At 44.2% G+C, this 139,085-nt stretch overlaps 1 protein-coding gene and 1 pseudogene across 1 annotated transcript; both read right to left on the reverse strand.

Annotated features, from left to right (window-relative positions):
• Nucleotides 1-3,029: 3,029 nt before the first annotated feature.
• Nucleotides 3,030-15,185, reverse strand: LOC123485879 (annotated as a pseudogene).
• An 8,899-nt stretch (nucleotides 15,186-24,084) lies between these two features.
• On the reverse strand, nucleotides 24,085-66,493 carry LOC121549636 (glycogenin-1-like). The gene is made up of 6 exons (XM_041861416.2): nucleotides 66,326-66,493; nucleotides 61,835-62,008; nucleotides 55,810-55,972; nucleotides 33,557-33,683; nucleotides 26,351-26,579; nucleotides 24,085-24,555 (listed from the first exon to the last, which is right to left on the reverse strand). The coding sequence occupies exons 1-6, from the start codon at nucleotides 66,491-66,493 to the stop codon at nucleotides 24,397-24,399; spliced, it is 1,020 nt and encodes a 339-aa protein (XP_041717350.2). The 3' UTR covers nucleotides 24,085-24,396.
• Nucleotides 66,494-139,085: the final 72,592 nt, after the last annotated feature.

Raw genomic sequence — 139,085 nt, forward strand, 5'->3', positions numbered from 1 at the left:
ACTGGACAGCTAGTTTCTCTTTTCGACAGTTACACTTTTCCATGTTTAGATGCGACATGTATGAATGTCAAGGCACTGCATAATTTATAACAAGTCAGACGATAACAAGTCATTCCAGCAGCACAGAGCTACTTCAAGCAAACACCTAAGTATGAATCTCAGCTCTTCCAGCCCCTTGGATTGTTTCATATTTTTTGTTCAAGTAAAGTTGAAATGGATTTGATTGCTGATTTCATGTTATTGATCTTACAAAATACTCGCAATGTCAAAGATAAAATACATTTAAACAAAATTAGCAAAACAAAAATAGCTAAAGTAATCTATTTGCATTAGTGTTCCAGCCTTTGTTAAATAAACCCTAGGAGTGGAGTGGTTAGAGTAAATGCCCAGGCAACAATACACAGTAACATGGACTGTTTTGATAAGACAGTTATTTGTGCAGACTTTACCACCCTCTGTCTATACATACCTTTGTCTACAAGGTCTCATCATATCTTCATTTCAAGCACAGATTAAACTACAAAGACCAGGGAGCTTCTTTGTCTCATATCCACCCAGACACAACAAGTATGCAGTGATCATTTTGAACCAGGCTGACGGAGGATGTTTGCATGAAGCCACTTGGTTATTTTAAAATAGCTACTGAGTTGGTGGCTCATGACAAGTGTGAGGATGGATCAGGCATGTGATTACTCCCACAACCTAAATATTTAAAGCTGTGCATCCTGTGTGGCGCCTTTCTATTACAGCTTCAGAGGACTATTGTTTGACCTCCCATATCCACTGAACACAAGTGTCTGACATCCCTTCTGGACATTGACTGAGGAAGAAACTCAAACCATGCCAAATACCCAGTTCATTATAGCATTGATAGGTTTAGGCTACTAGATATACATTTTTCCCTATACCCCATGTGGTTGCTGCTTTAGCCTATGAATGAGGGTTTTTATTTTAGTAGCACACAGGTCGAAGAAAAATTTGGTTATCAAGAGTGACAGACATTGACATTCAATACACGCCTTGCACACTCACCTGCATCTAAGCTGATCTAGGTGATTAGTCCAAACAGAGTTGGTTAAAACGTTTTGTTTTGTTAATAAAACTTGAGTTTATATTGACAAATTCAGGTTTCGCTCCATATGCTTAAGAAACGTTTTGTAACAGAATCGCGGCAGAATTAATAATGACACCCCTGATCACCTGATCACGTTCACTTCCATAGCAGCCACATACAGCAGCTTCACTGCTTGTTGCTAAGGGCGGCCTAGATTCAACTCACATCAAGCGTTAACCGCTGATAGCAGTACACTCGCATAGCGGAGGTGGAACTGCTGTTGGAGGGAAAATCGGTGAGCTCTACTCTGCGAATCATTGTCACGAAGCCACACCTGCCTTAGAAGTTCAGAGCAAGAACGTGTTTATATAAATAATTACACACACATTTAAAAATCATTCAACAAAATAATGAGGATTTCTATCATCCCTAATGGAGGTGTAGATTACATCTCATTCCTGTGTTTGAACTAAACACGACTGCATGGGATTTCTGTTAATGAGACTCTGTGCAGCCAATGGAATGATCCACATAAGTTGTAATGGAACCATTACACGCTCGGGTAAGTCTGAATACCAACTACTCATTCCACGCTAAGATGAATCAACTACTGAACCATTCCACGCTGGCATAGGGTAAGTCTGAATAATCTGAATCGGCCCCTAGATCCAACCCAAGAAGACTCACAGCTGTATTCGCTGCCAAAGGTGTTTCTAACGTGTATTGACTCAGGGGGTGAATCCTTATCTAAATCAGGGTTTATACGGGTGGGTCTAATCCTGGATGCTGATTGGTTAAAACTGGGCATTCCAGCCCGCGTCTATTCCACAAGTTGCCACCGCCTAAATCTATGACGTTAAAATGCCTGTTTACTGAAACCATCTGACTGCCTCAACCACTGTCTCATCAGCCCAGCCAGGCAATTTATATACATTATATCTACACTGTAAAAGCATCTAGACATTATCTCCCATTCTTTCACGCTCATTTGCGATTTCAACAGTGGAGATTTGTAGCAACCTTGCTGTCTGTCTCTCCGACATTTGCAACGTTGTTTCAATATTGACATTTGATCTCCAGCTGTCCCACAGTAATGAACGTGTCGGGAGTCGGGACGAGACAGACAGACAGACAGGCAGGCAGGCAGACAGACAGACAGACAGACAGACAGACAGACAGACAGACAGACAGACAGACAGGCAGACAGGCAGGCAGACAGGCAGACAGACAGGCAGACAGGCAGACAGACAGAGAGTTTCTCAGCCAGTCTAAATCATGAATCAGCATCATTTTTATGGATATATACAAAGAAATGTCAATAGAAAAACACGAAATGCAGCTATTTTTTGATGTCATTCCAGCTTCAGTTTAAAGTGATTGTGTTAGCTGTGTAGTTTGCTCTCTCTTCTGAACAGTGGCCTGGCAAGAGAGCTAATGTTCTATGCCAGGTGAAATCGCATATCATTAGCTCATTGTTATAGATGTATCCCAACAAAACAAAAAACACACTAGAAAACAGCTTAAACGCAAAATGCAGCTACTTTTGTTATTCTGGCTCCACTGTTTGACTGACGGTGTTAGCCGTAGTTGGCTAGCTAGCGGGATAAGATCATTGCCAGCCATTATGGCAACGGAACATTTAGAACCAACGACCAGCCGGCTTGGGAGATTTGTGTCAGGACTATATCTCGTGGAAGGATGAAATGGTATGAATAAATATGTAACCCGTTGTATAAAAGTGATAATGCCCTCGAAGCCGGTGTTCTCCTCGGTCCTAACAACACCCGTGCCAATATATCCTCCAAACACCGGCTTCTCATTATCACTTAAATATTAGCGCTTCATTTTTCATTACTTAAGAAATTTTTATATAATTTTTTCCACTTCATTATTTTGTGTAAAACGTTTTTTTTTAAAAATGAAAATTAAATCCACTTTAATCCCACTTTGTAACACAAAATGTGAAGAAATCCAAGAGGGTGAATACTATATATATTTAAGATAAGACAACAGTGCATATTGTTAATAAAGGCTCAATCACTTTGTGATTTCCAGTGTCAAGGAATCCTTAGCTACAGCAACGGTTTCTGGAACCAATGATCCAACAGAAATTCTTAAAATCAGTCAATTCAGGTAATTCATTCAAATTAAATTCACAAATTGAGAATCGATAGCTTGTAATTTTCCATTGGGAATTCCCCAATTTAAGACTTTAAAGTGAAACGGAACCCTAATGCCATATGATGTACTGTACGTATGGAAATCCTCCCAATCAGAAGTAGAGGCGGTCAGCGATGACGGCAGGCAGGTGTGTCATCACCTGCATCCTGATCCACCAATGAGGCTCCATGGGGTTGTAGCGCGTGAACGGGCGGTGTGACGTGATGGCGTCGGTGATGTCATCTAGGACGGGTTGGACATCCTTCTGTCCGCTGCTACAGTACGACCTCATCATCGCCATGTGTCTGTCGAAGTGGGCGTGGCCATAGTCCTCCTGGACACCAGGGGGCGCCTCTCTCCACAGTTTGTCAGCCGTGGTCGCCACAATGTCCCGCGTCCAGGATGCCCGTGGCCCACAATGAAGTTCCCGGCTCGATGACGGAGACCTTGACCCCAGGCCTTCATCTCGTAACGTAGACAGTCGGAGAACGCTTCCAGACCATATTTGGACACGCAGTACGGAGAACGCAGGGCATTGCCCATCCGCCCATACATACTGGCCAGGTTGACCACACGACCTGCAACAACACAGTGGCATTAGGTTATTACATAGATAAATACCTATTCAACAACACAGTGGCATTAGGTTATTATATAGATAAATACCTATTCAACAACACAGTGGCATTAGGTTATTACATAGATAAATACCTATTTAACAACACAGTGGCATTAGGTTATTATATAGATAAATACCTATTTAACAACACAGTGGCATTAGGTTATTATATAGATAAATACCTATATTAACAACACAGTGGCATTAGGTTATTATATAGATAAATACCTATTTAACAACACAGGCATTAGGTTATTACATAGATAAATACCTATTCAACAACACAGTGGCATTAGGTTATTATATAGATAAATACCTATTTAACAACACAGTGGCATTAGGTTATTACATAGATAAATACCTATTTAACAACACAGTGGCATTAGGTTATTATATAGATAAATACCTATTCAACAACACAGTGGCATTAGGTTATTACATAGATAAATACCTATTCAACAACACAGTGGCATTAGGTTATTATATAGATAAATACCTATTCAACAACACAGTGGCATTAGGTTATTATATAGATGAAATGCCTATTCAACAACACCAGAGCATTAGGTTGAAGTTATATAGATAAATACCTATTCAACAACACAGTGGCATTAGGTTATTATATAGATAAATACCTATTCAACAACACAGTGGCATTAGGTTATTATATAGATAAATACCTATTTAACAACACAGTGGCATTAGGTTATTACATAGATAAATACCTATTTAACAACACAGTGGCATTAGGTTATTATATAGATAAATACCTATTTAACAACACAGTGGCATTAGGTTATTACATAGATAAATACCTATTTAACAACACAGTGGCATTAGGTTATTATATAGATAAATACCTCTATTTATACAACACAGTGGCATTAGGTTATTATATAGATAAATACCTATTTAACAACACAGTGGCATTAGGTTATTACATAGATAAATACCTATTCAACAACACAGTGGCATTAGGTTATTACATAGATAAATACCTATTTGTACAACACAGTGGCATTAGGTTATTACATAGATAAATACCTATTTAACAACACAGTGGCATTAGGTTATTCATAGATAAATACCTATTTAACAACACAGTGGCATTAGGTTATTATATAGATAAATACCTATTCAACAACACAGTGGCATTAGGTTATTATATAGGATAAATACCTATTCAACAACACAGTGGCATTAGGCTTATTATATAGATAAATACCTATTCAACAACACAGTGGCATTTAGGTTATTACATAGATAAATACCTATTCAACAACACAGTGGCATTAGGTTATTACATAGATAAATACCTATTCAACAACACAGTGGCATTAGGTTATTACATAGATAAATACCTATTTAACAACACAGTGGCATTAGGTTATTACATAGATAAATACCTATTCAACAACACAGTGGCATTAGGTTATTACATAGATAAATACCTATTTAACAACACAGTGGCATTAGGTTATTATATAGATAAATACCTATTTAACAACACAGTGGCATTAGGTTATTATATAGATAAATACCTATTTAACAACACAGTGGCATTAGGTTATTACATAGATAAATACCTATTTAACAACACAGTGGCATTAGGTTATTACATAGATAAATACCTATTTAACAACACAGTGGCATTAGGTTATTACATAGATAAATACCTATTTAACAACACAGTGGCATTAGGTTATTAGCATAGATAAATACCTATTTAACAACACAGTGGCATTAGGTTATTACATAGATAAATACCTATTTAACAACACAGTGGCATTAGGTTATTACATAGATAAATACCTATTTAACAACACAGTGGCATTAGGTTATTATATAGATAAATACCTATTTAACAACACAGTGGCATTAGGTTATTACATAGATAAATACCTATTACAACACAGTGGCATTAGGTTTATTACATAGATAAATACCTATTTAACAACACAGTGGCATTAGGTTATTATATAGATAAATACCTATTTAACAACACAGTGGCATTAGGTTATTATAGATAAATCCTATTTAACAACACAGTGGCATTAGGTTATTATATAGATAAATACCTATTTAACAACACAGTGGCATTAGGTTATTATATAGATACATACCTATTTAACAACACAGTGGCATTAGGTTATTATATAGATAAATACCTATTTAACAACACAGTGGCATTAGGTTATATATAGATAAATACCTATTCAACAACACAGTGGCATTAGGTTATTACATGATAAATACCTATTTAACAACACAGTGGCATTAGGTTATTATATAGATAAATACCTATTTAACAACACAGTGGCATTAGGTTATTATATAGATAAATACCTATTTAACAACACAGTGGCATTAGGTTATTACATAGATAAATACCTATTCAACAACACAGTGGCATTAGGTTATTACATAGATAAATACCTATTTAACAACACAGTGGCATTAGGTTATTACATAGATAAATACCTATTTAACAACACAGTGGCATTAGGTTATTACCTACAGTGCATTCAGAAAGTATTCAGACCCCTTGACTTTTTCAAAATTTTGTTACGTTACAACCTTATTCTAAAATTGATTAAATTGTTTTTCCCCCCCCTCATCAATCTACACACAATGACAACGCAAAAACAGGTTGAGAAAATGTTGCTTATTTATAAAACATTAATGTGCCATTTCAAATCAAATTGAATTTGTCAAATGCGCCGAATACAACAGGTGTAGACCTTACAGTGAAACGCTTACTTACAAGCCCTTAACCAACAATGCAGTTAAGAAAAGTATAGATAACTAAAACATTTAAATAATAATTAAAGAGCAGCAGTAAAATAAAATACATATGGGTATACGTGGTTAATCGAGGTAATTGAGGTAATATGTACATGTGGGTAGAGTTAAAGTGACTATGCATAAATAATTAACAGAGTAGCAGCAGCGTAAAAGAGGGGGTGGGGGTGGGGTGGGGGGGCAGTGCAAATAGTCTGGGTAGCCATGATTAGCTGTTCAGGAGTCTTATGGCTTGGGGGTAGAAGCTGTTGAGAAGTCTTTTGGACCTAGACTTGGCACTCCGGTACCGCTTGCCGTGCAGTAGCAGAGAGAACAGTCTATGATTAGGGTGGCTGGAGTTTGACAATTTGTAGGGCCTTCCTCTGACACCGCCTGGTATAGAGGTCCTGGATGGCAGGAAGCTTGGCCCCAGTGATGTACTGGGCCGTACGCACTACCCTCTGTAGTGCCTTACGGTCGGAGGCCGAGCAGTTGCCATACCAGGCGGTGATGCAACCAGTCAGGATGCTCTCGATGGTGCAGCTGTATTACTTTTTGTTAAGTATTAAGTATTCAGACCCTTCACTCAGTACTTTGTTGAAGCACCTTTGGCAGCGTTTACAGCCTCGAGTATTCTTGGGTATGACGCTACAAGCTTGGCATACCTTTATTTGGGGAGTTTCTCCCATTCTTCTCTGCAGATCCTCTCAAGCTCTGTCAGGTTGGATGGGGAGCGTCGCTGCACAGCTATTTTCAGGTCTCTCCAGAGATGTTAGATCGGGTTCAAGTCCGGTGTCTGGCTGGACCACTTAAGGACATTCAGAGACTTGTCCCGAAGCCACTCCTGTGTTGTCTTGGCTGTGCGCTTAGGGTCGTTGTCCTGTTGGAAGGTGAACCTTCGCCCCAGTCTGAGGTCCTGAGCGCTCTGGAGCAGGTTTTCATCAAGGATCTCTCTGTACTTTGCTCTGTTCATCTTTCCCTCGATCCTGACTAGTCTCCCAGTCCCTGCTGCCGAAAAACATCCCCACAGCATGATGCTGCCACCACCATGCTTCACCGTAGGGATGGTGCCAGGTTTCCTCCAGACGTGACACTTGGCATTCCGGCCAAAGAGCTCAATCTTGGTTTCATCAGACCAGAGAATCTTGTTTCTCATGGATTGAGAGTCCTTTAGGTGCCTTTTGGAAAACTCCAAGCGGGCTGTCATGTGCCTTTTACTGAGGAGTGGCTTCCGTCTGGCCACTCTACCATAAAGGCCAGATTGGTGGAGTGCTATGAAGATGGTTGTCCTTCTGGAAGGTTCTCCCATCTCCACAGAGGAACTCTGGAGCAATGTCAGATTGTCCATCGGGTTCGTGGTCACCTCCCTGACCAAGGCCCTTCTCCCGCGATTGCTCAGTTTGGCCGTGCGGCCAGCTCTAGGAAGAGTCTTGGTGGTTCTAAAAAACATATTCCTTTTAAGAATGATGGAGGCCACTGTGTTCTTGGGGACCTTCAATGCTGCAGACATTTTTTGGGACCCTTCCCCAGATCTGTGCGTCGACACAATCCTGTCTCGGAGCTCTAAAGACAATTCCATCGAACTCACGGCTTGGTTATTGCTCTGACATGAACTGTCAACTATGGGACCTTATATAGAGAGGTGTGTGCCTTTCCAAATTTTACATTTACATTTACGTCATTTAGCAGACGCTCTTATCCAGAGCGACATACATTATTTTTTTTCATACCCCTGTGGGAATCGAGACCCACAACCCTGGCGTTGCAAACGCCATGCTCTACCAACTGAGCTACATCCCTGCCGGCCATTCCCTTCCCTACCCTGGACGACGCTGGGCCAATTGCGCGCCGCCCCATGGCATGTCCAATCAATTGAATTTACCACAGGTGGACTCCAATCAAGTTGTAGAAACATCTCAAGGGTGATCAATGGAAACAGGATGCACCTGAGCTCAATTTCGAGTCTCATAGCAAAGGGTCTGAATACTTATGTAAATAAGGTATTTCTGTTTTCGCTTTGTCATTATGGGGTGTATTGTGTGTAGATTGATGAGGAATCCATTTTACAATAAGGCTGTAACGTAACAAAATGTGGAAAACGTCTAGAGGTCTTAATATTTTCCGAAGGCACTGTACAGGGTCAGTTCCTGTACCATATTAACAATGTGCAGGGATACTGGAGTGATGGAGGTAGATATGTATAGGGGTCAGGTGACTATATACAGGGTCAGTTCCAGTACCATATTAACAATGTGCAGGGATACTGGAGTGATGGAGGTAGATATGTATAGGGGTCAGGTGACTATATACAGGGTCAGTTCCAGTACCATATTAACAATGTGCAGGGATACTGGAGTGATGGAGGTAGATATACATAGGGGTAAGGTGACTATATACAGGGTCAGTTCCAGTACCATATTAACAATGTGCAGGGATACTGGAGTGATAGAGGTAGATATGTATAGGGGTAAGGGGACTATATACAGGGTCAGTTTCTGTACCATATTAACAATGTGCAGGGATACTGGAGTGATGGAGGTAGATATGTATAGGGTAAGGTGACTATATACAGGGTCAGTTCCAGTACCATATTAACAATGTGCAGGGATACTGGAGTGATGGAGGTAGATATGTATAGGGGTAAGGTGACTATATACAGGGTCAGTTCCTGTACCATATTAACAATGTGCAGGGATACTGGAGTGATGGAGGTAGATATGTATAGGGGTAAGGTGACTATATACAGGGTCAGTTCCAGTACCATATTAACAATGTGCAGGGATACTGGAGTGATGGAGGTAGATATGTATAGGGGTCAGGTGACTATATACAGGGTCAGTTCCAGTACCATATTAACAATGTGCAGGGATACTGGAGTGATGGAGGTAGATATGTATAGGGGTCAGGTGACTATATACAGGGTCAGTTCCTGTACCATATTAACAATTGCAGGGATACTGGAGTGATGGAGGTAGATATGTATAGGGGGTAAGGTGACAGGGATACTGGAGTGATGGAGGTAGATATGTATAGGGTAAGGTGACTATATACAGGGTCAGTTCCAGTACCATATTAACAATGTGCAGGGATACTGGAGTGATGGAGGTACAGTGAGGGGGTGAAAAAATATTTGATCCCTGCTGATTTTGTACGTTTGATCACTGACAAAGACATGATCAGTCTATAACTTTAATGGTAGGTTTATTTGAACAGTGAGAGACAGAATAACAACAAAAAAATCCAGAAAAACACATGTTATAAATTGATTTGCATTTTAAAATGAGGGAAATAAGGGTATTTGACCCCCTCTGCAAAACATGACTTAGTACTTGGTGGCAAAACCCTTGTTGGCAATCACAGAGGTCAGACGTTTCTTGTAGTTGGCCACCAGGTTTGCACACATCTCAGGAGGGATTTTGTCCCACTCCTCTTGCAGATCTTCTCCAAGTCATTAAGGTTTCGAAGCTGACGTTTGGCAACTCGAACCTTCAGCTCCCCTCCACAGATTTTCTATGGGATTAAGGTCTGGGAGACTGGCTAGGCCACTCCAGGACCTTAATGTGCTTCTTCTTGAGCCACTCCTTTGTTGCCTTGGCCGTGTGTTTTGGGTCATTGTCATGCTGGAATACCCATCCACGACCCATTTTCAATGCCCTGGCTGAGGGAAGGAGGTTCTCACCCAAGATTTGACGGTACATGGCCCCGTCCATCGTCCCTTTGATGCGGTGAAGTTGTCCTGTCCCCTTAGCAGAAAAACACCAAAGAGCATAATGTTTCCACCTCCATGTTTGACGGTGGGGATGGGTGTTCTTGGGGGGTCATAGGCAGCATTCCTCCTCCCTCCCAAACACGGCGAGTTGAGTTGATGCCAAAGAGCTCTTCTCATCTGACCACAACACTTTTACCCAGTTCTCCTCTGAATCATTCAGATGTTCATTGGCAAACTTCAGATGGGCCTGTATATGTGCTTTCTTGAGCAGGGGGACCTTGCGGGCTCTGCAGGATTTCAGTCCTTCACGGCGTAGTGTGTTACCAATTGTTTTCTTGGTGACTATGGTCCCAGCTGCCTTGAGATCATTGACAAGATCCTTCCGTGTAGTTCTGGGCTGATTTCTCACCGTTATCATGATCATTGCAACTCCACGAGGTGAGATCTTGCATGGAGCCCCAGGCCGAGGAAGATTGACAGTTCTTTTGTGTTTCTTCCATTTGCGAATAATCACACCAACTGTTGTCACCTTCTCACCAAGCTGCTTGGCGATGGTCTTGTATCCCCATTCCAGCCTTGTGTAGGTCTACAATCTTGTCCCTGACATCCTTGGAGAGCTCTTTGGTCTTGGCCATGGTGGAGAGTTTGGAATCGGATTGATTGATTGCTTCTGTGGACAGGTGTCTTTTATACAGGTAACAAACTGAGAATAGAGCACTCCCCTTTAAGAGTGTACTCTAATCTCAGCTTGTTACCTGTAAGCACCTGGGAGCCAGAAATCTTTCTAATTGAGAGGGGTCAAATACTTATTTCCTTCATTAAAATGTAATCAATTTATAACATTTTTGGCATGCGGTTTTCTGGATTTTTTTTGTTGTTATTCTGTCTCTCACTGTTCAAATAAACCTACCATTAAAATTATAGACTGATCATGTCTTTGTCAGTGGGCAAACATACAAAATCAGCAGGGGATCAAATACTTTTTTCCCTCATTGTAGATATGTATTGGGGTAAGGTGACGAGGCATCAGGATATATGATAAACAGAGTAGCAGCAGTGTATTTGATGATTGGGTGTGAGTGTGTGTAGAGTCAGTATAAATGTGTGTGTGTTGGAGTGTCAGAGTGTGTGAGTGTGCAGAGTCCTGTCACTGGTATTTGGAACTGTTCATAATTCCCTCCACCTTGACTAAGGCCCCGGTTCCAGCTGAAGAAAAACAGTCCCAAAGCATGATGCTGCCACCACCATGCTTCACTGTGGGTATGGTGTTCTTTGGGTGATGTGGGTATGGTGTTCTTTGGGTGATGTGCAGTGTTGTTTTTGCGCCAAACATACCTTTTGGAATTATGGCCAAAAAGTTCAATCTTGGTTTCATCAGACCATAACACATTTTCCCACGTGTTTTGGGGGGACTTTCCCACTTGTTTTTGCAAACTTCAGCCGGGCTTGGATGTTTTTCTTTGTAAGAAAAGGCTTCCGTCTTGCCACCCTACCCCATGGCCCATTCATATGAAGAATACGGGAGATTGTTGTCACATGTAGCACACAGCCAATACTTGCCAGAAATTCCTGCAGTTCCTTTAATGTTGCTGTAGGCCTCTTGGAAGCCTCCCCGACCAGTTTTTCTTCTCCTCTTTTCATAAATTTTGGAGGGACGTCCAGTTCTTGGTAATGTCTCTGTTGTGCCATATTTTCTCCACTTGATGATGACTGTCTTCACTGTGTTCCATGGTATATGTAATGCTTTGGAAATTATTTTGTACCCTTCTCCTGACTGATATCTTTCAACAATGACATCCCTCTGATGCCTTGGAATCTCTCTGCGGACCATGGCTTTTGCTCTGAGATGCAACTAAGAAAATGTCAGGAAAATCCTACTAGAACAGCTGAACTTTATTTGTGATTAATCAGTCACTTTAAATGATGGCAGGTGTGTAATGACTTCTATTTAACACGAGTTTTAATGTGATTGGTTAATTCTGATCACAGCCACATCCCCAGTTATAAGAGGGTGTGCACACTGATGCAACCAGGTTATTGGAAGCTTTTCATTTGTCATTTTTCCCCCCTCGAAGATTTCAGTTTGTTTTTCAATTGAATTGTTCCCATTATAGGTCACATTAAAGGTGGAAAAAGTTCTGACATGATTGACCTTTGTCTCATTCTTTTACATCACAAAAACCGGACATTTTAACAGGGGGCTGGAGACTTTATCGCCACTGTATGTGTCTGTTGGTGTCTGTTGCCTGACCTTTGGCCCTACGGACGAGGGCAGGAGGGCCTTGGTGACCCCTGATGACCCCCCCCACAGGTTGACCTCTGACACCTGGCGGTACGTCTCCATGGTCGTAAACTCCACCTCGCCAAACGTAGACACACCTGCGTTGTTCACCACGGCCCACAGACCTGGTCAGGGGAGGAGAGAAGAGGGGTTATGATATGAACGTAGCCATTAGCACTGTCTCCTTCAGTGTTCCCCATGGGTCTATATTGGGGCCCATTCTCTTCTTAATACATACTCAGACACCATATCACAGAGTGCCTTCAGAAAGTATTCATACCCCTGGACTTATATTTAATCCATTTTGAATTCAGGCTGTAACAACAAAATGTGGAATGTTTTTGGAACTACCCAGACTCTGCCTAGAGCTGGCCGTCCGACCAAACTGAGCAACCGGGCAAGAAGGACCTTGGTCAGGGAGGTGACCAAGAACTCAATGACCACTCTGACAGAACTACAGAGTTCCTTGGCTGAGATGGGAGAACCTGCCAGAAGGAAAACAGTCTCTACAGCACTTCACCGATATGGGCTTCATGGGACGGAAGCTACTCCTGAGAAAAAGGCACATGACAGCAGCCTGGAGTTTGTGAAAAGGCACGTGATAGACGGAGCATAAGGCAAAATATTCTGTGGCCTGATGAGACAAAAATGTAACTCTTTGGCCTGATTGCAAAGAGCCTGAAAACCAGGCACAGATCACCCTTCTAACACCATCCGTACCGTGAAGCATGGTCGTGGCAGCATAATGCTATGGGGATGCTTTTCAGCGGCAGGGACTGGGAGACTGGTAAGGATAGAGGGAACAATGAATGGAGCCAAATACAGGCAAATCCTTAATGAGAACCTGCTTCAGAGTGAAAATGACCTTAGACTGGGGCGAAGATTTACATTCCAACAGGACAATGACCCCAATCATACAGCTAAAGCAACGCTGGAATGGCTTTAGAACAAGAATGTGAGAGTCCTTGAGTGGCCCAGCCAAAGCCCAGACATGAATCCCATTGAAAGACTTCAAGATTGCTGTTCACCGCCGCTCCCCATCGAACTTAACAGAGCTTGAGAAAATCTGCAAGGAAGAACGGGAGAAAATCCCCAAATCCAGATGTGCAAAGCTGATACAGACAAACCCAAGACGACTCACAGCTGTAATCGCCGCCAAAGGTGCTTCTACTAAGTATTGCCTCAGGGGTGTGAATAAATGAGGTTTCTGTACTTCATTTCCAATAATTTGCAAAAATATCTTAAAACATGTTTTCACTGATGTCTGGCAGTGAGAGAGACTGATGTTCTGTACCTCTCTGTGAGTCGTCCAGGTGTGAGTTGACGTACTCCACAGCTCTGTTCACCTGCTCCTCGCTGCAGACATCCAGCTGAACCACCTTCATCCGATCTGACTGCATCTCCTCTAGCTCCTTAGACCCCCTCTCACCCTTATCCTGGAGAGGAAAGGCAGCGAATCAGATGAACTCAAACACTGTCTGACTATATGGCTGTCTGAATATTTCAACAATGAGCACAAACTCAGCATCTACAGCTCCAGCCTATTATTTTACAGACAGAAATCCTACTTTCCCATTTCCTTAGAGTCTAATGCATTATCAACGTTTGGGTAGAAGACATTTTACCTAAATATAAACTAATAACATTACCTTGAACAGGCATCCAGCAAAGACAGTGAAGCCCAGTTTGTGGAGGTGTTTAGCTGTAGCATGACCAAAACCACTGTCACAGCCTGTGATGAATACTGACTTTCCCTTTACCTGCAACATGGACAAACTGTGTAAGATTACCCAACACAAACTGTGTAATATTACCCAACACAAACTCTGTAAGATTACCCAACACAAACTGTGTAATATTACCCAACACAAACTCTGTAAGATTACCCAACACAAACTCTGTAAGATTACCCAACACAAACTGTGTCATTTTAAAGGGTTTGAATTGAGTGCAAGTTGCAACAGCAAGCTGAGAAACTGCACTGCTTTGTGGAATTGACAACATTATTTCAGACTTTTGTGGGCTACTTTTATATGCAATTTTTTAAATAATCCATTTAGCAGACGCTTTTATTCAAAGCGACTTACAGTCATGTGCGCATACATTTTTACGTATTTTTACGTATTCCCGGGGATCGAACCCACTACCCTGGCGTTACAAGCGCCATGCTCTACCAATTGAGCTACCGAGGACCAATCTTTCATAATATATTATTATTGAATGAATTAATATCTTATCTGCGTTATTCAACTTTAAATCAGCATAGTTTAGAGACAGTGTGGAATAAAATGCAAAACCCCACAACACATAAAAAGGCATTCGACGTTCAGTGGTACACAGTACAGGTGAGATATTTTAGGCTTCTGTACCTCTATCGATCCTCTGGGGATCCGTGGTGTCGCGACGTACAGTACAAAAATGAAATACACCCCGACTATGCACTCTGTTACGCTGGTCTCAGGAAAACCACAGCATTTAGCGACGGCATTCAGCAGAGCTGGGGTCCGAACCCCAGCACTACTGTCAAAAGAACTGAAAACGACACAAGTAGAGCAACTCGAACGAAGGGAAGCGAGGCCATTTTGTTAACTTCTGCTGTGTTGACTTCTTCTTCTTCAGAGTTTAACGGCGGCTGGCATCCAATGTGTTGCATTACCGCCCCCAGCTGGACTATAATATAAATACATTATACTGTGATACAACATGGGACAAGGAAAAGCTAAAAACCATTCCAACTGATCCGACACCCATTAACAACCCACTACCCCATTCCACTACTTTGACCCTATCCGTTCCTGCACCACCAGGATGGGACACCACCAGGATGGGACACCACCAGGATGGGACACCACCAGGCAGGATGGGACACCACCAGGATGGGACACCACCAGGATGGGACACCACCAGGATGGTTGGGATGCCCAACTACTTCTCTGCAGCTGCCACTAGAACATCTATTTTCTGTGATTGACAATCCATTTCTGCGGTACAGTTGATAACCATTGCTATGAGCGCTAAGAAGCCAAACTTACTGAAGCGTACATCACTCGTTGGCCTATCCCTCTGTTCTGGCACTGATCTATTACTCACAGGGATACTCACCCTTGACCCTTGACCCATCCTCCTCTACTTTCTTCACTGCCTCAGCACACGACACCTTCTGCACTACTCTGACTCTGGACACCTCAACCTGCCTCTCTCAAACCGGACACTTACAATCCCCAGCAACATGGGCACCCTTACATCTTGGAATCTCCCTCCTATAAACTGCTGCAACATGACCATAAACGTTGCACCTGAAACAGAGCAGTGGATTCGGCACTAAAGCTCTATAAGGATAACTGATATATCCTGATATGACTGTTGGATAAAAACTCTGACTCAAAGGGACTGACAGTGACTCCTCTATTCATCACCCTGTCTGCCTCGCACCAAACGGGCATCACAAACACCAGGAATCTTCAACTTTTGTATTTGTATTTATTATGGATCCCCATTAGTTCCTGCCAAGGCAGCAGCTACTCTTCCTGGGGTTTATTATGGATCCCCATTAGTTCCTGCCAAGGCAGCAGCTACTCTTCCTGGGGTTTATTATGGATCCCCCATTAGTTCCTGCCAAGGCAGCAGCTACTCTTCCTGGGGTTTATTATGGATCCCCATTAGTTCCTGCCAAGGCAGCAGCTACTCTTCCTGGGGTTTATTATGGATCCCCATTAGTTCCTGCCAAGGCAGCAGCTACTCTTCCTGGGGTTTATTATGGATCCCCATTATTTCCTGCCAAGGCAGCAGCTACTCTTCCTGGGGTTTATTATGGATCCCCATTAGTTCCTGCCAAGGCAGCAGCTACTCTTCCTGGGGTTTATTATGGATCCCCATTAGTTCCTGCCAAGGCAGCAGCTACTCTTCCTGGGGTTTATTATGGATCCCCATAGTTCCTGCCAAGGCAGCAGCTACTCTTCCTGGGGTTTATTATGGATCCATTAGTTCCTGCCAAGGCAGCAGCTACTCTTCCTGGGGTTTATTATGGATCCCCATTAGTTCCTGCCAAGGCAGCAGCTACTCTTCCTGGGGTTTATTATGGATCCCCATTAGTTCCTGCCAAGGCAGCAGCTACTCTTCCCGGGGTTTATTATGGATCCCCATTAGTTCCTGCCAAGGCAGCAGCTACTCTTCCTGGGGTTTATTATGGATCCCCATTAGTTCCTGCCAAGGCAGCAGCTACTCTTCCTGGGGGTTTATTGTGGATCCCCATTAGTTCCTGCCAAGGCAGCAGCTACTCTTCCTGGGGTTTATTAGATCCCCATTAGTTCCTGCCAAGGCAGCAGCTACTCTTCCTGGGGTTTATATGGATCCCCATTAGTTCCTGCCAAGGCAGCAGCTACTCTTCCTGGGGTTTATTATGGATCCCCATTATTTCCTGCCAAGGCAGCAGCTACTCTTCCTGGGGTTTATTATGGATCCCCATTAGTTCCTGCCAAGGCAGCAGCTACTCTTCCTGGGGTTTATTATGGATCCCCATTAGTTCCTGCCAAGCAGCAGCTACTCTTCCTGGGGTTTATTATGGATCCCCATTAGTTCCTGCCAAGGCAGCAGCTACTCTTCCTGGGGTTTATTATGGATCCATTAGTTCCTGCCAAGGCAGCAGCTACTCTTCCTGGGGTTTATTATGGATCCCCATTAGTTCCTGCCAAGGCAGCAGCTACTCTTCCTGGGGTTTATTATGGATCCCCATTAGTTCCTGCCAAGGCAGCAGCTACTCTTCCTGGGGTTTATTATGGATCCCCATTAGTTCCTGCAAGGCAGCAGCTACTCTTCCTGGGGTTTATTATGGATCCCCATTGGTTCCTGCCAAGGCAGCTACTCTTCCTGGGGTTTATTATGGATCCCCATTAGTTCCTGCCAAGGCAGCAGCTACTCTTCCTGGGGTTTATTATGGATCCCCATTAGTTCCTGCCAAGGCAGCAGCTACTCTTCCTGGGGTTTATTACGTGGATCCCCATTAGTTCCTGCCAAGGCAGCAGCTACTCTTCCTGGGGTTTATGTGGATCCCCATTAGTTCCTGCCAAGGCAGCAGCTACTCTTCCTGGGGTTTATATGGATCCCCATTAGTTCCTGCCAAGGCAGCAGCTACTCTTCCATGGGGTTTATTATGGATCCCCATTAGTTCCTGCCAAGGCAGCAGCTACTCTTCCTGGGGTTTATTATGGATCCCCATTAGTTCCTGCCAAGGCAGCAGCTACTCTTCCTGGGGTTTATTATGGATCCCCATTAGTTCCTGCCAAGGCAGCAGCTACTCTTCCTGGGGTTTATTATGGATCCATTGGTTTCCTGCCAAGGCAGCAGCTACTCTTCCTGGGGTTTATTATGGATCCCCATTAGTTCCTGCCAAGGCAGCAGCTATCTCTTCCTGGGGTTTATTGTGGATCCCCATTAGTTCCTGCCAAGGCAGCAGCTACTCTTCCTGGGGTTTATTATGGATCCCCATTAGTTCCTGCCAAGGAGCAGCTACTCTTCCTGGGGTTATTATGGATCCCCATTAGTTCCTGCCAAGGCAGCAGCTACTCTTCCTGGGGGTTTATTGTGGATCCCCATTAGTTCCTGCCAAGGCAGCAGCTACTCTTCCTGGGGTTTATTGGTGGATCCCCATTAGTTCCTGCCAAGGCAGCAGCTACTCTTCCTGGGGTTTATTATGGATCCCCATTAGTTCCTGCCAAGGCAGCAGCTACTCTTCCTGGGGTTTATTATGGATCCCCATTAGTTCCTGCGCAAGGCAGCAGCTACTCTTCCTGGGGTTTATTATGGATCCCCATTGGTTCCTGCCAAGACAGCAGCTACTCTTCCTGGGGTTTATTGTGGATCCCCATTAGTTCCTGCCAAGGCAGCAGCTACTCTTCCTGGGGTTATTGTGGATCCCCATTAGTTCCTGCCAAGGCAGCAGCTTCTCTTCCTGGGGTTTATTATGGATCCCCATTAGTTCCTGCCAAGGCAGCAGCTAATCTTCCTGGGGTTTATTATGGATCCCCATTAGTTCCTGCAAAGGCAGCAGCTTCTCTTCCTGGGGTCCAAACACATTAAGGCACTTACATTACATACAGTTGAAGTCAGAAGTTTACATACACTTAGGTTGGAGTCATTAAAACTCGTTTTTCAACCACTCCACAAATTTCTTATTAAAACTCTATAGTTTTGGCAAGTCGGTTAGGACAATTTTTCCAATAATTGTTTACAGACAGATTATTTCACTTATAATTCACTGTATCACAATTCCAGTGGGTCAGAAGTTTACATATACAAAGTTGACTGTGCCTTTAAACAGCTTGGAAAATTCCAGAAAATTATGTCATGGCTTTAGAAGCTTCTGATAGGCTAATTGACATCATTTGAGTCAATTGGAGATGTACCTGTGGATGTAATAATAATAATAATAAATAATATGCCATTTAGCAGACGCTTTTATCCAAAGTGACTTACAGTCATGCGTGCATACATTTTTGTGTATGGGTGGTCCCGGGGATCGAACCCACTACCTTGGCGTTACAAGCACCGTGCTCTACCAGCTGAGCTACAGAGGTACAAGGCCTATCTTCAAACTCAGTGCCTCTTTGCTTGACATCATGGAAAAAATCAAAAGAAATCAGCCAAGACCTCTGTCTCCTAGAGATGAACGTACTTTGGTGCGAAAAGTGCAAATAAATCCCAGAATAACAGCAAAGGACCTTGTGAAGATGCTGGAGGAAACAGGTACAAAAGTATCTATATCCACAGTAAAACGAGTCCTATATCAACATAAACTGAAAGGCCGCTCAGCAAGGAAGAAGCCACTGCTCCAAAACTGCCATAAAAAGCCAGACCCTACGGTTTGCAACTGCACATGGGGACAAAGATCGATTTTTGGAGAAATGTCCTCTGGTCTGGATGAAACAAAAATAGAACTGTTTGGCCATAATGACCATTGTTATGTTTGGAGGAAAAAGGGGTTGCTTGCAAGCCGAAGAACACCATCCCAACCGTGAAGCACGGGGGTGGCATCATGCTGTGGGGGTGCTTTGCTGCAGGAGGACTGGTGCACTTCACAAAATAGATGGCATCATGAGGAAGGAAAATTATGTGGATATAATGAAGCAACATCTCAAGACATCAGTCAGGAAGTTAAAGCTTGGTCGCAAATGGGTCTTCCAAATGGACAATGACCCCAAGCATACTTTCAAAGTTGCGGCAAAATGGCTTAAGGACAACAAAGTCAAGGTATTGGAGTGGCCCATCACAAAGTCCTGACCTCAATCCTTTAGAAAATGTGTGGGCAGAACTGAAAAACGTGTGCGAGCAAGGAGGCCTACAAACCTGACTCAGTTACATCAGCTCTGTCAGAGGAATGGGCCAAAATTCACCCAACTTATTGTGGGAAGCTTGTGGAAGGCTACCCGAAACGTTTGACCCAAGTTAAACAATTTAAAGGCAATGCTACCAAATACTAATTGAGTGTATGTAAACTTCTGACCCACTGGGAATGTGATGAAAGAAATAAAAGCTGAAATAAATCACTCTCTACTATTAATCTGACATTTCACATTCTTAAAATAAAGTGGTGATCCTAACTGACCTAAAACAGGGAATTTTACTAGGATTAAATGTCAGGAATTGTGAAAAACTGAATTTAAATGTATTTGGCTAAGGTGTATGTAAACTTCCGACTTCAACTGTATAAAACAGTACATCATATAACATTATCACACCACTACAAATCTACAATACAAAATGTATAATACCACCATACAACAATATTACAATGTACGTGTGTGTAGAGTGTTTCTGCTAGAGTGTGTGTGTGTGTGTGTGTGTGTGTGTGTGTGTGTGTGTGCCTGTGTCTGTACCTGTGTGTGTGTGTGCCTGTGTCTGTACCTGTGTGTGTGTGTGTGCCTGTGTCTGTACCTGTGTGTGTGTGTGTGTGTGTGTGTGTGTCTGTACCTGTGTGTGTCCCTTCCCAGTCCCCACTGTTCCATCTGATTTTACTGCTGGCATCGGTTACCTGATGTGGAATAGAGTTCCATGTAGTCATGGCTCTATGTAGTACTGTGCACCTCCCATAGTCTGTTCTGGACTTGGGGATTGTGAAGAGACCTCTGGTGGCATGTCTTGAGGGGTATGCATGGGGTGTCCGGGTGCTAGTAGTTTAAACAGACAGCTCGGTGCTTTCAACATGTCAATACCTCTCACAAAAACAAGTAGTGATGAAGTCAATCTCTCCTCTACTTTGAGCCATGAGAGATTGATATGCATATCATTCATGTTAGCTCCCCGTGTACTTTTAAGGGCCAGCCGTGCTGCCCTGTTCTGAGACAATTGCAATTTTCCTAAGTCCCTCTTTGTGGCACCTGACCACACGACTGAACAGTAGTCCAGGGGCGACAAAACTAGGGCCTGTAGGACCTGCCTTGTTGATAGTGCTGTTAAGAAGGTAGAGCAGCTCTTTATTATGGACAGACTTCTCCCCATCCTAGCTACTGTTGTATCAATATGTTTTGACCATGACAGTTTACAATCCAGGGTTACTCCAAGCAGTTTAGTCTCCTCAACTTGCTCAATTTCCACATTATTCATTACAATATTTAGTTGAGGTTTAGGGTTTAGTGAATGATTTGTCCCAAATACAATGCTTTTAGTTTTGGAAATGTTTAGGACTAACTTATTCCTTGCCACCCATTCTGAAACTAACTGCAGCTCTTTGTTAAGTGTTGCTGTCATTTCAGTTGCTGTAGTAGCTGACATGTATAGTGTTGAGTCATCTGCATACATAGACACACTGGCTTTACTCAAAGGCCAGTGGCATGTCGTTAGTAAAGATTGAAAAAGGTAAGAGGCCTAGACAGCTGCCCTGGGGAATTCCTGATTCTAACTGGATTATGTTGGAGAGGCTTCCATTAAAGAACACCCTTGAATATCCTTCTCTATAAGCATGCTGAAAGTTTGTTGTCAATTTGTTTACAGTAAAATAGCATTGTCTCTGGTCAAACACAATCTTTTCCAGAAGTTTACTAAGGGTTGGTAACCGGCTGATTGGTCGGCTATTTGAGCCAGTAAAGGGGGCTTTAATATGCTATTTAGCAGACGCTTTTATCCAAATCGACTTACAGTCATGTGTGCATACATTTTTAGGTATGGGTGGTCCCGGGGATCGAACCCACTACCCTGGCGTTACAAGCACCATGCACTACCAATTGAGCTACAGAGGACTATTCTTGGGTACCGGAATGACTTTTGCTTCCCTCCAGACCTGAGGGCACACACATTCTAGTAGGCTTAAATTGAAGATATGGCCAATAGCAGTGGCAATATCGTCAGCTATTTTCCTCAGTAATTTTCCATCCAAGTTGTCAGACCCCGGTGGCTTGTCATTGTTGATAGTCAACAATACTTTTTTCACCTCTTCCACACTCACTTTACGGAATTCAAAAGTACAATGCTTGTCTTTCATAATTTGGTCAGATATACTTGGATGTGTAGTGTCAGCGTTTGTTGCTGGCATGTCATGCCTAAATTTCCTAATCTTGCCAAAGAAGAAATCATTAAAGTATTTGGCAATATCAGTAGGTTTTGTGATGAATGACATTTACATTTTATCCAGACCGACTTACAGTTACTGATACATGCATACATTTTTCATACTGGCCCCCCCGTGGTAATCGAACCCACAACCCTGGCGTTGCAAGCGCCATGCTCTACCAACTGAGCTACAGGAGGACAATCTTATTCAATGAATGATTGAGCAGAGTTTGCCTTTTTACCCAAAATTTCATTTAAGGTGCTCCGAAGATTTTTACTATCATTCTTTATATCATTCATTTTTGTTTCATAGTATAGTTTATTTTTTATTTTTCTTTAGTTTAGTCACATGATTTCTCAATTTGCAGTATGTTTGCCAATCGGCTGCCAGACTTATTTGCCATATCTTTTACATCCCTCTCAACCATACAACCATACCATTTTTCAATTCCTCATCAATCCACGGGGATTTAACAATGTTACATCCAGGTGAACATGCACCAGCGTTAGGAGCCGGTACCTAGAGAAGAGGTATGATAACACTAGCGGGAGAAGTATGGAGCCTCCAGGTGGGAGTGTAACATGTACTCAAAAGATCCAGCTTTGAGGGTTAAGGCCAACTGAAGACCTACCCTGGGCTAAGGCCAACTGAAAACCTACCCTGGGTTACAGCCAACTGAAAACCTACCCTGGGTGAAACAAGCCAGAGAGGAGATCCGTCACAGCGGTTGCAGAAGTGAATTGTAAACGGTGTGAAAACTAAGGCAGCAGAACAGCATCTTTCCACAAGAATAGCAGAGGAAGACAATTTTCCTTTTAGAAAATGTTAGAGATCCAATTAAGGTGCAACTTTATATCCAACTGACTGGTAACGAAACTTAAGCATTTCCAGTCTGTTAGTCCCTAGTTGGGCTGTGAAAGCATTTCCAGGCTGTTAGTCCCTAGTTGGGCTGTGAAAGCATTTCCAGTCTGTTAGTCCCTAGTTGGGCTGTGAAAGCATTTCCAGTCTGTTAGTCCCTAGTTGGGCTGGTGGAAAAAGCATTTCCAGTCTGTTAGTCCCTAGTTGGGCTGTGAAAGCATTTCAGTCTGTTAGTCCCTAGTTGGGCTGTGAAAGCATTTCCAGTCTGTTAGTCCCTAGTTGGGCTGTGAAAGCATTTCCAGTCTGTTAGTCCCTAGTTGGGCTGTGAAAGCATTTCCAGTCTGTTAGTCCCTAGTTGGGCTGTGAAAGCATTTCCAGTCTGTTAGTCCCTAGTTGGGCTGTGAAAGCATTTCCAGTCTGTTAGTCCCTAGTTGGGCTGTGAAAGCATTTCCAGTCTGTTAGTCCCTAGTTGGGCTGTGAGAAGCATTTCCAGGCTGTTAGTCCCTAGTTGGGCTGTGGAAAGCATTTCCAGTCTGTTAGTCCCTAGTTGGGCTGTGAAAGCATTTCCAGTCTGTTAGTCCCTAGTTGGGCTGTGAAAGCATTTCCAGTCTGTTAGTCCCTAGTTGGGCTGTGAAAGCATTTCCAGTCTGTTAGTCCCTAGTTGGGCTGTGAAAGCATTTCCAGTCTGTTAGTCCCTAGTTGGGCTGTGAAAGCATTTCCAGTCTGTTAGTCCCTAGTTGGGCTGTGAAAGCATTTCCAGGCTGTTAGTCCCTAGTTGGGCTGTGAAAGCATTTCCAGTCTGTTAGTCCCTAGTTGGGCTGTGAAAGCATTTCCAGTCTGTTAGTCCCTAGTTGGGCTGTGAAAGCATTTCCAGTCTGTTAGTCCCTAGTTGGGCTGTGAAAGCATTTCCAGGCTGTTAGTCCCTAGTTGGGCTGTGAAAGACGTCACATGGACATGGCAGGATAATCCAGTAAACTCTTTCTTAGTCAGTGAGGACTCAGAAGTATTGCCACCCCTGCATCTATGAAAGGGGTATTTCAGTGCAAAAAAAATAATAATATTAATCTTTAATTTGTCGAAGTGTGAATAAAGGCTATATTTTATTGTGTTTTCTATTCTGTTCACAAATACAGCAATAAAAAAAAGTATTGTTATAAATCACGATTGTGTCGATAAATTCATCCTTCACAGTGTGGTAATCTTTACAGTACGTGACAGACTAAACATCCTATACCAGTATTACATAGTTTAAGCGCTCTGCCAACGATGTCAGAATGTTACCCACTGTAAAACAATTGTTGTAATCCTTAGAGCTGGGTAGTGACACACTAACTCAGAACAACTAAACTGAATCTGTCAAACTAACTGATCCCCTGTAGACCTTTATTTCCCTCTATTTGAGAAAAGCGTCAAGCTTTTTCTGGATATTGTCAAACGAGTCCATTCCCATGTAGTCCGCCTGGCCCTGTTCCCATTTCTGCTTGCGTTCCTCGGATGCCTGTGGTGACACGTACGGCTCAGTGTGATGGGGGTCCTGTGACGCGCTGCTCCCCTGGAGGGGAGAAGAAACGAAACAAGAATATTAACATCTAGAACGGAGAGATTTGATGAATTCTGGAAAACGCTACAAGACTAAAAGCTCTGGAGAAACACCTGTTCCTTTGCAGTCAGTACAGCAGTACACAATTATCTAAAACCTAAAACCTGGCATTCATATTAACACATTGATATAAACCATCAATCGATCTATACTGAACAAAGATAAACTCAACATGCAACAATTTCAAAGATTTTACTGAGTTACAGATCATTTAAGGAAATCTATGTATTTCACATAACTGGGAATACAGATATGAATCTGTTGGTCACAGATACCTTAGAAAAAAATGGTAGGTGCATGGATCAGAAAACCAGTCAGTTTCTGGTGTGACCACCATTTGCCTCATGCAGCGCGACACATCTCCTTCACATAGAGTTGATCAGGCTGTTGATTGTGGCCTGTGGAATGTTGTCCCACTTAAATAGCTGAGCGATGTTTCTGGATATTGGCGAGAACTGGAACACGCTGTCGTACATGTCGATCTTGAGCATCCCAAACATGCTCAATAAGTGACATGTCTGGTGAGAATGCAGGCCATGGAAGAACTGGGACATTTTCAGCTTCCAGGAATTGTGTACAGATCCTTGCGACATGGGGCCATGCATTATCATGGTGAAACATGAGGTGATTGCGGCAGATGAATGGGCCTCAGGATCTTGACACGGTATCTCTGAGCATTCAAATTGCCATCGATAAAACGCATATTGTGTTCATTTTCCGTAGCTTATGCCTGCCCATACCATAACCCCACCACGGGGCACTCCGTTCACAACGTTGGCATTGGCAAACCGCATGACGCCGTACACGTGGTCTGCAGTTGAGAGGTCGGTTGGACGTACTGCCAAATTCTCTAAAACAACGTTGGAGGCGGCTTATGGTAGAGAAATGAACATTCAATTCTGGCAACAGCTCTGGTGGACATTCCTGCAGTCAGCATGCCAATTGCACGCTCCCTCAAAACTTGAGACATCTGTGGCATTGTGCTGTGACAAAACTGCACCTGTGTAATGATCATGCAGTTTAATCAGCTTCTTGATATGCCAATTGTGTTCCTTGGCAAAGGAGAAATGCTCACTAATAGGGCTGTAAACAAATTTGGCCACAAATAAGCTTTTTGTGCGTAAGGCACACTTCTGGGATCTTTTATTTCAGCTCATAAAACATGGGACCAACACTTTACATGTTGCCTTTATATTTTTGTTCAGTGTAGATCGTCAGCGAACTACCCCCTACCCCTATAGTATTATAGGTCTAGAAGCTAAGCCAGGTTTGTTGTCCAACAGATTGTCCACAAGAACCAGCGATAGTTAGTGACCAGCGACAAGGTGTTGTCTGTTAAGCAATCACAACCAACTAGTCTTCAGCATACCTTCCATCCACCTTCCTTGTGACTATAGATCTGTGACCATAGATCTGTGACCATAGATCTGTGACCATAGATCTGTGACCATAGATCATGCCAGTGACCACGATGGTTACGACTTTCTTTGACCGAGGACTGGAACTTTATCAGATGGACGAATGAGAGGGTTAGACGTCTCAACAGCCACCAGGACTGAAGTATCACTACATTTTACAAATTGACTAATCATAATTTCTATTGTTTAGGTATTAATTAATTCAGGATGTGCGGTGGTCCAACATTACTTTTACTCACCAACAAGAAACATCCAAGTAAACGCTTAATAATTCAAACTGTTCAAGTTGTTGATAACGGTTCTGTAGAGGAAGAACAAAAGGTTAATACTTCTAGACTCACTTCCACACAGCCAGAGTGGAAGGGCTGCTCTCCGTATCCCTCCGTCATCATGGGCACCACAGAGGAAGAGTAGAGCATCCACCAGTCCAGGAGGAAGGTGGGGTGTGTGGAGGCCTCCTGCATGTCCCCGCTGATCCGCTTGGTCTCGGGGTCGAACGTGTAGCTCCACGGCTTGGTCTGACCCAGGAAGTGGACCACCTTGGCGTTGCCACCGTATCTGGAACAGAATGTATGTCAACTTACATCTTGTTGCGAATCCAACTAATCTTGTAGTTAACGATTGTTGTGAATGCTGTGGTTTGACATGTTTGACTGGCTTTTGGCCAGTATATCTGCAATACTGGGGGCAAATTGGGTAATAAATAAGTGTGATTAAATTATACAGGATACAATATCATTTAAATCAGCAGTAATAAGATTCCAAGAGTCAACAGTCTATTCTAAAACCTCTCTGTCCTGTCCTTTCCACACCCAATCAACAGTGTGACAGACTGTCCTGTCCTTTACACACCCAATCAACAGTGTGACAGACTGTCCTGTCCTTTACACACCCAATCAACAGTGTGACAGACTGTACTGTCCTTTACACACCCAATCAACAGTGTGACTGACTACTGTCCTTTACACACCCAATCAACAGTGTGACTGACTACTGTCCTTTACACACCCAATCAACAGTGTGACTGACTGTACTGTCTTTTACACACCCAATCAACAGTGTGACTGACTACTGTCCTTTACACACCCAATCAACAGTGTGAGTGACTGGCACTGGAAGCAGGACAGGGAGCTCTAGTCATTCTGAGCAGTAGTAGCAACTAAATACATGTTGTTCCGTCATTCTGATACCGTTGCCAGGGGGAAGACATGAACCCACGTTAACCACCAAGCTAACAGTTTGTTAATGAGACGGCTGATTTCGCCAGAGCAAAAAATAAATGCCAGAGAGGGTGAGAAAAAGAGCGCGGGGGGGGGGGTGAAGGGAAGAGAGAGAAAGTGGGAGAGATTAGTCCCTGCCCAGCGGAGGCATAAAGGGGTTTAAATAAACAGCCTTATTTTGGCCTCTGGTCTCAGCTGTGGAGCGCCGGCTTGATATCCAATCCAACGAGGCCTTGGGTCCTAGAGGGTCTGGGAGAAGCTTCTAGACTAACTACTGCCTCGTTAAAGCTCCCTAGAGGGGCTGGGAGAAGCTTCTAGACTAACTACTGCTGCTGCCTCGTTAAAGCTCCCTAGAGGGGCTGGGAGAAGCTTCTAGACTAACTACTGCCTCGTTAAAGCTCCCTAGAGGGGCTGGGAGAAGCTTCTAGACTAACTACTGCCTCGTTAAAGCTCCCTAGAGGGGCTGGGAGAAGCTTCTAGACTAACTACTGCTGCTGCCTCGTTAAAGCTCCCTAGAGGGGCTGGGAGAAGCTTCTAGACTAACTACTGCCTCGTTAAAGCTCCCTAGAGGGGCTGGGAGAAGCTTCTATAACTACTGCCTCGTTAAAGCTCCCTAGAGGGTCTGGGAGAAGCTTCTAGACTAACTACTGCCTCGTTAAAGCTCCCTAGAGGGGCTGGGAGAAGCTTCTAGACTAACTACTGCCTCGTTAAAGCTCCCTAGAGGGGCTGGGAGAAGCTTCTAGACTAACTACTGCTGCTGCCTCGTTAAAGCTCCCTAGAGGGGCTGGGAGAAGCTTCTAGACTAACTACTGCCTCGTTAAAGCTCCCTAGAGGGCTGGGAGAAGCTTCTATAACTACTGCCTCGTTAAAGCTCCCTAGAGGGGCTGGGAGAAGCTTCTAGACTAACTACTGCCTCGTTAAAGCTCCTAGAGGGGCTGGGGAGAAGCTTCTAGACTAACTACTGCTGCTGCCTCGTTAAAGCTCCCTAGAGGGGCTGGGAGAAGCTTCTAGACTAACTACTGCCTCGTTAAAGCTCCCTAGAGGGGCTGGGAGAAGCTTCTAGACTAACTACTGCTGCTGCCTCGTTAAAGCTCCCTAGAGGGGCTGGGAGAAGCTTCTAGACTAACTACTGCCTCGTTAAAGCTCCCTAGAGGGCTGGGAGAAGCTTCTAGACTAACTACTGCTGCTGCCTCGTTAAAGCTCCCTAGAGGGGCTGGGAGAAGCTTCTAGACTAACTACTGCCTCGTTAAAGCTCCCTAGAGGGGCTGGGAGAAGCTTCTACACTAACTACTGCTGCTGCCTCGTTAAAGCTCCCTAGAGGGGCTGGGAGAAGCTTCTAGACTAACTACTGCCTCGTTAAAGCTCCCTAGAGGGGCTGGGAGAAGCTTCTATAACTACTGCCTCGTTAAAGCTCCCTAGAGGGTCTGGGAGAAGCTTCTAGACTAACTACTGCCTCGTTAAAGCTCCCTAGAGGGGCTGGGAGAAGCTTCTAGACTAACTACTGCTGCTGCCTCGTTAAAGCTCCCTAGAGGGGCTGGGAGAAGCTTCTAGACTAACTACTGCCTCGTTAAAGCTCCCTAGAGGGCTGGGAGAAGCTTCTAGACTAACTACTGCCTCGTTAAAGCTCCCTAGAGGGGCTGGGAGAAGCTTCTAGACTAACTACTGCTGCTGCCTCGTTAAAGCTCCCTAGAGGGCTGGGAGAAGCTTCTAGACTAACTACTGCCTCGTTAAAGCTCCTAGAGGGCTGGGAGAAGCTTCTATAACTACTGCCTCGTTAAAGCTCCCTAGAGGGTCTGGGAGAAGCTTCTAGACTAACTACTGCCTCGTTAAAGCTCCCTAGAGGGGCTGGGAGAAGCTTCTAGACTAACTACTGCCTCGTTAAAGCTCCCTAGAGGGGCTGGGAGAAGCTTCTAGACTAACTACTGCTGCTGCCTCGTTAAAGCTCCCTAGAGGGGCTGGGAGAAGCTTCTAGACTAACTACTGCCTCGTTAAAGCTCCCTAGAGGGGGCTGGGAGAAGCTTCTAGACTAACTACTGCTGCTGCCTCGTTAAAGCTCCCTAGAGGGGCTGGGAGAAGCTTCAAGACTAACTACTGCCTCGTTAAAGCTCCCTAGAGGGGCTGGGAGAAGCTTCTAGACTAACTACTGCCTCGTTAAAGCTCCCTAGAGGGGCTGGGAGAAGCTTCTATAACTACTGCCTCGTTAAAGCTCCTAGAGGGTCTGGGAGAAGCTTCAAGACTAACTACTGCCTCGTTAAAGCTCCCTAGAGGGCTGGGAGAAGCTTCTAGACTAACTACTGCCTCGTTAAAGCTCCCTAGAGGGGCTGGGAGAAGCTTCTAGACTAACTACTGCTGCTGCCTCGTTAAAGCTCCCTAGAGGGGCTGGGAGAAGCTTCTAGACTAACTACTGCCTCGTTAAAGCTCCCTAGAGGGGCTGGGAGAAGCTTCTATAACTACTGCCTCGTTAAAGCTCCCTAGAGGGTCTGGGAGAAGCTTCTAGACTAACTACTGCCTCGTTAAAGCTCCCTAGAGGGGCTGGGAGAAGCTTCTAGACTAACTACTGCTGCTGCCTCGTTAAAGCTCCCTAGAGGGGCTGGGAGAAGCTTCTAGACTAACTACTGCCTCGTTAAAGCTCCCTAGAGGGGCTGGGAGAAGCTTCTAGACTAACTACTGCTGCTGCCTCGTTAAAGCTCCCTAGAGGGGCTGGGAGAAGCTTCTAGACTAACTACTGCCTCGTTAAAGCTCCCTAGAGGGCTGGGAGAAGCTTCTAGACTAACTACTGCTGCTGCCTCGTTAAAGCTCCCTAGAGGGGCTGGGAGAAGCTTCTAGACTAACTACTGCCTCGTTAAAGCTCCCTAGAGGGGCTGGGAGAAGCTTCTAGACTAACTACTGCTGCTGCCTCGTTAAAGCTCCCTAGAGGGGCTGGGAGAAGCTTCTAGACTAACTACTGCCTCGTTAAAGCTCCCTAGAGGGCTGGGAGAAGCTTCTATAACTACTGCCTCGTTAAAGCTCCCTAGAGGGTCTGGGAGAAGCTTCTAGACTAACTACTGCCTCATTAAAGCTCCCTAGAGGGGCTGGGAGAAGCTTCTAGACTAACTACTGCTGCTGCCTCGTTAAAGCTCCCTAGAGGGGCTGGGAGAAGCTTCTAGACTAACTACTGCCTCGTTAAAGCTCCCTAGAGGGGGCTGGGGAGAAGCTTCTAGACTAACTACTGCTGCTGCCTCGTTAAAGCTCCTAGAGGGCTGGGAGAAGCTTCTAGACTAACTACTGCCTCGTCAAAGCTCCTAGAGGGCTGGGAGAAGCTTCTATAACTACTGCCTCGTTAAAGCTCCCTAGAGGGTCTGGGAGAAGCTTCTAGACTAACTACTGCCTCGTTAAAGCTCCCTAGAGGGCTGGGAGAAGCTTCTAGACTAACTACTGCTGCTGCCTCGTTAAAGCTCCCCTAGAGGGGGCTGGGAGAAGCTTCTAGACTAACTACTGCCTCGTTAAAGCTCCCTAGAGGGGCTGGGAGAAGCTTCTAGACTAACTACTGCTGCTGCCTCGTTAAAGCTCCTAGAGGGCTGGGAGAAGCTTCTAGACTAACTACTGCCTCGTTAAAGCTCCTAGAGGGGCTGGGAGAAGCTTCTATAACTACTGCCTCGTTAAAGCTCCCTAGAGGGTCTGGGAGAAGCTTCTAGACTAACTACTGCCTCGTTAAAGCTCCCCAGAGGGGCTGGGAGAAGCTTCTAGACTAACTACTGCTGCTGCCTCGTTAAAGCTCCCTAGAGGGCTGGGGAAGCTTCTAGACTAACTACTGCCTCGTTAAAGCTCCCTAGAGGGGCTGGGAGAAGCTTCTAGACTAACTACTGCTGCTGCCTCGTTAAAGCTCCCTAGAGGGGCTGGGAGAAGCTTCTAGACTAACTACTGCCTCGTTAAAGCTCCCTAGAGGGGCTGGGAGAAGCTTCTAGACTAACTACTACTGCCTCGTTAAAGCTCCCTAGAGGGGCTGGGAGAAGCTTCTAGACTAACTACTGCCTCGTTAAAGCTCCCTAGAGGGGCTAGGAGAAGCTTCTAGACTAACTACTGCTACTGCCTCGTTAAAGCTCCCTAGAGGGGCTGGGAGAAGCTTCTAGACTAACTACTGCTGCTGCCTCGTTAAAGCTCCCTAGAGGGGCTGGGAGAAGCTTCTAGACTAACTACTGCCTCGTTAGAAGCTCCCTAGAGGGCTGGGAGAAGCTTCTATAACTACTGCCTCGTTAAAGCTCCCTAGAGGGGCTGGGAGAAGCTTCTAGACCAACTACTGCTGCTGCCTCGTTAAAGCTCCTAGAGGGGCTGGGAGAAGCTTCTAGACTAACTACTGCCTCGTTAAAGCTCCTAGAGGGGCTGGGAGAAGCTTCTAGACTAACTACTGCTGCTGCCTCGTTAAAGCTCCTAGAGGGGGCTGGGAGAAGCTTCTAGACTAACTACTGCCTCGTTAAAGCTCCCTAGAGGGCTGGGAGAAGCTTCTAGACTAACTACTACTGCCTCGTTAAAGCTCCCTAGAGGGCTGGGAGAAGCTTCTAGACTAACTACTGCCTCGTTAAAGCTCCCTAGAGTGGGCTAGGAGAAGCTTCTAGACCCAACTACTGCTACTGCCTCGTTAAAGCTCCCTAGAGGCTGGGAGAAGCTTCTAGACTAACTACTGCTGCTGCCTCGTTAAAGCTCCCTAGAGGGGGCTGGGAGAAGCTTCTAGACTAACTACTGCCTCGTTAAAGCTCCCTAGAGGGCTGGGAGAAGCTTCTAGACTAACTACTGCCTCGTTAAAGCTCCCCTAGAGGGGCTGGGAGAAGCTTCTAGACTAACTACTGCTGCTGCCTCGTTAAAGCTCCCTAGAGGGCTGGGAGAAGCTTCTAGACTAACTACTGCTGCCTCGTTAAAAGCTCCCTAGAGGGGCTGGGAGAAGCTTCTATACTAACTACTGCCTCGTTAAAGCTCCCTAGAGGGGCTGGGAGAAGCTTCTAGACTAACTACTGCCTCGTTAAAGCTCCCTAGAGGGGCTGGGAGAAGCTTCTAGACTAACTACTACTGCCTCGTTAAAGCTCCCTAGAGGGGCTGGGAGAAGCTTCTAGACTAACTACTGCCTCGTTAAAGCTCCCTAGAGGGGCTAGGAGAAGCTTCTAGACTAACTACTGCTACTGCCTCGTTAAAGCTCCCTAGAGGGGCTGGGAGAAGCTTCTAGACTAACTACTGCCTCGTTAAAGCTCCCTAGAGGGGCTGGGAGAAGCTTCTAGACTAACTACTGCCTCGTTAAAGCTCCCTAGAGGGGCTGGGAGAAGCTTCTAGACTAACTACTGCTGCTGCCTCGTTAAAGCTCCCTAGAGGGGCTGGGAGAAGCTTCTAGACTAACTACTGCTGCTGCCTCGTTAAAGCTCCCTAGAGGGGCTGGGAGAAGCTTCTAGACTAACTACTGCTGCTGCCTCGTTAAAGCTCCCTAGAGGGGCTGGGAGAAGCTTCTATACTAACTACTGCCTCGTTAAAGCTCCCTAGAGGGGCTGGGAGAAGCTTCTAGACTAACTACTGCCTCATTAAAGCTCCCTAGAGGGGCTGGGAGAAGCTTCTAGACTAACTACTACTGCCTCGTTAAAGCTCCCTAGAGGGGCTGGGAGAAGCTTCTAGACTAACTACTACTGCCTCGTTAAAGCTCCCTAGAGGGGCTAGGAGAAGCTTCTAGACTAACTACTGCCTCGTTAAAGCTCCCTAGAGGGGCTGGGAGAAGCTTCTAGACTAACTACTGCCTCGTTAAAGCTCCCTAGAGGGGCTGGGAGAAGCTTCTAGACTAACTACTGCCTCGTTAAAGCTCCCATCACTGGTAACCTGATGACATAGCATATGACTATCGCCTTACGCCTCCCGTTCTCTCACAGCCCAAAAAGACTGCTGGGGTTTTACAGCCAGTCTACTGTTAAATCACTGCTGATCTTCATCCCACCTAATGTTAAGCAATCAGGGAATTCTAGAAAACATCTCAAATATTAAACTTGATGTAGCCATGTTTGTGATCTACACATATAGTTCAATACCATGAGTATGCAGGAAGGTAGGTGTAGATTGAGTACATACTGTTTGAATGCTGGAAGGTAGGTGTAGATTGAGTACATACTGTTTGAATGCTGGAAGGTAGGTGTAGATTGAGTACATACTGTTTGAATGCTGGAAGGTAGGTGTAGATTGAGTACATACTGTTTGAATGCTGGAAGGTAGGTGTAGATTGAGTACATACTGTTTGAATGCTGGAAGGTAGGTGTAGATTGAGTACATACTGTTTGAATGCTGGAAGGTAGGTGTAGATTGAGTACATACTGTTTGAATGCTGGAAGGTAGGTGTAGATTGCGATGCTGCTGAGGTTGTAGATGAAAGGGAGGTGTTTGGATATATCTGCTGTTGCCCAGTTACTGAAGTAGCCATTCAACACCCCCTGGTCCCCACCTAGAGAGAAAAACAACATCAGTTAGCAACAACGCACAACAGGGAGCACAATATATTTTGCCCCAACACATAATGGTTAGGAGTGGTTCAAAACGCGAGGAAGCAGAGACTAGTTCAAGAGTTCATCTAGAAGTACTTCATTTATCATAAGCTTTGTACATTGTCCAGGATATGAAGAGACCAGACACTTAGCCCACCACTGTAAGACCAAAGTTATTTAAAACAGAAACACATTGTTCATATCCTCGGCACCCAAGGCACAACCCTCAGAGACAAGCAACACAATCACTATACAAGAGGTGGGCAATACAGAAAGCCTAGTGCAGACTTCACTATACAAGAAGTGGGCAATACAGAAAGCCCAGTGCAGACTTCACTATACAAGAGGTGGGCAATACAGAAAGCCCAGTGCAGACTTCACTATACAAGAGGTGGGCAATACAGAAAGCCTAGTGCAGACTTCACTATACAAGAAGTGGGCAATACAGAAAGCCTAGTGCAGACTTCACTATACAAGAGGTGGGCAATACAGAAAGCCTAGTGCAGACTTCACTATACAAGAGGTGGGCAATACAGAAAGCCTAGTGCAGACTTCACTATACAAGAGGTGGGCAATTCAGAAAGCCTAGTGCAGACTTCACTATACAAGAGGTGGGCAATACAGAAAGCCTAGTGCAGACTTCACTATCACAAGAGGGTGGGCAATACAGAAAGCCTAGTGCAGACTTCACTATACAAGAGGTGGGCAATACAGAAAGCCTAGTGCAGACTTCACTATACAAGAGGTGGGCAATACAGAAAGCCTAGTGCAGACTTCACTATACAAGAGGTGGGCAATACAGAAAGCCTAGTGCAGACTTCACTATACAAGAGGTGGGCAATTCAGAAAGCCTAGTGCAGACTTCACTATACAAGAGGTGGGCAATACAGAAAGCCTAGTGCAGACTTCACTATACAAGAGGTGGGCAATACAGAAAGCCTAGTGCAGACTTCACTATACAAGAGGTGGGCAATACAGAAAGCCCAGACTTCACTATACAAGAGGTGGGCAATACAGAAAGCCTAGTGCAGACTTCACTATACAAGAGGTGGGCAATACAGAAAGCCTAGTGCAGACTTCACGGACAGCTACTCTCGGGAAAAATTTACTTACCTTGAACGATGTGGCCGTCTCACCTAGCTACCTTAAGATGGATGCACTAACTAAGTCGCCCCTGCTAAATGACGAAAAATGTAATGGATTTGTGAACAGGTTGTCTGAATGATAAGACTTCTGATGGATGGAGCAGAGTGAGGCAGTACAAAGGAGAGTAGCTGTAACCGTCTCATTCAGCCGTCTATCCAACACGTATGGATCAGCTGGCCGTCAGTCTCATTCAGCCGTCTATCCAACACGTATGGATCAGCTGGCTGTCAGTCTCATTCAGCCGTCTATCCAACACGTATGGATCAGCTGGCCGTCAGTCTCATTCAGCCGTCTATCCAACACGTATGGATCAGCTGGCTGTCAGTCTCATTCAGCCGTCTATCCAACACGTATGGATCAGCTGGCTGTCAGTCTCATTCAGCCGTCTATCCAACACGTATGGATCAGCTGGCCGTCAGTCTCATTCAGCCGTCTATCCAACACGTATGGATCAGCTGGCTGTCAGTCTCATTCAGCCGTCTATCCAACACGTATGGATCAGCTGGCCGTCAGTCTCATTCAGCCGTCTATCCAACACGTATGGATCAGCTGGCCGTCAGTCTCATTCAGCCGTCTATCCAACACGATGGATCAGCTGGCCGTCAGTCTCATTCAGCCGTCTATCCAACACGTATGGATCAGCTGGCCGTCAGTCTCATTCAGCCGTCTATCCAACACGTATGGATCAGCTGGCTGTCAGTCTCATTCAGCCGTCTATCCAACACGTATGGATCAGCTGGCCGTCAGTCTCATTCAGCTGGCCGGTCAGTCTCATTCAGCTGGCCGTCAGTCTCATTCAGCCGTCTATCCAACACGTATGGATCAGCTGGCCGTCAGTCTCATTCAGCCGTCTATCCAACACGTATGGATCAGCTGGCTGTCAGTCTCATTCAGCCGTCTATCCAACACGTATGGATCAGCTGGCCGTCAGTCTCATTCAGCCGTCTATCCAACACGTATGGATCAGCTGGCCGTCAGTCTCATTCAGCCGTCTATCCAACACGTATGGATCAGCTGGCTGTCAGTCTCATTCAGCTGGCCGTCAGTCTCATTCAGCCGTCTATCCAACACGTATGGATCAGCTGGCTGTCAGTCTCATTCAGCTGGCCGTCAGTCTCATTCAGCTGGCTGTCAGTCTCATTCAGCTGGCCGTCAGTCTCATTCAGCCGTCTATCCAACACGTATGGATCAGCTGGCTGTCAGTCTCATTCAGCTGGCCGTCAGTCTCATTCAGCCGTCTATCCAACACGTATGGATCAGCTGGCCGTCAGTCTCATTCAGCCGTCTATCCAACACGTATGGATCAGCTGGCTGTCAGTCTCATTCAGCCGTCTATCCAACACGATGGATCAGCTGGCTGTCAGTCTCATTCAGCCGTCTATCCAACACGTATGGATCAGCTGGCGTCAGTCTCATTCAGCCGCTCTATCCAACACGTATGGATCAGCTGGCTGTCAGTCTCATTCAGCCGTCTATCCAACACGTATGGATCAGCTGGCTGTCAGTCTCATTCAGCTGGCCGTCAGTCTCATTCAGCTGGCTGTCAGTCTCATTCAGCCGTCTATCCAACACGTATGGATCAGCTGGCTGTCAGTCTCATTCAGCCGTCTATCCAACACGTATGGATCAGCTGGCCGTCAGTCTCATTCAGCCGTCTATCCAACACGTATGGATCAGCTGGCCGTCAGTCTCATTCAGCCGTCTATCCAACACGTATGGATCAGCTGGCCGTCAGTCTCATTCAGCCGTCTATCCAACACGTATGGATCAGCTGGCCGTCAGTCTCATTCAGCCGTCTATCCAACACGTATGGATCAGCTGGCTGTCAGTCTCATTCAGCCGTCTATCCAACACGTATGGATCAGCTGGCCGTCAGTCTCATTCAGCCGTCTATCCAACACGTATGGATCAGCTGGCCGTCAGTCTCATTCAGCCGTCTATCCAACACGTATGGATCAGCTGGCCGTCAGTCTCATTCAGCCGTCTATCCAACACGTATGGATCAGCTGGCTGTCAGTCTCATTCAGCCGTCTATCCAACACGTATGGATCAGCTGGCTGTCAGTCTCATTCAGCCGTCTATCCAACACGTATGGATCAGCTGGCTGTCAGTCTCATTCAGCCGTCTATCCAACACGTATGGATCAGCTGGCCGTCAGTCTCATTCAGCCGTCTATCCAACACGTATGGATCAGCTGGCCGTCAGTCTCATTCAGCCGTCTATCCAACACGTATGGATCAGCTGGCCGTCAGTCTCATTCAGCCGTCTATCCAACACGTATGGATCAGCTGGCCGTCAGTCTCATTCAGCCGTCTATCCAACACGTATGGATCGGCTGGCCGTCAGTCTCATTCAGCCGTCTATCCAACACGTATGGATCAGCTGGCCGTCAGTCTCATTCAGCCGTCTATCCAACACGTATGGATCAGCTGGCTGTCAGTCTCATTCAGCCGTCTATCCAACACGTATGGATCAGCTGGCTGTCAGTCTCATTCAGCCGTCTATCCAACACGTATGGATCAGCTGGCTGTCAGTCTCATTCAGCTGGCCGTCAGTCTCATTCAGCCGTCTATCCAACACGTATGGATCAGCTGGCCGTCAGTCTCATTCAGCTGGCCGTCAGTCTCATTCAGCTGGCCGTCAGTCTCATTCAGCTGGCCGTCAGTCTCATTCAGCTGGCCGTCAGTCTCATTCAGCCGTCTATCCAACACGTATGGATCAGCTGGCCGTCAGTCTCATTCAGCTGGCCGTCAGTCTCATTCAGCTGGCCGTCAGTCTCATTCAGCCGTCTATCCAACACGTATGGATCAGCTGGCTGTCAGTCTCATTCAGCCGTCTATCCAACACGTATGGATCAGCTGGCTGTCAGTCTCATTCAGCCGTCTATCCAACACGTATGGATCAGCTGGCCGTCAGTCTCATTCAGCCGTCTATCCAACACGTATGGATCAGCTGGCTGTCAGTCTCATTCAGCCGTCTATCCAACACGTATGGATCAGCTGGCTGTCAGTCTCATTCAGCTGGCCGTCAGTCTCATTCAGCCGTCTATCCAACACGTATGGATCAGCTGGCCGTCAGTCTCATTCAGCTGGCCGTCAGTCTCATTCAGCCGTCTATCCAACACGTATGGATCAGCTGGCCGTCAGTCTCATTCAGCCGTCTATCCAACACGTATGGATCAGCTGGCTGTCAGTCTCATTCAGCTGGCCGTCAGTCTCATTCAGCCGTCTATCCAACACGTATGGATCAGCTGGCCGTCAGTCTCATTCAGCCGTCTATCCAACACGTATGGATAAGCTGGCCGTCAGTCTCATTCAGCCGTCTATCCAACACGTATGGATCAGCTGGCCGTCAGTCTCATTCAGCCGTCTATCCAACACGTATGGATCAGCTGGCCGTCAGTCTCATTCAGCCGTCCTATCCAACACGTATGGATCAGCTGGCTGTCAGTCTCATTCAGCCGTCTATCCAACACGTATGGATCAGCTGGCTGTCAGTCTCATTCAGCCGTCTATCCAACACGTATGGATCAGCTGGCTGTCAGTCTCATTCAGCCGTCTATCCAACACGTATGGATCAGCTGGCTGTCAGTCTCATTCAGCTGGCCGTCAGTCTCATTCAGCTGGCCGTCAGTCTCATTCAGCCGTCTATCCAACACGTATGGATCAGCTGGCCGTCAGTCTCATTCAGCTGGCCGTCAGTCTCATTCAGCCGTCTATCCAACACGTATGGATCAGCTGGCCGTCAGTCTCATTCAGCCGTCTATCCAACACGTATGGATCAGCTGGCCGTCAGTCTCATTCAGCCGTCTATCCAACACGTATGGATCAGCTGGCTGTCAGTCTCATTCAGCCGTCTATCCAACGCGTATGGATCAGCTGGCTGTCAGTCTCATTCAGCCGTCTATCCAACACGTATGGATCAGCTGGCCGTCGGTCTCATTCAGCCGTCTATCCAACACGTATGGATCAGCTGGCTGTCAGTCTCATTCGGCCGTCTATCCAACACGTATGGATCAGCTGGCCGTCAGTCTCATTCAGCCGTCTATCCAACACGTATGGATCGGCTGGCCGTCAGTCTCATTCAGCCGTCTATCCAACACGTATGGATCAGCTGGCTGTCAGTCTCATTCAGCCGTCTATCCAACACGTATGGATCAGCTGGCTGTCAGTCTCATTCAGCCGTCTATCCAACACGTATGGATCAGCTGGCCGTCAGTCTCATTCAGCCGTCTATCCAACACGTATGGATCAGCTGGCTGTCAGTCTCATTCAGCTGGCCGTCAGTCTCATTCAGCTGGCCGTCAGTCTCATTCAGCCGTCTATCCAACACGTATGGATCAGCTGGCTGTCAGTCTCATTCAGCCGTCTATCCAACACGTATGGATCAGCTGGCCGTCAGTCTCATTCAGCCGTCTATCCAACACGTATGGATCAGCTGGCTGTCAGTCTCATTCAGCCGTCTATCCAACACGTATGGATCAGCTGGCTGTCAGTCTCATTCAGCCGTCTATCCAACACGTATGGATCAGCTGGCCGTCAGTCTCATTCAGCCGTCTATCCAACACGTATGGATCAGCTGGCCGTCAGTCTCATTCAGCCGTCTATCCAACACGTATGGATCAGCTGGCTGTCAGTCTCATTCAGCCGTCTATCCAACACGTATGGATCAGCTGGCTGTCAGTCTCATTCAGCCGTCTATCCAACACGTATGGATCAGCTGGCCGTCAGTCTCATTCAGCTGGCCGTCAGTCTCATTCAGCTGGCCGTCAGTCTCATTCAGCCGTCTATCCAACACGTATGGATCAGCTGGCCGTCAGTCTCATTCAGCCGTCTATCCAACACGTATGGATCAGCTGGCTGTCAGTCTCATTCAGCCGTCTATCCAACACGTATGGATCAGCTGGCCGTCAGTCTCATTCAGCCGTCTATCCAACACGTATGGATCAGCTGGCCGTCAGTCTCATTCAGCTGGCCGTCAGTCTCATTCAGCTGGCCGTCAGTCTCATTCAGCCGTCTATCCAACACGTATGGATCAGCTGGCTGTCAGTCTCATTCAGCTGGCCGTCAGTCTCATTCAGCTGGCCGTCAGTCTCATTCAGCCGTCTATCCAACACGTATGGATCAGCTGGCTGTCAGTCTCATTCAGCTGTCTATCCAACACGTATGGATCAGCTGGCCGTCAGTCTCATTCAGCCGTCTATCCAACACGTATGGATCAGCTGGCTGTCAGTCTCATTCAGCCGTCTATCCAACACGTATGGATCAGCTGGCCGTCAGTCTCATTCAGCCGTCTATCCAACACGTATGGATCAGCTGGCCGTCAGTCTCATTCAGCTGGCCGTCAGTCTCATTCAGCCGTCTATCCAACACGTATGGATCAGCTGGCCGTCAGTCTCATTCAGCCGTCTATCCAACACGATGGATCAGCTGGCCGTCAGTCTCATTCAGCCGTCTATCCAACACGTATGGATCAGCTGGCTGTCAGTCTCATTCAGCTGTCTATCCAACACGTATGGATCAGCTGGCCGTCAGTCTCATTCAGCCGTCTATCCAACACGTATGGATCGGCTGGCTGTCAGTCTCATTCAGCCGTCTATCCAACGCGTATGGATCAGCTGGCTGTCAGTCTCATTCAGCCGTCTATCCAACACGTATGGATCAGCTGGCCGTCAGTCTCATTCAGCCGTCTATCCAACACGTATGGATCAGCTGGCTGTCAGTCTCATTCAGCCGTCTATCCAACACGTATGGATCAGCTGGCTGTCAGTCTCATTCAGCCGTCTATCCAACACGTATGGATCAGCTGGCCGTCAGTCTCATTCAGCCGTCTATCCAACACGTATGGATCAGCTGGCCGTCAGTCTCATTCAGCCGTCTATCCAACACGTATGGATCAGCTGGCGTCAGTCTCATTCAGCCGTCTATCCAACACGTATGGATCAGCTGGCTGTCAGTCTCATTCAGCCGTCTATCCAACACGTATGGATCAGCTGGCTGTCAGTCTCATTCAGCCGTCTATCCAACACGTATGGATCAGCTGGCCGTCAGTCTCATTCAGCCGTCTATCCAACACGTATGGATCAGCTGGCCGTCAGTCTCATTCAGCCGTCTATCCAACACGTATGGATCAGCTGGCTGTCAGTCTCATTCAGCTGGCCGTCAGTCTCATTCAGCCGTCTATCCAACACGTATGGATCAGCTGGCTGTCAGTCTCATTCAGCCGTCTATCCAACACGTATGGATCAGCTGGCTGTCAGTCTCATTCAGCCGTCTATCCAACACGTATGGATCAGCTGGCCGTCAGTCTCATTCAGCCGTCTATCCAACACGTATGGCGATCAGCTGGCCGTCCAGTCTCATTCAGCCGTCTATCCAACACGTATGGATCAGCTGGCTGTCAGTCTCATTCAGCCGTCTATCCAACACGTATGGATCAGCTGGCCGTCAGTCTCATTCAGCCGTCTATCCAACACGTATGGATCAGCTGGCCGTCAGTCTCATTCAGCTGGCTGTCAGTCTCATTCAGCCGTCTATCCAACACGTATGGATCAGCTGGCTGTCAGTCTCATTCAGCCGTCTATCCAACACGTATGGATCAGCTGGCTGTCAGTCTCATTCAGCCCGTCTATCCAACACGTATGGATCAGCTGGCCGTCAGTCTCATTCAGCCGTCTATCCAACACGTATGGATCAGCTGGCCGTCAGTCTCATTCAGCCGTCTATCCAACACGTATGGATCAGCTGGCTGTCAGTCTCATTCAGCCGTCTATCCAACACGTATGGATCAGCTGGCTGTCAGTCTCATTCAGCCGTCCTATCCAACACGTATGGATCGGCTGGCTGTCGGTCTCATTCAGCCGTCTATCCAACACGTATGGATCAGCTGGCTGTCAGTCTCATTCAGCCGTCTATCCAACACGTCTGGATCAGCTGGCTGTCAGTCTCATTCAGCCGTCTATCCAACACGTATGGATCAGCTGGCCGTCAGTCTCATTCAGCCGTCTATCCAACACGTATGGATCAGCTGGCCGTCAGTCTCATTCAGCCGTCTATCCAACACGTATGGATCAGCTGGCCGTCAGTCTCATTCAGCCGTCTATCCAACGCGTATGGATCAGCTGGCTGTCAGTCTCATTCAGCCGTCTATCCAACACGTATGGATCGGCTGGCCGTCAGTCTCATTCAGCCGTCTATCCAACACGTATGGATCAGCTGGCCGTCAGTCTCATTCAGCCGTCTATCCAACACGTATGGATCAGCTGGCCGTCAGTCTCATTCAGCCGTCTATCCAACACGTATGGATCAGCTGGCCGTCAGTCTCATTCAGCCGTCTATCCAACACGTATGGATCAGCTGGCCGTCAGTCTCATTCAGCCGTCTATCCAACACGTATGGATCAGCTGGCCGTCAGTCTCATTCAGCCGTCTATCCAACACGTATGGATCAGCTGGCTGTCAGTCTCATTCAGCCGTCTATCCAACACGTATGGATCAGCTGGCTGTCAGTCTCATTCAGCCGTCTATCCAACACGTATGGATCAGCTGGCTGTCAGTCTCATTCAGCCGTCTATCCAACACGTATGGATCAGCTGGCTGTCAGTCTCATTCAGCCGTCTATCCAACACGTATGGATCAGCTGGCTGTCAGTCTCATTCAGCCGTCTATCCAACACGTATGGATCAGCTGGCTGTCAGTCTCATTCAGCCGTCTATCCAACACGTATGGATCAGCTGGCTGTCAGTCTCATTCAGCCGTCTATCCAACACGTATGGATCAGCTGGCTGTCAGTCTCATTCAGCCGTCTATCCAACACGTATGGATCAGCTGGCTGTCAGTCTCATTCAGCCGTCTATCCAACACGTATGGATCAGCTGGCTGTCAGTCTCATTCAGCCGTCTATCCAACACGTATGGGATCAGCTGGCTGTCAGTCTCATTCAGCTGTCTATCCAACACGTATGGATCAGCTGGCTGTCAGTCTCATTCAGCCGTCTATCCAACACGTATGGATCAGCTGGCTGTCAGTCTCATTCAGCTGGCCGTCAGTCTCATTCAGCTGGCCGTCAGTCTCATTCAGCCGTCTATCCAACACGTATGGATCAGCTGGCCGTCAGTCTCATTCAGCCGTCTATCCAACACGTATGGATCAGCTGGCCGTCAGTCTCATTCAGCCGTCTATCCAACACGTATGGATCAGCTGGCCGTCAGTCTCATTCAGCTGGCCGTCAGTCTCATTCAGCTGGCCGTCAGTCTCATTCAGCCGTCTATCCAACACGTATGGATCAGCTGGCCGTCAGTCTCATTCAGCCGTCTATCCAACACGTATGGATCAGCTGGCCGTCAGTCTCATTCAGCCGTCTATCCAACACGTATGGATCAGCTGGCTGTCAGTCTCATTCAGCCGTCTATCCAACACGTATGGATCAGCTGGCCGTCAGTCTCATTCAGCCGTCTATCCAACACGTATGGATCAGCTGGCTGTCAGTCTCATTCAGCCGTCTATCCAACACGTATGGATCAGCTGGCTGTCAGTCTCATTCAGCCGTCTATCCAACACGTATGGATCAGCTGGCTGTCAGTCTCATTCAGCCGTCTATCCAACACGTATGGATCAGCTGGCTGTCAGTCTCATTCAGCCGTCTATCCAACACGATGGATCAGCTGGCCGTCAGTCTCATTCAGCCGTCTATCCAACACGTATGGATCAGCTGGCCGTCAGTCTCATTCAGCCGTCTATCCAACACGTATGGATCAGCTGGCCGTCAGTCTCATTCAGCCGTCTATCCAACACGTATGGATCAGCTGGCCGTCAGTCTCATTCAGCCGTCTATCCAACACACATACACCTGTAACCCCTAAAGCTATTAGACTTTCTGCCAACACCACCACAGGCTCCTTGTCAGTTGACTACTCAGATCAGTCCTGACAGTAAAACTGGTTGTTCAGAAACACAAAGCTGCCCTCAATAATGTCTACATGGATGGTCTGAATAGACGGTGCTTTCAGAAAGTATTCATAACCCTCGACTTATCCCACACTGTTGTTACAGCCTGAATTCAAAATGGATGAAATTAATTTTTTCCTCACCAAACTACACACAATAACCCAAAATGTATGTAAATTAGATTTGTATTTCATTTTCATAAGTATTCACACCAGAGTCAATACCTTGTTGAAGCACCTTTGGCAGCGATTACAGCTGTGGGTCTTAATTCCTGGATACGTCTAAATGCTTTCCACAACTGCATTGTGCAACATTTGCCAATTACTCTTTTCAAACTTTTTGTTGATCATTGCTCGACAGCCATTTTCAGGTCTTGCCATGCTGTAGATTTTCAAGTAGATTTAAGTCAAAACTAACACGGCCACTCAGGATCATTCAGTCTTCTTGGTAAGCAACTCCAGTTTAGATTTGGCCTTGTTTTTTAGGTTATTGTCCTGCTGAAAGGGGAATTCATCTCCCAGTGTCTGGTGGAAAGCAGACTGAACCAGGTTTTCCTCTGGGATTTTGCCTGCGCTTAGCTCCATTCCATTTCTTTTTTATCCTGAAAAACTCCCCAGTCCTTAACGATTACAAGTATACCCATAACATGATGCAGCAACCACCATGCTTGAAAATATGGAGTGGTACTCAGTAATGTGTTGTTTTGGATTTGCCCCAAAAATACAGTTGAATACTTCGACTCAAAACATTGCACATTTTTTTATCATTTGGAAAATTTAAAAAAAAAAATGTTTCACTGACATGGGTTATTGTGTGTAGGTCAGTGGCAAAAAAAAAAGTTTTATCCATTTTGAATTCAGGCTTAAAAAAAAAAAAACGTGGAAAGTCAAGGGGTGTGAATACTTTCCTGAAGGCACTGTACAGCCACTATACACCCCCCCCATCCAGCCACTCTCCATCCCCACGTCCAGCCACTCTCCATCCCCACATCCAGCCACTCTCCATCCCCACATCCAGCCACTCTCCATCCCCACATCCAGCCACTCTCCATCCCCACATCCAGCCACTCTCCATCCCCACATCCAGCCACTCTCATCCCCACATCCAGCCACTCTCCATCCCCACATCCAGCCACTCTCCATCCCCACATCCAGCCACTCTCCATCCCCCACATCCAGCCACTCTCCATCCCCACATCCAGCCACTCTCCATCCCCACATCCAGCCACTCTCCATCCCCACATCCAGCCACTCTCCATCCCCACATCCAGCCACTCTCCATCCCCACATCCAGCCACTCTCCATCCCCACATCCAGCCACTCTCCATCTCTAAGCCCTACAGTCCAGCACACGAAAACATGAGGAAGTCCTTTAAAATGGCTGAGCAACCTTCTCAGAAGAGGCCCACCTTCCTTGGGATCTACACACACGTAAGGTATGCAGAAGGTCATTGAGTAAATCACATTCAAGGTTTCACAATCCACCAGTCAAATTACAATTTAAGGAGTGAATGTATCCACTAAGGAGAGACTAGCCACAGAACAGAATGTGGACCTTTAAAAGCTGGAGACTATTCTACGTAGGCTACGTGTTCTACAGCATAGAGCTGTATCGGTACAGTCTCGAAAATCACATGTCTGCAGTTAATTATAGGCAGAGCGGCTGAAGTACTGTCCTTCCATTCATTCAGCCCAACCCCGGCCCGTATACCACAGCCCCAGATACTCCCCCTTACTGTCCTTCCATTCATTCAGCCCAACCCCGGCCCGTATACCACAGCCCCAGATACTCCCCCTTGGGGCTTTCCTCCAGCAGAGAGGTTCCATAAAGTTAATGAGCCCAAGTATTTTCATTTAGAGGGGCTGAGCAGAAACTAGTAGGAATGCGGCTCAAACCCTGCGGGTACTGGCAGTGGATGATACAGAACCACAGGTCCAGATACCAGCCCAGGGCAGAAGCATATCTGACCTGGACAGCATGCAGTAATAAAAGGGGAAATTGTATCGAGGCACCCCAGGACCATGACCTGAAGTCTGATCTCTCCTGAACCATTTCATCACTCAGATCTGCCATTGCCCAATAGTTGGTTCTGTTGGTTAGCCAGCGCTATAGTCAGGTCAAAAATGATTGGCCCAATAACGTGGGCCCTGACTATGTTAATTTACTCACGCTATGTTTTTTCAGTCGTAGTGGAGGACCAGAGCATAAACGCTAAAGGTCAGAGAAGAACTGCAATCACAGCTACAGTGAAAAATAAATACTAAAGTTTTAGCCAATTACCATACCCAGCTAGCATACCTCTAATCCATTAATAACAATAATAATAATAATAATAATAAAGCCATTTAGCAGACGCTTTTATCCAAAGCGACTTACAGTCATGTGTGCATACATTTTTACGTATGGGTGGTCCCGGGGACATTAATGTGTCATTAAACAGCACAGGGAATCCAGGTGGATTAGAACACTGACCGAGGATCAAGTCTGACTGGAAAATGGTAAACAAATCCTTCAAAATGGGGATATGGACATGCTCCTCCAACAAGCCTGCGTTCTTGGTAGACAAAAAGTGTTTGTGGTTTGTTTTGTCTGGGAGGTCCAGGTTCCTCGTGTGATACCAGCCCAGAAAGACAATCCAAGATGGCGGCAGGGCAGTTCCGCTGAGCACGTTGTGCCTCTGAAGTGTATATTAGCAAGACCGTTACAGGCTGTTATCATTAACTCTTCCATTACTTTGTCTTCAGTGTTCAATTTTTTTATTTTTTTATTTCACCTTTATTTAACCAGGTAAACCAGTTGAGAACAAGTTCTCATTTACAACTGCGACCTGGCCAAGATAAAGCAAAGCAGTGCGATAAAAACAACAACAGAGTTACATATGGGGTAAAACAAAACAAAGTCAAAAATACAACAGAAATACATATAATATACAGTGTGCAAATTTAGCAAGTTATGGAGGTAAGGCAATAAAATAGGCTATAGTGCAAAATAATTACAATTTAGTATTAACACTGGAATGATGTGCAAGAGATGATGTGCAAATAGAGATACTGGGGTGCAAATGAGCAAAATAAATAACAATATAGGGATGAGGTAGTTGGGTGGGCTAATTTCAGATGGGCTGTGTACAGGTGCAGTGATCGGTAAGGTGCTCTGACAACTGATGCTTAAAGTTAGTGAGGGAGATAAGTGTCTCCAGCTTCAGAGATTTTTGCAATTTGTTCCAGTCATTGGCAGCAGAGAACTGGAAGGAATTGCGGCCAAAGGAGGTGTTGGCTTTGGGGATGACCAGTGAGATATACCCGCTGGAGCGCAGACTACGGGTGGGTGTTGCTATGGTGACCAATGAGCTAAGATAAGGCGGGGATTTGCCTAGCAGTGATTTATAGATGGCCTGGAGCCAGTGGGTTTGGCGACGAATATGTAGTGAGGACCAGCCAACAAGAGCGTACAGGTCACAGTGGTGGGTAGTATATGGGGCTTTGGAGACAAACGGATGGCACTGTGATAGACTACATCCAATTTGCTGAGTAGAGTGTTGGAGGCTATTTTGTAAATGACATCGCGAAGTCAAGGATCGGTAGGATAGTCAGTTTTACGAGGGGCATGTTTGGCAGCATGAGTGAAGGAGGCTTTGTTGCGAAATAGGAAACCGATTCTAGATTTAACTTTGGATTGGAGATTCTTAATGTGAGTCTGGAAGGAGAGTTTACAGTCTAACCAGACACCTAGGTATTTGTAGTTGTCCATATACTCTAGGTCAGACCCGTCGAGAGTGGTGATTCTAGTCGGGTGGGCGGGTGCCAGCAGCGTTCGGTTGAAGAGCATGCATTTAGTTTTACTAGTGTTTAAGAGCAGTTGGAGGCTACTGAAGGAGTGTTGTATGGAATTGAAGCTCGTTTGAAGCTCGTTCAATCTCAACAGTGAACTGTGATTGACTCCCATTGTCCACTAGAACTTTCCACCATCACCTCAACCACAAAGACCATGTTAGAGGGGAAGGGGAGGGAACTTGTTTGTCTGCCATATATTAAAGATAAACTGGCTGAAAAGAATTAGCATAAATAGAAAAATATACCAGTTTGATTTGAGGACATAAATGTTGCCAGCTGCCCCATACAGGCTGCAACATCAATGGGAAGAGATTTTCGATGTACTGATTCCATGGCACATGGTTTATGAACTGATATAAAAAAACACTTGATTCAACACTGAGTTTTTCAATTGAAATAATACAAGATTCTTGCCACCAACAGAATACAGTGCCTTGCAAAAGTATTCATCCCTTGGCGTTTTTCCTATTTTGTTGCATTACAACCTGTAATTTAAATTGATTTTTATTTGGATTTCATGTAATGGACATACAAAATAGTCCAAATTGGTGAAGTGAAATTAAGAAAATAACTAAATAAATAAAAATAAATAACTTGTTTGAAAAAATTATAAAAAATAAATAACTGAAAAGTGGTGTGCATATGTATTCACCCCCTTTGCTATGATGCCCCTAAATAAGATCTGGTGCAACCAATTACCTTCAGAGGTCACATAATTAGTTAAATGAAGTCCACCTGTGTGCAATCTAAGTGTCACATGATCTCAGTATATATACACACACCTGTTCTGAAAGGCCCCAGAGTCTGCAACACCACTAAGCAAGGGGCACCACCACGCAATGGGCACCATGAAGACCAAGGAGCTCTCCAAACAGATCAGGGACAAGGTTGTGGAGAAGTACAGATCAGGGTTGGGTTATAAAAAAATCTGAAACTTTGAACGTCCACGGAGCACCATTAAATCCATTATTTAAAAAATGGAAAGAATATGGCACCACAACAAACATGCCAAGAGAGGGCCGCCCACCAAAACTCATGGACCAGGCAAGGAGGGCATTAATCAGAGGCAACAAAGAGACCAAAGATAACCCTGAAGGAGCTGCAAAGCTCCACAGCAGAGATTGGAGTCTGGCCATAGGAGCAGGTAGCTTAGTGGTTAAGAGCGTTGTGCCAGTAACCGAAAGGTCGCTGGTTCTAATCCCCGAGCAGACTAGGTGAAAAATCTGTCGATGTGCCCTTGAGCAAGGCACTTAACCCTAATTGCTCCTGTAAGTCGCTCTGGATAAGAGCGTCTGCTAAATGACAAAAATAAAATAAAATATAAAAAAGCTGTACACTCCAGAGCTGGGCTTTACTGAAGAGTGGCAAGAAAAAAGCCAATGCTTAAATAAAACAATAAGCAAACGCGTTTGGTGTTCGCCAAAAGGCATGTGGGAGACTCCCCAAACATATGGAAGAAGGTACTCTGGTCAGATGAGACTAAAATTTAGCTTTTTGGCCATCAAGGAAAACGCTATGTCTGGCGCAAACCCAACACCTCTCATCACCCCGAGAACACCATCCCCACAGTGAAGCATGGTGGCAGCATCATGCGGTGGGGATGTTTTTCCATTGGCAGGGACTAGGAAACTGGTCAGAATTGAAGGAATTATGGATGGTGCTAATTACAGGGAAATTCTTGAGGGAAACCTGTTTCAGTCTTCCAGAGATTTGAGACTGGGACGGAGGTTCACCTTCCAGCAGGACAATGACCCTAAGCATACTGCTAAAGCAACACTTGAGTGGTTTAAGGGGAAACATTTAAAATGTCTTGGAATGGCCTAGTCAAAGCCCAGACCTCAATCCAATTGAGAATCTGTGGTATGACTTAAAGATTGCTGTACACCAGCGGCAGTATTTACTGCAGTAACTAAGGTTGCAGGTGATATTCTAGATGCTCAGGACAAGAAACATCACTTTCACTTTATTGACTTATCGAAAGTCTTTGACACGTGTCCATGCCCCGCTGGTCCAATGCTTTTTTACAATATATAAATGATATAGAATAGACATGACTATGCAAATCTCCATCTGTAGGCTAATGACAATTATTTATTGTAGTGTATCTAATATAAGGCTTTTCAGGATTTACAGTTGGCTTTAGATGCAGTTCAAAAGCAACATCTTTCTAATTGAAACTTGTGCTTAATGCAAGGAAAACTAAATGTATGGTTCTCTTCTCTGAAAGTAGACAGTCATTTTCAGATTTTAACTCTAAAAGGCCAGCACATTGATAGGGTCACCGCATATAAGCATCTTGGGATTTGGTAAGATGAAAAGCTGAATCTAACTTTACCAAGAACAAACAGTGTTTATATTTTGTTTTTCAATGTCAGTCAATCTTTTTCAAAACACTTTCTGTGCTAGGTTATGGTAATATCTATATATAATATAATAGATTATGGTAATATTGTCTATATGCCTCAACAAGTACCTTAAACTCTGGACAGTGTGTGACCGACCACCTCAATTCAGTCTTATGTAGCAACATTTGAAATTGTGTTTTTTTTTACACTGGATAAAAAGTAGAGACTGAGCAAGAAAATGGTATATCATGCAGTTGAGGAACAAATGGTAAAGTAAATCTGCTTTGAAACTTGTAACTCCACTTTCGAGAAAATGGCCCCTGAATGTTGGTACACCTACTGGAGAGCTCTTTGTCTACACTAGTGCTGTTGCGGTAACCGTATTACCGCCACGAGTCATGAAGGCCGTCAAATTCCACAAGACCGTTTAGTCACGGTAATTAGGCTTCTCCAAGCTCTGTTGGTCATTAGTAGCCTACCAAACTTGCTTAACTGCCTGGTACTCAGCACTATTGTCCCTCTAATCACTCTGACATCAATGCAAATGTAATTGAACATCTAATCAAACACTTCATGAGAGCCCCTGAGCCATGTTGCACAACATTTCTATAGGCTATGGAGTAGCGTGAGAAAACAGAGTGATGGCCTCTATTAAAAAGAGGAGGATCCCATCAGCTTTCTACAGGCTAGGCCTACTATATTTATTTCTCAACTTTCCTAATATTAAGCACATTGCCTCTCTTTACAACAGGAGTATAGCCTACCTGGCTGGCATGAAAATGAATCACGGGGAAAAGCGTCCTCCATTCGCTATTTAAGTGCATAGATGACATGTATTTTTCCCCACTGCCCGTTTTGATACAGGTGTATGATAATGGTCCATTCTAAATCAAAACAAATGTCACATATTATTTAGTATATTTAAAGACAAGATTAAATCAAAAATAGTCTGATGGATGACAATATTAGCATATCACTTATGAATTATATATTATCACTTGTTAATGATGCCCAGCATTAGAAACAATGCCTTTTGTTCGAATCATAGTCGCACACCTCATGTAGCCTAGCCCATTGGCCGATAAGGTTTGTCTCACAACTAAAGTGGCCAAATAACTTCTTCAAATTAAGGACATTAATCTGCTTTACAAGGGGTGTAGAGCCTAACTGGAATATATACAGTTGGAGTCATTAAAACTCATTTTTTAACCACTCCACAAATTTCTTGTTAACAAACTAGTTTTAGCAAGTCGGTTAGGACATCTACTTTGTGCATGACACAAGTAATTTTTCCAACAATTGTTTACAGACAGATTATTTCACAATTCCAGTGGGTCAGACTTAAATGTGGTCAGTTCTTCCAATATCTTCAATATGCACCTTGGAATTAGATAAGGACTCACGCAGTTGTGTCCCGGATGTGTCCGTCTTAACTTGTAGCCTATGAGAAAGACCCGATCACCTGACGGGTGTGAGTGAGACGCTTTGGATTGCGCAGCACAACGCAGCACTCCTGGCCGCAAAAGGCATGGATTTTTTAGGGTGCATCCGTAATGCACCCTAAAAGGGGATGCCGCTGTAAAATTTGAGGCATTATCAAGTGTTTGTCAAATTGTGAATGAGAGACTGATGAAGTGTGTACAGCCTGCGCAAAAAAATAAAGCCGAGCTCATGCCTTTCAAGCAACTTTTTTCAAATCATCATTAGTCGCATCATGCAGCCTTACAATGTATTAAAAATCAAAACATATAGCCCAACGTTTGTAGAACTACAAAAGTTACATTAATAACTCTAAATTAAGCATATAGGAGTACCTATTTCTTTGTTAACTGCTCAACACAGAATTCTTCTGAAATAGATACATTTTCTTCATGTCATGCTTCTTTAGACCTGTCTAAAATAAATAATGGATTTATTGTGATGGTGTAGGCTATATTACATGGATTTATTAGACTTTTTAAAATGGCTTGTAGGTAATGTGTGTAAGCCAGGAGATGCTAAATGTGTTTGTTAATTAAACGGTCAATTACCGTGAGGCCGACAGTTATTTGCTTGACAATCAACTACAATAACTACAGCAACACCACAAACAATCACCGCCACAGCCCTAGTCTACACCCTCTTAAGCCTTAGCCCCACCCATCTCTTTAAGGATTCACACGTGAGGCCATGTGCTAAACAGAGTGAGTAGTTTAGTAAACAACCAAAGATTAAGACTAAATATGGTGAAAGTTGTAGCCTACAATAAGGAAAAACACCAGGTAAAAATACACTGTATCTAGTCCTTGGCCTATATCCTAATCTGACTTTGGTGCAGGTCATGTTGTTCCTCACATTACCGTCTCTGGTAAACACACACTATATAAAATAAGATTGAAGTGCATTTGTCACATGCACAGGATACAGAAGGTGTAAACGGTACACTGAAATGGTTACTTGCATTGTAGCAATATGAAAAAATTAAAGTGTCCAGATAAAATATTTTTAAGTGGATGGGTCACTATTGTCTAGACATGTACACATGTTCATGAAATACAATAGATGGCCGTAATCACCCCCAGACACACCTGGCTAACTTGATGGGTCATGTAATAATCTGGTGAAATGGACTCTTTTGTTTAGACATGTAGCTAGCTAGCTAGCTAGCTAAACAATGAACCGGTATAATCCCACCCTATACTACTACCAATACAAACATCGTCATAGCTGTAGTATGAATCTGCAGCTAGCTAAAGCTAACAAACTAGGTTCAATGTTAGCTAGCTAACATTATGCTATAACTAGCAATGCAAATGGTTCTGATTCGAATAATATTAGTACTGTACACAGATCATACACGTAACCTTAGCTAGCTAGCTAGCCAGCCAACAAGCTAAGGTTCATACACGTAACGTTAGCTAGCGAGCCAGCAAGCTAAGGTTCGCTAGCTAGCGAGCCAGCAAGCTAAGGATCGCTAGCTAGCGAGCCAGCAAGCTAAGGTTCGCTAGCTAGCGAGCCAGCAAGCTAAGGTTCGCTAGCTAGCCAACAGTACGTTTTAACTTACAATGAAAATGACTGACAAAATTAGAAACTTATCTGAAAATGTAGCTAGACTCCTACCCGTATACATGCATGAACACTTCACGGCAGACTGGAAGCATTTAACTCCGTTTTGTTTGTAGCTACATCTTGTTTGGACGGCCTTGTGTCAAGACACTCCGGTTCACACGGACCGTGGCGTGTGCAGAAAGTAGCCCATCACTTTTTCCAACTGATCTGTCGATGGCGCCTGCTAAATTCTGGGCATCAATGTTGAGAAAAGTAGCAAAACTTGTAGTTCGATGGCTAACATATCTTTCAAAAACAGTGCAGTAGAAAGGACTATCAACACATACTGAACAGCTCACGTTACAGACAGAAGCGTGCTACATGGCAGACCAATCCAAACTCATCTCCTGGCATGTCCAGCCCATCCATTATCTCAGCCAATCATGGCTAGCGGGAAGATTCCTGTCTTTTTCCATGGCTAAACCAACTAGGCTCGTAATTTAACTTATTAATATTTGCCTTAAAAAGTTCGTTTTTAAAAAAGGCACATGACAGTTTTACATGTTCCAGAAGGCATTTCTGCCTAAAAAAACACAATTAGATAAAAAAAAAAAAAATGTTTACGTTCAAATGCCTCTCCTGTGAAGTAGTGAAGTTCGACACATCCTAGTTTCCTGAAACGAGTCACGTGGATCACGGCGCTTAAAGATTTAATCACCAATGCTAGATCACCCATCATGCAATGGACCCCTTTCCATCAGGAGGCTGGTACACCTTTATGTAGGACGCAGAAATAGGGCAACTCCCTTTGTTTCTCTGTTCCTTACTGCCCAGATCAGTCTGCTGTCCTCGTCTGTTCCTAAGGAACTGGTGGGGAAACAATTTTATCCCCCATAATGCCCCTGCATCTTGGAACATGCTTCAAAAAGATAAAAAGTTAGCAGCGTTAACGTCCTTGCCTGTTTTTAAGACTGATCTATAACGTTGTTTTTGATGCAGTTGTATCTGGGACATTTGTGCGTATTTGTATGTTTTGTAACATTTTATGTATGATCTGCTATACGATCTGTATGACCTAGCCAGGTCGCCCTCACAAAATAAGTAACCTCAATGGGTCTTACCTGGTTAAATAAAACTAGATTCTCATGTGTGATACCAACCCAGACAAAAAGTCACTAGATTCCTGCCAACTGTTCCTTCACTCCAGGCCGCCAGAATGAGTTCGAAATGAGTCTGCTCTTGAAAGAATGTGGCACCATTAAGACGCTGCTAGGATGCCAGCTCCATTATACAGTGGGACCATTAAGCAAACTAATTGGTGTCTCAAACTCCAATATGGCTAAAATATTCCATCCAGATAGCTGCGTCACTGATTCATTGTTCTGAAGAGGTTGGATAGCCGTTAGTCTGGCTAGCTACAGTAAAACCAACTGCAATATGTTCATGTTTAAAGGGGTTGTCAAAAGCATTATTGCAGATTGCTTACAGCAAGTACTGTGTTTTGTTTGCAATAGGCCCAAAAGCCCATTTGTCCACACTGTAGCAAATTCAAACAACGTATTAAAATATCCAGCTTTAGTCTTGCTATTGTGGACAAGGACACGTTAGCACCAGCAGGCTAGGTAAGATGATTAAATGAGTACATTGTGTACCCTGATGATTGATCAGTTCCAACCAGAACACCTTTCAGTTCTGCCCTCTCATAAATAGTTACATTTAGCTCCATTCCAACAGTGACTATGGTTATAAAAAGGCTATAAAACGAGTCTGCCATGAAAGAGTTTGTTGTCAGTCTAAACCTGCTGTGCTAACATTCAATATGTTCTCTGAATGCTCTGAAGTGCAGAGCGCGAGCGAGGACAAAGCGCGAGCGAGCGAGGACAGAGCGCGAGCAAGCGAGGACAGAGCGAAATGCTGCTAGGATGCCAGCGCCATTATACAGTGGCCCGTCAACAGAAAGCTAGCAGGAATAAACTAACTCAAACCAACAAAAAGCTAGTGGGTTACTGATGTAAATGCATAGCAACCATTTCCAGACTAGGGCTGCGTCTTAAATGCCACCCTATTCCCTAGTGCACCACAGAGCCTGGGGGTTCAATATAGGGAACAGGGTGCCATTTCAGAGTGGTACTGACTGGGGCTGAAGCCAAGCTGGAGGCCACTATTCACCAGGGTTCTCATGGGATGGAGCCAGGTAATGTCAGCCAGTGCCCATCGCAAAATGGAGCTTCTCAAATTCACCCCACCCTCTGTAGAGCTTCTCAAATTCACCCCACCCTCTGTAGAGCTTCTCAAATTCACCCCACCCTCTGTAGAGCTTCTCAAATTCACCCCACCCTCTGTAGAGCTTCTCAGTATAACTCAGGGGGTGAGAGGCTGTGTCGTGACAGGAGGACCCTGTGTTCAGCCTCTAAGCTTCATAAAGTGCTTACTCAAGAAACCGCTTGACATCATATTTAGATAGAGCTAGCTAAAAATGGGTCAACCTCAAACGCTAGAAATGGACTGAAGACTGCTAGAGGACAGCCACTACCCAGAAGGAAATACCACAGAGATTTTGGAACGCAGCACATATTGAATCTACATTGTTGGAAACGCGCCACATTTTCTAGCAGCAAACGACCATGGAAACGCTACCCCGATATACTCCAAGACCTACATTTGTACATAAGCGACAACGCCAGTGGTTAGCTACAATAGGCAGCTTTAAAATACATAAAGTCATAAGATGGAAAATGGACATGACATTGCCAAACAAAACAAAATATTAGAAAACGCTCTGAAACGTTACCGTCGAAGCTGCCGTGTTCTGTGCAGTACTTGAGCAGTTTGCCGTACGTCTCGTTGGAGGGCCGGAACACGAACACGCCAGAGTTGAAACAGTCTGGCCAGCCGGGGTCCGGGGCCGCAGACAGCTCCTCTCTGTCAAACAACTCATCCACGTTCTGTACCACCTGCAACAAACACATACAGGTCAACTATCCTGTACCACCTGGATAACCAGGAGGACATACAGGTCAAATATACTGAAGCCACCTGGATAACCAGGAGGACATACAGGTCAAATATACTGAAGCCACCTGGATAACCAGGAGGACATACAGGTCAAATATACTGAAGCCACCTGGATAACCAGGAGGACATACAGGTCAAATATACTGAAGCCACCTGGATAACCAGGAGGACATACAGGTCAACTATCCTGTACCACCTGGATAACCAGGAGGACATACAGGTCAAATATACTGAAGCCACCTGGATAACCAGGAGGACATACAGGTCAAATATACTGAAGCCACCTGGATAACCAGGAGGACATACAGGTCAACTATCCTGTACCACCTGGATAACCAGGAGGACATACAGGTCAACAGGGGGAGTGTGTATAGACAGGGTCCATAGGGGGGAGTGTGTAGAGACAGGGTCCATAGGGGGGAGTGTGTAGAGACAGGGTCCATAGGGGGGAGTGTGTAGAGACAGGGTCCATAGGGGGGAGTGTGTAGAGACAGGGTCCATAGGGGGGAGTGTGTAGAGACAGGGTCCATAGGGGGGAGTGTGTAGAGACAGGGTCCATAGGGGGAGTGTGTAGAGACAGGGTCCATAGGGGGAGTGTGTAGAGACAGGGTCCATAGGGGGAGTGTGTAGAGACAGGGTCCATAGGGGGGAGTGTGTATAGACAGGGTCCATAGGGGGAGTGTGTAGAGACAGGGTCCATAGGGGGAGTGTGTAGAGACAGGGTCCATAGGGGGAGTGTGTATAGACAGGGTCCATAGGGGGGAGTGTGTATAGACAGGGTCCATAGGGGGGAGTGTGTAGAGACAGGGTCCATAGGGGGGAGTGTGTAGAGACAGGGTCCATAGGGGGGAGTGTGTAGAGACAGGGTCCATAGGGGGGAGTGTGTAGAGACAGGGTCCATAGGGGGTGTGTAGAGACAGGGTCCATAGGGGGGAGTGTGTAGAGACAGGGTCCATAGGGGGAGTGTGTAGAGACAGGGTCCATAGGGGGGAGTGTGTAGAGACAGGGTCCATAGGGGGGAGTGTATAGAGACAAATCAAATCAAATTTTATTGGTCACATGCGCCGAATACAACAGGTGCAGACATTACAGTGAAATGCTTACTTACAGCCCTTAACCAACAATGCATTTATTTTAAACAAAAAAGTAAGAATAAAACAACAACAAAAAAGTGTTGAGAAAAAAAGAGCAGAAGTAAAAATAAAGTGACAGTAGGGAGGCTATATATACAATAGAATAAAGTGACAGTAGGGAGGCTATATATACAATAGAATAAAGTGACAGTAGGGAGGCTATATATACAGGGGGGTACCGTTGCATAGTCAATGTGCGGGGGCACCGGCTAGTTGAGGTAGTTGAGGTAATATGTACATGTGGGTAGAGTTAAAGTGACTATGCATAAATACTTAACAGAGTAGCAGCAGCGTAAAAAGTATGGGGGTGGGGGGCAGTGCAAATAGTCCGGGTAGCCATGATTAGCTGTTCAGGAGTCTTATGGCTTGGGGGTAGAAGCTGTTGAGAAGTCTTTTGGACCTAGACTTGGCACTCCGGTACCGCTTGCCGTGCGGTAGCAGAGAGAACAGTCTATGACTAGGGTGACTGGAGTCTTTGACAATTTTGAGGGCCTTCCTCTGACACCGCCTGGTATAGAGGTCCTGGATGGCAGGGAGCTTTGCCCCTGTGATGTACTGGGCCGTACGCACTACCCTCTGTAGTGCCTTGCGGTCAGAGGCCAAGCAGTTGCCATACCAGGCGGTGATGCAACCAGTCAGGATGCTCTCGATGGTGCAGCTGTAGAATTTTTTGAGGATCTGAGGACCCATGCCAAATCTTTTTAGTCTCCTGAGGGGGAATAGGCTTTGTCGGTGCCCTCTTCACGACTGTCTTGGTGTGTTTGGACCATGATAGTTCGTTGGTGATGTGGACACCAAGGAACTTGAAGCTCTCAACCTGTTCCACTACAGCCCCGTCGATGAGAATGGGGGCGTGCTCAGTCCTCTTTTTTTTCCTGTAGTCCACAATCATCTCCTTTGTCTTGGTCACGTTGAGGAGAGGTTGTTGTCCTGGCACCACACGGCCAGATCTCTGACCTCCTCCCTATAGGCTGTCTCATCGTTGTCGGTGATCAGGCCTACCACTGTTGTGTCAGTCGGCAAACTTAATGATGGTGTTGGAGTCGTGCCTGGCCATGCAGTCATGGGTGAACAGAGAGTACAGGAGGGGACTGAGCACGCACCCCCTGAGGGGCCCCCGTGTTGAGGATCAGTGTGGCAGATGTGTTGTTACCTACCCTTACCACCTGGGGGCGGCCCGTCAGGAAGTCCAGGATCCAGTTGCAGAGGGAGGTGTTTAGTCCCAGGATCCCTTAGCTTAGTGATGAGCTTTGAGGGCACTATGGTGTTGAATGCTGAGCTGTAGTCAATGAATAGCATTCTCACATAGGTGTTCCTCTTGTCCAGGTGGGAAAAGGCAGTGTGGAGTGCGATAGAGATTGCATCATCTGTGGATCTGTTGGGGGCGGTATGCAAATTGGAGTGGGTCTAGGGTTTCTGGGATTATGCTGTTGATGTGAGCCATGACCAGTCTTTCAAAGCACTTCATGGCTACAGACGTCAGTGCCACGGGTCGGTAGTCATTTAGGCAGGTTATCTTAGAGTTCTTGGGCACGGGGACTATGGTGGTCTGCTTGAAACATGTTGGTATTACAGACTCAGTCAGGGACATGTTGAAAATGTCAGTGAAGACACTTGCCAGTTGGTCAGCACATGCTCGGAGTACACGTCCTGGTAATCCGTCTGGCCCTGCGGCCTTGTGAATGTTGACCTGCTTAAAAGTCTTACTCACATCGGCTACGGAGAGCGTGATCACATAGTCGTCCGGAACAGCTGGTGCTCTCATGCATGCTTCAGTGTTGCTTGCCTCGGCCGAGCATAGAAGTGGTTTAGCTCGTCTGGTAGGCTTGTGTCACTGGGCAGCTCGCGGCTGTGCTTCCCTTTGTAGTCTGTAATAGTTTTCAAGCCCTGCCACATCCGACGAGCGTCAGAGCCAGTGTAGTATGATTCAATCTTAGACCTGTATTGACTCTTTGCCTGTTTGATGGTTCGTCGGAGGTCATAGCGGGATTTCTTATAAGCGTCGGGTTAGAGTCCCGTTCCTTGCAAAGCGGCAGCTCTACCCTTTAGCTCAGTGCGGATGTTTCCTGTAATCCATGGCTTCTGGTTGGGGTATGTACGTACGGTCACTGTGGGGACGACATCATCGATGCACTTATTGATGAAGCCAGTGACTGATGTGGTGTACTCCTCAATGCTGTCTGAAGAATCCCGGAACATGTTCCAGTCTGTGCTAGCAAAACAGTCCTGTAGCTTAGCATCTGCGTCATCTGACCACTTTTTTATTAGCCGAATCACTGGTGCTTCCTGCTTCAGTTTTTGCTTATAAGCAGGAATCAGGAGGATAGAGTTATGGTCAGATTTAACAAATGGAGGGCGAGGGAGAGCTTTGTATGCGTCTCTGTGTGTGGAGTAAAGGTGGTCTAGAGTTTTTTCCCCTCTGGTTGCACATTTAACATGCTGGTAGAAATTAGGTAGAACGGATTTAAGTTTCCCTGCATTAAAGTCCCCTGCTACTAGGAGCGCTGCATCTGGATGAGCGTTTTCCTGTTGATTAATGGCCTTGTACAACTCGTTCAGTGCAATCTTAATGCCAGCATTGGTTTGTGGTGGTAAATAGACAGCTATGAAAAATAGTAGATGAAAACTCTCTTGGTAAATAGTGTGGTCTACAGCTTATCATAAGATACTCTACCTCAGGCGAGCAAAACCTTGAGACTTCCTTAGTATTTGATTTTGTGCACCAGCTGTTGTTTACAAATATACAGAGACCGCCACCCCTCGCCTTACCCGAGTCTGCCGTTCTGTCCTGCCGATGTAGCGTATAGCCTGCTAGCTGAATGTTATCATTGTCGTCGTTCAGCCACGACTCCGTGGAAACATAAGATATTACAGTTTTTAATGTCCCGTTGGTAGGATAACCGTAATCTTAAATCGTCCATTTTATTCTCCAAAGCTTGAACGTTGGCTAATAGGATTGATGGGAGAGGCAGTTTACTCGTTCGCCGTCGTATCCTCTACAAGGCACCGGATCTGCGCCCACGATATCTCCGTCTCTTCCTCACGCGAATGACGGGGATCTGGGCCTTGTCGGGAGTCTGTAGAATATCCTTCGCGACGCCTCGTTGAAGAAAAAGTGTTCGTCCAACGCGAGGTGAGTAATCGCTGTCCTGATATCCAGAAGCTCTCTTTGGTTATAAGAGACGATGGCAGAAACATTATGTACAAAATAAATTACAAATAACGCGGAAAAACACACATAATAGTACAATTGGTTAGAGGGCTGTAAAACGGCAGCCATCTTCTTCCGGCGCTGTTCATTCAGGACAGGGTCCATAGGGGGGAGTGTGTATAGACAGGGTCCATAGGGGGGAGTGTGTAGAGACAGGGTCCATAGGGGGGAGTGTGTAGAGACAGGGTCCATAGGGGGGAGTGTGTAGAGACAGGGTCCATAGGGGGGAGTGGAGACAGGGTCCATAGGGGGAGGTAGAGACAGGGTCCATAGGGGGAGTGTGTAGAGACAGGGTCCATAGGGAGTGTGTAGAGACAGGGTCCATAGGGGGAGGTGTAGAGACAGGGTCCATAGGGGGAGTGTGTAGAGACAGGGTCCATAGGGGGAGTGTGAGAGACAGGGTCCATAGGGGGAGTGTGTAGAGACAGGGTCCATAGGGGGAGTGTGTAGAGACAGGGTCCATAGGGGGGATGTGTAGAGACAGGGTCCATAGGGGGAGTGTGTAGAGACAGGGTCCATAGGGGGAGTGTGTAGAGACAGGGTCCATAGGGGGAGTGTGTAGAGACAGGGTCCATAGGGGGAGTGTGTAGAGACAGGGTCCATAGGGGGAGTGTGTAGAGACAGGGTCCATAGGGGGAGTGTGTAGAGACAGGGTCCATAGGGGGGAGTGTGTAGAGACAGGGTCCATAGGGGGGTGTGTAGAGACAGGGTCCATAGGGGGAGTGTGTAGAGACAGGGTCCATAGGGGGAGTGTGAGAGACAGGGTCCATAGGGGGGAGTGTGTAGAGACAGGGTCCATAGGGGGTGGTGTAGAGACAGGGTCCATAGGGGGAGTGTGTAGAGACAGGGTCCATAGGGGGAGTGTGTAGAGACAGGGTCCATAGGGGGAGGGTGTAGAGACAGGGTCCATAGGGGGGAGTGTGTAGAGACAGGGTCCATAGGGGGGAGTGTAGAGACAGGGTCCATAGGGGGAGTGTGTAGAGACAGGGTCCATAGGGGGAGTGTGTAGAGACAGGGTCCATAGGGGGAGGTGTGGAGAGACAGGGTCCATAGGGGGAGTGTGTGTAGAGACAGGGTCCATAGGGGGAGTGTGTAGAGACAGGGTCCATAGGGGGAGTGTGTAGAGACAGGGTCCATAGGGGGGAGTGTGTAGAGACAGGGTCCATAGGGGGAGTGTGTATAGACAGGGTCCATAGGGGGAGTGTAGAGACAGGGTCCATAGGGGGAGTGTGTAGAGACAGGGTCCATAGGGGGAGTGTGTAGAGACAGGGTCCATGGGGGTGTGTAGAGACAGGGTCCATAGGGGGAGTGTGTAGAGACAGGGTCCATAGGGGGGAGTGTGTAGAGACAGGGTCCATAGGGGGGGAGTGTGTGTAGAGACAGGGTCCATAGGGGGAGTGTGTATAGACAGGGTCCATAGGGGGGAGTGTGTAGAGACAGGGTCCATAGGGTCTCACCATTGTGTCCGCGTCCATGAAGACACATTTGGAGTAGTGGGTAAGAGTCCAGCAGTGTAGCTTGGTGAAGGTGACTCCCAGGTCCGGTCTCTTCATCAGGGCCAGGTGAGCTCTGTCTCCGCTGTCCAACACATCCACCAGCAGCACCTCGTCAAAGATCTTGGAAGCACCTCTCTGGTGGGAGGGAGGGAGAGGAGCAGACATAATGTACTGTGAATATGGTGTGCAGAGGAAAGCCTTCTGATTGGACAGCATTCTGAATAAGTGCAGTAGTGATGAGTCAGCTTCATATGGTGAGGCCAGGGCATATCATGATACACCTCTAGGGCATATCATGATACACCTCTAGGGCATATCATGATACACCTCTAGGGCATATCATGATACACCTCTAGGGGCATATCATGATACACCTCTAGGGGCATATCATGATACCACCTCTGGGCATATCATGATACACCTCTAGGGCATATCATGATACACCTCTAGGGGCATATCATGATACACCTCTAGGGCATATCATGATACACCTCTAGGGCATATCATGATACACCTCTAGGGCATATCATGATACACCTCTAGGGCATATCATGATACACCTCTAGGGCATATCATGATACACCTCTAGGGCATATCATGATACACCTCTAGGGCATATCATGATACACCCCCTCTAGGGCATATCAGTGATACACCTCTAGGGCATATCATGATACACCTCTAGGGACAGTGAGGGCCAGGGCATATCATGATACACCTCTAGGGCATATTCATGATACACCTCTAGGGCATATCATGATACACCTCTAGGGCATATCATGATACACCTCTAGGGCAGTATCATGATACACCTCTAGGGCATATCATGATGCACCTCTAGGGCTATCATCGATACACCTCTAGGGCATATCATGATACACCTCTAGGAGCATATCATGATACACCTCTAGGGTATAGTGAGGCCAGGGCATATCATGATACACCTCTAGGGCATATCATGCATACACCTCTAGGGTACAGTGAGGCCAGGGTATATCATGATACACCTCTAGGGCATAGTGAGGCCCGGGTATATCATGATACACCTCTAGGGTATATCATGATACACCTCTAGGGCATATCATGATACTCTAGGGCATATCATGATACACCTCTAGGGCATATCATGATACACCTCTAGGGCATATCATGATACACCTCTAGGGGCATATCATGATACACTCTAGGGCATATCATGATACACCTCTAGGGCATATCATGATACACCCCTAGGGGCATATCATGATACACCTCTAGGGCATATCATGATACACCTCTAGGGCATATCATGATACACCTCTAGGGCATATCATGATACACCTCTAGGGTATAGTGAGGCAGGGCAATAACCTCTAGGGCATATCATGATACACCTCTAGGTACAGGGCATGATACACCCTAGGGTATAGTGAGGCCAGGGAATATCATGATACACCTCTAGGGCATAGTGAGGCCAGGGCATATCATGATACACCTCTAGGGCATATCATGATACACCTCTAAGGGTACAGTGAGGCCAGGGTATGTCATGATACACCTCTAGGGTACAGTGAGGCCAGGGCATGTTATGATACACCTCTAGGGTATAGTGAGGCCAGGGCATATCATGATACACCCTCTAGGGTACAGTGAGGCCAGGAATATTATGATACACCTCTAGGGTACAGTGATGCCAGGGCATATCATGATACGCCTCTAGGGTATAGTGAGGCCAGGGCATATCATGATACGCCTCTAGGGTATAGTAGAGGCCAGGGCATATCATGATACACCTCTAGGGCATATCATGAAGTACACCTCTAGGGTATAGTGAGGCCAGGGGCATATCATGACACACCTCTAGGGGTACAGTGAGGCCAGGGCATATCATGATACACCTCTAGGGCATATCATGATACACCTCTAGGGCATATCATGATACACCTCTAGGGTACAGTGAGGCCAGGGCATATCATGATACACCTCTAGGGCATATCATGATACACCTCTAGGGTATAGTGAGGCCAGGGCATATCATGACACACCTCTAGGGTACAGTGAGGCCAGGGCATATCATGATACACCTCTAGGGTATATCATGATACACCTCTAGGGTATATCATGATACACCTCTAGGGTACAGTGAGGCCAGGGCATATCATGATACACCTCTAGGGCATATCATGATACACCTCTAGGGTATAGTGAGGCCAGGGTATATCATGATACACCTCTAGGGTACAGTGAGGCCAGGGCATATCATGATACACCTCTAGGGTACAGTGAGGCCAGGGCATATCATGATACACCTCTAGGGTACAGGAGGCCAGGGCATATCATGATACACCTCTAGGGTACAGTGAGGCCAGGGCATATCAGTGATACACCTCTAGGGTACAGTGAGGCCAGGGCATATCATGATACACCTCTAGGGTAGAGACGGGGGTACAGTGAGGGGGCCAGGGAATATCATGATACACCTCTAGGGTAGCAGTGGAGGCCAGGGCATATTCATGATACACCTCTAGGGTAAGACCGGGGTACAGTGAGGCCAGGGAATATCATGATACACCTCTAGGGTAAGACGGTAAGCAGTGAGGCCAGGGGAATATCATGATACACCTCTAGGGTAAGACGGTACAGTGAGGCCAGGGCAGTGAGGGTAAGACGGGGTACAGTGAGGCGTCATGCCAAATTAAGACGGGTACTCACTCCGACACCTGTGGGGCATTTTCTAAACAGGTCATATTATTGTACACTACCACTCAAAGTACATTTTGTTTCAAAATCTCTTAAGTCCTACAAACATATGCTTAGTACTGTTAGAAACTGTCAAATGTTGGGAATAGGTTCCAAATATGTCACCATCACGGTTCCAAAAAAAATCAAAACAAAATGTACCTAATGGTATCGCTATCAAAAAGATAAAATCGTGTCATTCCAAACTATCTGCAGTTTTATACCATTTTTCATGCCACTCCAGCCTTTTCCCTATCCAGCCGTGCCATTCTCTGTGTAGCCTGTTCTTTTCCCTATCCAGCCGTGCCATTCTCTGTGTAGCCTGTTCTTTTCCCTATCCAGCCGTGCCATTCTCTGTGTAGCCTGTTCTTTTCCCTATCCAGCCGTGCCATTCTCTGTGTAGCCTGTTCTTTTCCCTATCCAGCCGTGCCATTCTCTGTGTAGCCTGTTGCAGGTAACTGCCAAAATAAAGGAAACAGCAACATAGTGTCTTAACAGGGCGTTGGGCCACCACCAGCCGTCTTAACAGGGCGTTGGGCCACCACCAGCCACCTTAACAGGGCGTTGGGCCACCACCAGCCACCTTAACAGGGCGTCGGGCCACCACCAGCCACCTTAACAGGGCGTCGGGCCACCACCAGCCACCTTAACAGGGCGTCGGGCCACCACCAGCTGTCTTAACAGGGCGTCGGGCCACCACCAGCCGTCTTAACAGGGCGTCGGGCCACCACCAGCCGTCTTAACAGGGCGTCGGGCCACCACCAGCCACCTTAACAGGGCGTTGGGCCACCACCAGCCACCTTAACAGGGCGTTGGGCCACCACCAGCCACCTTAACAGGGCGTCGGGCCACCACCAGCCGTCTTAACAGGGCGTCGGGCCACCACCAGCCGTCTTAACAGGGCGTCGGGCCACCACCAGCCACCTTAACAGGGCATCGGGCCACCACCAGCCACCTTAACAGGGCGTTGGGCCACCACCAGCCACCTTAACAGGGCGTTGGGCCACCACCAGCCACCTTAACAGGGCGTTGGGCCACCACCAGCCACCTTAACAGGGCGTTGGGCCACCACCAGCCACCTTAACAGGGCGTTGGGCCACCACCAGCCACCTTAACAGGGCGTTGGGCCACCACCAGCCACCTTAACAGGGCGTTAGCCACCACCAGCCACCTTAACAGGGCGTTGGGCCACCACCAGCCACCTTAACAGGGCGTTGGGCCACCACCAGCCACCTTAACAGGGCGTCGGGCCACCACCAGCCACCTTAACAGGGCGTTGGGCCACCACCAGCCACCAGAACAGTGTCTGGAATGTCCTGTGTGGAAGCACCTGCAATATCCTGTGTATCCCTCATTCACTTGTGTTTCCTTATTTTAGGCAGTGGCCTGTAGAATGGATGGAGGGGTGTCGCTCTGAATATAACATTGGGGATAAAGTTAGGAATGATGATGTCATGTGTACAACATGTAAAGAACTGCGTCGCTACATTGAAAGCTTTTCCGTTTCTAAAAGAACATATTTGGGTGTTTTTGGAGATTTTGTTCATTTTCCCCCCCAGAGTCCCTTCCTACACAATGAGGATGATGAAATGAATCCCTGGTTGGAGGTAAATTACTCAACAACAAGTGAAATCGCAAAAAAAGGTTTTCTACACCCTTCTAGAACATTCTATTTACATAAAAAAATTGAGATTAGATTGTAAAAAGCAAATTCTACTTTAAAGAGGTTCTTACTTGCAGGGGGTCAGAGACGTGGGGTCCGATCATCACCACCAGCTTCCTGGTTGTCTTGTGGTTCCTCAGGGACTTGCCCAGCACCATGGCTCCCCTGGCATAGCTGTCATTGGTGGCCAGCGTCACAAAACGCCTGGTCTGGATGGGGACAGAACTTATTAATAACATTCTCCATTAGGTTCAAATGGTATGAATCCAGAGGTACATTTACTTCATTGCTATAACCTCTTAAAAACCTTCCCAAAAAAAAACTGCTTTGTAAGGCGTGACTCATTACAGGTCTCAAAACAAAGGCTCTAGGTGTTCATAATAGGTATCGCAGGTTAAAAAAGACAGTCCCTAACACATTACTTCAGTGAGGGAGTGGTGACGTCCAATGGTCTGTGGCAACGGTTGTTCTAACAATGATGCCAGAATGGCCTAGGGCTTGATGACGTCAACTTTGACACACTGTAGGAAAATCTATAAACTGGCCATAGACTCAACAAGTCTCAACAATGGGATTGATTATAAGCTGGCAAAGGACAAATAGATTCATGTTATTATAATGCCAAATGTAAAAACTGGCAGTTAATTTAGCAGGCCTGGCTGGTCATTAAAACAATCCCCTGTGTATATTAAAACACTACACTGCAGTTGGTCTTGGGGGCCAACTGGATAACTCCCTGGTAAAAAGAAACCACTGGATGCAAAACCTCTAATGGTGTTCAGATGCCAAACCAGGCACAGTGACAGCTAGATTAAGACAGAATGTAATTATGTGTTTTCCAACTGTACCTCCTCCCAATCTCTCCCACCCCGTGTGCCATTGGTCCCAAGAAAACAGCTGATGTTAAATTATAAGAAAGGAGATGATTGTGGACTACAGAAAAAAAAAAAAAAAAGAGGACTGAGCACGCCCCCATTCTCGTTGACGGGGCTGTAGTGGAGCAGGTTGAGAGCTTCAAGTTCCTTGGTGTCCACATCATAATATAATATTATAATATGCCATTTAGCAGACGCTTTTATCCAAAGCGACTTAGTCATGTGTGCATACATTTTTTACGTATAGGTGGTCCCGGGGATCGAACCCACAACCCTGGCGTTACAAGCGCCATGCTCTACCAATTGAGCTACAGAGGACCACAGATTACCAACGAACTATCATGGTCCAAACACACCAAGACAGTCGTGAAGAGGGCACGACAAAGCCTATTCCCCCTCAGGAGACTGAAAAGATTTGGCATGGGGTTCCTCAGATCCTCAAAAAGTTCTACAGCTGCACCATCGAGAGCATCCTGACTGGTTGCATCACCGCCTGGTATGGCAACTGCTCGGCCTCCGACTGCAAGGCACTACAGAGGGTAGTGCATACTGCCCAGTACATCACTGGGGCCAAGCTTCCTGCCATCCAGGACCTCTATACCAGGCGGTGTCAGAGGAAGGCCCTCAAAATTGTCAAAGACTCCAGCCACCCTAGTCATAGACTGTTCTCTCTGCTACCGCATGGCAAGCGGTACCGGAGTGCCAAGTCTAGGTCCAAAAGGCTTCTCAACAGCTTCTACCCCCAAGCCATCAGACTCCTGAACAGCTAATCATGGCTATCCGGACTATTTGAACAGCCCCCCCAACCCCACCCCATCTTTTTACGCTGCTGCTACTCTGTTAATTATTTATGCATAGTCACTTTAACTCTACCCACATGTACATATTACCTCAACTACCTCAACTAGCCGGTGCCCCCGCACATTGACTCTGCACCGGTACCCCCCTGTATATATAGCCTCCCTACTGTTATTTTATTTTACTTTACTTCTGCTCTTTTTCTCTCAACACTTTTGTTGTTGTTTTATTTTACTTTTCTATTAAAAAATAAACACGTTGTTGGTTAAGGGCTGTAAGTAAGCATTTCACTGTAATGTCTACACCTGTTGTATTCGGCGCATGTGGCAAATACAATTTGATTTGATGAAACACCAAATAAATCTGGCCAAAATTTTTTTTACTGAATCACTACTACCAGCTGAATTTAAATGTACACTCCAGTGAAGAGAATGCACTTTGATAGGCAGTTGGTACACACACTTCTATAGTAGTCAGCCATAGACAGACATTTAGTTCTAACCAACCCCCTAGAAAAGACAGGTTTTGGAGAGGTGCATGGGAGGGGGGGAGGGTTGCCCCACTGGGCGTCCAGGGTGCTGTTGTGGGGGTGTTCAGTGCCTTGTTTAAGGGCACAATGGCATATAGGATTTGATACCAGAAATCCTAAAAATTAATTGGCCAGAATTGCCTCGTTTCACTAACTAGGGCCAAAACTTCTGGTTAACGATGAAATAATTATCATTTAAGTTACGCAGGTTGAGTGTGACTGAGGAAGAAAATGATACCTTTGCAGCCTGAATGGAGGACGTTTTATGTATGAGCCGGTCCATGAGTGTATCAATCCCAGACTATAGCGCCCGCTATCGGCGGCCTCGGCTACGTGTGAATATGGGGTTACAACTAGGGCGACACTGAGCAACAGCAAAACTCATTGCGCCAACAATGATCCTACTCCGATATCCACACAGCCGTAAAACCTTTCGATATTAAGTCAACTAGACACGCGGTGATGGAAGCGGAAAAGGGACTTTAAAGATAAGCGACTTTGCGTTGCCAGTTTCCACCGACCGACAAAAAAACAGAAAACGGCAACAAACCAAGTTGTACATTTCTCTACTTTCCTGCCATCCCTCATTTACATACGACGGATATTGTTGCTACTTTTTTTATCCTCTGACAGTGGGAACAATCATGACAAGTTACTTCGTTTCCCCCGTGGCTGCCACAGCCAACCTTCCAAGGATGAGATGGTAACAAACCGTCACGTACCTGTCGCCATATTGCTAGTAGAAGTTGCAGCACCTCTGTAGATGGGACAGGCCAGTGTAGTCAGGAAAGGACGAGCAGGTTGGACAGGCCAGTGTAGTCAGGAAAGGACGAGCAGGTTGGACAGGCCAGTGTAGTCAGGAAAGGACGAGCAGGTTGGACAGGCCAGTGTAGTCAGGAAAGGACGAGCGCAGTACATTGAGGTGAATTTATAGATGCATGCTAGACAGCGGGTCACATGACAGGGTGTATCTCAGGCGGAGCTCTGTCTGGCGGACCGTGGATCAACATTTGGCCCGCAGGTCATTTTATTTCGCTCCCCAAGTTTGCTGAGCAAAAGAAAAACAATTGTTTTATTTATTTATTATTATCTTATTGTTGGACATAAAATACTGTAAAAACACCAGCAGATCAGCTCCAAGTGATTCACATTTTGGAAATCTGTTCCAAAGTATCCCCACACATAATAGAGAGATACAGTGAGGGAACAAAGTATTTGATCCCCTGCTGATTTTGTACGTTTGCCCACTGACAAAGAAATGATCAGTTTATAATTTTAATGGTAGGTTTATTTGAACAGTGAGAGACAGAATAACAACAAAAACATCCAGAAAAACGCATGTCAAAAATGTTATAAATTGATTTGCATTTTAATGAGGGAAATAAGTATTTGGCCCCCTCTCAATCAGAAAGATTTCTGGCTCCCAGGTGTCTTTTATACAGGTAACGAGCTGAGATTAGGAGTTCACTCTTAAAGGGAGTGCTCCTAATCTCAGTTTGTTACCTGTATAAAAGAAACCTGTCCACAGAAGCAATCAATCAATCAGATTCCAAACTCTCCACCATGGCCAAGACCAAAGAGCTCTCCAAGGATGTCAGGGACAAGATTGTAGACCTACACAAGGCTGGAATGGGCTACAAGACCATCGCCAAGCAGCTTGGTCAGGTCCAAAAGACTTCTCAACAGCTTCTACCCCCAAGCCATAAGACTCCTGAACAGCTAATCATGGCTACCCGGACTATTTGCACTGCCCCCCCACCCCATCCTTTTTACGCTGCTGCTACTCTGTTAAGTATTTATGCATAGTCACTTTAACTCTACCCACATGTACATATTACCTCAACTACCTCATCTAGCCGGTGCCCCCGCACATTGACTATGCAACGGTACCCCCCTGTATATATAGCCTCCCTACTGTCACTTTATTTTACTGTATATATAGCCTCCCTACTGTCACTTTATTTTACTTCTGCTCTTCTTTTCTCAACACTTTTTTTGTTGTTGTTTTATTCTTACTTTTTTTGTTTAAAATAAATGCACTGTTGGTTAAGGGCTGTAAGTAAGCATTTCACTGCAATGTCTGCACCTGTTGTATTCGGCGCATGTGACCAATAAAATTTGATTTGATTTGATTTGGTGAGAAGGTGACAACAGTTGGTGCGATTATTCGCAAATTGAAGAAACACAAAAGCACTGTCAATCTCCCTCGGCCTGGGGCTCCATGCAAGTTCTCACCTCGTGGAGTTGCAATGATCATGAGAACGGTGAGGAATCAGCCCAGAACTACACGGGAGGATCTTGTCAATGATCTTAAGGCAGCTGGGACCATAGTCACCAAGAAAACAATTGGTAACACACTACGCCGTGAAGGACTGAAATCCTGCAGCGCCCGCAAGGTCCCCCTGCTCAAGAAAGCACATATACAGGCCCGTCTGAAGTTTTCCAATGAACATCTGAATGATTCAGAGGAGAACTGGGTAAAAGTGTTGTGGTCAGATGAGACCAAAATCGAGCTCTTTGGCATCAACTCAACTCGCCGTGTTTGGAGGAGGAGGAATGCTGCCTATGACCCCAAGAACACCATCCCCACGTCAAACATGGAGGTGGAAACATTATGCTTTGGAGGTGTTTTTCTGCTAAGGAGACAGGACAACTTCACCGCATCAAAGGGACGATGGACGGGGCCATGTACCGTCAAATCTCGGGTGAGAACCTCCTTCCCTCAGCCAGGGCATTGAAAATGGGTCGTGGATGGGTATTCCAGCATGACAATGACCCAAAACACACGGCCAAGGCAACAAAGGAGTGGCTCAAGAAGAAGGACATTAAGGTCCTGGAGTGGCCTAGCCAGTCTCCAGACCTTAATCCCATAGAAAATCTGTGTAGGGAGCTGAAGGTTCGAGTTGCCAAACGTCAGCCTCAACCTTAATGACTTGGAGAAGATCTGCAAAGAGGAGTGGGACAAAATCCCTGTGTGCAAACCTGGTGGCCAACTACAAGAAATGTCTGACCTCTGTGATTGCCAACAAGGGTTTTGCCACCAAGTACTAAGTCATGTTTTGCAGAGGGGTCAAATACTTATTTCCCTCATTAAAATGCAAATCAATTTATAACATTTTGACATGCATTTTTCTGGATTTTTTTGTTGTTATTCTGTCTCTCACTGTTCAAATAAACCTACCATTAAAATTATAGACTGATCATTTCTTTGTCAGTGGGCAAACGTACAAAATCAGCAGGGGATCAAATACTTTTTTCCCTCACTGTATATGTGACCCTATTCAAACATAAGCAAGCATTTGATATGGTTATGTTTTAATCAAATATTATATCTGTTTGGGCTTCTGCTGGTCAATTTGCAGTCTACAAATTATTTATAATTATGTTCGGTCCCATGACCATTCGCTCATGAACAAATCTGCCAGCAGCTGAATCTAGTTGATGACCCCTGATCTATGGAGAAGCCCCTGTCTGAGGTCCACCACACGTTTTCATTTGTGGAGGCTTTCCAGACAGACTATAGGCAGAGCGGGTTCGTATATATACTGAACAAAAATATAAACGCAACATGTAAAGTGTTGGTCCCATGTTTCATGAGCTGAAATAAAAGATCCCAGACATTTTCCATGCGCACAAAAAGCTTATTTCTCTCAAATTTTGTGCACAAATTTGTTTACATCCCTGTTAGTGAGCACTTCTCCTTTGCCAAAGAATCCATCCACCTGACAGGTGTGGCATATCAAGAAGCTGATTCAACAGCATGATCATTACACAGGTGCACCTTGTGCTGAGGACAATAAAATGTGCAGTTTCGTCACACAACACAATGCCACAGATGTCTCAAGTTTTGAGGGAGCGTGCAATTGGCATGCTGACTGCAGGACTATTGAATGTTAATTTCTCTACCATAAGCCGAATTTGGCAGTACGTCCAACCGGCCTCACAACCGCTAACCACGTGTAACCACGCCAGCCCAGGACCTCCACATCCGGCTTCTTCACCTGCGGGATCCACCTGAACAGCTGATGAACCTGAGGAGTATTTCTGTCTGTAATAAAGCACTTTTGTGGGGAAAATCTCATTCTTATTGGCTGGGGCTGGCTCCACAGTGGGTGCACCCCTACCCAGTCAATACATAGATTAGGGCCTAATGAATTTATCTCAATTAACTGATTTCCTTATATGAACTGTAACTCAGTAAAATCATTGAAATTGTTGCACGTTGCATTTCTATATTTGTTCAGTATAGTATGTTGTGTATTGGCATGTTCAGTACAAAAACGTTTTGGACCATTGCAGATAGAAATGCCATGAACAGAACTGACATGATTATTTAGAATGCATGTTTGTTCTACATAACATATTTCTTTCCAGTAGTGTAGTGGAGGGCATACACAGGTATTCCATTGCATTGCGCATACCCACTTCGTAATCCCCACGAAGCGTATCAAAGTCATGTAGAGGATTATACGCCATATCAATTAATAATAATATGCCATTTAGCAGACGCTTTTATCCAAAGCGACTTACAGTCATGTGTGCATACATTTTTTTGTATTTTTTTTTTGTGTATGGGTGGTCCCGGGGATCGAACCCACTACCTTGGCGTTACAAGCGCCGTGCTCTACCAGCTGAGCTACAGAGGACCACCTCATGAAATAAGGCTGATGGAACAGATTAGAATATTTAGCTTAAAATGCTGATAAACGATTATTTCTTAAAATAACGCGAAATAAAATAATTTATTAAAAGCACGCGGCGGTAGGCCGAATGTTCCAAAAAGCAATTTGTGGGAAAATACTGTTCTAAAATGTGCACCACAAATGCAAGGGGTTTCAGGGACAGAGATGGAAATAGCCGTTTGAAAATTTAGAAAAAGGGGAGATCTAAAGATGCAACAACTACCTAATGACTGGGACAATGACTGGGACAATGACTGGGATAATGACTGGGATAATGTCTACCTTGGTTTGCTAATATGACTAGGATAATGTCTCTGGCTGCTAGACAATGAAAGAAAGTTGATTTGAACAGAACAGGAGAGCATATATCAAATAATTCCCTCCAATTTCTATGGTGGGGATTTTGGACAGGCTACTTTGAAGCAAGGTAAGAAAGGCAAAAAGTAAAATGTCTAGGTTTTAAGGAACAGGAAACATATAGTGATGCTGATGATAGGCATTACCATCCTTTCCCAAAAAACTCAATTAAATATTAAATAGATTAAATTAATTAAATAGATTAAAAAAATTAAATATGAAATAGCTCCAAAGTAACGTTCGCCTACCTGGCAGAATGATATCATGATTATTTGTTTCCCAAACTCCATCTCATGTGCGTTATAGAAATACAGCTAACTTAACAACAATTCTAGGTGCCTGCACAGTTGAATTAAAGAGTAACTATACACCAAAAAAAGAAAAAAACCGCTAAAGTGGTCTCCTGATGTGGCTTAAGCTTTGTTGTTTTTCTATAAAATAAGTGTGAATTTCAGAAAAATCTGAAACCTGTGAATTTCTGCCTCATTTATCTGTTTCAATAGTAGACCTACTATGATCCTACTTGAACAGCGAAGGTTGGCCTGACTGTGAAAGACCAATATGGGATTTATCATTTTAGGTAATTCAGAGTGTATGTCACCGTTCGTTTCACACAGGGCGCCTTTCCTTCACCGCCGTTTGGGAAATGTTGGAGTAAACCCACTTCTCCAGGCATCACTACACCCCTGTTTCTATCTGAACGTTGTGTCTGTCCTGCTGGACGCGGACCTGTTACCCACTTCTCCAGGCATCACTACACCCCTGTTTCTATCTGAACGTTGTGTCTGTCCTGCTGGACGCGGACCTGTTACCCACTTCTCCAGGCACCACTACACCCCTGTTTCTATCTGAACGTTGTGTCTGTCCTGCTGGACGCGGACCTGTTACCCACTTCTCCAGGCACCACTACACCCCTGTTTCTATCTGAACGTTGTGTCTGTCCTGCTGGACGCGGACCTGTTACCCACTTGTCCCTACCTATGTGAAGCTAGCTAACTACAATAACAATTAGCCATAATAGTGCAATTTGCGGTTCGCCTTCAAAATAAAAGTCCATCATTGAAAGCGATGCAAACGGATACAAATAGTGGAATCATGCTATATTTGGACTAGATAATACTAAACAGTGTTGTTAGATAATGTAAAATTAAATACAATAATTAATTAGTTTGACAATAAACAGAAAAAACGGTTGAAATTCCACTGTGGATGTATTAGACTGCATAATTGCATTGGGGGCATTCCTATATGCATTGTACAGCCTTACCTCTGGATTGTGCATCCATGAAATGGGGTGTCAGCCCACTCAGTGACACCCACAGAACACAACTATGCAGAGTTTACACAAATATTAGCATCTTAGTTCTTACTGCAGGACTCTGAAACGACTGTGAAATCTAAGATGAATGCACCAATTGTAAGTGGCTCTGGATAAGAGCGTCTGCTAAATGACTCACTACTGTTGTGGCTCTGGATAAGAGCGTCTGCTAAATGACTCACTACTGTAGTGGCTCTGGATAAGAGCGTCTGCTAAATGACTCACTACTGTAGTGGCTCTGGATAAGAGCGTCGGCTAAATGACTTGCTTCCTTAGTGGCTCTGGATAAGAGCGTCTGCTAAATGACTCACTACTGTAGTGGATCTGGATAAGAGCGTCTGCTAAATGACTCACTACTGTAGTGGCTCTGGATAAGAGCGTCTGCTAAATGACTCACTACTGTAAAGGCTCTGGATAAGAGTGTCTGCTAAATGACTCACTACTGTAGTGGCTCTGGATAAGAGCGTCTGCTAAATGACTCGCTTCCTTAGTGGCTCTGGATAAGAGCGTCTGCTAAATGACTCACTACTGTAGTGGCTCTGGATAAGAGCGTCTGCTAAATGACTCACTACTGTAGTGGATCTGGATAAGAGCGTCTGCTAAATGACTCACTACTGTAAAGGCTCTGGATAAGAGCGTCTGCTAAATGACTCACTACTGTAGTGGCTCTGGATATGAGCGTCTGCTAAATGACTCACTACTGTAGTGGATCTGGATAAGAGCGTCTGCTAAATGACTCACTACTGTAAAGGCTCTGGATAAGAGCGTCTGCTAAATGACTCACTACTGTAGTATCTCTGGATAAGAGTGTTTGCTAAATGACTCACTACTGTAAAGGCTCTGGATAAGAGCGTCTGCTAAATGACTCACTACTGTAGTGGCTCTGGATAAGAGCGTCTGCTAAATGAGTCACTACTGTAAAGGCTCTGGATAAGAGTGTCTGCTAAATGACTCACTACTGTAGTGGCTCTGGATAAGAGCGTCTGCTAAATGACTCACTACTGTAGTGGCTCTGGATAAGAGCGTCTGCTAAATGACTCACTACTGTAGAGTCTCTGGATCAGAGCGTCTGCTAAATGACTCACTACTGTAAAGGCTCTGGATAAGAGCGTCTGCTAAATGACTCACTACTGTAGTATCTCTGGATAAGAGTGTCTGCTAAATGACTCACTACTGTCGTGGCTCTGGATAAGAGCGTCTGCTAAATGACTCACTACTGTAGTGGCTCTGGATAAGAGCGTCTGCTAAATGACTCACTACTGTAGTGGCTCTGGATAAGAGCGTCGGCTAAATGACTTGCTTCCTTAGTGGCTCTGGATAAGAGCGTCTGCTAAATGACTCACTACTGTAGTGGATCTGGATAAGAGCGTCTGCATAAATGACTCACTACTGTAGTGGCTCTGGATAAGAGCGTCTGCTAAATGACTCACTACTGTAAAGGCTCTGGATAAGAGTGTCTGCTAAATGACTCACTACTGTAGTGGCTCTGGATAAGAGCGTCTGCTAAATGACTCGCTTCCTTAGTGGCTCTGGATAAGAGCGTCTGCTAAATGACTCACTACTGTAGTGGCTCTGGATAAGAGCGTCTGCTAAATGACTCACTACTGTAGTGGATCTGGATAAGAGCGTCTGCTAAATGACTCACTACTGTAAAGGCTCTGGATAAGAGCGTCTGCTAAATGACTCACTACTGTAGTGGCTCTGGATATGAGCGTCTGCTAAATGACTCACTACTGTAGTGGATCTGGATAAGAGCGTCTGCTAAATGACTCACTACTGTAAAGGCTCTGGATAAGAGCGTCTGCTAAATGACTCACTACTGTAGTATCTCTGGATAAGAGTGTTTGCTAAATGACTCACTACTGTAAAGGCTCTGGATAAGAGCGTCTGCTAAATGACTCACTACTGTAGTGGCTCTGGATAAGAGCGTCTGCTAAATGAGTCACTACTGTAAAGGCTCTGGATAAGAGTGTCTGCTAAATGACTCACTACTGTAGTGGCTCTGGATAAGAGCGTCTGCTAAATGACTCACTACTGTAGTGGCTCTGGATAAGAGCGTCTGCTAAATGACTCACTACTGTAGAGTCTCTGGATCAGAGCGTCTGCTAAATGACTCACTACTGTAAAGGCTCTGGATAAGAGCGTCTGCTAAATGACTCACTACTGTAGTATCTCTGGATAAGAGTGTCTGCTAAATGACTCACTACTGTAGTGGCTAAGGATAAGAGCGTCTGCTAAATGACTCACTACTGTAGTGGCTCTGGATAAGAGCGTCTGCTAAATGACTCACTACTGTAAAGGCTCTGGATAAGAGCGTCTGCTAAATGACTCACTACTGTAGTGGCTCTGGATAAGAGTGTCTGCTAAATGGCTCACTACTGTAGTGGCTCTGGATAAGAGTGTTTGCTAAATGACTCACTACTGTAAAGGCTCTGGATAAGAGCGTCTGCTAAATGACTCACTACTGTAGTGGCTCTGGATAAGAGCGTCGGCTAAATGACTTGCTTCCTTAGTGGCTCTGGATAAGAGCGTCTGCTAAATGACTCACTACTGTAGTGGATCTGGATAAGAGCGTCTGCTAAATGACTCACTACTGTAGTGGCTCTGGATAAGAGCGTCTGCTAAATGACTCACTACTGTAAAGGCTCTGGATAAGAGCGTCTGCTAAATGACTCACTACTGTAGTGGCTCTGGATAAGAGCGTCGGCTAAATGACTTGCTTCCTTAGTGGCTCTGGATAAGAGCGTCTGCTAAATGACTCACTACTGTAGTGGATCTGGATAAGAGCGTCTGCTAAATGACTCACTACTGTAGTGGCTCTGGATAAGAGCGTCTGCTAAATGACTCACTACTGTAAAGGCTCTGGATAAGAGTGTCTGCTAAATGACTCACTACTGTAGTGGCTCTGGATAAGAGCGTCTGCTAAATGACTCGCTTCCTTAGTGGCTCTGGATAAGAGCGTCTGCTAAATGACTCACTACTGTAGTGGCTCTGGATAAGAGCGTCTGCTAAATGACTCACTACTGTAGTGGATCTGGATAAGAGCGTCTGCTAAATGACTCACTACTGTAAAGGCTCTGGATAAGAGTGTCTGCACAAATGACTCACTACTGTAGTGGCTCTGGATAAGAGCGTCTGCTAAATGACTCGCTTCCTTAGTGGCTCTGGATAAGAGCGTCTGCTAAATGACTCACTACTGTAGTGGATCTGGATAAGAGCGTCTGCTAAATGACTCACTACTGTAGTGGCTCTGGATAAGAGCGTCTGCTAAATGACTCACTACTGTAGTGGCTCTGGATAAGAGCGTCTGCTGAATGACTCACTACTGTAGTGGCTCTGGATAAGAGCGTCTGCTAAATGACTCACTACTGTAGTGGATCTGGATAAGAGCGTCTGCTAAATGACTCACTACTGTAAAGGCTCTGGATAAGAGCGTCTGCTAAATGACTCACTACTGTAGTGGCTCTGGATATGAGCGTCTGCTAAATGACTCACTACTGTAGTGGATCTGGATAAGAGCGTCTGCTAAATGACTCACTACTGTAAAGGCTCTGGATAAGAGCGTCTGCTAAATGACTCACTACTGTAGTATCTCTGGATAAGAGTGTCTGCTAAATGACTCACTACTGTAGTGGCTAAGGATAAGAGCGTCTGCTAAATGACTCACTACTGTAGTGGCTCTGGATAAGAGCGTCTGCTAAATGACTCACTACTGCAAAGGGCTCTGGATAAGAGCGTCTGCTAAATGACTCACTACTGTAGTGGCTCTGGATAAGAGTGTCTGCTAAATGACTCACTACTGTAGTGGCTCTGGATAAGAGTGTTTGCTAAATGACTCACTACTGTAAAGGCTCTGGATAAGAGCGTCTGCTAAATGACTCACTACTGTAGTGGCTCTGGATAAGAGCGTCTGCTAAATGAGTCACTACTGTAAAGGCTCTGGATAAGAGCGTCTGCTAAATGACTCACTACTGTAGTGGCTCTGGATAAGAGCGTCTGCTAAATGACTCACTACTGTAGTGGCTCTGGATAAGAGCGTCTGCTAAATGACTCACTACTGTAGTGGCTCTGGATAAGAGCGTCTGCTAAATGACTCACTACTGTAGTGGCTCTGGATAAGAGCGTCTGCTGAATGACTCACTACTGTAGTGGCTCTGGATAAGAGCGTCTGCTAAATGACTCACTACTGTAGTGGATCTGGATAAGAGCGTCTGCAAATGACTCACTACTGTAAAGGCTCTGGATAAGAGCGTCTGCTAAATGACTCACTACTGTAGTGGCTCTGGATATGAGCGTCTGCTAAATGACTCACTACTGTAGTGGATCTGGATAAAAGCGTCTGCTAAATGACTCACTACTGTAAAGGCTCTGGATAAGAGCGTCTGCTAAATGACTCACTACTGTAGTATCTCTGGATAAGAGTGTTTGCTAAATGACTCACTACTGTAAAGGCTCTGGATAAGAGCGTCTGCTAAATGACTCACTACTGTAGTGGCTCTGGATAAGAGCGTCTGCTAAATGAGTCACTACTGTAAAGGCTCTGGATAAGAGTGTCTGCTAAATGACTCACTACTGTAGTGGCTCTGGATAAGAGCGTCTGCTAAATGACTCACTACTGTAGTGGCTCTGGATAAGAGCGTCTGCTAAATGACTCACTACTGTAGAGTCTCTGGATAAGAGCGTCTGCTAAATGACTCACTACTGTAGTATCTCTGGATAAGAGTGTCTGCTAAATGACTCACTACTGTAGTGGCTCTGGATAAGAGCGTCTGCTAAATGACTCACTACTGTAGTGGCTCTGGATCAGAGCGTCTGCTAAATGACTCACTACTGTAAAGGCTCTGGATAAGAGCGTCTGCTAAATGACTCACTACTGTAGTATCTCTGGATAAGAGTGTCTGCTAAATGACTCACTACTGTAGTGGCTAAGGATAAGAGCGTCTGCTAAATGACTCACTACTGTAGTGGCTCTGGATAAGAGCGTCTGCTAAATGACTCACTACTGTAAAGGCTCTGGATAAGAGCGTCTGCTAAATGACTCACTACTGTAGTGGCTCTGGATAAGAGTGTCTGCTAAATGGCTCACTACTGTAGTGGCTCTGGATAAGAGTGTTTGCTAAATGACTCACTACTGTAAAGGCTCTGGATAAGAGCGTCTGCTAAATGACTCACTACTGTAGTGGCTCTGGATAAGAGCGTCTGCTAAATGAGTCACTACTGTAAAGGCTCTGGATAAGAGCGTCTGCTAAATGACTCACTACTGTAGTGGCTCTGGATAAGAGCGTCTGCTAAATGACTCACTACTGTAGTGGCTCTGGATAAGAGCGTCTGCTAAATGACTCACTACTGTAGTGGCTCTGGATAAGAGCGTCTGCTAAATGACTCACTACTGTAGTGGCTCTGGATAAGAGCGTCTGCTGAATGACTCACTACTGTAGTGGCTCTGGATAAGAGCGTCTGCTAAATGACTCACTACTGTAGTGGATCTGGATAAGAGCGTCTGCTAAATGACTCACTACTGTAAAGGCTCTGGATAAGAGCGTCTGCTAAATGACTCACTACTGTAGTGGCTCTGGATATGAGCGTCTGCTAAATGACTCACTACTGTAGTGGATCTGGATAAGAGCGTCTGCTAAATGACTCACTACTGTAAAGGCTCTGGATAAGAGCGTCTGCTAAATGACTCACTACTGTAGTATCTCTGGATAAGAGTGTTTGCTAAATGACTCACTACTGTAAAGGCTCTGGATAAGAGCGTCTGCTAAATGACTCACTACTGTAGTGGCTCTGGATAAGAGCGTCTGCTAAATGAGTCACTACTGTAAAGGCTCTGGATAAGAGTGTCTGCTAAATGACTCACTACTGTAGTGGCTCTGGATAAGAGCGTCTGCTAAATGACTCACTACTGTAGTGGCTCTGGATAAGAGCGTCTGCTAAATGACTCACTACTGTAGAGTCTCTGGATCAGAGTGTCTGCTAAATGACTCACTACTGTAGAGTCTCTGGATCAGAGTGTCTGCTAAATGACTAAAATGTAAATCTGTACGCCTGTGCATTTCAATTTTGCACGCTTAGACTTTTGGCAATGCTTTAGCGCCCTACCGTGACAAAAATATTTGTGGATGTGCAAACAGAGATTTGCAAGCAAGGAGATAGAGAGAGAGAGAGAGAGAGAGAGAGAGAGAGAGAGAGAGAGAGAGAGAGAGAGAGGAGAGAGAAAGGGAGAGAGAGAGAGAGAGAGAGAGAGAGAGAGAGAGAGAGAGAGAGAGAGAGAGAGAGAGAGAGAGAGAGAGAGAGAGAGAGGGGGGAGAGAGGAGAGAGAGAGAGAGAGAGAGAGAGAGAGAGAGAGAGAGAGAGAGAGAGAGAGAGAGAGAGAGAAAGGGAGCGAGAGAGAGGCAGAGAGAGAGAGAGAGAGAGAGAGAGAGAGAGAGAGAGAGAGAGAGAGAGAGAGAGAGAGAGAGCAGGAGCTCTAGGAGGTTGGACCTGTTTCTTCTAACCAATCAGATGAGGTTTTCATAAATACATCCTACATGTATTTCGATCATATTCTACACTGGTTGGTTGGTGACTGCTCACATGGGCCGTTTTGTCTGGCGCAACCACCTGTCAATCACTTTAACAGGTTACAACTGAGACTGATTGCGCAAGTTCTACCAAGCAATGTGCGTAGGGAAAGGAAAGGTATTGATATTTGCAGTTAATATAGCTCAGAGGGACAAGATATAAAAAATGGAGGCGCTAAATGGAGGTAGAGTGAAATATAACTGGCAGTAGGGCGAAAGTGAGAGGGATGATTTCGGGAGTACCGATGGATGTGTCAATGGAGGAGTTTAAGAGGGAGGTGACCGGGGGAAAGGGGTTGAGGCGAAGTGAATGAGCGTTAAGAAAAGGGAGGGGGGAGTAGAAATTAACATTGAACCGCTGTAGTTTACAACAATTATAGTTTCTGAGGTGGAAGTTGGGAGAGTTATATTTGAGTGTTTCAGTGAAACGTAAGTGAGGGAGGCCCCGCTCTCTCGCTTTACCAGATGTTTAGTTCATTTCATTCCAATCTCCTTTGCATTATTGTAGCATTTCCTGTAGCCTGTCAACTATGCCTCTGTCTATCCCTGTTCTCTCCTCTCCGCACAGGCTATACAAAAGCCTCACACCGCGTGGCTGCTGCCACTCTAACCTGGTGGTCCCTGCACACACCACACACCTGGAGTTCCAGGTCTCAGGCAGCCTCTGGAACTGCCGTTCTGCTGCCAACAAGGCTGACTTCATCCCAGCCTATGCTACCCTCCAGTCCCTCGACTTCTTGGCGCTGACGGAAACATGGATTACCACTGAAAACACTGCTACTCCTACTGCTCTCTCCTAGTCTGACCATGTGTTCTTGCATACCCCGAGAGCATCTGGTCAGCGGGGTGGTGACACAGGAATCCTCATCTCTCCCAAGTGGACATTCTCTCTTTCTCCCTGACCCATCTGTCTATCTCCTCATTTGAATTCCATGCTGTCACAGTCACTAGCCCATTCAAGCTTAACATCCTTATCATTTATCGCCCTCCAGGTTCCCTTGGAGAGTTCATCAATGAGCTTGACGCCTTGATAAGTTCCTTTCCTTAGGATGGCTCACCCCTCACAGTTCTGGGTGACTTCAACCTCCTACGTCTACCTTTGACTCATTTCTCTCTGCCTCCTTCTTTCCACTCCTCTCCTCTTTTGACCTCACCCTCTCACCATCCCCCCCTACTCACAAGGCAGGCAATACGCTTGACCTCATCTTTACTAGATGCTGTTGTTCTACTAATCTCACTGCAACTCCCCTCCAAGTCTCCGACCACTACTTTGTATCCTTTCTCTCTCGCTCTCCTCCAACACTACTCACTCTGCCCCTACTCAGATGGTAATGCGCCGTCGCAACCTTCACTCTCTCTCTCCCGCTACTCTCTCCTCTTCCATCCTATCATCTCTTCCCTCTGCTCAAACCTTCTCCCTCCAATCTCCTGATTCTGCCTCCTCAACCCTCCTCTCCTCCCTTTCTGCATCCTTTGACTCTCTATGTTCCCTATCCTCCCGGCCGGCTCGGTCCTCCCCTCCTGCTCTGTGGCTTTACGACTCATTGTGAGCTCACAGAACAGGGCTCCGGGCAGCTGAGCGGAAATGGAGGAAATCTAGACTCCCTGCGGACCTGGCATTTTCTTCCTCTGTTTCTGCTGCTAAAGCCACTTTCTACCACTCTAAATTCCAAGCATCTGCCTCTAACCCTAGGAAGCTCTTTGCCACCTTCTCCTCCCTGCTGAATCCTCCTCCTCCCCTCCTCCCTCTCTGTGGATGACTTCGTCAACCATTTTGAAAAGAAGGTTGACGACATCCGATCCTCGTTTGTTAAGTCAAATGACACCGCTGGTCCTGCTCACACTGCCCTACCCTATGCTTTGACTTCTTTCTCCCTCTCTCTCCAGATAAAATCTTGCGACTTGTGATGGCCGGCCGCCCAACAACCTGCCCGCTTGACCCTATCCCCTCCTCTCTTCTCCAGACCATTTCCGGAGACTTTCTCCCCTTACCTCACCTCGCTCATCAACTCATCCTTGACTGCTGGCTATGTCTCTTCCGTCTTCAAGAGAGCGAGAGTTGCACCCCTTCTCAAAAAAACCTACACTCGATCCCTCCGATGTCAACAACTACAGACCAGTATCCTTTCTTTCTTTTCTCTCCAAAACTCTTGAGCGTGCCGTCTTTAGCTAACTCTCTTGCTATCGCTCTCAGAATGACCTTCTTGATCCAAACCAGTCAGGTTTCAAGACTGGTCATTCAACTGAGACTGCTCTTCTCTGTGTCACGGAGGCTCTCCGCACTGCTAAAGCTAACTCTCTCTCCTCTGCTCTCGTCCCTTCTAGACCTATCTGCTGCCTTTGATACTGTGAACCATCAGATCCTCCTCTCCACCCTCTCCGAGTTGGGCATCTCCGGCGCGGCTCACTCTTGGATTGCTTCCTACCTGACCGGTCGCTCCTACCAGGTGGCGTGGCGAGAATATGTCTCCGCACCACGTGCTCTCACCACTGGTGTCCCCCAGGGCTCAGTTCTAGACCCTCTCCTATTCTCGCTATACACCAAGTCACTTGGCTCTGTCATATCCTCACATGGCCTCTCCTATCATTGCTACGCAGACGACACACAATTAATCTTCTCCTTTCTCCCTTCTGATAACCAGGTGGCGAATCGCATCTCTGCATGTCTGGCAGACATATAAGTGTGCATGACGGATCACCACCTCAAGCTGAACCTCAGCAAGACGGAGCTGCTCTTCCTCCCGGGGAAGGACTGCCCGTTCCATGATCTCGCCATCACGGTTGACAACTCCGTTGTGTCCTCCTCCCAGAGTGCAAAGAACCTTGGTGTGACCCTGGACAACACCCTGTCATTCTCCGCTAACATCAAGGCGGTGACCTGATCCTGTAGGTTTATGCTCTACAACATTCACAGAGTACGACCCTGCCTTACACAGGAAGCGGCACAGGTCCTAATCCAGGCACTTGTCATCTCCCGTCTGGATTAATGCAACTCGCTGTTGGCTGGGATCCCTGCCTGTGCCATTAAACCTCTACAACTCATCCAGAACGCTGCAGCCCGTCTGGTGTTCAACCTTCCCAAGTTCTCTCCACGTCACCCCGCTCCTCCGCACACTCCACTGGCTTCCAGTTGAAGCTCGCATCTGCTACAAGACCATGGTGCTTGCCCTACGGAGCTGTGAGGGAACGGCACCTCCGTACCTTCAGGCTCTGATCAGTCCCTACACCCAAACGAGGGCACTGCGTTCATCCACCTCTGGCCTGCTGGCTCCCTTCCTCTGCGGAAGCACAGTTCCCGCTCAGCCCAGTCAAAGCTATTTGCTGCTCTGGCACCCCAATGGTGGAACAAGCTCCCCCACGACGCCAGGACAGCGGAGTCACTCACCACCTTCCGGAGACACTTGAAACCCCACCTCTTTAAGGAATACCTGGGATAGGATAAAGTAATCCTTCTACCCCCCTTACCCCACCCCCCAAAAATAAAATAAAAACAATTGTAAAGTGGTTGTCCCACTGGCTATAATAAGGTGAATGCACCAATTTGTAAGTCGCTCTGGATAAGAGCGTCTGCTAAATGACGAAAATGTAAAATGAAAATGTTAAGTGTCAGCGCATGGGACATGTAGCTAGCGTCTGTAGAGACGTTGTGCGAAGTGTGGGGGACCACATGAATATGGCAAGTGTGGGTGGAGGACAAGGCAAGGCGCTGTAACTGCGGCGGGGAACATAGTGCTGCGTTCGGGGAAGTATAGCACAGAAGCAGGAAGGTACAGAGATATAAGATCACAAACAAGGTAACGTATGCTGAAGCAGCACAGAGAGTTCAAAGTACAGAACCTGGGAGGAAATTAGAGCAGCGGCCTCCAATGGAAGGGGGAGGTGAGGGAGTAGCACAAACTGGGGTCTACACCAAATATGACCATCAGTGTGCGAAGAAAAAATAATCGTTGGTGTCGTTGGTGTAAGTCGCTCTGGTTAAGAGCGTCTGCTAAATGACCAAAATGTAAATGTAAATGTGTTGAACAGGGTTGTGTTCTTGGCATTCATGTGCAGTGATGAATATGAGTGATCAGGTTAAGAAAAAGTCTGCACTCATAGAATTGATGGAGGCCAAAGATTTCCTGTGAATTACAGAAGAACTGGAGATGTTGAATCAGCCAAGAGGTGATTGGTTGGAACATCCTGTTTAGTTTTTACAGTCCTTCAGTGGAACTCTAGAAGATTAATAGCAGGAGCAGGAGTTTGACATGGATGTAGTCCCAGATGATCCAAGAGACATGGATCAAACCTCAACTGGAGTTTGTGATTCCGGGATTCAGTTCGGTATGGTGTGATACAGTGGAGGGGGTTGTGCTACGTTCGTTAAAGAGGGACGGAGAACAGAGTATTACAAGAATTGAAAGGTGTGGGAATAGAAATATGTAAGAATAGGGGTAACATTGTAATAGTTAATTTCTATAACCCCTGCAAGCCTCTCATGTTAGCACAGTTAGAAGGGATTAATAGGATGTGTAGGGGGAGGAACGTAATATGGTGGGGTGATTTTAATGCCCATAATCAACTCTGGGGACGTACGCATAAAGATAACAATGGGAGTATAGTTGAAGAATTGATGGATAACAGGGATTAGTGTTAATGATGGGAAAGGGAGGAGAATCGATGTGGAGAAGTATCTGCAGTGGTGGCAGGGAGGTGAGGGTTAGAGTCATGCCTGGACTTGACATTTCATTTTATATCAGGTGGTCCAGTACCATTTTATATCAGATAGTCCAGTACCATTCATTTTATATCAGATGGTCCAGTACCATTTTATGTCAGATGGTCCAGTACCATTTTATATCAGATGGTCCAGTACCATTTTATGTCAGATGGTCCAGTACCATTTTATGTCAGATGGTCCAGTACCATTTCATTTTATATCAGATGGTCCAGTACCATTTTATATCAGATGGTCCAGTACCATTTTATGTCAGATGGTCCAGTACCATTTTATGTCAGATGGTCCAGTACCATTTTATTTCAGATGGTCCAGTACCATTTTATTTCGGATGGTCCAGTACCATTTTATGTCAGGTGGTCCAGTACCATTTGATATCAGATGGTCCAGTACCATTTCATTTTATGTCAGATGGTCCAGTACCATTTTATATCAGATGGTCCAGTACCATTTTATTTCAGATGGTCCAGTACCATTTTATATCAGATGGTCCAGTACCATTTTATGTCAGATGGTCCAGTACCATTTTATGTCAGATGGTCCAGTACCATTTCATTTTATGTCAGATGGTCCAGTACCATTTAATTTTATATCAGATGGTCCAGTACCATTTTATGTAAGATGGTCCAGTACCATTTCATTTTTATGTCAGATGGTCCAGTACCATTTTTATGTAAGATGGTCCAGTACCATTTCATTTTATATCAGATGGTCCAGTACCATTTTATATCAGATGGTCCAGTACCATTTTATGTAAGATTGTCCAGTACCATTTCATTTTATATCAGATGGTCCAATACCATTTCATTTTTATGTCAGATGGTCCAGTACCATTTTATATCAGATGGTCCAGTACCATTTTATGTCAGATGGTCCAGTACCATTTTATGTCAGATGGTCCAGTACCATTTCATTTTACGTCAGATGGTCCAGTACCATTTTATGTCAGATGGTCCAGTACCATTTTATATCAGATGGTCCAGTACCATTTTTATGTCAGATGGTCCAGTACCATTTTATGTCAGATGGTCCAGTACCATTTTATGTCAGATGGTCCAGTACCATTTTATATCAGATGGTCCAGTACCATTTTATGTCAGATGGTCCAGTACCATTTCATTTTATGTCAGATGGTCCAGTACCATTTTATGTCAGATGGTCCAGTACCATTTTTATGTCAGATGGTCCAGTACCATTTTATGTCAGATGGTCCAGTACCATTTTATATCAGATGGTCCAGTACCATTTTATATCAGATGGTCCAGTACCATTTCATTTTATGTCAGATCGTCCAGTACCATTTTATATCAGATGGTCCAGTACCATTTTATATCAGATGGTCCAGTACCATTTTTATGTCAGATGGTTCAGTACCATTTCATTTTATGTCAGATGGTCCAGTACCATTTTATGTCAGATGGTCCAGTACCATTTCATTTTATGTCAGATGGTCCAGTACCATTTTATGTCAGATGGTCCAGTACCATTTCATTTCACGCCAGATGGTCCAGTACTATTTTATGTCAGATGGTCCAGTACCATTTTATATCAGATGGTCCAGTACCATTTCATTTTATGTCAGATGGTCCAGTACCATTTTATGTCAGATGGTCCAGTACCATTTCATTTCACGTCAGATGGTCCAGTACCATTTTATGTCAGATGGTCCAGTACCATTTTATGTCAGATGGTCCAGTACCATTTCATTTTATGTCAGATGGTCCAGTACCATTTTATGTCAGATGGTCCAGTACCATTTTATGTCAGATGGTCCAGTACCATTTTATGTCAGATGGTTCAGTACCATTTTATATCAGATGGTCCAGTACCATTTCATTTTATGTCAGATGGTCCAGTACCATTTTATGTCAGATGGTCCAGTACCATTTCATTTTACGTCAGATGGTCCAGTACCATTTCATTTCACGTCAGATGGTCCAGTACCATTTTATATCAGATGGTCCAGTACCATTTTATATCAGATGGTCCAGTACCATTTTATGTCAGATGGTCCAGTACCATTTTATGTCAGATGGTCCAGTACCATTTTATGTCAGATGTCCAGTACCATTTTATGTCAGATGGTCCAGTACCATTTTATGTCAGATGGTCCAGTACCATTTTATATCAGATGGTCCAGTACCATTTTATGTCAGATGGTCCAGTACCATTTTATGTCAGATAGTCCAGTACCATTCATTTTATATCAGATGGTCCAGTACCATTTTATGTCAGATGGTCCAGTACCATTTTATATCAGATGGTCCAGTACCATTTTATATCAGATGGTCCAGTACCATTTCATTTTATGTCAGATGGTCCAGTACCATTTCATTTTATATCAGATGGTCCAGTACCATTTCATTTTATATCAGATGGTCCAGTACCATTTTATATCAGATGGTCCAGTACCATTTTATATCAGATGGTCCAGTACCATTTTATTTCAGATGGTCCAGTACCATTTTATTTCAGATGGTCCAGTACCATTTTATGTCAGGTGGTCCAGTACCATTTGATATCAGATGGTCCAGTACCATTTCATTTTATGTCAGATGGTCCAGTACCATTTTATATCAGATGGTCCAGTACCATTTTATTTCAGATGGTCCAGTACCATTTTATATCAGATGGTCCAGTACCATTTTATGTCAGATGGTCCAGTACCATTTTATATCAGATGGTCCAGTACCATTTCATTTTATGTCAGATGGTCCAGTACCATTTCATTTTATATCAGATGGTCCAGTACCATTTTATATCAGATGGTCCAGTACCATTTCATTTTATATCAGATGGTCCAGTACCATTTTATATCAGATGGTCCAGTACCATTTCATTTTTATATCAGATGGTCCAGTACCATTTTATATCAGATGGTCCAGTACCATTTTATATCAGATTGTCCAGTACCATTTCATTTTATATCAGATGGTCCAATACCATTTCATTTTATGTCAGATGGTCCAGTACCATTTTATATCAGATGGTCCAGTACCATTTTATGTCAGATGGTCCAGTACCATTTTATGTCAGATGGTCCAGTACCATTTCATTTTACGTCAGATGGTCCAGTACCATTTTATGTCAGATGGTCCAGTACCATTTTATATCAGATGGTCCAGTACCATTTTATGTCAGATGGTCCAGTACCATTTTTATGTCAGATGGTCCAGTACCATTTTGATGTCAGATGGTCCAGTACCATTTTATATCAGATGGTCCAGTACCATTTTATGTCAGATGGTCCAGTACCATTTCATTTTATGTCAGATGGTCCAGTACCATTTTATGTCAGATGGTCCAGTACCATTTTATGTCAGATGGTCCAGTACCATTTTATGTCAGATGGTCCAGTACCATTTTATATCAGATGGTCCAGTACCATTTTATGTCAGATGGTCCAGTACCATTTCATTTTATGTCAGATGGTCCAGTACCATTTTATATCAGATGGTCCAGTACCATTTTATGTCAGATGGTCCAGTACCATTTTATGTCAGATGGTTCAGTACCATTTCATTTTATGTCAGATGGTCCAGTACCATTTTATGTCAGATGGTCCAGTACCATTTCATTTTTATGTCAGATGGTCCAGTACCATTTTATGTCAGATGGTCCAGTACCATTTCATTTCACGTCAGATGGTCCAGTACTATTTTATGTCAGATGGTCCAGTACCATTTTATATCAGATGGTCCAGTACCATTTCATTTTATGTCAGATGGTCCAGTACCATTTTATGTCAGATGGTCCAGTACCATTTCATTTCACGTCAGATGGTCCAGTACCATTTTATGTCAGATGGTCCAGTACCATTTTATGTCAGATGGTCCAGTACCATTTCATTTTATGTCAGATGGTCCAGTACCATTTTATGTCGAGATGGTCCAGTACCATTTTATGTCAGATGGTCCAGTACCATTTTATGTCAGATGGTTCAGTACCATTTTATATCAGATGGTCCAGTACCATTTCATTTTATGTCAGATGGTCCAGTACCATTTTATGTCAGATGGTCCAGTACCATTTCATTTACGTCAGATGGTCCAGTACCATTTCATTTCACGTCAGATGGTCCAGTACCATTTTATATCAGATGGTCCAGTACCATTTTATATCAGATGGTCCAGTACCATTTTATGTCAGATGGTCCAGTACCATTTTATGTCAGATGGTCCAGTACCATTTTATGTCAGATGTCCAGTACCATTTTATGTCAGATGGTCCAGTACCATTTTATGTCAGATGGTCCAGTACCATTTTATATCAGATGGTCCAGTACCATTTTATGTCAGATGGTCCAGTACCATTTTATGTCAGATGGTCCAGTACCATTTCATTTTATATCAGATGGTCCAGTACCATTTTATATCAGATGGTCCAGTACCATTTTATGTCAGATGGTCCAGTACCATTTTATGTCAGATGGTCCAGTACCATTTTATTTCAGATGGTCCAGTACCATTTTATTTCAGATGGTCCAGTACCATTTTATGTCAGGTGGTCCAGTACCATTTGATATCAGATGGTCCAGTACCATTTCATTTTATGTCAGATGGTCCAGTACCATTTTATATCAGATGGTCCAGTACCATTTTATTTCAGATGGTCCAGTACCATTTTATATCAGATGGTCCAGTACCATTTTATGTCAGATGGTCCAGTACCATTTTATGTCAGATGGTCCAGTACCATTTCATTTTATGTCAGATGGTCCAGTACCATTTAATTTTATATCAGATGGTCCAGTACCATTTTATGTAAGATGGTCCAGTACCATTTCATTTTATGTCAGATGGTCCAGTACCATTTAATTTTTATATCAGATGGTCCAGTACCATTTTATGTAAGATGGTCCAGTACCATTTCATTTTATGTCAGATGGTCCAGTACCATTTTATGTAAGATGGTCCAGTACCATTTCATTTTATATCAGATGGTCCAGTACCATTTTATATCAGATGGTCCAGTACCATTTTATGTCAGATTGTCCAGTACCATTTCATTTTATATCAGATGGTCCAATACCATTTCATTTTATGTCAGATGGTCCAGTACCATTTTATATCAGATGGTCCAGTACCATTTTATGTCAGATGGTCCAGTACCATTTTATGTCAGATGGTCCAGTACCATTTCATTTTATATCAGATGGTCCAGTACCATTTTATGTCAGATGGTCCAGTACCATTTTATGTCAGATGGTCCAGTACCATTTTATGTCAGATGGTCCAGTACCATTTTATTTCAGATGGTCCAGTACCATTTTATTTCAGATGGTCCAGTACCATTTTATGTCAGGTGGTCCAGTACCATTTGATATCAGATGGTCCAGGACCATTTCATTTTATGTCAGATGGTCCAGTACCATTTTATATCAGATGGTCCAGTACCATTTTATTTCAGATGGTCCAGTACCATTTTATATCAGATGGTCCAGTACCATTTTATGTCAGATGGTCCAGTACCATTTTATGTCAGATGGTCCAGTACCATTTCATTTTATGTCAGATGGTCCAGTACCATTTAATTTTATATCAGATGGTCCAGTACCATTTTATGTAAGATGGTCCAGTACCATTTCATTTTATGTCAGATGGTCCAGTACCATTTAATTTTATATCAGATGGTCCAGTACCATTTTATGTAAGATGGTCCAGTACCATTTCATTTTATGTCAGATGGTCCAGTACCATTTTATGTAAGATGGTCCAGTACCATTTCATTTTATATCAGATGGTCCAGTACCATTTTATATCAGATGGTCCAGTACCATTTTATGTAAGATTGTCCAGTACCATTTCATTTTATATCAGATGGTCCAATACCATTTCATTTTATGTCAGATGGTCCAGTACCATTTTATATCAGATGGTCCAGTACCATTTTATGTCAGATGGTCCAGTACCATTTTATGTCAGATGGTCCAGTACCATTTCATTTTACGTCAGATGGTCCAGTACCATTTTATGTCAGATGGTCCAGTACCATTTTATATCAGATGGTCCAGTACCATTTTATGTCAGATGGTCCAGTACCATTTTATGTCAGATGGTCCAGTACCATTTTATGTCAGATGGTCCAGTACCATTTTATATCAGATGGTCCAGTACCATTTTATGTCAGATGGTCCAGTACCATTTCATTTTATGTCAGATGGTCCAGTACCATTTTATGTCAGATGGTCCAGTACCATTTTATGTCAGATGGTCCAGTACCATTTTATGTCAGATGGTCCAGTACCATTTTATATCAGATGGTCCAGTACCATTTTATGTCAGATGGTCCAGTACCATTTCATTTTATGTCAGATGGTCCAGTACCATTTTATATCAGATGGTCCAGTACCATTTTATGTCAGATGGTCCAGTACCATTTTATGTCAGATGGTTCAGTACCATTTCATTTTATGTCAGATGGTCCAGTACCATTTTATGTCAGATGGTCCAGTACCATTTCATTTTATGTCAGATGGTCCAGTACCATTTTATGTCAGATGGTCCAGTACCATTTCATTTCACGTCAGATGGTCCAGTACTATTTTATGTCAGATGGTCCAGTACCATTTTATATCAGATGGTCCAGTACCATTTCATTTTATGTCAGATGGTCCAGTACCATTTTATGTCAGATGGTCCAGTACCATTTCATTTCACGTCAGATGGTCCAGTACCATTTTATGTCAGATGGTCCAGTACCATTTTATGTCAGATGGTCCAGTACCATTTCATTTTATGTCAGATGGTCCAGTACCATTTTATGTCAGATGGTCCAGTACCATTTTATGTCAGATGGTCCAGTACCATTTTATGTCAGATGGTTCAGTACCATTTTATATCAGATGGTCCAGTACCATTTCATTTTATGTCAGATGGTCCAGTACCATTTTATGTCAGATGGTCCAGTACCATTTCATTTTACGTCAGATGGTCCAGTACCATTTCATTTCACGTCAGATCGTCCAGTACCATTTTATATCAGATGGTCCAGTACCATTTTATATCAGATGGTCCAGTACCATTTTATGTCAGATGGTCCAGTACCATTTTATGTCAGATGGTCCAGTACCATTTTATGTCAGATGTCCAGTACCATTTTATGTCAGATGGTCCAGTACCATTTTATGTCAGATGGTCCAGTACCATTTTATGTCAGATGGTCCAGTACCATTTTATGTCAGACAGTCCAGTACCATTTCGTGTCAGACGGTCCAGCACTATTTTGCGCCACATACCTCCCATCTCAGCTTCGACATACAGGGAGAGGCATCCTTCTGGCTGGAACAGCCAGGACACTCCAGTCTGGGCCCTCCTGTGGTGGAGCTCTGTATTATTCCTCATGCATTAAAGCCTCCAAGCCACAAGAGGTCGCACTTCCCACATTCTCCACCAATGTAACCACTCGCTAAGCGTGGCTGGTAAGAAGGAATTGAGGAGGAACAATGACAGAAGTCTCACACACAGGGGCACAGCTTAAAGCAGGCTAGGCTGGCATATTTCTTCAAAATAAACGGTTCATAAAGCTGGTTCTCAAACATTAACTGAAAACAAAACACTCTCCCACTCTACTTAACTGAACTGGATCAGCTTGAATTGAGACTAATATATTGATTTTTTTTACCCCTTTTTTATGATTTTTGTATTGGTTGACATCCCATCATTTAACCCATTCTTTATGTTTGTGTTGTCATATACAGTAAGTCTTTGCATTGATGTTAAACAGTCTGTGTTTGCATCTACAGATAACATAGTCATTTCACCCCTAATGGTCACGGTCTTAAACTCTCATTACTTAAAGGACTGGGGAAAACAATGAACACAACATTGGGACGCAACCAGGTGCATGTAGGATCTTCCGGGCCTTTCCTAGTCATGGAAGACAACATGCAGCAAAGACCACTCCTGAATTGTGGGTAGGATGTGGTGCTTCAGGGGAGTTGTTGGTGCAGAGGGCCTAGTAGAACACAATGCCTTCAGTAGCCTTCTGGAGGCAGGAACAAAGACAGGCCGCCTCTTGGTTCTCACTGGAAAAGACTGTGTCCTGCACCCTGGTGCATTGGTCAAACACTACGGTACTAAAACCCATAGACAAATGGTTTGAAACAGAGCAATTACACAGAACTCAGGTTACGGTTAGTGTTGAGATTTCATGTTAGACTCACCATTTACCAATCTTCCACAAAGATTGTAACTTAACCCCTTTTAAACTGTTACATACAGTGCCTTCAGAAAGTATTCAGACCCCTTGACTTACTCCACATTTGTTGCGTTACAGCCTGAATTCAAAATTGATTTAAATATTATTTTGTTTCTCACTCATCTACACCCCATAATGACAGAGTGAAAACATGTTTTTAGACATTGTAGCACATTTACTGAAAATGAAATACAGAAATATCTAATTTACCTAAGTATTCACACCCCTGAGTCAATACTTTGTAGAATCACCTTTGTCAGCGATTACAGCTGTGAGTCTTTCTGGGTCAGTCTCTAAGAGCTTTCCGGGTCAGTCTCTGAGAGCTTTCCACACCTGGATTGTGCAACATTTGTCCATTATTCTTTAAAAATTCTTCAAGCTTTATCAAAATTGGTTGTTGATCATTGCTAGACAACCATTTTCAGGTCTTGCCATATATTGCCATAGTAGATTTAAGTCAAAACTGTAACTAGGCCACTCAGGAACATTCACTGTCTTCTTAGTAAGCAACTCCAGTGTAGATTTGGCCTTGTGTTTTAGGTTATTGTCCTGCTGAAAGGGGAATTAATCTCCCAGTGTCTGGTGGAAAGCAGACTGAACCAAGTTTTCCTCTGGGATTTTGCCTGTGCTTAGCTCTATTCCATATTTATGTATTTTTTACACCCCAGTCCTTAACGATTACAAGCATACCCATAACATGATGCAGCCACCACCATGCTTGAAAATATGGAGAGTGGTACTAGGTAATGTGTTGTTTTGGATTTTCCCCAAACATTACACTTTGTATTCAGGACAAAAAGTGAATTGCTTTGGAAATTTGTTTTGCAGTATTACTTTAGTGCCTTGTTACAAACAAGATGCATGTTTTGGAATATTTTTATTCTGTACAGGCTTCCTTCTTTTCACTCTGTCACACTGGTTGGTCACTCTGTCACACTCTGTCACTCTGTCACACTGGTCACACTGGTTGGTTGGTGACTGCTCACATGGGCCGTTTTGTCTGGCGCAACCACCTGTCAATCACTTTAACAGGTTACAACTGAGACTGATTGCGCAAGTTCTACCAAGCAATGTGCGTAGGGAAAGGAAAGGTATTGATATTTGCAGTTAATATAGCTCAGAGGGACAAGATATAAAAAATGGAGGCGCTAAATGGAGGTAGAGTGAAATATAACTGGCAGTAGGGCGAAAGTGAGAGGGATGATTTCGGGAGTACCGATGGATGTGTCAATGGAGGAGTTTAAGAGGGAGGTGACCGGGGGAAAGGGGTTGAGGCGAAGTGAATGAGCGTTAAGAAAAGGGAGGGGGGAGTAGAAATTAACATTGAACCGCTGTAGTTTACAACAATTATAGTTTCTGAGGTGGAAGTTGGGAGAGTTATATTTGAGTGTTTCAGTGAAACGTAAGTGAGGGAGGCCCCGCTCTCTCGCTTTACCAGATGTTTAGTTCATTTCATTCCAATCTCCTTTGCATTATTGTAGCATTTCCTGTAGCCTGTCAACTATGCCTCTGTCTATCCCTGTTCTCTCCTCTCCGCACAGGCTATACAAAAGCCTCACACCGCGTGGCTGCTGCCACTCTAACCTGGTGGTCCCTGCACACACCACACACCTGGAGTTCCAGGTCTCAGGCAGCCTCTGGAACTGCCGTTCTGCTGCCAACAAGGCTGACTTCATCCCAGCCTATGCTACCCTCCAGTCCCTCGACTTCTTGGCGCTGACGGAAACATGGATTACCACTGAAAACACTGCTACTCCTACTGCTCTCTCCTAGTCTGACCATGTGTTCTTGCATACCCCGAGAGCATCTGGTCAGCGGGGTGGTGACACAGGAATCCTCATCTCTCCCAAGTGGACATTCTCTCTTTCTCCCCTGACCCATCTGTCTATCTCCTCATTTGAATTCCATGCTGTCACAGTCACTAGCCCATTCAAGCTTAACATCCTTATCATTTATCGCCCTCCAGGTTCCCTTGGAGAGTTCATCAATGAGCTTGACGCCTTGATAAGTTCCTTTCCTTAGGATGGCTCACCCCTCACAGTTCTGGGTGACTTCAACCTCCCTACGTCTACCTTTGACTCATTTCTCTCTGCCTCCTTCTTTCCACTCCTCTCCTCTTTTGACCTCACCCTCTCACCATCCCCCCCTACTCACAAGGCAGGCAATACGCTTGACCTCATCTTTACTAGATGCTGTTGTTCTACTAATCTCACTGCAACTCCCCTCCAAGTCTCCGACCACTACTTTGTATCCTTTCTCTCTCGCTCTCCTCCAACACTACTCACTCTGCCCCTACTCAGATGGTAATGCGCCGTCGCAACCTTCACTCTCTCTCTCCCGCTTCTCTCTCCTCTTCCATCCTATCATCTCTTCCCTCTGCTCAAACCTTCTCCCTCCAATCTCCTGATTCTGCCTCCTCAACCCTCCTCTCCTCCCTTTCTGCATCCTTTGACTCTCTATGTTCCCTATCCTCCCGGCCGGCTCGGTCCTCCCCTCCTGCTCCGTGGCTTTACGACTCATTGTGAGCTCACAGAACAGGGCTCCGGGCAGCTGAGCGGAAATGGAGGAAATCTAGACTCCCCTGCGGACCTGGCATTTTCTTCCTCTGTTTCTGCTGCTAAAGCCACTTTCTACCACTCTAAATTCCAAGCATCTGCCTCTAACCCTAGGAAGCTCTTTGCCACCTTCTCCTCCCTGCTGAATCCTCCTCCTCCCCTCCTCCCTCTCTGTGGATGACTTCGTCAACCATTTTGAAAAGAAGGTTGACGACATCCGATCCTCGTTTGTTAAGTCAAATGACACCGCTGGTCCTGCTCACACTGCCCTACCCTATGCTTTGACTTCTTTCTCCCCTCTCTCTCCAGATAAAATCTTGCGACTTGTGATGGCCGGCCGCCCAACAACCTGCCCGCTTGACCCTATCCCCTCCTCTCTTCTCCAGACCATTTCCGGAGACTTTCTCCCTTACCTCACCTCGCTCATCAACTCATCCTTGACTGCTGGCTATGTCTCTTCCGTCTTCAAGAGAGCGAGAGTTGCACCCCTTCTCAAAAAACCTACACTCGATCCCTCCGATGTCAACAACTACAGACCAGTATCCTTTCTTTCTTTTCTCTCCAAAACTCTTGAGCGTGCCGTCTTTAGCTAACTCTCTTGCTATCGCTCTCAGAATGACCTTCTTGATCCAAACCAGTCAGGTTTCAAGACTGGTCATTCAACTGAGACTGCTCTTCTCTGTGTCACGGAGGCTCTCCGCACTGCTAAAGCTAACTCTCTCTCCTCTGCTCTCGTCCTTCTAGACCTATCTGCTGCCTTTGATACTGTGAACCATCAGATCCTCCTCTCCACCCTCTCCGAGTTGGGCATCTCCGGCGCGGCTCACTCTTGGATTGCTTCCTACCTGACCGGTCGCTCCTACCAGGTGGCGTGGCGAGAATATGTCTCCGCACCACGTGCTCTCACCACTGGTGTCCCCCAGGGCTCAGTTCTAGGCCCTCTCCTATTCTCGCTATACACCAAGTCACTTGGCTCTGTCATATCCTCACATGGCCTCTCCTATCATTGCTACGCAGACGACACACAATTAATCTTCTCCTTTCTCCCTTCTGATAACCAGGTGGCGAATCGCATCTCTGCATGTCTGGCAGACATACAAGTGTGCATGACGGATCACCACCTCAAGCTGAACCTCAGCAAGACGGAGCTGCTCTTCCTCCCGGGGAAGGACTGCCCGTTCCATGATCTCGCCATCACGGTTGACAACTCTGTTGTGTCCTCCTCCCAGAGTGCAAAGAACCTTGGTGTGACCCTGGACAACACCCTGTCATTCTCCGCTAACATCAAGGCGGTGACCTGATCCTGTAGGTTTATGCTCTACAACATTCACAGAGTACGACCCTGCCTTACACAGGAAGCGGCACAGGTCCTAATCCAGGCACTTGTCATCTCCCGTCTGGATTAATGCAACTCGCTGTTGGCTGGGATCCCTGCCTGTGCCATTAAACCTCTACAACTCATCCAGAACGCTGCAGCCCGTCTGGTGTTCAACCTTCCCAAGTTCTCTCACGTCACCCCGCTCCTCCGCACACTCCACTGGCTTCCAGTTGAAGCTCGCATCTGCTACAAGACCATGGTGCTTGCCTACGGAGCTGTGAGGGGAACGGCACCTCCGTACCTTCAGGCTCTGATCAGTCCCTACACCCAAACGAGGGCACTGCGTTCATCCACCTCTGGCCTGCTGGCTCCCCTTCCTCTGCGGAAGCACAGTTCCCGCTCAGCCCAGTCAAAGCTATTTGCTGCTCTGGCACCCCAATGGTGGAACAAGCTCCCCCACGACGCCAGGACAGCGGAGTCACTCACCACCTTCCGGAGACACTTGAAACCCCACCTCTTTAAGGAATACCTGGGATAGGATAAAGTAATCCTTCTACCCCCCCTTACCCCACCCCCCAAAAATAAAATAAAAACAATTGTAAAGTGGTTGTCCCACTGGCTATAATAAGGTGAATGCACCAATTTGTAAGTCGCTCTGGATAAGAGCGTCTGCTAAATGACGAAAATGTCAAATGAAAATGTTAAGTGTCAGCGCATGGGACATGTAGCTAGCGTCTGTAGAGACGTTGTGCGAAGTGTGGGGGACCACATGAATATGGCAAGTGTGGGTGGAGGACAAGGCAAGGCGCTGTAACTGCGGCGGGGAACATAGTGCTGCGTTCAGGGGAAGTATAGCACAGAAGCAGGAAGGTACAGAGATATAAGATCACAAACAAGGTAACGTATGCTGAAGCAGCACAGAGAGTTCAAAGTACAGAACCTGGGAGGAAATTAGAGCAGCGGCCTCCAATGGAAGGGGGAGGTGAGGGAGTAGCACAAACTGGGGTCTCCACCAAATATGACCATCAGTGTGCGAAGAAAAAAATTGGTGTCGTTGGTGGTTAAGAGCGTCTGCTAAAGACCAAAAGTAAAGTAAATGTGTTGAACAGGGTTGTGTTCTTGGCGTTCATGTGCAGTTATGAATATGAGTGATCAGGTTAAGAAAAAGTCTGCACTCATAGAATTGATGGAGGCCAAAGATTTCCTGTGAATTACAGAAGAACTGGAGATGTTGAATCAGCCAAGAGGTGATTGGTTGGAACATCCTGTTTAGTTTTTACAGTCCTTCAGTGGAACTCTAGAAGATTAATAGCAGGAGCAGGAGTTTGACATGGATGTAGTCCCAGATGATCCAAGAGACATGGATCAAACCTCAACTGGAGTTTGTGATTCCGGGATTCAGTTCGGTATGGTGTGATACAGTGGAGGGGGTTGTGCTACGTTCGTTAAAGAGGGGACGGAGAACAGAGTATTACAAGAATTGAAAGGTGTGGGAATAGAAATATGTAAGAATAGGGGTAACATTGTAATAGTTAATTTCTATAACCCCTGCAAGCCTCTCATGTTAGCACAGTTAGAAGGGATTAATAGGATGTGTAGGGGGAGGAACGTAATATGGTGGGGTGATTTTAATGCCCATAATCAACTCTGGGGACGTACGCATAAAGATAACAATGGGAGTATAGTTGAAGAATTGATGGATAACAGGGATTAGTGTTAATGATGGGAAAGGGAGGAGAATCGATGTGGAGAAGTATCTGCAGTGGTGGCAGGGAGGAAGAGCCTGGACTTGACATTTCATTTTATATCAGGTGGTCCAGTACCATTTTATATCAGATAGTCCAGTACCATTCATTTTATATCAGATGGTCCAGTACCATTTTATGTCAGATGGTCCAGTACCATTTTATATCAGATGGTCCAGTACCATTTTATGTCAGATGGTCCAGTACCATTTTATGTCAGATGGTCCAGTACCATTTCATTTTATATCAGATGGTCCAGTACCATTTTATATCAGATGGTCCAGTACCATTTTATGTCAGATGGTCCAGTACCATTTTATGTCAGATGGTCCAGTACCATTTTATTTCAGATGGTCCAGTACCATTTTATTTCAGATGGTCCAGTACCATTTTATGTCAGGTGGTCCAGTACCATTTGATATCAGATGGTCCAGTACCATTTCATTTTATGTCAGATGGTCCAGTACCATTTTATATCAGATGGTCCAGTACCATTTTATTTCAGATGGTCCAGTACCATTTTATATCAGATGGTCCAGTACCATTTTATGTCAGATGGTCCAGTACCATTTTATGTCAGATGGTCCAGTACCATTTCATTTTATGTCAGATGGTCCAGTACCATTTAATTTTATATCAGATGGTCCAGTACCATTTTATGTAAGATGGTCCAGTACCATTTCATTTTATGTCAGATGGTCCAGTACCATTTTATGTAAGATGGTCCAGTACCATTTCATTTTATATCAGATGGTCCAGTACCATTTTATATCAGATGGTCCAGTACCATTTTATGTAAGATTGTCCAGTACCATTTCATTTTATATCAGATGGTCCAATACCATTTCATTTTATGTCAGATGGTCCAGTACCATTTTATATCAGATGGTCCAGTACCATTTTATGTCAGATGGTCCAGTACCATTTTATGTCAGATGGTCCAGTACCATTTCATTTTACGTCAGATGGTCCAGTACCATTTTATGTCAGATGGTCCAGTACCATTTTATATCAGATGGTCCAGTACCATTTTATGTCAGATGGTCCAGTACCATTTTATGTCAGATGGTCCAGTACCATTTTATGTCAGATGGTCCAGTACCATTTTATATCAGATGGTCCAGTACCATTTTATGTCAGATGGTCCAGTACCATTTCATTTTATGTCAGATGGTCCAGTACCATTTTATGTCAGATGGTCCAGTACCATTTTATGTCAGATGGTCCAGTACCATTTTATGTCAGATGGTCCAGTACCATTTTATATCAGATGGTCCAGTACCCATTTTATGTCAGATGGTCCAGTACCATTTCATTTTATGTCAGATGGTCCAGTACCATTTTATATCAGATGGTCCAGTACCATTTTTATGTCAGATGGTCCAGTACCATTTTATGTCAGATGGTTCAGTACCATTTCATTTTATGTCAGATGGTCCAGTACCATTTTATGTCAGATGGTCCAGTACCATTTCATTTTTATGTCAGATGGTCCAGTACCATTTTATGTCAGATGGTCCAGTACCATTTCATTTCACGTCAGATGGTCCAGTACTCATTTTATGTCAGATGGTCCAGTACCATTTTATATCAGATGGTCCAGTACCATTTCATTTTATGTCAGATGGTCCAGTACCATTTTATGTCAGATGGTCCAGTACCATTTCATTTCACGTCAGATGGTCCAGTACCATTTTATGTCAGATGGTCCAGTACCATTTTATGTCAGATGGTCCAGTACCATTTCATTTTATGTCAGATGGTCCAGTACCATTTTATGTCAGATGGTCCAGTACCATTTTATGTCAGATGGTCCAGTACCATTTTATGTCAGATGGTTCAGTACCATTTTATATCAGATGGTCCAGTACCATTTCATTTTTATGTCAGATGGTCCAGTACCATTTTATGTCAGATGGTCCAGTACCATTTCATTTTACGTCAGATGGTCCAGTACCATTTCATTTCACGTCAGATGGTCCAGTACCATTTTATATCAGATGGTCCAGTACCATTTTATATCAGATGGTCCAGTACCATTTTATGTCAGATGGTCCAGTACCATTTTATGTCAGATGGTCCAGTACCATTTTATGTCAGATGTCCAGTACCATTTTATGTCAGATGGTCCAGTACCATTTTATGTCAGATGGTCCAGTACCATTTTATATCAGATGGTCCAGTACCATTTTATATCAGATGGTCCAGTACCATTTTATATCAGATGGTCCAGTACCATTTCATTTTATATCAGATGGTCCAGTACCATTTTATATCAGATGGTCCAGTACCATTTTATATCAGATGGTCCAGTACCATTTTATGTCAGATGGTCCAGTACCATTTTATTTCAGATGGTCCAGTACCATTTTATTTCAGATGGTCCAGTACCATTTTATGTCAGATGGTCCAGTACCATTTTATATCAGATGGTCCAGTACCATTTCATTTTATGTCAGGTGGTCCAGTACCATTTTATATCAGATGGTCCAGTACCATTTTATATCAGATGGTCCAGTACCATTTCATTTTATATCAGATGGTCCAGTACCATTTTATGTCAGATGGTCCAGTACCATTTTATGTCAGATGGTCCAGTACCATTTCATTTTATATCAGATGGTCCAGTACCATTTAATTTTATATCAGATGGTCCAGTACCATTTTATGTAAGATGGTCCAGTACCATTTCATTTTATGTCAGATGGTCCAGTACCATTTAATTTTATATCAGATGGTCCAGTACCATTTTATGTAAGATGGTCCAGTACCATTTCATTTTATGTCAGATGGTCCAGTACCATTTTATGTCAGATGGTCCAGTACCATTTCATTTTATATCAGATGGTCCAGTACCATTTTATATCAGATGGTCCAGTACCATTTCATTTTATATCAGATGGTCCAGTACCATTTCATTTTATATCAGATGGTCCAGTACCATTTCATTTTATGTCAGATGGTCCAGTACCATTTTATATCAGATGGTCCAGTACCATTTTATATCAGATGGTCCAGTACCATTTTATATCAGATGGTCCAGTACCATTTCATTTTATATCAGATGGTCCAGTACCATTTTATATCAGATGGTCCAGTACCATTTTATGTCAGATGGTCCAGTACCATTTTATGTCAGATGGTCCAGTACCATTTTATTTCAGATGGTCCAGTACCATTTTATTTCAGATGGTCCAGTACCATTTTATGTCAGGTGGTCCAGTACCATTTGATATCAGATGGTCCAGTACCATTTCATTTTATGTCAGATGGTCCAGTACCATTTTATATCAGATGGTCCAGTACCATTTTATTTCAGATGGTCCAGTACCATTTTTATATCAGATGGTCCAGTACCATTTTATGTCAGATGGTCCAGTACCATTTTATGTCAGATGGTCCAGTACCATTTCATTTTATGTCAGATGGTCCAGTACCATTTCATTTTATATCAGATGGTCCAGTACCATTTTATATCAGATGGTCCAGTACCATTTCATTTTATGTCAGATGGTCCAGTACCATTTCATTTTATATCAGATGGTCCAGTACCATTTCATTTTATGTCAGATGGTCCAGTACCATTTCATTTTATGTCAGATGGTCCAGTACCATTTTATATCAGATGGTCCAGTACCATTTCATTTTATATCAGATGGTCCAGTACCATTTTATATCAGATGGTCCAGTACCATTTTATGTAAGATTGTCCAGTACCATTTCATTTTATATCAGATGGTCCAATACCATTTCATTTTATGTCAGATGGTCCAGTACCATTTTATATCAGATGGTCCAGTACCATTTTATGTCAGATGGTCCAGTACCATTTTATGTCAGATGGTCCAGTACCATTTCATTTTACGTCAGATGGTCCAGTACCATTTTATGTCAGATGGTCCAGTACCATTTTATATCAGATGGTCCAGTACCATTTTATATCAGATGGTCCAGTACCATTTTATGTCAGATGGTCCAGTACCATTTTATATCAGATGGTCCAGTACCATTTTATATCAGATGGTCCAGTACCATTTTATGTCAGATGGTCCAGTACCATTTCATTTTATGTCAGATGGTCCAGTACCATTTTATGTCAGATGGTCCAGTACCATTTTATGTCAGATGGTCCAGTACCATTTTATGTCAGATGGTCCAGTACCATTTTATATCAGATGGTCCAGTACCATTTTATGTCAGATGGTCCAGTACCATTTCATTTTATGTCAGATGGTCCAGTACCATTTTATATCAGATGGTCCAGTACCATTTTATGTCAGATGGTCCAGTACCATTTTATGTCAGATGGTTCAGTACCATTTCATTTTATGTCAGATGGTCCAGTACCATTTTATGTCAGATGGTCCAGTACCATTTCATTTTATGTCAGATGGTCCAGTACCATTTCATTTTATGTCAGATGGTCCAGTACCATTTCATTTCACGTCAGATGGTCCAGTACTATTTTATGTCAGATGGTCCAGTACCATTTTATATCAGATGGTCCAGTACCATTTCATTTTATGTCAGATGGTCCAGTACCATTTTATGTCAGATGGTCCAGTACCATTTCATTTCACGTCAGATGGTCCAGTACCATTTTATGTCAGATGGTCCAGTACCATTTTATGTCAGATGGTCCAGTACCATTTCATTTTATGTCAGATGGTCCAGTACCATTTTATGTCAGATGGTCCAGTACCATTTTATGTCAGATGGTCCAGTACCATTTTATGTCAGATGGTTCAGTACCATTTTATATCAGATGGTCCAGTACCATTTCATTTTATATCAGATGGTCCAGTACCATTTTATATCAGATGGTCCAGTACCATTTCATTTTATGTCAGATGGTCCAGTACCATTTCATTTTATGTCAGATGGTCCAGTACCATTTTATATCAGATGGTCCAGTACCATTTTATATCAGATGGTCCAGTACCATTTTATGTCAGATGGTCCAGTACCATTTTATGTCAGATGGTCCAGTACCATTTTATGTCAGATGGTCCAGTACCATTTCATTTTATGTCAGATGGTCCAGTACCATTTCATTTTATATCAGATGGTCCAGTACCATTTCATTTTATGTCAGATGGTCCAGTACCATTTCGTGTCAGACGGTCCAGAATCATTTCGTGTCAGACGGTCCAGCACTATTTTGCGCCACATACTTCCCATCTCAGCTTCGACATACAGGGAGAGGCATCCTTCTGGCTGGAACAGCCAGGACACTCCAGTCTGGTCCCTCCTGTGGTGGAGCTCTGTATTATTCCTCATGCATTAAAGCCTCCAAGCCACAAGAGGTCGCACTTCCCACATTCTCCACCAATGTAACTACTCGCTAAGCGTGGCTGGTAAGAAGGCATCGAGGAGGAACAATGACAGAAGTCTCACACACAGGGGCACAGCTTAAAGCAGGCTAGGCTGGCATATTTCTTTAAAATAAACGGTTCATAAAGCTGGTTCTCAAACATTAACTGAAAACAAAACACTCTCCCACTCTACTTAACTGAACTGGATCAGCTTGAATTTTTTTACGCCTTTTTTATGATTTTTGTATTGGTTGACATCCCATCATTTAACCCATTCTTTATGTTTGTGTTGTCATATACAGTAAGTCTTTGCATTGATGTTAAACAGTCTGTGTTTGCATCTACAGATAACATAGTCATTTTACTCCTAATGGTCACGGTCTTAAACTCTCATTACTTAAAGGACTGGAGAAAACAATGAACACAACATTGGGACGCAAACCAGGTGCATGTAGGATCTTCCGGGCCTTTCCTAGTCATGGAAGACAACATGCAGCAAAGACCACTCCTGAATTGTGGGTAGGATGTGGTGCTTCAGGGGAGTTGTTGGTGCAGAGGGCCTAGTAGAACACAATGCCTTCAGTAGCCTTCTGGAGGCAGGAACAAAGACAGGCCGCCTCTTGGTTCTCACTGGAAAAGACTGTGTCCTGCACCCTGGTGCATTGGTCAAACACTACGGTACTAAAACCCATAGACAAATGGTTTGAAACAGAGCAATTACACAGAACTCAGGTTACGGTTAGTGTTGAGATTTCATGTTAGACTCACCATTTACCAATCTTCCACAAAGATTGTAACTTAACCCCTTTTAAACTGATACGTACAGCGCCTTCAGAAAGTATTCATACCCCTTGACTTACTCCACATTTGTTGCGTTACAGCCTGAACTCAAAATTGATTTAAATATTATTTTGTTTCTCACTCATCTATACATAATACCCCATTATGACAGAGTGAAAACATGTTTTTAGACAATGTAGCACATTTACTGAAAATGAAATACAGAAATATCTAATTTACCTAAGTATTCACACCCCATGAGCCAATACTTTGTAGAATCACCTTTGGCAGTGATTACAGCTGTGAGTCTTTCTGGGTCAGTCTCTAAGAGCTTTCCGGGTCAGTCTCTAAGAGCTTTCCACACCTGGATTGTGCAGCATTTGTCAATTCTTCTTTAAAAATTCTTCAAGCTTTATCAAAATTGGTTGTTGATCATTGCTAGACAACCATTTTCAGGTCTTGCCATATATTGCCATAGTAGATTTAAGTCAAAACTGTAACTAGGCCACTCAGGAACATTCACTGTCTTCTTAGTAAGCAACTCCAGTGTAGATTTGGCCTTGTGTTTTAGGTTATTGTCCTGCTGAAAGGGGAATTAATCTCCCAGTGTCTGGTGGAAAGCAGACTGAACCAAGTTTTCCTCTGAGATTTTACCTGTGCTTAGCTCTATTCCATATTTATGTATTTTTTACACCCCAGTCCTTAACGATTACAAGCATACCCATAACATGATGCAGCCACCACCATGCTTGAAAATATGGAGAGTGGTACTAGGTAATGTGTTGTTTTGGATTTTCCCCAAACATTACACTTTGTATTCAGGACAAAAAGTGAATTGCTTTGGAAATTTGTTTTGCGGTATTACTTTAGTGCCTTGTTACAAACAAGATGCATGTTTTGGAATATTTTTATTCTGTACAGGCTTCCTTCTTTTCACTCTGTCAGTTAGGTTAGTGTGGTGGAGTAACCACCATGTTGTTGATCCATCCTCTGCTTTCTCCAGCCATTCAACTCTGTACTTCAAACTGGTTCTCTAGCAGATTAGTAAGAATGTCCCACTCCATGTTCAAGAATGGCCTTTCTCTCACTTTTGGTTATTTGAAAATGAAATAATCTACCATAATATAGCCATTTTTAAAACAAGCCATAGAAAGTTGGTTGCAATTTTCAGTTTAGTCCACCAGAAAAGACAGAAAAATACTACAACAAATATTATGGTTAAACTCAAATATAGTCATTGATACAAAAATTATATTTTTGGAAGCAAATGTTTAAAAAAGGTATAATGTTTGTACATTATATAATTTACAAACACTATACCTTTGAATTTTTTTTTTAATCAGAATATATATTTTTCAGAAATTACTATATTTGAGTTTAACCATAATATTTGTTTTCAATATACTGTTAAAAAAAAATATATTATAGGACTGGTGGAGTTATGTCACACATGCAGCTAACAAAAATATATGGAAATGTCTGCTCTATTCAAAATTACAACCAACTAATTGCAGCATTACCACAAAAATGGAAGAGGCAAGTAGAAGGGGGAGAAAGTAAGGAACTTGTCTGTCGGCCCTGCATTAAAGACCAAAATTGGCTAAAGAAAATCGTGATAAATAAAAAAGTATACCCGTTTCATTTAAAGGCCAAAAAGTGCCATATAGATTGCAAAATAGTTGGGCGCTAACTCTGCAAATAGCACTGCTGTGTGATTTAAAAAGTCATAGTCAATTGATCAATTGATCAATAATTTAATAATACTCTTAGCAAAAATGTTTATCTTTAATTTACAATATGTAGAATCTATGGGAATAGAAAGGTTCAGAACTTTTGTGAAACACAGCACAGTTGAAAAATATATAGCATCTAGAAATCAAAACTGGATGGTGTTCAGAGAGAGATGTGAGGGGTTGAGTGGAGCTGAAGGATGGGACTAAAAACAAACAAAAGATTGTAAAATATACTGTATCCATAAAGTGTATATAGTATGTATAAGATGGAAGTAGAAGCCTAAGTGTTGTTGTCCATTAGTTTACTCCAATTAGGGGAGGGATGGTAGGGTAAGGGGAAAATAATAAAGGAACATATATTTGTAAAAATATCATTTATATATATTTACCCAAACATTTGGGGGGATTGAAAATGATGCAGACAATTACATTGATGGAAGCCACAATCTATCTGCAATATTAAAGCTGATCTACCCCCTAAAAAAAATGAAAAAGAAAAATAATAAATAACTGTTTTAAAGTCACCATTAGCCTCATGGTGAAATCCCTGAGCTCTGTATTAGAAAGGACAATTGTATCTTTAAAGTGACTGGGTGTATTGATACACCATCCAAAGTGTAATTAATAACTTCACCATGCTCAAAGGGATATTCAATGTCTGCTTTTTCTTCATCTACCAATAGGAGCCCTTCTTTGCGAGGCATTGGAAAACCTCCCTGGTCTTTGTGTTTAAATCTGTGTTTGAAATTAAATTCACTGCTCGACTGAGGGACCTTACAGATACATGTATGTGTGGGGTACAGAGATGAGATAGTCATAAGAAAAAAAATGTTAAGCACTATTATTGCACACAGAGTGGGTCCTTACAACTTATGGGACTTGTTAAGCACAGTTTTACTCCTGGACGTATTTAGGCCATAACAAAGGGATTGAATACTTATTGACCTTTCCATTTTTTATTAATTTGTAAAAATTTCAAAAAACATAATTCCACTTTGACATTATGGGGTATTGTGTGTAGGCCAGTGACAAAAAATCTCAATTTAATCAATTTAGCATTCAGGCTATAATACAACAAAATGTGGAAAAAGTCAAGGGGTGTGAATACTTTCTGAAGGCACTATAGATTATAATGACAACACACCTAACATCTTAGGCCAATGGGTCTAAATGGCCCAATTCTCATGGTTCCGGTTCCGACCCAAGTTAAGTATTTTTTTATCTACTTTTCTCTCTATGCATATTCTGACCTGGAGGTGTGGCTAACCTGGAGGTGTGGCTACAGATACTCTGTATTATGACCTGGAGGTGTGGCTAACCTGGAGGTGTGGCTACAGATACTCTGTATTCTGACCTGGAGGTGTGGCTAACCTGGAGGTGTGGCTACAGATACTCTGTATTATGACCTGGAGGTGTGGCTAACCTGGAGGTGTGGCTACATATACTCTGTATTATGACCTGGAGGTGTGGCTAACCTGGAGGTGTGGCTACAGATACTCTGTATTATGACCTGGAGGTGTGGCTAACCTGGAGGTGTGGCTACATATACTCTGTATTATGACCTGGAGGTGTGGCTAACCTGGAGGTGTGGCTACAGATACTCTGTATTATGACCTGGAGGTGTGGCTAACCTGGAGGTGTGGCTACAGATACTCTGTATTCTGACCTGGAGGTGTGGCTAACCTGGAGGTGTGGCTACAGATACTCTGTATTATGACCTGGAGGTGTGGCTACAGATACTCTGTATTCTGACCTGGAGGTGTGGCTAACCTGGAGGTGTGGCTACAGATACTCTGTATTATGACCTGGAGGTGTGGCTAACCTGGAGGTGTGGCTACAGATACTCTGTATTATGACCTGGAGGTGTGGCTAACCTGGAGGTGTGGCTACATATACTCTGTATTATGACCTGGAGGTGTGGCTAACCTGGAGGTGTGGCTACAGATACTCTGTATTATGACCTGGAGGTGTGGCTAACCTGGAGGTGTGGCTACAGATACTCTGTATTATGACCTTGCCTTAAGCATGAGAACAGCATGCTATTCACCCTCTATTCGTTTGGGGTGGAGATCGAATAAATGAAGGTGTGACGGAGGTCTACAGATACTCTGTATTCTGACCTTGCCGTAATCTACGCGTAAGGAAACCAGGTCTAGCAAACCCACCGGTTACAAGCAGCTACTTTATTCTCCATTCACTGCACTTTACAACTCGATAAGAGCCAGGTAATGAATAATCCATTTGGAGAAGGGAATTGTAAATATAAATTACACTTGTTTTAGATCTATTTTACCTTATAATCGCTGGAGACAAATGCGAAACCAGTCATTTGGCAGTAAACTTAAGCATATCAACATATCAACTTTCCCAAAGTGAAGTTGATGAAATGCTGTGGCATTACGCAGAATTTAAATTGTACAGCCTTTTAACTTGCAGGGATGGAATGTCTTAATTGTCTGTTTCCTATTTCTATCATGATAAATATTGGCCAGTTTAAACACATATTAAACTGCCAATTTACTGTTAGTTCCCTTCAGTTGGTATAGTCTACATTATCATTCCATTTCATTACATTGTTTCATTTACCTTCATTTGCTTCCTGTGTAAACGCCGTCACGGCCGTGTGGTTGTTGCTGAGGATCGTTAGTAACAGTTGATAATATTAAAAAAAGACGTAGGCTAATTACATCATTATAGTGAGGAGCGCAGACCAAGCGGTAACAGTTTGAGCCCGACGCATGGCGCAGTACTTGGCCGTGCCCTCACGCAGTTCCATGGTCAGCTATTACTATTGTACTCTGTAGGGGTTGGAACCAATCGTTTCGTTCTGAACAGAACCATTTTTTTCTCTCCTTACATTTAAACATTAAACATCAACATTAAATGACTTCACCAATCAGTGCGGACAGAAAAGCTTGCTCTGTGTCGGCGATTTAATCTGTAGAGGAAAGTCGTTAAGAGCAAATTGTATTTTGCCGTAACAGCATTGTTTATCATAATGAAAGACAAACGCACACTGTGCTGCAAGTCACAGTATAGGGCGCCAGATAAAACGGACATTTTGGGGGTGAGGAGAGTGAGAGAGGATGGAGGAGGCTTGCCTTGAAGGGCATCTTGTGATGACATGCATTATCTGAATTAGACCCACAGAATTGTACAGAGGAGTGGCTTATATGAACTTTGTAGTGTCGAGTCAATGTTGCTAATTATTGCTGTTAAACAAAGGAGTCCGCCCATACTGAACTTTGATCATAAGTTTTATTCATATCACAAGATTTCAGCATAAGTTTACGGATGTCATGATCACCCGGAGAGCAGTGTCCTCCAAATTACAATGTCTGCTCTAACCTCTTCTTCGTTTAAACCCAGTATATATAATCTTCCCCAAAATATGGGTGGCTCCCTCTACTGTCCAATCCCCTGTCTACAACACACAGACTTCTCTGTCATATGTGGGGTGTCACACTAAAACAATTCCTCTGACACTAAATAAACATCCTCTCAGGTTCCACTTAAAAACGTTAACAAAGTCATAATCTTAATACACTACAACTTCCAAGTTGGTTTAATGTTGGACCGTGTTGGACCAGAGCAAACTTTACCTAGCAACAAGAGCAGCACTATAATTAAAAACACGTTTTACCTTTTTGTCGGTAAGAAATCCAATGTGAAACATGTTAACTGTTGTATCCTTAACTTGCATTGAAAAAAGTGTATCCGTTCTTTTAAATATCTCCCCTTAATTTCTGAATCATGCTGGTAAAGGCTACAGCAGCCGAGGCTTCAGAGGGGAGGGGCAGGTAACCTACACCCTGGCAGGCAGATGCTGAAATACGTTTCTGAGTGACAGAGTGAGTGACAGAGTGAGTGACAGAGTGAGGGACAGAGTGAGGGACATAGTGAGGGACAGAGTGAGTGACAGAGTGAGTGACAGAGTGAGTGACAGAGTGAGTGACAGAGTGAGGGCCTAGGCGCATTGTTAGGATTTTTGTGGGAACGGAACTTATTGATCACATTTAGTTTCTGGTTCGGGTTCTGTTCCTCAAATAATTTAGTTGTTTTCTGATTTTCTGATCTGTTTCTTTTCTTTTCTGATCTGTTTCTTTTCTGATCTGTTTCTTTTCTGATCTGTTTCTTGAACCGGTTCTTTGCTATTCTCCCTATTCTAATTATATGTACCACTAATCTTCTTCCAACATCACCAGTCCTCAGCAGTCCAATCCCTGTACCTTTTGCAGAATATCAGTCTGTCCCTGATGTTTTTCCTGGATAGAAGTGGCTTCCTCGCTGCCCTTCTTGACACCAGGCCATCCTCCAAAAGTATTTGCCTCACTGTGCATGCAGATGCACTCACACCTGCCTGCTGCCATTCCTGAGCAAGCTCTGCACTGGTGGTGCCTTGATCCCGCAGCTGAATCAACTTTAGGAGACGGTCCTGGCACTTGCTGGACTTTCTTGGGCGCCCTGAAGCCTTCTTCACAACAATTGAACCTCTCTCCTTGAAGTTCTTGATGATCCAATAAATGGTTGATTTAGGTGCAATCTTACTAGCAGCAATATCCTTGCCTGTGAAGCCCTTTTTGTGCAAAGCAATGAAAACGGCACGTGTTTCCTTGCAGGTAACCATGGTTAACAGAGGAAGAACAATGATTTCAAGCACCACCCTCCTTTTAAAGCTTCCAGTCTGTTATTCTAACTCAATCAGCATGACAGAGTGATCTCCAGCCTTGTCCTCGTCAACACTCTCACCTGTGTTAACGAGAGAATGACTGACATGATGTCAGTTGGTCCTTTTGTGGCAGGGCTGAAATGCAGTGGAAATGTTTTTTGGGGATTAAGTTCATTTTCATGGCAAAGAGGGACTTTTCAATTAATTGCAATTCATCTGACCACTCTTCGTAACATTCTGAAGTATATGCAAATTGCCATCATAACTGAGGCAGCAGACTTTGTGAAAATTAATATTTGTGTCATTCTCAAAACGTTTGACCACGACTGTACACATATTTAAAGTATCAACTGATTGTGAAAATGTAGCATTTTCAGCTAGCTATCTGAATGCCTAAGTCACAGCTAGCTATCTGAATGCTCTAAGTCACAGCTAGCTATCTGAATGCCTAAGTCACAGCTAGCTATCTGAATGCCTAAGTCACAGCTAGCTATCTGAATGCCTAAGTCACAGCTAGCTATCTGAATGCCTAAGTCACAGCTAGCTATCTGAATGCCTAAGTCACAGCTAGCTATCTGAATGCCTAAGTCACAGCTAGCTATCTGAATGCCTAAGTCACAGCTAAGCTATCTGAATGCCTAAGTCACAGCTAGCTATCTGAATGTCTAAGTCACAGCTAGCTATCTGAATGCCTAAGTCACAGCTAGCTATCTGAATGCTAAGTCACAGCTAGCTATCTGAATGTCTAAGTCACAGCTAGCTATCTGAATGCTAAGTCACAGCTAGCTATCTGAATGTCTAAGTCACAGCTAGCTATCTGAATGCCTAAGTCACAGCTAGCTATCTGAATGCCTAAGTCACAGCTAGCTATCTGAATGCCTAAGTCACAGCTAGCTATCTGAATGCCTAAGTCACAGCTAGCTATCTGAATGCCTAAGTCACAGCTAGCTATCTGAATGTCTAAGTCACAGCTAGCTATCTGAATGCCTAAGTCACAGCTAGCTATCTGAATGCCTAAGTCACAGCTAGCTATCTGAATGCCTAAGTCACAGCTAGCTATCTGAATGCCTAAGTCACAGCTAGCTATCTGAATGTCTAAGTCACAGCTAGCTATCTGAATGCCTAAGTCACAGCTAGCTATCTGAATGCCTAAGTCACAGCTAGCTATCTGAATGCCTAAGTCACAGCTAGCTATCTGAATGCCTAAGTCACAGCTAGCTATCTGAATGTCTAAGTCACAGCTAGCTATCTGAATGCCTAAGTCACAGCTAGCTATCTGAATGCCTAAGTCACAGCTAGCTATCTGAATGCCTAAGTCACAGCTAGCTATCTGAATGCCTAAGTCACAGCTAGCTATCTGAATGCCTAAGTCACACTACATGAGAGGTCTTTGGCAGGAGGGATGCAGGATACAACGGTGAGAAGGAGGAATGCAACTACAAACACTGGAGGCATGTAGTCATTCACTAAACCCTAAACCTCAACTACATCTCGTAATGAATAATGTGGAAATTGAGCAAGTTGAGGAGACTAAACTGCTTGGAGTAACCCTGGATTGAAGACTGTCATGATCAAAGCATATTGATACAACAGTAGCTAAGATGAGGGAGAAGTCTGTCCGTAATTAAGCGCTGCTCTGCCTTCTTAACAACACTATCAATAAGGCAGGTCCTACAGGCCCTAGTTTTGTCACACCTGGACTATTGCAATTGGCTCAGAACAGGGCAGCACGTCTGGCCCTTCGATGTACACAGAGAGCTAACATGAATAATATGCATGTCAATCTCTCCTGGCTCAAAGTGGAGGAGAGATTGACTTCATCACTACTTGTATTTGTGAGAGGTATTGACATGTTAAATGCACCGAGCTGTCTGTTTGAACTACTGGCACACAGCTCAGACACCCATGAATACCCAACAAGACATGCCACCAGAGGTCTCTTCACAATCCCCAAGTCCAGAACAGACTAAGGGAGGCGCACAGTACTACATAGAGCCATGACTACATGGAACTCCATCCACGTCAAGTAACTAATTCAAGCAGTAAAAGTTGATTAATAAAACAGATAACAATACACCTTATGGAACAGCGGGGACTGTGAAGGAAAACTAGCATAGGCACAGACACATGCATACACACACACCATAACATACGCACTGTACACACACGTACACATGGATTTTGTATTGTAGATATGTGGTAGTAGAGAAGGGGCCTGAGGGCACACAGTGTGTTGTGAAATTTGTAAATGCCTTAAAATTGCCTTAATGTTGCTGGACCCCAGGAAGAGTAGCTGCTGCCTTGGCAGGAACTAATGGTCTAACTATAGTAACACCACTAGGTCTACTAACTACAGCAACACCACTAGGTCTACTAACTACAGCAACACCACTAGGTCTACTAACTACAGCAACACCACGAGGTCTACTAACTACAGCAACACCACTAGGTCTACTAACTACAGCAACACCACGAGGTCTACTAACTACAGCAACACCACTAGGTCTACTAACTACAGCAACACCACTAGGTCTACTAACTACAGCAACACCACTAGGCCTACTAACTACAGCAACACCACTAGGTCTACTAACTACAGCAACACCACTAGGTCTACTAACTACAGCAACACCACTAGGTCTACTAACTACAGCAACACCACGAGGTCTACTAACTACAGCAACACCACTAGGTCTACTAACTACAACAACACCACTAGGTCTACTAACTACAGCAACACCACTAGGTCTACTAACTACAGCAACACCACTAGGTCTACTAACTACAGCAACACCACTAGGTCTACTAACTACAGCAACACCACTAGGTCTACTAACTACAGCAACACCACTAGGTCTACAAACTACAGCAACACCACTAGGTCTACTAACTACAGCAACACCACTAGGTCTACTAACTACAGCAACACCACTAGGTCTACTAACTACAGCAACACCACTAGGTCTACTAACTACAGCAATACCACTAGGTCTACTAACTACAGCAACACCACTAGGTCTACTAACTACAGCAACACCACTAGGTCTACTAACTACAGCAACACCAATAGGTCTACTAACTACAGCAACACCACTAGGTCTACTAACTACAGCAACACCACGAGGTCTACTAACTACAGCAACACCACTAGGTCTACTAACTACAGCAACACCACTAGGTCTACTAACTACAGCAACACCACTAGGTCTACTAACTACAGCAACACCACTAGGTCTACTAACTACAGCAACACCACGAGGTCTACTAACTACAGCAACACCACTAGGTCTACTAACTACAGCAACACCACTAGGTCTACTAACTACAGCAACACCACTAGGTCTACTAACTACAGCAACACCACTAGGTCTACTAACTACAGCAACACCACTAGGTCTACTAACTACAGCAACACCACTAGGTCTACTAACTACAGCAACACCACTAGGTCTACTAACTACAGCAACACCACTAGGTCTACTAACTACAGCAACACCACTAGGTCTACTAACTACAGCAACACCACTAGGTCTACTAACTACAGCAACACCACTAGGTCTACTAACTACAGCAACACCACTAGGTCTACTAACTACAGCAACACCACTAGGTCTACTAACTACAGCAACACCACTAGGTCTACTAACTACAGCAACACCACTAGGTCTACTAACTACAGCAACACCACTAGGTCTACTAACTACAGCAACACCACTAGGTCTACTAACTACAGCAACACCACTAGGTCTACTAACTACAGCAACACCACACTAGGTCTACTAACTACAGCAACACCACTAGGTCTACTAACTACAGCAACACCACTAGGTCTACTAACTACAGCAACACCACTAGGTCTACTAACTACAGCAACACCACTAGGTCTACTAACTACAGCAACACCACTAGGTCTACTAACTACAGCAACACCACTAGGTCTACTAACTACAGCAACACCACTAGGTCTACTAACTACAGCAACACCACTAGGTCTACTAACTACAGCAACACCACTAGGTCTACTAACTACAGCAACACCACTAGGTCTACTAACTACAGCAACACCACTAGGTCTACTAACTACAGCAACACCACTAGGTCTACTAACTACAGCAACACCACTAGGTCTACTAACTACAGCAACACCACTAGGTCTACTAACTACAGCAACACCACTAGGTCTACTAACTACAGCAACACCACTAGGTCTACTAACTACAGCAACACCACTAGGTCTACTAACTACAGCAACACCACTAGGTCTACTAACTACAGCAACACCACTAGGTCTACTAACTACAGCAACACCACTAGGTCTACTAACTACAGCAACACCACTAGGTCTACTAACTACAGCAACACCACTAGGCCTACTAACTACAGCAACACCACTAGGTCTACTAACTACAGCAACACCACTAGGTCTACTAACTACAGCAACACCACTAGGTCTACTAACTACAGCAACACCACTAGGTCTACTAACTACAGCAACACCACTAGGTCTACTAACTACAGCAACACCACGAGGTCTACTAACTACAGCAACACCACTAGGTCTACTAACTACAGCAACACCACTAGGTCTACTAACTACAGCAACACCACTAGGTCTACTAACTACAGCAACACCACTAGGTCTACTAACTACAGCAACACCGCTAGGTCTACTAACTACAGCAACACCACTAGGTCTACTAACTACAGCAACACCACAAGGTCTACTAACTACAGCAACACCACTAGGTCTACTAACTACAGCAACACCACGAGGTCTACTAACTACAGCAACACCACTAGGCTAACTAACTACAGCAACACCACTAGGTCTACTAACTACAGCAACACCACTAGGTCTACTAACTACAGCAACACCACTAGGCTAACTAACTACAGCAACACCACTAGGTCTACTAACTACAGCAACACCACTAGGTCTACTAACTACAGCAACACCACTAGGTCTACTAACTACAGCAACACCACTAGGTCTACTAACTACAGCAACACCACTAGGTCTACTAACTACAGCAACACCACTAGGTACTACTAACTACAGCAACACCACGTCTGACAGGAGAGAAGAGACATATAACAATAGCTTTAGATAACGTAAATAAAGAATAAGGTCGCAGCAAAGGAAGCTGCTACGTAGTATTGGGATGCAGCCCTGGTTTAAGATGTTGCAAAGGAAGCTGCTATGTAGTATTGGGATGCAGCCCTGGTTTAAGATGTAGGAAAGGAAGCTGCTATGTAGTATTGGGATGCAGCCCTGGTTCAAGATGTAGGAAAGGAAGCTGCTATGTAGTATTGGGATGCAGCCCTGGTGTAAGATGTAGGAAAGGAAGCTGCTATGTAGTATTGGGATGCAGCCCTGGTTTAAGATGTAGGAAAGGAAGCTGCTATGTAGTATTGGGATGCAGCCCTGGTTTAAGATGTTGCAAAGGAAGCTGCTATGTAGTATTGGGATGCAGCCCTGGTTTAAGATGTAGGAAAGGAAGCTGCTACGTAGTATTGGGATGCAGCCCTGGTTTAAGATGTAGGAAAGGAAGCTGCTATGTAGTATTGGGATGCAGCCCTGGTTTAAGATGTAGGAAAGGAAGCTGCTATGTAGTATTGGGATGCAGCCCTGGTTTAAGATGTAGGAAAGGAAGCTGCTATGTAGTATTGGGATGCAGCCCTGGTGTAAGAGGTAGGAAAGGAAGCTGCTATGTAGTATTGGGATGCAGCCCTGGTTTAAGATGTAGGAAAGGAAGCTGCTATGTAGTATTGGGATGCAGCCCTGGTTTAAGATGTAGGAAAGGAAGCTGCTATGTAGTATTGGGATGCAGCCCTGGTTTAAGATGTAGGAAAGGAAGCTGCTATGTAGTATTGGGATGCAGCCCATGATGTTTTACTCACAGATGGTATCAGCTCCTGGGGTTTACTGGGACATACTACGGAGGGCCTTGGAGGCTCCCTCAGACACAGTCATTTATAGCAGGACATAAACAGAGAAACGGGGTGAGAGAGAGAGAGTTTATGGATGGATCGACAGACAAAGAGAGGAGATAGCTAAACAAAATAAGATATAGACCAGCCTGGAAGAGAAAGAATGACTGCCTCAGATTTGAAACATTAGAAATATGCAAGGTACAAAGCCTTGCAAAAGTATTCATCCCTCTTGTTTCCGCTCTTTGTTGCATTACCTGTAATTTAAATGGATTTTTATTTGGATTTCATGTCATGGACATAAAAAAATAGTCCAAATTGGTGAAGGGAAATGAAAACAATGAAAAAATAAATAACGGAAAAGTGGTGCTTGCATATGTATTCACCCCCTTTGCTATGAAGCCCCTAAATAAGATCTGGTGCAACCAATTACCTTCAGAAGTCACATAATTAGTTAAATAAAGTCCAATCTAAGTGTCACATGATCTGTCACATGATCTCAGTATATATACACCTGTTCTGAAAGGCCCCAGAGTCTGCAACACCACTAAGCAAGGGGCACCACCAAGCAAGCGGCACCATGAAGACCAAGGAGCTCTCCAAAAATGGTCAGGGACAAAGTTGTGGAGAAATACAGATCAGGGTTAGGTTAGAAAAAAATATACGAAACTTTGAACATCCCATGGAGCACCATTAAATCCATAATAAAAAAATGGAAAGAATATGGCAACACAACAAACCTGCCAAGAGATGGCTGCCCACCAAAACTCACGGACCAGGCAATGAGGGTATTAATCAAAGAGGCAACAAAGAGACCAAAGATAACCCTGAGGAACTGCAAAGCTCCACAGCAGAGATTGGCATATCTGTCCATAGGACCACTTTAAGCCGTACACTCCACAGAACTGGGCTTTACGGAAGAGTGGCAAGAAAAAAGCCATTGCTTAAAGAAACAAATAAGCAAACACGTTTGGTGTTTGCCAAAAGGCATGTGGGAGACTCCCCAAACATATGGAAGAAGGTACTCTGGTCAGATGAGACTAAAATTGAGCTTTTTGGCAAATGCTGTGTCTGGCGCAAACCCAACACCTGTCATCGGCAGGGACTGGGAAACTGGTCAGAATTTAAGGAATGATGGATGGCGATAATTACAGGGAAATTCTCGAGGGAAACCTGTTTCAGTCTTCCTGAGATTTGAGACTGGGATGGAGGTTCACCTTCCAGCAGGACAATGACCCTAAGCATACTGCTAAAGCAACACTTGAGTGGTTGAAGGGGAAACATTTAAATGTCTTGGAATGGCCTAGTCAAAGCCCAGACCTCAATCCAACTGAGAATCTGTGGTATGACTTAAAGATTGCTGTACACCAGCGGAACCCATCCAACTTGAAAGAGCTGGAGCAGTTTTGCCTTGAAGAATGGGCAAAAATCCCAGTGGCTAGATGTGCCAAGCTTATAGAGACATACCCCAAGAGACTTGCAGCTGTAATTGCTTCAAAGTATTGACTTTGGGGGGGTGAATAGTTAATGCACGCTCAAGTTTTCTGTTTTTTTTGTCTTATTTCTTGTTTGTTTCACCCCAAAAAATATTTTGCATCTTCAAAGTGGTAGGCATGTTGTGTAAATCAAATGTTACAAACCCCCCAAAAATCCATTTTAATTCCAGGTTGTAAGGCAACAAAATAGGAAAAATGCCAAGGGGGGTGAATACTTTCGCAAGCCACTGTATTTGATCTAACCCACAACAGTACAGTAGTCACAGCCAGCTAGCTAACATAGCATCCCTCTGTTTGAGCAGGGTGTTTCAGTAGGCTGAACTAGCTAGCTAGCTAACATAGCATCCCTCTGTTTGAGCAGGGTGTTTCAGTAGGCTAAACTAGCCAGCTAGCTAACATAGCATCCCTCTGTTTGAGCAGGGTGTTTCAGTAGGCTAAACTAGCCAGCTAGCTAACATAGCATCCCTCTGTTTGAGCAGGGTGTTTCAGTAGGCTGAACTAGCCAGCTAGCTAACATAGCATCCCTCTGTTTGAGCAGGGTGTTTCAGTAGGCTAAACTAGCCAGCTAGCTAACATAGCATCCCTCTGTTTGAGCAGGGTGTTTCAGTAGGCTGAACTAGCCAGCTAGCTAACATAGCATCCCTCTGTTTGAGCAAGGTGTTTCAGTAGGCTGAACTAGCTAGCTGCTACAACACATGGTCCAAACGTGTTCCATCTTCAGACAACTGGATCTGGAAGAACCTTTTTTACTATGAGTGGCTGGGTTAGAGAGGAGAGGAGGAGAGGAGAGGAGAGGAGAGGAGAGAAGAGGAGAGGAGAGGAGAGGAGAGAAGAGAGAGAGGAGGAGAGGAGAGGAGAGGAGAAGAGAAGAGAAGAGAAGAGAAGAGAAGAGAAGAGAAGAGAAGAGAAGAGAAGAGAAGAGAAGAGAGGAGAGGAGAGGAGAGGAGAGGAGAGGAGAGGAGAGGAGAGGAGAGGAGAGGGAGAGGAGAGGAGAGGAGTGGAGAGGAGAGGAGAGGAGAGGAGAGGAGAGGGGAGAAGAGAAGAGAAGAGAAGAGAAGAGAAGAGAAGAGAAGAGAAGAGAAGAGAAGAGAAGAGAAGAGAAGAGGAGAGGAGAGGAGAGGAGAGGAGAGGAGAGGAGAGGAGAGGAGAGGAAGGAGAGGAGAGGAGAGGAGAAGAGAGGAGAGGAGAGGAGAGGAGAAGAGAGGAGAGGAGAGGAGAGGAGAGGAGAGGAGAGGAGAGGAGAGGAGAGGAGAGGAGAGGAGAGGAGAGGAGAGGAGAGGAGAGGAGAGGAGAATGTGATGTGACTCAGAGACAGAGAGGTACACTAGGTGTTAATAGCAGGAGTGTGAGAGATGGAGCAGGAGTGTGACAATGAGCTCTATAACCCTGGGTCACCCTGGGACACCCTAAGCAGCAGAGGGCCTTGTGGGAACCTTTATTAAGATGAACAATAGTGTTTATGAATTGATACACATAACGACGCCGGATTCTAAAAATTTAGAATTTTTCAATTTAAATTATTATATAAAATTCTTGCTACCAATAGAATGTTATTTATATGGGGGATACAATCTTCCCAGCTCTGCAGATTTTGCTGCGAAGAGACAGAATCATTAGATCATTTGTTTTGGTACTGTCCATTTGTAGCTTGTTTTTGGACACAGGTCCAGGAATGGCTAAAGGATTGCAATATTTACCTGGAGCTAACCCTGCAGATAGCATTACTGGGTGATCTGAAAAGTCATAGTCAATCGATCAATAATATAATAATACTTTTAGCAAAAATGTTTATTTTCAATTTACGATCTGTAGAAACAATGAGAATAGAAAGGTTCAGAACTTTTGTAAAACATCACAGTTGAAAAATACAGTGGGGGAAAAAAGTATTTAGTCAGCCACCAATTGTGCAAGTTCTCCCACTTAAAAAGATGAGAGAGGCCTGTAATTTTCATCATAGGTACACGTTAACTATGACAGACAAAATGAGGAAAAAAAATCCAGAAAATCACATTGTAGGATTTTTAATGAATTTATTTGCAAATTATGGTGGAAAATAAGTATTTGGTCAATAACAAAAGTTTCTCAATACTTTGTTATATACCCTTTGTTGGCAATGACACAGGTCAAATGTTTTCTGTAAGTCTTCACAAGGTTTTCACACACTGTTGCTGGTATTTTGGCCCATTCCTCCATGCATATCTCCTCTAGAGCAGTGATGTTTTGGGGCTGTCGCTGGGCAACACGGACTTTCAACTCCCCTCCAAAGATTTTCTATGGGGTTGAGATCTGGAGACTGGCTAGGCCACTCCAGGACCTTGAAATGCTTCTTACGAAGCCACTCCTTTGTTGCCCGGGCGGTGTGTTTGGGACCATTGTCATGCTGAAAGACCCAGCCACGTTTCATCTTCAATGCCCTTGCTGATGGAAGGAGGTTTTCACTCAAAATCTCACGATACATGGCCCCATTCATTCTTTCCTTTACACGGATCAGTCGTCCTGGTCCCTTTGCAGAAAAACAGCCCCAAAGCATGATGTTTCCACCCCCTTGCTTCACAGTAGGTATGGTGTTCTTTGGATGCAACTCAGCATTCTTTGTCCTCCAAACACGACGAGTTGAGTTTTTACCAAAAAAGTTCTATTTTGGTTTCATCTGACCATATGACATTCTCCCAATCCTCTTCTGGATCATCCAAATGCACTCTAGCAAACTTCAGACGGGCCTGGACATGTACTGGTTTAAGCAGGGGGACACGTCTGGCACTGCAGGATTTGAGTCCCTGGCGGCGTAGTGTGTTACTGATGGTAGGCTTTGTTACTTTGGTCCCAGCTCTCTGCAGGTCATTCACTAGGTCCCCCCGTGTGGTTGTGGGATTTTTGCTCACCGTTCTTGTGATCATTTTGACCCCACGGGGTGAGATCTTGCGTGGAGCCCCAGATCGAGGGAGATTATCAGTGGTCTTGTATGTCTTCCATTTCCTAATAATTGCTCCCACAGTTGATTTCTTCAAACCAAGCTGCTTACCTATTGCAGATTCAGTGTTCCCAGCCTGGTGCAGGTCTACAATTTTGTTTCTGGTGTCCTTTGACAGCTCTTTGGTCTTGGCCATAGTGGAGTTTGGAGTGTGACTGTTTGAGGTTGTGGACAGGTGTATTTTATACTGATAACAAGTTCAAACAGGTGCCATTAATACAGGTAACGAGTGGAGGACAGAGGAGCCTCTTAAAGAAGAAGTTACAGGTCTGTGAGAGCCAGAAATCTTGCTTGTTTGTAGGTGACCAAATTTGGTCACCAGGATGTGGTGTTATATATTTGCGAGAATAAAACCATATGGTGGATTGGAAGTGATGCAGACAATTAGATTGATGGAAGTTACAATCTATCTGAAATATTAAAGATGATCTACTCAACAAAAAAAAGAAAGATTACCAATAATGATAGAACGAGAGAAGCAGCTAAGTATATCCTGAGATTAGGGTGATAAAGGGAGAGTGGTATTAGATAGCTGCCTGGATGGACAGGATGTGGTGTTATATGACTGGTATTAGATAGCTTCCTGAATGGACAGGATGTGGTGTTATATGACTGGTATTAGATAGCTTCCTGGATGGACAGGATGTGGTGTTATATGACTGGTATTAGATAGCTTCCTGGATGGACAGGATGTGGTGTTATATGACTGGTATTAGATAGCTTCCTGGATGGACAGGATGTGGTGTTATATGACTGGTATTAGATAGCTTCCTGGATGGACAGGATGTGGTGTTATATGACTGGTATTAGATAGCTTCCTGGATGGACAGGATGTGGTGTTATATGACTGGTATTAGATAGCTTCCTGGATGGACAGGATGTGGTGTTATATGACTGGTATTAGATAGCTTCCTGGATGGACAGGATGTGGTGTTATATGACTGGTATTAGATAGCTTCCTGGATGGACAGGATGTGGTGTTATATGACTGGTATTAGATTTCTTCCTGGATGGACAGGATGTGGTGTTATATGACTGGTATTAGATAGCTTCCTGGATGGACAGGATGTGGTGTTATATGACTGTTATTAGATAGGTTCCTGGATGGACAGGATGTGGTTGGTGGAGCTGGACTTCATTTGAATCTGAAGAGAGACATGTTTGACTAATTTAACCTTTATTTCAACAGGTTTGTGTAGTTGAGATTGAAGTAGGCTACATGTTGTTCAAGAGAGGTTTTCAATAGAAGCCTCCAGTCCTTCAGATGACCTCCAGAGACTCCAGAGACTCCAGTCCTTCAGATGACCTCCAGAGGCTCCAGAGACTCCAGTCCTTCAGATGACCTCCAGAGCCTCCAGAGACTCCAGTTCTTCAGATGACCTCCAGAGTCTCCAGTCCTTCAGATGACCTCCAGAGCCTCCAGTCCTTCAGATGACCTCCAGAGCCTCCAGAGACTCCAGTCCTTCAGATTACCTCCAGAGCCTCCAGAGACTCCAGTCCTTCAGATTACCTCCAGAGCCTCCAGAGACTCCAGTCCTTCAGATTACCTCCAGAGCCTCCAGTCCTTCAGATGACCTCCAGAGCCTCCAGTCCTTCAGATGACCTCCAGAGCCTCCAGAGACTCCAGTCCTTCAGATGACCTCTGGGAGCCTCCAGAGCCTCCAGTCCTTCAGATGACCTCCAGAGCCTCCAGTCCTTCAGATGACCTCCAGAGCCTCCAGTCCTTCAGATGACCTCCAGAGACTCCAGTACGTTGTTGTTTCCTAACCATCCAAGACCCCCCACAGGCTGCTAACTTGGCCCTTATCTTAAATAGTTCACTTCTGTGTTGGGAGGCATTGGATCAGCGTTCTCGTTGCGTCTCCTGTTAGTACCTTTTATGAAGGGAAGCTAATGATCCATCATGTATGACATACCTGGGAGTGTGTAAACTAGAATTTTTTATTACCATAACGTTTTTGTATGTTCTCTATAGTTTGGCCACTTGGAGGCCACTTGGGTGCATTTGGGCAAACTGGTGAGGGACACCTGGGTGACTTCATACTAAATATGATGTAGCTCCCTCATTCCTGAATGTAACAGTCTGAAACTTCGCACACACACTGCTGCCCTGTAGACAACATCTCAATTACCTCCGTAAATTACGTATGTTTTTTTTGTTTGTATTATCTTTTACCAGATCTATTGTGTTATGTTCTCCTGCATTAATTTCACATCTCCACAAACTTCAAAGTGTTTCCTTTCAATTAATATCAATAATATGCATATCCATGCTTCAGGTCCTGAGCTACAGGCAGTTAGATTTGGCCTTGTCATTTTAGGTGGAAATTGAGATGAAGGGTCCGATCCACCTAGCCCTTCATGGTCTTCATTTGTCCCCAATAAGCCACATGGCAGCATAGTTTGCCATGTACAGAGTTTATCTTCATCATTTTCTAAGTAAGAGCTTTGTCGTATTCAGACATTGTGTGGTTTGAAACACCAAAATAAAAGGTAGATATTTTACCCGTCGAAAAGCATTAACCTCAGCCTGGGCGGCTGCCACAAATCCTAGAAGCAGAAGGACCTTCATTATGTTGACCAATCCCCATCCTTTATAATGACTAAATCAAATCAAACGTTAAATGCACTTTAAATAAAGCCAGACTAAGTCAGTGGCACAAAAAGTACATCTCCTTAAAATGTTGATATTTGGTTGCGTTGACAACCAAATACGATTCAATATGACTTTTGTTACATAGCAAATAGGCTAGCTGACAAACTAATGTAACGGTATTTATTCAACCTTACAGTGAGTAACACATTAACGGCACCATTTTGAGGTTACTTCTTTTGTAATCATCGAAAGCGTGCATGTTCAAGGTAGCATGCAGAGGTCCCAGGTCAGTGGTGATCTTCATAATAATAATCTGTGCAGAATCTCCAACAGCATTAATCACTTGAACTATATACTTTCAATGTAATCTCAACTCTTATCCAGGTCATTTGGTTGTGCTATTAGATGAAGCACAGCGGATAACACATTAAGTTGTTATATAAATACAACGTATCTGACATTGTATTCACCTTTGAACTTGGTTGTGCTTTTAAATGGTTGAACGTGCAGTGATAACACATTTAGATAACAACCAAATCCAAAAATGTTTTTTCCTTTGGAATTTGGTTGTGCTTTTAGATGGTTAGAAGCATAGTGATTAGACATTGTGAATTCAACTAACTTCTGGCTGTCTTTTTTGAGTGGGTGAATAAAGGTTGAAATCTCATTGCTCAACGTCTCGACCAACTATCACCCACATCTTTACGTTGAAATAATGTGGTGTGGCCCAGCGGGTTGGGTTAGTTAGTTCTGGTCAGATCAGATGCATTGTGATGATACAGAACATTTTAATGCACCCACTGTAAAACTTTGAGATTGTTTATCAATGAAAAGAGGGTTATACATTAAACGTATTATTATTATTATTATTATTATTATTATTATTATTATTATTATTATTATTATAACATACTGAGCAACAGAAACAGAAACATCAGACATGACACAGGTGTGTGGAAGCGTATAAACTATGCAGCTGGTTGGAAAGGGATAGGTTAACAGGTAGCTTAGTGGTTAAAGGGATAGGTTAACAGGTAGCTTAGTGGTTAAAGGGATAGGTTAACAGGTAGCTTAGTGGTTAAAGGGATAGGTTAACAGGTAGCTTAGTGGTTAAAGGGATAGGTTAACAGGTAGCTTAGTGGTTAAAGGGATAGGTTAACAGGTAGCTTAGTGGTTAAAGGGATAGGTTAACAGGTAGCTTAGTGGTTAAAGGGATAGGTTAACAGGTAGCTTAGTGGTTAAAGGGATAGGTTAACAGGTAGCTTAGTGGTTAAAGGGATAGGTTAACAGGTAGCTTAGTGGTTAAAGGGATAGGTTAACAGGTAGCTTAGTGGTTAAAGGGATAGGTTAACAGGTAGCTTAGTGGTTAAAGGGATAGGTTAACAGCTAGCTGAGTGGTTAAAGGGATAGGTTAACAGGTAGCTTAGTGGTTAAAGGGATAGGTTAACAGGTAGCTTAGTGGTTAAAGGGATATGTTAACAGGTAGCTTAGTGGTTAAAGGGATAGGTTAACAGGTAGCTGAGTGGTTAAAGGGATAGGTTAACAGGTAGCTGAGTGGTTAAAGGGATAGGTTAACAGGTAGCTGAGTGGTTAAAGGGATAGGTTAACAGGTAGCTGAGTGGTTAAAGGGATAGGTTAACAGGTAGCTGAGTGGTTAAAGGGATAGGTTAACAGGTAGCTTAGTGGTTAAAGGGATAGGTTAACAGGTAGCTTAGTGGTTAAAGGGATAGGTTAACAGGTAGCTTAGTGGTTAAAGGGATAGGTTAACAGGTAGCTTAGTGGTTAAAGGGATAGGTTAACAGGTAGCTTAGTGGTTAAAGGGATAGGTTAACAGGTAGCTTAGTGGTTAAAGGGATAGGTTAACAGGTAGCTTAGTGGTTAAAGGGATAGGTTAACAGGTAGCTTAGTGGTTAAAGGGATAGGTTAACAGGTAGCTTAGTGGTTAAAGGGATAGGTTAACAGGTAGCTTAGTGGTTAAAGGGATAGGTTAACAGGTAGCTTAGTGGTTAAAGGGATAGGTTAACAGGTAGCTTAGTGGTTAAAGGGATAGGTTAACAGGTAGCTTAGTGGTTAAAGGGATAGGTTAACAGCTAGCTGAGTGGTTAAAGGGATAGGTTAACAGGTAGCTTAGTGGTTAAAGGGATATGTTAACAGGTAGCTTAGTGGTTAAAGGGATAGGTTAACAGGTAGCTGAGTGGTTAAAGGGATAGGTTAACAGGTAGCTGAGTGGTTAAAGGGATAGGTTAACAGGTAGCTTAGTGGTTAAAGGGATAGGTTAACAGGTAGCTGAGTGGTTAAAGGGATAGGTTAACAGGTAGCTGAGTGGTTAAAGGGATAGGTTAACAGGTAGCTTAGTGGTTAAAGGGATAGGTTAACAGGTAGCTTAGTGGTTAAAGGGATAGGTTAACAGGTAGCTTAGTGGTTAAAGGGATAGGTTAACAGGTAGCTTAGTGGTTAAAGGGATAGGTTAACAGGTAGCTTAGTGGTTAAAGGGATAGGTTAACAGGTAGCTTAGTGGTTAAAGGGATAGGTTAACAGGTAGCTTAGTGGTTAAAGGGATAGGTTAACAGGTAGGTTAGTGGTTAAAGGGATAGGTTAACAGGTAGCTTAGTGGTTAAAGGGATAGGTTAACAGGTAGCTTAGTGGTTAAAGGGATAGGTTAACAGGTAGCTTAGTGGTTAAAGGGATAGGTTAACAGGTAGCTTAGTGGTTAAAGGGATAGGTTAACAGGTAGCTTAGTGGTTAAAGGGATAGGTTAACAGGTAGCTTAGTGGTTAAAGGGATAGATTAACAGGTAGCTTAGTGGTTAAAGGGATAGGTTAACAGCTAGCTGAGTGGTTAAAGGGATAGGTTAACAGGTAGCTTAGTGGTTAAAGGGATAGGTTAACAGGTAGCTTAGTGGTTAAAGGGATATGTTAACAGGTAGCTTAGTGGTTAAAGGGATAGGTTAACAGGTAGCTGAGTGGTTAAAGGGATAGGTTAACAGGTAGCTGAGTGGTTAAAGGGATAGGTTAACAGGTAGCTTAGTGGTTAAAGGGATAGGTTAACAGGTAGCTTAGTGGTTAAAGGGATATGTTAACAGGTAGGTTAGTGGTTAAAGGGATAGGTTAACAGGTAGCTTAGTGGTTAAAGGGATAGGTTAACAGGTAGCTTAGTGGTTAAAGGGATAGGTTAACAGGTAGCTTAGTGGTTAAAGGGATAGGTTAACAGGTAGCTTAGTGGTTAAAGGGATAGGTTAACAGGTAGCTTAGTGGTTAAAGGGATAGGTAAACAGGTAGCTTAGTGGTTAAAGGGATAGGTTAACAGGTAGCTTAGTGGTTAAAGGGATAGGTTAACAGGTAGCTTAGTGGTTAAAGGGATAGGTTAACAGGTAGCTTAGTGGTTAAATGGATAGGTTAACAGGTAGCTTAGTGGTTAAAGGGATAGGTTAACAGGTAGCTTAGTGGTTAAAGGGATAGGTTAACAGGTAGCTTAGTGGTTAAAGGGATAGGTTAACAGGTAGCTTAGTGGTTAAAGGGATAGGTTAACAGGTAGCTTAGTCGTTAAAGGGATAGGTTAACAGGTAGCTTAGTGGTTAAAGGGATAGGTTAACAGGTAGCTGAGTGGTTAAAGGGATAGGTTAACAGGTAGCTTAGTGGTTAAAGGGATAGGTTAACAGGTAGCTTAGTGGTTAAAGGGATAGGTTAACAGGTAGCTTAGTGGTTAAAGGGATAGGTTAACAGGTAGCTGAGTGGTTAAAGGGATAGGTTAACAGGTAGCTTAGTGGTTAAAGGGATAGGTTAACAGGTAGCTTAGTGGTTAAAAGGGATAGGTTAACAGGTAGCTGAGTGGTTAAAGGGATAGGTTAACAGGTAGCTGAGTGGTTAAAGGGATAGGTTAACAGGTAGCTTAGTGGTTAAAGGGATAGGTTAACAGGTAGCTTAGTGGTTAAAGGGATAGGTTAACAGGTAGCTTAGTGGTTAAAGGGATAGGTTAACAGGTAGCTGAGTGGTTAAAGGGATAGGTTAACAGGTAGCTTAGTGGTTAAAGGGATAGGTTAACAGGTAGCTGAGTGGTTAAAGGGATAGGTTAACAGGTAGCTGAGTGGTTAAAGGGATAGGTTAACAGGTAGCTTAGTGGTTAAAGGGATAGGTTAACAGGTAACTTAGTGGTTAAAGGGATAGGTTAACAGGTAGCTTAGTGGTTAAAGGGATAGGTTAACAGGTAGCTTAGTGGTTAAAGGGATAGGTTAACAGGTAGCTTAGTGGTTAAAGGATAGGTTAACAGGTAGCTTAGTGGTTAAAGGGATAGGTTAACAGGTAGCTTAGTGGTTAAAGGGATAGGTTAACAGGTAGCTTAGTGGTTAAAGGGATAGGTTAACAGGTAGCTTAGTGGTTAAAGGGATAGGTTAACAGGTAGCTTAGTGGTTAAAGGGATAGGTTAACAGGTAGCTGAGTGGTTAAAGGGATAGGTTAACAGGTAGCTTAGTGGTTAAAGGGATAGGTTAACAGGTAGCTTAGTGGTTAAAGGGATAGGTTAACAGGTAGCTTAGTGGTTAAAGGGATAGGTTAACAGGTAGCTGAGTGGTTAAAGGGATAGGTTAACAGGTAGCTTAGTGGTTAAAGGGATAGGTTAACAGGTAGCTGAGTGGTTAAAGGGATAGGTTAACAGGTAGCTTAGTGGTTAAAGGGATAGGTTAACAGGTAGCTTAGTGGTTAAAGGGATAAGTTAACAGGTAGCTTAGTGGTTAAAGGGATAGGTTAACAGGTAGCTTAGTGGTTAAAGGGATAGGTTAACAGGTAGCTTAGTGGTTAAAGGGATAGGTTAACAGGTAGCTGAGTGGTTAAAAGGGATAGGTTAACAGGTAGCTTAGTGGTTAAAGGGATAGGTTAACAGGTAGCTGAGTGGTTAAAGGGATAGGTTAACAGGTAGCTTAGTGATTAAAGGGATAGGTTAACAGGTAGCTTAGTGGGTAAAGGATAGGTTAACAGGTAGCTTAGTGGTTAAAGGGATAGGTTAACAGGTAGCTTAGTGGTTAAAGGGATAGGTTAACAGCTAGCTTAGTGGTTAAAGGGATAGGTTAACAGGTAGCTTAGTGGTTAAAGGGATAGGTTAACAGGTAGCTGAGTGGTTAAAGGGATAGGTTAACAGGTAGCTGAGTGGTTAAAGGGATAGGTTAACAGGTAGCTTAGTGGTTAAAGTGATAGGTTAACAGGTAGCTGAGTGGTTAAAGGGATAGGTTAACAGGTAGCTTAGTGGTTAAAGGGATAGGTTAACAGGTAGCTTAGTGGTTAAAGGGATAGGTTAACAGGTAGCTTAGTGGTTAAAGGGATAGGTTAACAGGTAGCTGAGTGGTTAAAGGGATAGGTTAACAGGTAGCTTAGTGGTTAAAGGGATAGGTTAACAGGTAGCTTAGTGGTTAAAGGGATAGGTTAACAGGTAGCTTAGTGGTTAAAGGGATAGGTTAACAGGTAGCTTAGTGGTTAAAGGGATAGGTTAACAGGTAGCTTAGTGGTTAAAGGGATAGGTTAACAGGTAGCTTAGTGGTTAAAGGGATAGGTTAACAGGTAGCTGAGTGGTTAAAGGGATAGGTTAACAGGTAGCTTAGTGGTTAAAGGGATAGGTTAACAGGTAGCTGAGTGGTTAAAGGGATAGGTTAACAGGTAGCTGAGTGGTTAAAGGGATAGGTTAACAGGTAGCTTAGTGGTTAAAGGGATAGGGTTAACAGGTAGCTTAGTGGTTAAAGGGATAGGTTAACAGGTAGCTTAGTGGTTAAAGGGATAGGTTAACAGGTAGCTTAGTGGTTAAAGGGATAGGTTAACAGGTAGCTTAGTGGTTAAAGGGATAGGTTAACAGGTAGCTTAGTGGTTAAAGGGATAGGTTAACAGGTAGCTTAGTGGTTAAAGGGATAGGTTAACAGGTAGGTTAGTGGTTAAAGGGATAGGTTAACAGGTAGCTTAGTGGTTAAAGGGATAGGTTAACAGGTAGCTTAGTGGTTAAAGGGATAGGTTAACAGGTAGCTTAGTGGTTAAAGGGATAGGTTAACAGGTAGCTTAGTGGTTAAAGGGATAGGTTAACAGGTAGCTTAGTGGTTAAAGGGATAGGTTAACAGGTAGCTTAGTGGTTAAAGGGATAGATTAACAGGTAGCTTAGTGGTTAAAGGGATAGGTTAACAGCTAGCTGAGTGGTTAAAGGGATAGGTTAACAGGTAGCTTAGTGGTTAAAGGGATAGGTTAACAGGTAGCTTAGTGGTTAAAGGGATATGTTAACAGGTAGCTTAGTGGTTAAAGGGATAGGTTAACAGGTAGCTGAGTGGTTAAAGGGATAGGTTAACAGGTAGCTGAGTGGTTAAAGGGATAGGTTAACAGGTAGCTTAGTGGTTAAAGGGATAGGTTAACAGGTAGCTTAGTGGTTAAAGGGATATGTTAACAGGTAGGTTAGTGGTTAAAGGGATAGGTTAACAGGTAGCTTAGTGGTTAAAGGGATAGGTTAACAGGTAGCTTAGTGGTTAAAGGGATAGGTTAACAGGTAGCTTAGTGGTTAAAGGGATAGGTTAACAGGTAGCTTAGTGGTTAAAGGGATAGGTTAACAGGTAGCTTAGTGGTTAAAGGGATAGGTAAACAGGTAGCTTAGTGGTTAAAGGGATAGGTTAACAGGTAGCTTAGTGGTTAAAGGGATAGGTTAACAGGTAGCTTAGTGGTTAAAGGGATAGGTTAACAGGTAGCTTAGTGGTTAAATGGATAGGTTAACAGGTAGCTTAGTGGTTAAAGGGATAGGTTAACAGGTAGCTTAGTGGTTAAAGGGATAGGTTAACAGGTAGCTTAGTGGTTAAAGGGATAGGTTAACAGGTAGCTTAGTGGTTAAAGGGATAGGTTAACAGGTAGCTTAGTCGTTAAAGGGATAGGTTAACAGGTAGCTGAGTGGTTAAAGGGATAGGTTAACAGGTAGCTGAGTGGTTAAAGGGATAGGTTAACAGGTAGCTTAGTGGTTAAAGGGATAGGTTAACAGGTAGCTTAGTGGTTAAAGGGATAGGTTAACAGGTAGCTTAGTGGTTAAAGGGATAGGTTAACAGGTAGCTGAGTGGTTAAAGGGATAGGTTAACAGGTAGCTTAGTGGTTAAAGGGATAGGTTAACAGGTAGCTTAGTGGTTAAAGGGATAGGTTAACAGGTAGCTGAGTGGTTAAAGGGATAGGTTAACAGGTAGCTGAGTGGTTAAAGGGATAGGTTAACAGGTAGCTTAGTGGTTAAAGGGATAGGTTAACAGGTAGCTTAGTGGTTAAAGGGATAGGTTAACAGGTAGCTTAGTGGTTAAAGGGATAGGTTAACAGGTAGCTGAGTGGTTAAAGGGATAGGTTAACAGGTAGCTTAGTGGTTAAAGGGATAGGTTAACAGGTAGCTGAGTGGTTAAAGGGATAGGTTAACAGGTAGCTGAGTGGTTAAAGGGATAGGTTAACAGGTAGCTTAGTGGTTAAAGGGATAGGTTAACAGGTAACTTAGTGGTTAAAAGGGATAGGTTAACAGGTAGCTTAGTGGTTAAAGGGATAGGTTAACAGGTAGCTTAGTGGTTAAAGGGATAGGTTAACAGGTAGCTTAGTGGTTAAAGGGATAGGTTAACAGGTAGCTTAGTGGTTAAAGGGATAGGTTAACAGGTAGCTTAGTGGTTAAAGGGATAGGTTAACAGGTAGCTTAGTGGTTAAAGGGATAGGTTAACAGGTAGCTTAGTGGTTAAAGGGATAGGTTAACAGGTAGCTTAGTGGTTAAAGGGATAGGTTAACAGGTAGCTGAGTGGTTAAAGGGATAGGTTAACAGGTAGCTTAGTGGTTAAAGGGATAGGTTAACAGGTAGCTTAGTGGTTAAAGGGATAGGTTAACAGGTAGCTTAGTGGTTAAAGGGATAGGTTAACAGGTAGCTGAGTGGTTAAAGGGATAGGTTAACAGGTAGCTTAGTGGTTAAAGGGATAGGTTAACAGGTAGCTGAGTGGTTAAAGGGATAGGTTAACAGGTAGCTTAGTGGTTAAAGGGATAGGTTAACAGGTAGCTTAGTGGTTAAAGGGATAAGTTAACAGGTAGCTTAGTGGTTAAAGGGATAGGTTAACAGGTAGCTTAGTGGTTAAAGGGATAGGTTAACAGGTAGCTTAGTGGTTAAAGGGATAGGTTAACAGGTAGCTGAGTGGTTAAAGGGATAGGTTAACAGGTAGCTTAGTGGTTAAAGGGATAGGTTAACAGGTAGCTGAGTGGTTAAAGGGATAGGTTAACAGGTAGCTTAGTGATTAAAGGGATAGGTTAACAGGTAGCTTAGTGGTTAAAGGGATAGGTTAACAGGTAGCTTAGTGGTTAAAGGGATAGGTTAACAGGTAGCTTAGTGGTTAAAGGGATAGGTTAACAGGTAGCTTAGTGGTTAAAGGGATAGGTTAACAGGTAGCTTAGTGGTTAAAGGGATAGGTTAACAGGTAGCTGAGTGGTTAAAGGGATAGGTTAACAGGTAGCTGAGTGGTTAAAGTGATAGGTTAACAGGTAGCTTAGTGGTTAAAGGGATAGGTTAACAGGTAGCTTAGTGGTTAAAGGGATAGGTTAACAGGTAGCTTAGTGGTTAAAGGGATAGGTTAACAGGTAGCTTAGTGGTTAAAGGGATAGGTTAACAGGTAGCTGAGTGGTTAAAGGGATAGGTTAACAGGTAGCTTAGTGGTTAAAGGGATAGGTTAACAGGTAGCTGAGTGGTTAAAGGGATAGGTTAACAGGTAGCTTAGTGGTTAAAGGGATAGGTTAACAGGTAGCTTAGTGGTTAAAGGGATAAGTTAACAGGTAGCTTAGTGGTTAAAGGGATAGGTTAACAGGTAGCTTAGTGGTTAAAGGGATAGGTTAACAGGTAGCTTAGTGGTTAAAGGGATAGGTTAACAGGTAGCTGAGTGGTTAAAGGGATAGGTTAACAGGTAGCTTAGTGGTTAAAGGGATAGGTTAACAGGTAGCTTAGTGGTTAAAGGGATAGGTTAACAGGTAGCTGAGTGGTTAAAGGGATAGGTTAACAGGTAGCTGAGTGGTTAAAGGGATAGGTTAACAGGTAGCTTAGTGGTTAAAGGGATAGGTTAACAGGTAGCTGAGTGGTTAAAGGGATAGGTTAACAGGTAGCTTAGTGGTTAAAGGGATAGGTTAACAGGTAGCTTAGTGGTTAAAGGGATAGGTTAACAGGTAGCTGAGTGGTTAAAGGGATAGGTTAACAGGTAGCTTAGTGGTTAAAGGGATAGGTTAACAGGTAGCTGAGTGGTTAAAGGGATAGGTTAACAGGTAGCTTAGTGATTAAAGGGATAGGTTAACAGGTAGCTTAGTGGGTAAAGGGATAGGTTAACAGGTAGCTTAGTGGTTAAAGGGATAGGTTAACAGGTAGCTTAGTGGTTAAAGGGATAGGTTAACAGGTAGCTTAGTGGTTAAAGGGATAGGTTAACAGGTAGCTTAGTGGTTAAAGGGATAGGTTAACAGGTAGCTGAGTGGTTAAAGGGATAGGTTAACAGGTAGCTGAGTGGTTAAAGGGATAGGTTAACAGGTAGCTTAGTGGTTAAAGTGATAGGTTAACAGGTAGCTGAGTGGTTAAAGGGATAGGTTAACAGGTAGCTTAGTGGTTAAAGGGATAGGTTAACAGGTAGCTTAGTGGTTAAAGGGATAGGTTAACAGGTAGCTTAGTGGTTAAAGGGATAGGTTAACAGGTAGCTGAGTGGTTAAAGGGATAGGTTAACAGGTAGCTTAGTGGTTAAAGGGATAGGTTAACAGGTAGCTGAGTGGTTAAAGGGATAGGTTAACAGGTAGCTTAGTGGTTAAAGGGATAGGTTAACAGGTAGCTTAGTGGTTAAAGGGATAAGTTAACAGGTAGCTTAGTGGTTAAAGGGATAAGTTAACAGGTAGCTTAGTGGTTAAAGGGATAGGTTAACAGGTAGCTTAGTGGTTAAAGGGATAGGTTAACAGGTAGCTTAGTGGTTAAAGGGATAGGTTAACAGGTAGCTGAGTGGTTAAAGGGATAGGTTAACAGGTAGCTTAGTGGTTAAAGGGATAGGTTAACAGGTAGCTTAGTGGTTAAAGGGATAGGTTAACAGGTAGCTGAGTGGTTAAAGGGATAGGTTAACAGGTAGCTGAGTGGTTAAAGGGATAGGTTAACAGGTAGCTTAGTGGTTAAAGGGATAGGTTAACAGGTAGCTGAGTGGTTAAAGGGATAGGTTAACAGGTAGCTTAGTGGTTAAAGGGATAGGTTAACAGGTAGCTTAGTGGTTAAAGGGATAGGTTAACAGGTAGCTGAGTGGTTAAAGGGATAGGTTAACAGGTAGCTTAGTGGTTAAAGGGATAGGTTAACAGGTAGCTGAGTGGTTAAAGGGATAGGTTAACAGGTAGCTTAGTGATTAAAGGGATAGGTTAACAGGTAGCTTAGTGGGTAAAGGGATAGGTTAACAGGTAGCTTAGTGGTTAAAGGGATAGGTTAACAGGTAGCTTAGTGGTTAAAGGGATAGGTTAACAGGTAGCTTAGTGGTTAAAGGGATAGGTTAACAGGCAGCTTAGTGATTAAAGGGATAGGTTAACAGGTAGCTGAGTGGTTAAAGGGATAGGTTAACAGGTAGCTGAGTGGTTAAAGGGATAGGTTAACAGGTAGCTTAGTGGTTAAAGTGATAGGTTAACAGGTAGCTGAGTGGTTAAAGGGATAGGTTAACAGGTAGCTTAGTGGTTAAAGGGATAGGTTAACAGGTAGCTTAGTGGTTAAAGGGATAGGTTAACAGGTAGCTTAGTGGTTAAAGGGATAGGTTAACAGGTAGCTGAGTGGTTAAAGGGATAGGTTAACAGGTAGCTTAGTGGTTAAAGGGATAGGTTAACAGGTAGCTGAGTGGTTAAAGGGATAGGTTAACAGGTAGCTTAGTGGTTAAAGGGATAGGTTAACAGGTAGCTTAGTGGTTAAAGGGATAAGTTAACAGGTAGCTTAGTGGTTAAAGGGATAGGTTAACAGGTAGCTTAGTGGTTAAAGGGATAGGTTAACAGGTAGCTTAGTGGTTAAAGGGATAGGTTAACAGGTAGCTGAGTGGTTAAAGGGATAGGTTAACAGGTAGCTTAGTGGTTAAAGGGATAGGTTAACAGGTAGCTGAGTGGTTAAAGGGATAGGTTAACAGGTAGCTTAGTGATTAAAGGGATAGGTTAACAGGTAGCTTAGTGGTTAAAGGGATAGGTTAACATGTAGCTTAGTGGTTAAAGGGATAGGTTAACAGGTAGCTTAGTGGTTAAAGGGATAGGTTAACAGGTAGCTTAGTGGTTAAAGGGATAGGTTAACAGGTAGCTGAGTGGTTAAAGGGATAGGTTAACAGGTAGCTGAGTGGTTAAAGGGATAGGTTAACAGGTAGCTTAGTGGTTAAAGGGATAGGTTAACAGGTAGCTTAGTGGTTAAAGGGATAGGTTAACAGGTAGCTGAGTGGTTAAAGGGATAGGTTAACAGGTAGCTTAGTGGTTAAAGGGATAGGTTAACAGGTAGCTTAGTGGTTAAAGGGATAGGTTAACAGGTAGCTTAGTGGTTAAAGGGATAGGTTAACAGGTAGCTTAGTGGTTAAAGGGATAGGTTAACAGGTAGCTTAGTGGTTAAAGGGATAGGTTAACAGGTAGCTTAGTGGTTAAAGGGATAGGTTAACAGGTAGCTTAGTGGTTAAAGGGATAGGTTAACAGGTAGCTTAGTGGTTAAAGGGATAGGTTAACAGCTAGCTGAGTGGTTAAAGGGATAGGTTAACAGGTAGCTTAGTGGTTAAAGGGATAGGTTAACAGCTAGCTTAGTGGTTAAAAGGATAGGTTAACAGGTAGCTTAGTGGTTAAGAGCGTTGTGCCAGTAACCGAAAGGTTGCTGGTTCTAATCCCCGAGCCAACTATGTGAAAAATCTGTTGATGTGCCCTTGAGCAAGGCACTTAACCCTAATTGCTCCTGTAAGTCGCTCTGGATAAGAGCGTCTGCTAAAATGTAACACTAATCCTGTCTCTTTGTCCCTATCGATTAAAAAAAGGATACGTATGTATTTAGATTTTATTCATATGTATATTTGTGATGAACTGTACACTTACAGAATAACAAATATCTAGAGAACAATGTGAACATGTTTCAATTCAAAGACACCAGATCTGCCACAGATACATAATATAAACCCAATGTCCAGAATCACCTGGAGTTCTCCTGTTAAACATTATCTTCATCTTCTCCCCAGCGTTGCATTCTGGTAACTTGCCCCAAATTTCCCAAATCATGGTTGTAAAATTCCAGGAATCAGGAGGGAATATACAGGAAATCTAGATTCCTCCAACCAGGATTTCTGGTAAACCTGGGAATTTTGGGAAAGTTTTCCCTAATCTCCCCAATCCCAGGTGCTATACTATACAGCTGCAGCGGAAAGTTTTGTTGGCTCCACAAAATGTATTTCTCCCAGTCCAATGGAACATATTAAACCACTACAGGTGCCAGTCTCCCTACACAAAGGCATTGCTGTAAGAACACAGTCCCACAACACATCACACATACACAACCAAACACAGTCACATGGTGTCGGCACTACCAGTCACATGGTGTTGGCACTACCAAACACAGTCACATGGTGTCGGCACTACCAAACACAGTCACATGGTGTTGGCACTACCAAACACAGTCACATGGTGTCGGCACTACCAAACACAGTCACATGGTGTTGGCATCACCAAACACAGTCACAAAAGTTACATAGATCATCAACTTTACAATTATAAGTAGTAGACATATTTTAGTTAATCGTACACTAGCTGAAGGCAGGCTAGGCAAGTCCTTCTGTTTGGTTGAGCATGGGAGTGAACAGGCCAGGCTTGTAGCTACAACTTAAATGTGTAAAATAGGACAAATGCAGTGAGTTCCAAAAGCATTGGGACAGTGACAATTGAAACGGTACAATGACTATGAGGTTAAAGTGCTGACTGTTAGCTTTAATTTGAGGGTATTTCCATCCATATTCGGGTGAACCGTTTAGAAATTACATCACTTTCTGTACATAGTCCCTCCATTTTAGGGAACCAAAAGTATTGGGACAAATTCACTTACAGTGTGGAGAACAAGTATTTGATACACTGCCGATTTTGTTCTCCCAACTGTATATGTGTATTAAAGTTGTACAAGGTGTAGTATTTGGTCCCATATTCATAGCAAGCAATGACTACATCAAGCTTGTGACTCTACACATTTGTTGTAAACATTTGCTGTTTGTTTAGCTTGTGTTTAAGATTATTTTGTGCCCAATATAAATGTTAACGGTAAATAATGTATTGTGTCATTATGCAGTCACTTTTATTGTAAATAAGAATAGAATATGTTTCTAAACACTTCTACGTTAATGTGGATGTTACCATGGTTACGGATCATTCTGAATGAATCATGAATAATGATGAGAGAGAAAGTTACAGACGCACAAATATCATACCCCCCAAAAAAATACTAACCTCCCCTGTTATTGTAATGGTTAGGGGTATGTAAGCAGAACCATACGTACAGTATTTGTACTGCACATTCAGTAAATGTTAGCTTGAATATACTGTAACTGAGATTATCCAGGCTCTGTCGTAGCCGGCCGCGACCGGGAGGCCCATGGGGCGGCGCACAATTGGCCCAGCGTCGTCCAGGGTAGGGGAGGGAACGGCCGGCAGGGATGTAGCTCAGTTGGTAGAGCATGGCGTTTGCAACGCCA

Source organism: Coregonus clupeaformis, unplaced genomic scaffold (genome assembly GCF_020615455.1).
Source record: "Coregonus clupeaformis isolate EN_2021a unplaced genomic scaffold, ASM2061545v1 scaf0889, whole genome shotgun sequence".
Classification (NCBI taxonomy): Eukaryota; Metazoa; Chordata; class Actinopteri; order Salmoniformes; family Salmonidae; genus Coregonus; species Coregonus clupeaformis.

What these genes read in the sequence shown, in the direction of transcription:
- LOC121549636 (XM_041861416.2), bottom strand. Translation starts at nt 66,493, where the DNA reads ATGTTATTAATAAGTTCTGTCCCCATCCAGACCAGGCGTTTTGTGACG. An exon ending in ACGTCTCTGACCCCCTGCAA is followed by an intron (nt 62,009 to 66,325) that starts GTAAGAACCTCT and finishes CCCTCCCACCAG; the next exon opens with AGAGGTGCTTCCAAGATCTT. An exon ending in TACCTTCCAGCATTCAAACA is followed by an intron (nt 26,580 to 33,556) that starts GTATGTACTCAA and finishes ATTCTGTTCCAG; the next exon opens with ATACGGTGGCAACGCCAAGG.